We start from the raw sequence: 144179 nt of genomic DNA on the forward strand, positions 1-144179 counted from the left end.
GCCTTAGGAGACCCCAAAAAATATTGCTACGATTTGTGTCAAAGAGTGTTCTGCCTATGTTTTCTTCTAGGAGTTTTATGGTTTCCCGTCTTACATTGGTCTTTAACCCATTTTGAGTTTATTTTTGTATATGGGGTGAGAAAACGTTCTAATTTCATTCTTTTACATGTAGATGTTTATGGCAACTTCTAATCAAAAGTTGATAAATAATTTTCAAATGTCATTTAAATGGTTTAATGAAATAAATAACACAGGATATCATCCTCCTCGGCATACTTTTGTTTCACTTAGATATTTTTAGCCCTAATTATCTTATGGAACTATAGAATTTTAAATATAAGTAACACTGTAAGTCATTTCTTTTCCTATAAGTATTTTAAAGCCTAATATTAAATATACATTTTCAGGGCTTCCCTGGTGGCACAGTGGTTAAGAATCCACCTGCCAATGCAGGGGACATGGGTTTGAGCCCTGGTCCGGGAAGATCCTACATGCCATGGAGCAACTAAGCCCGTGCACCACAACTACTGAGCCTGCACTCTAGAGCCCACGAGCCACAAGTACTGAGCCCATGTGCCACAAGTAGAGAAAGCCCACTCACAGCAACAAAGACCCAATGCAGCCAAAAATAAATAATGTATAAAATATGTATATATATATATACATTTTCACTATCATTTCCTTAAAGGAAAAATTAACCTCAATAAGCAAAAACTTCTTGTTAAAGATCTCTAAAATAATTTTAAGAAGTCTGTAAGCATTCTGAAATAGGCTTAAGATTTTCCAGGTTTTGAAACATTATACCAATATCATATAATTATCATGTTCTAGAATTCCTTTAATCTAGAAAATACTTCATTTTAACTTTTAAATATCACATAATAAACAATATTCTTTTTCCATTTTTCATTACTATGTTAAACATATGAATTCCAAGAGTTTAATATCACATTGGGTGGCATAAACTATTTCTGATGTTTATTTCTAGAGAAAACTCCTATCCCCATTAATCACTTCAGTGCCTCCATAGTTAATTAGAATTGTTTAGTTATTCTCATATCCCTACACCTAAAGCTGTTATTGCAGTCACCAAAATAAAATGCTGACAAACCAGTCCATTTTGCCACACCCGATTCAAAGTAGCCCCATCAAAAACATAAATCTCTGGGTTTTCAAAAATAATAATATGCAAAACAGGCATAGCTGACTTTTTACTGCATGTATTAACTCAACCCTGACTATAGGAGACTTTTATTTTCCTTCAGTCTCTATTGTCTGGATACTTTTTACAGTATGTGTCATTACCGTTATAAAGTATATATTATATTTTAGGTCTATTAAAGCTGAGTTAGCCTCCAAGGATGTCACAGTTCTTTCCCATCACAATTTTAAAAGAGTTTGTGAATCTTAACTATAAAGCAGGTTTATAGCTTAGAGAAACAAGGCATCTCTTAGAAATCTGAGGATTGCCTGTGCCATCCAGACTTGAAAATAAGGGATCATATTGTGCCCCAGAGGTCCAGCCTCCAACTTCTCACCCTCAGGGTGTAAGAAGTTCAACAATAATATAATCATGACTCCTAGAGCCTAGAATCCAGCATCATCATTTTCAGATTAAAAACAGAATGTTTCATTAAACAGTGATGCATTAGTAAAAATGCACACTAGTTAGTTTAAAAGAGAACTAAGGTAATTTGCAAAAAGTTCAAGATAAAAGAATGTGCAGACAGTTTGCCTAGAATGGTGGACGACAGTGCAGTAACCACCTGGTTATACAGCTCGCCTGAAGGACAGCTCCCTGGTGAGGCAGGGTAGACCATTTGAGCACTGGGGGGCAGATGGACCATAGTAAGGAAGGAGCTTAAATAGTAACAGGGAAATCACAGAGACCATCTGACCCATACTGATCCTGATTCAAACCCTAGAGATGGTAGCTGACGAGGAGTTAAGGCTAAATATCTTGTACTTATCATGGGAACATTTTAATGTGGTCAAAACAAACCAAAAAGGAAAGAAAAGAACATCTCATTTACAAATTTCAAAAAAAAAAAAACCAAACAGTTCACCCATTTCTCCCACTCCCCAACCTCTGGCAACCACAAATCTGTTTTCTATATCTACGTGCCTGGTTTATTTTATCTTGTTTTATTTTATTTTATATATCAGAGATAGTATACAGCATTTGTCTTTTTCTGTCTGACTTATTGCACTTAGCATAATGCTCTTGAGGTCCATCCATGTTGTTACAAGTGGCAAGATTTCATTCTTCTTATTTATGTATGTATGTATGTATGTATGTATGTGTGTATGTGTGTATGTATGTATGTTTGGCTGCGTTAGGTCTTCATTGCTGCACGGGCTTTCTCTAGTTGCAGCGAGCAGGGGCTACTCTTCGTTGCGGTGCGCGGGCTTCTCATTGCAGTGCCTTCTCTTGTTGCAGAGCATGGGCTCTAGGCGTGCAGGCTTCAGTAGTTGTGGCATGTGGGCTCAGTAGTTGTGTCACACGGGCTTAGTTGCTCCACGGCATATGGGATCTTCCCAGACCAGGACTTAAACCTGCATTGGCAGGCAGATTCTTAACCACTGTGCCACCAGGGAAGTCCTTCATTCTTTTTAATGGCAGAATAATATTTCTCTCTGTGTGTGTATTTGTGTGTATATTTCATCCATCAGTGGACACTTAAGTTGTTTCCATATCTTGACTGTTATAAATAATGCTGCATTCAACATGGGGGTACATATATTTTGTTTAGTGTTTTCATTTTCTTCTGAGAAATACCCAGAAATAGTATTGCTGGATCACATGGTAGTTCTATTTTTAATTTTTTGAGGAACCTCCATACTGCTTTCCATAGTGGCTGTACCAATTTACATTCCCACCGACAGTGCACAGGGATTCCGTTTTCTCCACATCCTTGTCAACACTTATTTCTTATCTTTTTGATAATAGCCATTCTAACAGGTGTGAGGTGATATCTCATTGTGGTTTTGATTTGAATTTCCCTGATGATTAGTGACATTGAGCATCTCTTCACGTGCCTGTTGGCCATCTGTATGTCTCCTATGAAAAAATGTCTATTCCCATCTTGTGCCTTTTTGTTTTTCTTTTTTTTTTTAATTTTTGGCTGCGTTGGGTCTTCATTGCTGAACGCGGGCTTTTCTCTGGTTGTGGCGAGCAGGGGCTACTCTTCCTTGTGGTGCGCAGGTTTCTCATTGCGGAGGCTTCTCGCTGCGGAGCATGGGCTCTAGGCACACGGGCTTCAGTAGTTGTGGCTCGCAGGCTCTAGAGTGCAGGCTGAGTAGTTGTGGCACACAGGCTTAGTTGCTCCGCGGCATGTGGGATCTTCCTGGACCAGGGCTTGAACCCGTCTCCTGCATTGGCAGGCAGATTCTTAACATCTGCACCACCAGGGAAGCCCTCTTCTGCCTATTTTTAATGAGACTTTTTTTTTTTACTGTTGATTTATATGAGTTCTTTATACATTTTGGATATTAACCCCTTGTCATATATGATTTGCAAATATTTTCTCCCATTCTGTGCATTACTTTCTCATTTTGTTGATGGATTCTTGGCTGTGCAGAAGCTTTTTAATTTGATGTGGTACCACTTGTTCGTTTTTTGTTTTCTTTTGTTGTCTTTCCTTTGCTTTTTTAGGTTCAAAAAATCATCACAAAGACCTATGTCAAAGAGCTTACTGCCTATGGTTTTTTTTTTTTTTTTTTGCTGCATTGGATCTTTGCTGTTGTGCACAGGCTTTCTCTAGTTGCAGTGAGCGGGGGCTACTCTTCGTTGCTGTGCGCGGGCTTCTCATTGCAGTGCCTTCTCTTGTTGCGGAGCACAGGGGAAGGCATGTGGGCTTCAGTAGTTGCAGCACATGGGCTCTCTAGAGCACAGGCTCACTAGTTGTGCGCCCGGGCTTAGTTTCTCTGCAGCATGTGGGATCTTCCTGGAACAGGGCTTGAACCTGTGTCCCCTGCATTGGCAGGCAGATTCTTAACAACTGCACCACCAGGAAGTCCACTGCCTATGTTTTGTTCTAGGAGTTTTATGGTTTCAGGTCTTGCATTCACGTGTTTAATCCATTTTGAGTTAATTTTTGTGTATGGTGTAAAATAGTGGTCCAGTTTCATTCTTTTGCATGTGGTTGTCTAATTTTCCCAGCATCATTTGTTGAAGAGACTGTCTTTTCTCCATTATATATTCTTGGCTACTTTGTCAAATATTAATTGATATATATGCGTGGGTTTATTTCTGGGTTCTCTATTCTGTTTCAAGATCTATGTGCCTGTTTTTATGTCAGTACCTCACAGTTTTAAATGTTATAGGTTTGTAATATACTTTGAAATCAGGGGGCATAATGCCTCCAGTTTTACTCTTCTTTCTCAAGATTGTTTTGGCTATTCAGAGTTTTGGCTATGGTTCCAGACAAATTTTAGGATTATTTGTTCGATTTATGTGAAAAATACCATTGGAATTTTGATAAGGATTACATTGAATCTATAGTTTGCTTTGGATATTATGGACATTTTAACAATATTAATTCTTCCAATGCATGAGCATAGAATATCTTCCCATTCATTTGTGTCTTCCTCAATTTCTTTCCTTAATGTCTTGTACTTTTCGATATATACAGGTCTTTCACCTCCTTGGTTAAATTCATTCCTAGGTATTTTATTGTTTTTGATGTAACTGTAAATGATATTGTTTTCTTAATTTGTCTTCCTGATAGTTTGTTATTAGTATATAAAAATGTAACTTATTTAAGTGTTGATTTTTATATTCTGCAGTTTTATTGAATATGTTTATTCTAACAGTTTTTTGATGGAGTCTTTATGGTTTCTACATATAATATAGTGTCATCTGCAAATAGTGCAGTTTTACTTTTTCCTTTCCAATTTGGATGCCTTTTATTTTTTGTGCCTAATTGCTCTGGCTAGGAATTCTAATACTGTGCTGAGTAAAAGTGGAGAGAGTGAGCATCCTTGTCTTGTTCCTGATCTTAGAGGAAAAGCTTTCAGCTTTTTGTTGCTGAATATGATGTTAGCTATGGGCTTGTTATATATGGCCTTTATTATGTTGAGGTACATTCCCTCTACACCCGTTTTGTTGAGAGTTTTTATCATAAATGGATGTTGAATTTTGTTAAATACTTTTTCTGCATCTATTGAGATGATCATCTGACTTTTATCTTTCATTTTGTTAATGTGGCATATCACATTGACTAATTTGCTGATGTAGAACCATTGTTGTATCCCTGGGATAAATCCCAGTTGATCATGGTATATGATCCTTTTAATGTACTGTCAAATTTGGTTTGCTAATATTTTGCTGAGAGTTTTTAAATCTATCTTCATCAGGAATATTGGCCTGTAATTTTCTTTCCTTGAGGCATCCTTGTCTGGTTTTGGATCCAGGGTAATTCTGGCCTCATAAAATGAATTTGGAAGAGTTCCCTCTTCTTTATTTGGGGGGGGGAAGAGTTTGAGAAGAATTTGTATTAATTATTTGAACGTTTCGTAGAATTTACCAGGGAAGCTATCTGGTCCTGGACTTGTGTTTACTGGTATGTTTTTGATTACTGATTCAGTCTCCTTACTATCAGTTGATTCAGATTTCCTATTTCATCATGATTTATTCTTTAGACATTGTATATTTCTGGGAATTTATTTCTCCTGGATTGTCCAATTTATTGGTATATAATTGTTCATAGTAGTCTCTTATGGTTCTTTGTATTTCTGTGGTATCCATTGTAACATCTCTTTCAATTCTGATTTTGAGGTTTTTTTTTCTTGGTTAGTCTAGCTAAAGGTTTGTCGGTTTTGTTTTTCTATTTTCAAAGAAACAGCTCTTAGTTTGACTGAGCCTTTCTATTATCTTTTTAGTCTCTATGTCATTTATTTCTGCTCTAAGCTTTATTTCCTTCCTTCTACTAACTTTGGGCTTCATTGTTCTTCTTTTTCTAGTTTCTTGAGGTGTAAAACTATGTTGTTTATTTGAGACCTGTTTCTTGAGGTAGACATTTATTGCTATGGACTTCCCTCTTAGAACTGCTTTTGCTGTATCCCATAAATTTTGGTATGTTTTAGTTCCATTTTCATTTGCCTTAAAGTATTTTTTTAATTTCTTATTTCTTCCTTGACCCATTGGTTTTTCAAGAGCATGTAGTTTAATCTCTACTTATTTGTCAATTTTCTAGTTTCCTTTGTGTAATTTCTACTTTCATACTGTTGTGGTTGAAAAAGATGTCTGATATTATTTGAATATTCTTACATTTATTTAGACTTTTTGTGGCTTAACATATAATCTATCTTGGAAAATATTCTATGTACACTTGAGAAAAATGTGTATTCTGCTGCTTTGGGGTGGGATTTTCTATGTATGGCAAGAAAATACATACAAAGAAACCTGGTCTAACCTGGTCACCTGGTCTAATATGTCATTTCAGGCTGATGTTTCCTTATGATTTTATAGCTTGATGATCTATCCATTGATATAAATGGAATATTAAAGTTCCCTACCATTATTGCCTTTTTCTCTCTTTAGGTCTGTTAATATTTGCTTCATATATTTAGGTGCTCCTAGGTTGGGTGCATAAATATTCCAAATTTTATATCCTTTTGCTGGATTGACACTTTATCATTATATAATGCTCTTCTTTGTCTCTTATTAGAGTCTTTGTTTTAAAGTCTATTTTGTCTGATAATTATAGCTACCTCAGCTTTCTTTTGGTTTCTGTTTGCATGGAACACCTTTTTCTATTTCTTCACTTTCAGTCTGTGTATGTTGTTAAATCTGAAGTGAATCTATTGGAGGCAGCATGTAGACAGGTTTTTAAAAAATCTTTTGCGTATCTGCCATAGGTTTTTGCTTTGTGATTACATGAGGCTTACATATAACCTGTATTTAAAACAGTCTATTTTAAGTTTGAATGCATTCTAAAGCTCTACATTTTTATTCCCCCTCCACATTTTGTTTTCAATGTTACATTTTACATTATTTTATCTTGTGTATTCCTTATCTGATTTTGTAATTATAGTTATTTTACTACTTTTGTCTTTTAACCTTCATGCTAGCTTTATATATTTATTTACCTTTATCAGTGAAACTTATACTGTCATATGTTTGCTTGTTACTAATTAGTGCTCTTCAGCTTAAAGTCCCTTTAACATTTATGGTAAGGTTGGTTTAGTGGTGATGAATTCCTTTGCCCTTACTTGTCTGAAAAACTCTCTCCTTCACTTCTGAATTTTAACTTTGTGGGATCTTGCTTAGAAGGATTTTTTTTCTTTAAGCACTTTGAGTATATCATGTCAATCCCTTATGGCCTACGAAGTTCCTGGTGAAAAATCTGCTCATTGTTATGAGGGGTCCCTTGTATGTAACAAGTAGTTTTTCCCTTGCAGTTTAATATCTTCTCCTTGTCTTTAACTCTTAACATTTTAATTATAATGTGTCTTGATGTGAGTTTCTTTGGGTTCATCTTATTTGGAACTCTCTGGGCTTCCTGGATCTAGATGTCTGTTTCCTTCCCCAGGTCAGGGAAGCTTTCAGCATTATTTTTTCAAGTAAGTTTTCTGTCCTTTTCTCTCTTCTCATTCTGGGGCTGTTATAATATGAATATTAGTCCATTTAATGTTGTCCCATAAGTTCCTTAAGCTATCTTCACTTTTTCATTCTTTTTTCCTTTTGCTACTCTGATTAGGTAAATTCCAATGCCCTGGTTTCAAATTGACTAATCCTTTCCTCTGCTTCAGCTAGCCTGTATTGGACCCCTCTAGCATATTTTTCAGTTCAGTTATTGTATTCTTCAGCTCTGTGACTTCTCTTTGATACTTATTTTCTGTATTTTGTGAATTTCTCACTGTGTTCATCCATCTTCCTCCCATGTTCAGTGAGCATATTATGACCATTCTTTAAACTCTTCATCAGGTAAATTAGTTATCTCTGTATCATAAGGGTTCCCCCCCACCCAGGTTTTATCTTGTTATTTCATTTAGAACATATTCCTCTATGTCCTCATTTTTCTTGAGTCTCTGTGTTGGTTTCTATGTATTAGATGAAACAGCCATCTCTCCTAATCTTGAAGGAGTGGTCATATGTATTAGTTGAACTTATTCAACCTCACCTTAGCTCTTGGTTGTCTCTAGAACCTTTGTGATTGTCCAAGTAGTCTATTTTATTTTTAGTCACTGCCACTTGTGGATGTGCTAAAAGGGTAGGGCTCTCAGTCAGCACCTAGATTCAGGCTGACTGGAAGCCAGACACTCAGGCAGCAGCTTTTAAAGTATGCAAATAAATACAGTCCTGTGAGACCACAAGTGTAAGCCCTCCTGGCCACAAGACCAGGCAATCTGGAAGTGTGCCCTGGGCTACAGTCGCCTAAATTGGGGCCCCAGGTGAGTAGATAAGCTTCTTTCTGAGAGATACTGGTGAGCTGTAGCAAGGCAGAGGGAGAGTGCAAAGACGGCATCCCCCGCCCTACGTTCCCTGAGAGCACCTCTGTAGACCTCTAGATGTCTGTCAAACCTGAAGTCTGCCCCTCAGGTCAAAAGTCTAGGACAAGCCAATAGGCGCCTTTCACAGAAAGCCTAGGGGTGTGTTTCAGTCTGCCATCTGTGCAGTGCTCTGACAAGCACTCTCTCTCTGATTGTACAGTCCACATGAGACCCAGGAATACAAACCCCCTTGCCCACCAGATCCAGCTGTTCAAAGGGTGGCTCCTGGGCGGCAGCCACACGAACCAGGCTCCCGCCATAAAAACCAGGGCATCAGACACGTGTGAGAACTCCCCTCCAAGAGATGCTTGTGCTCTGGAGCCGGGCAGAGGGAGAGTACAAAGATAGCGTCACCTTCCAAAGTCTCAGGAAAGCTTTACAGTCAGCCCTTTGATTTGTGTTTAATTAGAAGCCTGCCCCTCAGGCCGCAGTCATGATGATTAGCTTATCGGTCTCCTTCACAGAAAGACTGAACCCCTGGATCCTTTGCTTCATGCTGTGCCATGAGGATGGTAGCTTTTGAAGAATTCTCTTTGTTACCGTCCCGTGGGACCTATGAGCATAAGCCCTGCTGGCCACCAGAGCCGGGCCATGCACAGGTGTCCCAGGGCAGCAGCTGCAAAAATGAGGGCACCAGATAAGGGTCTAAGCTGAATTTTGGGAGCTGAAGCAAGGCCAAGGCAAAGCACAAAGATTGGGTCTACCAGCCCGTTCCCTGAGAGCACCTCTTTGGCCTCTAGAAGTGTCAGCCCACGGGCTTCCCTGGTGGCGCAGTGGTTGAGAGTCCGCCTGCCGATGCAGGGAACGTGGGTTCGTGCCCCGGTCCGGGAAGATCCCACATGCCGCGGAGCGGCTGGGCCCGTGAGCCATGGCCGCTGAGCCTGCGCGTCCGGAGCCTGTGCTCCACAACGGGAGAGGCCACAACAGTGAGAGGCCCGCGTAAAGTTGTGATAAAGCCTGTTGAATAAAAAGAAATTCATTAGAAGTGTCAGCCCAGAAGCCTGCCCCTTGGGCCTCTTAGAAAGACAGGGTGTTTTTCAGTCTGCAGAGTGCCCTGGGGATGGTAGTTTTCCAAGAACTGTCTCTTCGATTGTCACAGTCTCAGGGACTCAGGAATGCAAGCCCCACCCTGGCCTCCAGAGCCAGGTGATCAGGGGCATTCTCTGGGTTCCAGCCACAAAAACTGGGGCACCAGACATGTGTAAAGGCTCCCTTCTGGGAGATACTGGTGCCGTGGAGCGGGCCAGAGGGAGAAGGCGAGGGTGGCACCCACTGAGGTAAAAGAAAAGAAAAAAAAAAAAAAAGGCACCTGCCAGGGCCTCTGTCCCTGGAAAAGTATCCCTGCAGGCCCCTGTCCCTCTGGTGGTTGCTTTAAGATTAGTTACTGATTCTCTTTCACATCAAGTTTAGGCACTTTCAAACAGCTGCTTTTTCGCTGGGCCCCGGGGTGAGTGATTCTGTTCACGACAGCCCTGTGTCTCTCGTGAAGCCCCTTCGGTTTTCAAAGCCAGGTGTTTTGGGGGCTTGTCTCAGGTGCAGGTCTTTAAAAGTTGGGGTGCCTGATGTGGGGTGGCCCAGGGAAGAGCTCCAGGTTTGAGCTCCCTCCACACTGTAGGTCACCATAACAGGGTTAGGGTTGATGGCTCGACTATGTCTCAGCCTCTCCTACCCACCTCAACGTGACCCTTTTCTCATTTGCCCATGTGAAGGAGCTGCTCTGCTAGTTTTCAGGTCTTTTTCAGAGGAAATTGTTCCATAGGTAGCTGTAGACTTGGCGTGTCAGTGGGAGGAGCTAAGTCCATGATTTTCTTGTGTTGCCATCTTGGACTGCCCTCCTGTACCGCTTCTAATTCATGTCATTCATTACTTTTTGTTTTGCCTTTTGAAAACTTCCAAGACATGGTATATAATAATGCTGGCAGTCTAGCATCTGGCTTTAAATCAAATTAGCTTAATGTTTTACCATTTAGGATACTATTTATTGGTTTTTGATAACCCTTCTTCATAACTTTACTATTTTAGTTTACTAATATAAGTTTATGCTGATATTTCTAACATTGAGTCATCCTAGCATTCTCAAAATATAGGGTAAAAAGTTTCTCTCAATGTACATTTCATAACATCCCTCTCTCCCCTCTAGAAAAAGCCAAATTAATCATTGAGAATAACATAAGAAAAATCTGAGCGGACTATTAAGCTCCTATAGTCAGTCATTCATGAATTAATATATTTTTCCAGATATATTTGAGTGCTTATTATGTACCATCCTCTTTATTGTGTGTATGTGTGTTAACCTTCTTAATTCTTTGAGGCTGGTACATATAACTGCATTTTACAGATGAGAGAACAGATCTAAAGACATTAACAATTTGCCCAAAGTCCCACAACTGAGAAGTGGTAGGATTGAGCCCAGGTTTAGAGCCTGAACTCTTAACAACCATATTATAATGTTTCTCATTAAAGCATTAGAGGAGATCAAAAAATAACAGAAGCTTCAAGATGGCAGACAAATTTAGTGTGCTATTTATTCAGTCTCCAAATTTTACTGAAATGACAGTAAACATCTATTAATGGAAATAAATCCAAAATAATATAGAGAGCAGAAGGGAAGGCCCACGTAGTTCAAAAATTCTGACAAATTCCTAGAAGACAAGAAGCAGGAGGCATTAGAGAAGTCACGAACCAGAAAAGCAGGGATCCTTTTAGTCCAGCCAAGCCCCAGAAAGGACTCCAACCTGTGAGACATTAGGTACAGAGAGGGACAGGGTTGCTGGCAGTACTCAGTTTTACTTAAAGGGCTGTCTGTGAACAGTTGGACCAGTCAGCTCTTCCCACCTACCCTCCCCCACTCAGCAATATCTGTACAATGTTAACAGAGAGGTGCTTTTTAAAGAAATTGGATTATATTACATGCATGAAAAGCGGACAGGCTTTAAAGATGGGAGTTGGCCCCTAGATTATGTCCTTCTTGTCACCTGGCATCATGGGAGGCTTTTGAAATCCTTGACTCAGCTTACAAAGTAGCAGCCAGCTACATAAAGGGAAGAAAAAGCAAGATATTCCAGACAAAAGGTATAACCTGAGCAAAGGTGTAAAGGTTAGGAGCAGCATGGTGGCTGAGGGAAATATTTCACTCTCGCCTGAGGATAACGGTCAGTCTTAGGTGTGACAGATGCTGAGGCTAGAGGAGCAAACAGTAGCCAGATCTAGAGCTTGTACTTGCCCTATAAGGCAAAAAGGAGCGATTGAAGGATGTAGTGCAAGAATATGAAATGGTCAAGACCATCGTTTTGGCAGTTGAGAGGACCTGGGAATGCATGCTCTCTGGGTATCCTAAGGCAGCGGGTCCCAAAGTGTGGTCTGGGAAGGCATCAGGACCTGGGAACATTAAAAAACACACAAAAAACAGAAAAGCGATTATTGGGCCCTGCACACGCATTTGAAAACAACTCTTCTAAGGTAGAATACCTCTTATCTCAAGACATTTCATCTCTTCCAAGAACCTTTCCTGCCCCACCAGTGTAGAATGGATCATATACTCCACTGTCACCTACTCTGTCTCCTGAATACACTTCTCATACAGTAGAACTCTATGGTGCTTCCTATGTCAGGTCTCTCCTGGTAACCAGCACACTTCTTTATGTCAGGTATGGCCTCTCACCTGGCTCTGCAGGTCTGGCAGGACCTAGCAAAGTACTTAATAAATTAGCTTCCTGGATGAATGAACCTAAATGCTAGTTAGGAGGCATTTGTAGTAGTCCAATCAATAGGCAAGGAAATGAGGTCTTGAACCAGAAGAGTACTGGAGATGGACATGAGAAATATTTAGGAAATAAAATGGGCAGAATGTTAACAAGAGCTAACAATTATATAGCACAAACTACGTACCAGGCAGTTTTAAGTGCTTTACGAGTATTCCTAGTTAATCCTCACAATGATCCTGTGTGGTAGCTACTACGTTTATCCCCATGTTTTAGATGAAGAAACTGAGGCTAAGTAATTTACCCAAGTCAAATAGCTAATATTGAGCCGAGATTCAAACCCAGACGATGTCTGGCAGCAGACATGTCTATGTTCTTTGTTATTTACACTTTCTGCCTCCAAATTTGTGTTAAGATTTCCAGCTTGAGTGACTGGGTAAATGGGGTGCCATCAGCAAAGACAGGGAAAAACCAGGGGAAGACGCTGAGTTCAGCTCTAGCTATGCTGTGTTTGGGATATATTTATAGTGTGTCCAGCAAGTGGTTTGATATAGTAGTCTGAAATACACGACTGAGCTGGGTATACAGATTTAGAAATCAACACGTAAACCATGAGAAATGGATGAGATGATCCAGGAAGGATTATAAATGAGAAGACATGTGAACTGAAGGCCCTGGTGAACAATATTTTAAGGGAAACTAAGATGCAGTGGTCTCACGGGTATAAGGAAACCCCTAGACGGTAACATCCTAGAAGCCAAGGGAACAGGTAGTCTCATGGAGAGAGTGATCAGCAGTATTGATATCAATGAGTTCAAGTAAGAGAAAGACTGAAGGCCATTTTGGCATAAAGGACTTCACTGAAATTGGTTTGCTATGACCACCTACAGAGGGATGAAAGCCAGATTAGAACAGGTTAAGAAGTGAAAAGGCGGCAAGAAATTGGGAAAGCCTATCTAATTCTCTACAGAGAGATGACATCTTGTGGAAGATGCAGTAAAAAAAAATTTTTTTGTCTTTTTAGACGAGACTTCAGTGTATTTCTGAGAGTCCAGCAGATGGAACTAGGGAAAGTGGTATTGAGGAAAAAGGGACGAGATGGAGGACCAATTTAACCGAAACCTGGGAGAGGCTAGTGGAAGCTGGGCTCTGGGAGAAAGGTTGGACTTGAGCAAAGAACCACCAACTCAGCCTCGGAGATGAGGACATGAGGATGGGAATGGATATGAGATTCTTAGGTGGAGGGACAAGAACAATGGCCTTAATTTTATTGACAAAATGATGTTAATGGCAGGTAGTCCACTGAGTATGGAGGCAGGGGTTAAGCGTAACACTTAAAGGAAGGTTTAGGGAGTGGGAGAGGGGGCATCCCTATATGCAGTAAAAGGACAAGTAATTTTATGAATAAATCATTTACAAAAACCAGGAGATCCAGATTAGGTAATGACAGAAGGCTAAAAGAAACTGAGAGAAAATGGTGGGAAAAATCGATCACAGGACTCTGTGAGGTCAAAAATCAGTTCAGGGCGGAGCTTGATGTTATAGTTAGAGTAGGATACTAGAGTTTCAAACAGCTCTGGATGAAAATATCTTAGCTTGTAGCCTTCAGAGTGGTCGGTTGAAATAGCAGAGATAAAGGTTGCTAAAAGCAACAATTATAGGGTTGGAATATTGAGTGATACCTACATAAGTACATTTCAGAAAATATCAAAATTGCTGGCACTTTTAGGAGACTGCTGTTTTTGTTTGGAAAAATACAGCTGAACTCTGGGTGGGGGGAAATGCCTGAGGTAGATGAGCCACTTCCCATGGCCCTGGGTGCCACAGCTTAAAAAGTTGCTAACAAAATTTGATTGCTACTGTGGAAGGTGTGAGGATGGTTGTAGGAGGGTATGGAAGAAGGAAGAGATGAAAGGAGAGGAGGCAGACAGTGAGTGGAGAAGGAGCTTAGGAGAAACTCAGTGGCAGAGTGGTTGAAAAGAACTTGTAAGAATCGGTGGGAACGTCTAATTTTGAGTTGTTTGCAGTGGGGTGTGCAATGTGACCTAACTCTTCTGCCCACATTTCGCCTCTTAAAAAAGGACCACTCCACAGCTCAACGGAGCTGACTGTTCTTACCAATGCCTGGTGAATGAGTGTTCGGCTGTTAGGTATGACCGTAAGACTTCTTGGCCACCAAAATGTGATCAGCAGTGGTGTGTGTCATTGTCAAGCAAAAGCACTGTGTGACAGATGTGACTCACTTCTCACTTTCCCTCTGCCACAGCAACTGACCACATTCCCAGTGGCAGCTTCGTTATCCAGGGTCCCAGTGAGGTGGGAAGCAGACCCCCGTGCTATCCACCATAGCTATGCAGGATAATGTATTCTAAACCACCTGTTTGGGGGACTGTATGTATTGCAGCCTAATTGTCCGTATTTCCAACATCCAGTCAGTTGTTGTCCTGTCAGTTTTATCTCGAACACCCTGACTTCCCCTCCAAATCTACACTGGTTCAGCACAACATTCCCTTTCACATATATTATTCCATTAACATCCTAACTCACCAAGTGTCTTTCCTTCCTTCCAGTCCATTCTCTATACAGCAGCTAATCTTTCAAAATTACAAATCTGATCACGACTGGCTTTTAAGTATTTCTAGGCTTGCCATCATCCCTGAAGTTAAATCCAAAACGTTTACAAGGCCCTCTATAATCTGCCCTTCCTAGCTTCTTACTGTTCTCCCTCATATTCCAGACTACAGCCATATTCAGCTTCTGAATACAGCATGACCTCTTGGCTCTATGCTGTTGCTAATTCTATTCCCACCACATGGAGTACACGGCACCCTTGGCTTAGGCTTGTCCTGATCCCCAGACCAGGAATCTGTGCCACAAATCATACAGAGCCCTAACGGTATCTCCCCTGCTGAAACACTACTTAACAGTAATTATGTAGCGTTTCCCCCATACTGTCCCCAGTGTTAAGCACATACTACTAAAGAGTAGAGAGGCACCAAAGGAAGGAGGGAAAAAGGTAATTAGCTTTGCCTTTGTTTACAAGGATGGAGGCGTGGCAGTAAGTTTTACGTAAAGCTTGGCAGGTAGAGCATGGTGAGCAGGGGCTACAGCAATGCAGATCAGCAGTGGGGCCTCTCATACACACATGGTCATCTGACAATGCTTGACTCTGCTTCAGAGGGCAACTGATGCTGAAAGAAATTTCAAAAGTCTTTTAAATGCAGGTTTTAAAGACTATGATTTTTCAAGGTTTCCAAACTCAGCATTCTGACCTTACTAAAACTGTTGACCAATCAGCCTCATTTAATACTTCAAAAAACATCATGTAAAAGGAAATTAACTTTTATTTTTGTTTATGCCAATTCTGCTAAGTGGGACTAAAATGGTTCAGAAGCTTGAAAGATGACTCATTCAATGGTCTTATTTCAAAGAGTAAGCAATTTGATTTGTGATAGGTTTTCCTGCCACTTGCCTACCACCGTTCAGTCTTTAAAATCTCATGGGTGGTTATCAACATTCATAAGAAGGATTTTATTGTCTCTAAACATCAACTAATCCTAGAAAAATAGCAAAAATCTGCTAGAGTCACCTTTACTTTTACAATTTACTTTCAAAGCTCAAATATATAGTTTTGAAATAATACCTAATACCCCCCCATCACTGTTTGGCATGTCTTTAAATATTACAGCTAAACAGGAAATTACCTGTACTGAAAGCAAGTCTTTAGCTCAAGAAAGTAAATTAATGAACAAACTGTTCTCTTGGAGAGAATGTAAATGAGTAATTTTGAAAATCCACTTATTCTTTTTCAAGAATTCAAGTAAAATGTACTAGTTGCCTTTTTATACAGTACCCCAATTGCAAAGCACTCACACTGCCTCATATTCCCCTGTGTAGTAGAAGCCCCCTTTATACTCATATTTCTTTAAGTAAGAGAAAGCATTTTATAGGCAGAAAAAAAAAAAAAGTATGTTAAGGGATTTAATAAAGACCATCCATTTAAATCAGAGGAGGTAATATATAGAAATAGAAACCTATTTTCACTAAATCATGATAGTTCTAATTAACTGGTAGAAGAAAATAGGTTAAAAACAGTACTTAAATTTAGTTAGGAAGATGAAGAACTGACACTAAGAATGTCTGAAAACTTCTGCATGTATAGAATCTCAGTTGGTTTTACCTACTAACAAGAAACAAGAAAAAGCTCTCTAGAGTAGTGGTTCTTAACTGGGGCAATTTTGCACTCTCTCCCTCTTCCCCTACTCCACTGGGGACATTTGGCAATATCTGGAGACAATTTTGGTTGTCACAACTGGGGGTGGTGATGGTACTACTGGTATCTAAGTGGGTAGAGGCAAGGGATGTTGTTATCTTACAATGCACAGGGCAGCTGCCATGACACAGAATTATTCAGTCCAAAATGTCATAGTGCTAGGTTGAGAAATCCTGATCTAAAAAGAACATGCATTTTTCTACTTAAGTACCAAGTCTGGAGGAAAGCATGGGTTTTATTTCTAGAACAAGAAACTAGGTGTTTATTTCCAGACCTTTTAGGAAAGCCTAATTTAGTTCATGGATGGTAAGGATTCCAAGTAAAGTACACATTTGGTGTCTTAAAAATACTACATTAGGATTACAGTAAAATACCACCACACACATTTAGCTGCTCTTACCTAAGTAAGCAGTTGGGTTTATATTAAAAGTGAAATGTCTATGAAACAAGTAAAATAGTTTTTCAAAGTAACAGGATTATTACGGGCTACTAAATCATGAGGTTATCGTGGTTATCATACATTAACCAGTTCTAAAATACAATTCTTCAGATTTTTCTTGTGAGAGAGCACTCTAGAATAAAATCACCCAGCGTGCATCAGCCACTATTTACTGATAATGGCTAAATACACTAATTCCAATACATCCTAATCTAGAAAGAATTTCAGTTCACAGATAGCTTTTTCTCATCTAAGACTTAAGTGAAACAATTCAATTTGCCAAAATCACTGACAATCACTTAACATCAGAACTAAAGTACAAAGCGGTCAGGGTATTAAGACTCCCTCTACTAAAAAAGCATACTGACACATTAACATTACAGAGTCTAACAAAGTAAAATTATCTGTAATACTCTCCTTAGTTTTAATTGAAGTTGGTTTTTATGAAAAGTGCTAACTTTCAAAGTTGTTACAAAGAGCCAAAAACATGTTGCTGGTAACTCTTGTCCTAAATTACAGTGTAGGTGTTCACAAAGTCCTATTTTTCTAGTATTAATAGGAAAATAAGCAACTTACTATATTGTAAAGGGAAAATGTAATTTCATTGTACATATTTCTTAAGAAAATGGCCATATCTGGTGAGATTTTGGCAGCTTGCCACGTAATACTTCCAATGTGTTGCATTTTGCAGCCAAAGGCATCAGAGGAGTTTTACTTAATTAACTGGAAAAAAATCAGCTAAAACCAGAATATCCTTTTCCCAAACAGTAAAATGAACTGTTGTCGTTATTGTCCATTTTCCATTTCACAGAAGATTAATTAAGATTTCAAAAACAGATGTGAATCTGGGGTGGCAGTAGTTTGAAAATTGGGATTCAATATTTAAGATAGAGCTAGAATCAACATTTACTGAAAATTTTAAGCTCTTTAATATCAAAATATTTACTAAGCATAATATACCTAGAGATTGGCAGTTAATTTTAACAACTGAAATTTTTGATTTGGGCAGAAAATGTTATTTCAACTTCTAAAAAATTGTCAAGTATTTGACATGTGGCTAAACACACCTTACAAGGTTTATTAGTTAACCAGTAAACTGAATTTTTCAGTGACTGAGGATGTTGTATATTTCATCGTTTTAAACTTCAATCATGCCTATATAATCATATTCATATATCTGAGACTGAGCTAGATATAAAGATATCCCTTAAAACTGGTTACATGAGATATGCCCATATGTTATTTCTTTACCATTTACCCAACAAAAGTGTAAAAAAAACAAAAAACATGATTTGGTTACTTATGGTTACATAAAAATTATATAAATATTCAAACATTTGTTGAAGTCTCCATACTCCAATATTTTAAGAATTCTAATTCCCAGGGGTTAAGCAAATTTAGATATCATTAATGAATACATGACCACATTTAAAAAATCATTCAGTGCTACTGATTTAAAATTTTTAGTTTAGTCTTTGCCATAGCAAATTTCCTTTCTGCCTTAGTTTCATAAAATAACCTAACCTAAAAACACAACCCCATACTGAGCTTTAAAAAGAAATTGGGGGGCTTCCCTGGTGGCGCAGTGGTTGAGAGTCTGCCTGCCGATGCAGGGGACACGGGTTTGTGCCCCGGTCCAGGAGGATCCCACGTGCCGCGGAGCGGCCGAGCCCGTGGGCCATGGCCGCTGGGCCTGCTCGTCCGGAGCCTGTGCTCCGCGACGGGAGAGGCCACAGCAGTGAGAGGCCCGCGTACCACAAAAAAATAAAAAATAATAAAAAAATAAAATAAAAAGAAATTGGGTAGATCTAAACAATTTAAACGTTCTCAAGAAAATCAGAGAGCAGCTGTTCTCTTACTATTGTAGATCTCCTGAGGAACCTACATATGCAGAATTGCTAAGCAGAACTTCCTAATATTTAAAAGACCAGTAAGCAGTATGAGTGGCAGATTATGACTGAACGCCACACCTTGCAACTTCCATTCCAATATCAGGACATTACCACTAGAAGTATGAAGTTAATCAGTATGACTCAGCATTTAAAATCTGAGTATCCTACTTTTACTAATTTTGTTATTTATGTGAGTATATACATATAATATGTATTATATATATATAAACACTAAAACCATATCTACTACTAGAAAAGAGCAGAATCTTTCTTTTTTTAGAAGATAGAATTTCAGCTATATTAGAAAAGTTAGCCATTTTGCAAGACTCAAAAAAACAAAAAAAAAACTGTAAGCCTTTTAGAAGTTAAAGAATGGAGAAATCCAATACATGAAAAGTATATGGATTTAACTTCAGACACTTAACTAAGACATTCACACAACATATGCATGTCAGTCTCCTATACGGTCCTAGAGCCTGCAGTATTGTAATTTATTGTGAAACGATGTAACCAAATACTTAAATATATCCACAACATCTATATCACGGTAATGCATAGTACATAATATACCAACATCTCAAAATAAATTTCTATTACAGTTTTATGCAAATTATGGTATGATTATCACCTGCCACATTCTGAAATGGCACCAGCTTCATGTAATGGTCCATGTCCTAATCAAAATCCTTACTGGTAATGATGTCTTATGCATTATCATCTGAATATCTGAAGTCAAGCTGTTAATCTAATAACCACAGTATGTTACCAATTAAAATCACCGCATATTTGGATGTTAAAGCAGGTTAAGTAATACAGCAGGAAAAATACTTCTAATTCACAGTTTCAAAAATAAAGGGTGCAGTTTTCAAATATCTGAATGCTTAAACTTGGTCACTCAATTTAACAACTGCCTCCTTCAATACATGTAAACTATGTTTGCACAGCATTAGGAGATGTCTTTTATTTCAGAAATTAGTTCTTACTGTTACAGGAGCACCACAAATTTGAAGGAAGAGGCTACAGTGTGAAACGAGCTCACTGAAGGATATGTTAAATAAAATCTTAACTACAATATAAGGTACTGTTTCCCCCAAGCACAGACCCTTTAATCAGGAAAAGTAGTCAACGCTTACCGAATACAATATGTAAATTAGCTCTCCAAGAAAGGGGGAAAATCTAACTCAACTAAAAGAAAATACTATTATTAGCTAACAAACCTGTGACAGCCAGCTTCAGAATTTTCCTAAAAGTAAAATTCAAAAGCATATAGTTATTTGACTCTTTCGATAAGGAATGTAGAGATACAAAGGAAATGAAAGAAAAATCTGGCTTTAAGAATTTCTGAGTGGAAACACACGCACACAAATGGGTAACTGAGAAAAACTGAGTACTTAAATATTCAAATTTTAAATGTATACGAAAATTTATAATAGGAAAAGAAGTGGCAAATTGTTATCATGACTTGACTTGCTGAAAACATCTGCAAATTCACACTGGCATTAAGAAAACCAAAGTTTCAAAACTTTACTCCTCTCTCTTTCTCTCCAGATATGTTTTCTGTGCAAAAATAAATATCTGAAAATTGCACTAATACAATAATACTTATTTTTACTTTTGTTTTATGAATAGTCTGCACATGCTGCCTTACAGACAATACGTATTTGTAAACTTGCTCATGCAAAATTAGTGTGTGCAACAGGGATACTGTCGATCCCCATACCTAAAAAAATGATATTACCTCTTTTAAACTGCCAGCCCCTCCGAAACGTAACAAATCTTACACAGATATTCTTGTCTGCCACAGCTAAAAATCAATTTGTGTTGCTGAAACAAAAAGTTATACAAGAAAAAGAAACATGGTTTTTTTTTGTCTTGCAGAATTTTTGATTTTTAAATAAGAGAAAATTTATAAAAGAAAGAAAATTCATGGTCACAAAATTTTAACATTTTAATCCTAAACATTACAGGGTAAATAGATACTGGACCCTATCTCCATCAATCCTAACTTTTAGATGTCATTTTAAATGTTGCCCTAACCACTAAAACATTAGTGGTTTTACAACCTCTGGATTATGGAAATACGTATTTCTGAAATAAATGCTACAAAAACAACAATGGAAGAAAGTCAAACTGTCTCCACGAAGGAAAAAAAAAAAAAGTGGAACATTTTGAAGCTTTACTTCTCTTTCCATGTCTTATGATTAACCTGTCAATTCAGTGCATCATATGGTCAATGTAATGGTCCCCAGGTTGAACCAACATCTAACTAGTGTCCATTGATTCCAAGTTAGTGGATGATGAATCTTTTTGGATACTTTCAAAGATGGCTGCCAGCTCAGGGTTAGAACTGATCTGTGACTGGAATTCACTCATCAGTGGACTCTTCTCTGCTTCTGGAATGGTTAGCAGTGCTGCTACTGCTCTCATGGCAGATCGCTTTAGTTCATCTTGCTTTTCAAACTCCTGCTTTACTGAGTTTGCTTTTACCTGTAACAATGAGTAAATTTATATTACATGCTATAAAAGGCAGTTCTTATACAAACAAACAATTTAAGCACATATAAATAAATTTAAGCACATATAAATAAAGCACAGCTACTCTTTCATAGATCCAAAAGGCACATTATTCTTCAAGCAGAGTTGCTCTGAAACTTCTTTTTAGTAGTAGCTCTGTATCTCCTTTTAAGGGAATATTCTATACAAGGCCCATTATAAAAACCAAGAGTGGGATCTGCTTATTAGCAAGTCCTACTTTGTCCTCTATCAATCAATCAATCAAGAAACTACCCCTCTAGCTACCTTGTTTATTCATTATTCTTCAAACATGTCATGTACTGACATCTCTGTGCCTTAATTCATATAATTATTTTTGTATGAAAAGTCCTGTTTCACCTTCTGGACCTAAAACAATCCTGACTTCTCAAGGTGCATTTTAAATGCTGTCACGTGCATATGAAGCCTTCTGTGACCCCCCCACCCCCTCCTCCACCAGAATTAAACATTTCCTCCTCTTTTGTGGCCCTATCACACTTTAACCCATATCAGTACTTTAAAAATATGTGTCAGATTGTTATAACAAACGTTTGAGAATAGCATTTAACAGTACTAAGCTTTCTAAAACATCCACGTTTGAAGGAAGTGAGGAATAGGAATAATAAGTTAACTTTTGAAACAAACTGCTACATAAGGGTGCTAGCATAGTTAAATTTGGAAAACCACAGTATAGAATCAACTAGGGATCCTGAACATACTAAGTCTGGCCTAAATCAATGACATCAACATTACCTTAGTTGTACATGTAGCACGTAATGGCTCAACAAGTCGGTCCAACCTCTGCAGTACTGCACTTGGACAAAGGGTAGAGAGTCTCACCAACATTAAAAATGTTAGCATCTATTATGAATAAAAGAGACAAAATTTAGATTTTGCATTATTTTCTAAAGACAAATCCCAAATTCTGACAAAGCTTTTGAAAGGAAAATGACTAAGCTGTACCATTAAGTTTCATTTTAATGTAATCTGCCATTGGAATCACACAGAATTGCCTCAAATCTTGTCTAAGGAATTTTACCCACAAGTACTAGAGTTACCTTTATCTATCATGATAGATGGTCACGGTCCTAGAGTACAGAACTAAAAGAGTGGTTCTCAATCCTGACCACACAGCACAGCTGGGGAGCTTAACAAATATACGTATTTTTACTTCACTCATCGGGATAGGGCCACAGACTCAGTATTTTTTATAAAGCTCATGTGCACCAGATGGAACAATCAGTGAATAAGAAAATAATTGAACTAGAAGAAAAGCTTTATAAGAAGTTTCTACTGTCTTTGCAAATTTCACTAAAAAAACAAAACAAAAAGCCTGCTTATTCAGATTAATCCATAAAGTCCAGTAACCCATAATCTTTTCTCTTAGACCATAAACTGTAGAAATAAAAGGATCCTATTCTTTCAGGGCTCTTTTCATTGAGTTCCGGAGGGGTCAGGTTATTCCATATTACATTATGGAAACGTGAAAGCTGGAGTTCTGATAGTATGGATGAGTTACTGCTCAACTACCACTTTTGCCCTGCTTGACCAAAGGTCCTGACTAGAAGAAAAAGATTTTTCAAATCACCCTTTTATAGTTGACATTTTAAACGGACTTAAGCAAACAGGAAAACAAAAAGCAGTTATGAGCAAAGTTCATGCTCTAAACCTAAGAAGCATGAAGTATAATTTCTCTATGGTTGCTTTTACAGATTGCTTTGTGTATTTGAAAACAGTTCTTCCTCTTATCCTTTAACGAAACTCTTGATATTGACGTCCTCCTCCAATAAAAAGGTTTCTGGATTTTTCCTGTATGTCAACTGATGTCACACTGCATCGCTATTACTTTTGCATATTAGTTTATAACACACTAAAATCATGACAAGCAAACCAATCTTTCTCACTTAATAACAAGAGTAGATTACAAAGGTGAAAGCCACTAGCGAAGTCTTCTTCTAAAACATTCTATAAACAGGCACAAACATCTTACCTTAATATCATAATGGTCCTTCAAACCATCTTCAACATGATTTAGAAATTCAAAGATATCAAGTCTATCCAGACAACTGTCTAGAAGTGTGTACATACACTCAAAAGCTGCCTTTCTAATATCCAGGCCGTCATCAACTGTATGCTTAAATGGACCCATTTCTACCTGTTGAAATAAAACAAAATACATAGATACACTAGAAAGTAAAAGACAAGCTTAGGTAAACAGTGCAATCTAACTTACCTCTCTTATAAGCTCCTTTCTAACTTTTGTTTCATTATAAAGATGTGGAAGAACAGTATCTAGAAGATCCCTTATTAATGATGGCTTATTATGTGCTGCTGAGTTGAATGTGACCAAGGCCACTCTTCTTACATTCAAATCTGGGTCTTCCAAAGTTTTTAGGAAATCACCTGAAAAATTGAAAGAGAAGCAACAGAGTCATGGTAAGCTTAAAATATGCATTATATTATTTTCCTAAATTGACAGTTTATTATTGTTCTTCAATGTGGGTCATGGAATATGATGAAATCCTAAGTGAGCTATATAATTTCTTTTGACAACAGGTAAACTATTATGTCTGAATGTGAGTGGACTTAACTGATAAACCTATTCTCAGCACCTTTAAATGCAAAAGGTAAGGAGTGAGAGCCCCAAAAGCTCCCCATTACTTTTATAGATAGTTGATTTAACAGGTGGGTGACATAGAAAAGTGATGGAGCCAGCAACCACAAGAACTAGTAACTTGAATGATTCTCCTTAAAATTCAAAATTAGTACTCGCACTAAAAAAGCACCAACAAAAATGGAATTTTTTTTCACTCATTCAAAAAACATTTATTGAGCATTTATGGCATGAAGCAGTGGGGATACAGCTGTGGACAAGTCAAATAAATTTATGCTCAGATGAAGTTTACATTATATTTACTTTAAATTTTAAATTCCAAAAGTGAAATTTAAAAACCTGAGTTCAAAAGATAAGCAAGGTGGGGACAGAGCCACTGCTTGATAAAGATGGAATACTGTTAACAAGTATATAATTTATCAGATGACGGAGAAATGTGCCTCCCAAAGCCTATTTTTATCTTTAACAAGAAATAGATAAGAGGTCTAAGAATACAAAAAGGAAGAAACTGAAACCTACCGTAGGACAAAAAGCTAAAGAAAGCACCTAGCCACTTTAAACACAGATATGTCTGGTTGTTCTTCCACACAGGGGAAAGAAATTATAGTGCAAAGATCTTTGGAGTCATACAGACAGTGATCCACACTGCTTCACTTGTCAACTGTATGACCAACTTCTGGCAAGTTACTGTAGGCAAGAGCTTCAGTTTCCCAGTTTATAAAATGAGAATTTTATACGTACATTACTGAACACAGTGTCTGGTACACAGGTGATATTCACACAGAGCTACTCATCATTATGTCATCTCAACCCTACCATAAGCAATCTTTTAGAATACACAGGGGAAAAAAGGTATGAGAAGACTTAAATGTATCACAACAGCAATATGAAGAAATGGGAGGGGGAAAAAAATACTTCAGACACCATAGGTTGGTAAACTCAAGGTTGAACACCACCCAGGAAAGTTCTGACTACAAAAAAGGTTAAGAGGTAGCTTGGGTTCAAAAAGAATTTAAATGTACCAGACTAAACCTCCTCACCTCTGTTTGCTTAGAATTACTATCATGGTGAATTGCTTTCAGTAAAGCACAAACAGTATTGCTATTATGATAGACAAATGGTGACGTGGTCTAGGATCAGTGGTCCCCAACAACTTGGTCTAGGAATTTCAATTTTAAACAAACAGAATGATAATCATCTGACTGAATAACTATACCAATGATGCACACTGGCTGACTGTTGTCAACCTAGAAAGATGTCTCTAAAGATCTGGCACAGGTCTCTTCCCTTGCTGTATCTTGTACAATGACAAAAATGTGAGTAAATATATCAAAGCAAAAAGAGGCGAGGGGAACAAAGGCAAGAATCTTCTGATAGAGACTTTCTTTGAATTAATTCTAGGTCTCAGTGTTGGCACCCATTTATCCCCCATGTCCCCCTTACTCTGAATTGGTAATCCCTTTCGGTAGTTCTTTTCTTTTAGACTGTGTTTTTTAAATGGCATGAAACTGCAAAGCTTCTTTGCCATATCCCTCTATCCTCTCTGCTGGTATCCCCATTCTTGTCTTCAAGAAAACACCAGAGAGTTTAGTTACTAAAAGCTCTAGGAAAACTGATGATGAAAACAACACAGGGAAGTTATAAAATCATGGAAAATAACACTAAAAGCTAATTCTTGTCTTCATAGAAAGAGATGGCCCTTTTCTTTCTTGGATAGCTCCTCTTAGGTTGGTAGAACTAATTACCACAAGAATTATCTTTTTTATTCTTAAATTTCTACCTTAAATTTAAAAGCCTCCAAAGATCCCCTTGGGAGCTGGAGAGATACAAGTAATAACGAAGAACTGGGGCCATCACAAGCTCAAATGTGATTCATTTACAACTGGGAAGAACTTCAGATTAGTCAGATAGATCATATATCTTTTTCCTTTACCCATTAGTTTACTTTACGTCATTCCCAAAATATGATTATCGAATGTGTAAGTTGACTTTAAAGACATCCTAGCATATTTACTAAATTTCAGCTATTTGCAAAATTATTTTTTTTATGAAAGAATTACCAGACCCTTAAAAGCATTTTAGTTCCTTGGTGATATATTTAGCTATTGAAATGATTCGTTTTTTGACAGTTAACTAGTTATTCAGTATATTCATCTTCATTTCCACTTACCTATGCAGTTCTTTAATAGGGGGTCAATAGGCTGTGGATGATCAGAAATAGTAAACTTCACAGCTGTAACCACTGAGCTTCGGGCATATGATGAGCCTAATTAAAAATAAATTTTAAGTCTATTGGTATTTAAGTCAACTAAAATCCATGGACACCTTTATCATTTTCAAACCACTTCAAATAACACCAGGGTCTTTAATTCCTTAAAACTCCCTTTGGTTGGGCTCCCCTGGTGGCGCAGTGCTTAAGAACCTGCCTGCCAATGCAGAGGACACGGGTTCGAGCCCTGGTCCGGGAAGATCCCACATGCCACAGAGCAACCAAGCCCGTGCGCCACAACTACTGAGCCTGTGCTCTAGAGCCCGCGAGCCACAGCTACTGAGCCCATGTGCCACAACTACTGAAGCCCGCGTGCCTAGAGCCCGTGCTCCGCAACAAGACAAGCCACCGCAGTGAGAAGCCCGCACACCACAAAGAAGACCCAACAACACAGCCAAAAATAATAAAAAAACAAAAAAAAACCTCTCTTTGGTCAAGAGGGGTATTTCTTATTACTTCCAGGATACTAATGAAGCAAAGTTTACTCATCTTATGAAACGTAATTCCATTAGATTTCAAAAGGAACAATTTCTACCAGGAAGGAGGCAGCCTGCGAGACCAGCAGTCGAGGCTCTATCCCTCACAAAAGGGAACTGGTTAAACCACTACATGACTGTGAAGATTTTTATTAAAAATGAAAGCAATTTCTAAGGATGAATAGCCTTTATTATCTTCTCCTGGGACAACAGGGGTTGACACTGGTAATCTGAAAACTCTTCTAGAATCTTTCATTTGAACCAGGTTAGTTCACCAATTTTAGTACTGTAATTAATTCTAGCAAGCTCCTCTGGCTACATTAATTCAAGAGACATCTGTCCCACGTTAAGACAAGAGTAACATTAAAATACATTAAACACTAGAAACTACAACAGATTTATTTAATCATTATCTAACTACACTCTCTTTATCCTTTTAAACAACAAGGTGTCCTTTGAATATGGCTCCATATCAATAACATAAGGCAATAGGTTCTACATATAACAAGATACAGAAATGTTTTAACTTCAGCATTAGCAATCTTTCCAGGCAACAACTGCTAATAAACAAAATTTTTTTAGATAAGAAAATTTAGGTACCCACCTGATATTAAATACCCCTTAAGCCGTGGAAGGAGAGTTTCTGGATCAATTAGAGTGAGTTTGCCTAGACATTCAGCAACAACATTTCTGGTTCCTTCTTCTGCACACTCACAGTGCTTTAGCAATAAGGCCCAGATGTTTTCAACATATGGTTTAAGGCCCACCACTGATGCAGAGCTAATAATTTCCTTCAAGGAATGAAGCAGTAGGTACTGCCTTTTGGGTTGACTGGTTATTTCTTGTAAGACAAATGGTAGATATTCAGGAAGGTTGCCCACACTAATGCTGCCTAATGCATAGGATGCAGCTGATTTGACTTCTTCACTAGGAGATGAGAAGGCTTCTAATATGACAGATTTTAGTTCCAGCTGCCCACTTAAGTCAATATGATGCCCAACTTCTCCAAGAGAAAGTAGAGCTAAGAGGCGAATAGAATCTGTAGACCTCGAGTTCTTGACATCTTGAATAAACTGACCCACTACAGCTGGTCCTTCTTTAGGGCATGCTCGAGTAAGAGCAGCTACACATTTGGCAATGGAATAATAAGACTGCTTATGAGTAAGAGCTGTGCTCTGAGAATAAACTGGACCAGTCAGCATGCGCAACAAATCCATGTATCCTAGATTATTTGTTCCAGTGACAACCAGAGCTTGGAAAAAGTCTAGCATGGCGCTAAGAGCTCCCCCTTGCAATAAAGGTGATCTAACAAGTCCAATAAGTTCATTGAGAATGGATCCACTTATCTTTGAAAGGGAGGAGGGATACACTTTTGCCAGTGTGGTAAGAAAACTGATAGCCATCTGTGAAACATGCATATCACTTTCGCTGATAAGAGGTGGGAGCTCATCTAGAACTGCATCAATCATGGCAGCTGTCAGGCTATCACTATAGTTTTTAATTAGAATATCTAGAGCAGAAAGGGTACCCAGTTTCAAAGCTCTCTGGTTTTTCCTGAGAAATGAAGCAAGGATAGGAACCCCTTCTCCCAGGACGGGCCTCAAATCTATCTTCAAAGGCGACCCAGCAATCAGTGTCAACGCCTTCACTGTAGTTAACCGCGTAATCTCATTCTTCAGTCTCTCCAAGAAAATCTGAAGGGTATTAGGCAAGTCAGAGCCCAAATTGTCTCCAAGGTTGCAAATAATTTGTCCCATACAGGAAATAGCCCTTTCCTTGACTTCCTGATCAATGTCAGCTGCTTTTAACCTCTTAATGGTGCAGGTAAATAGATCTTTGATGTAAGGAGTCGCATCAAACGAGGAAGGCTGATCTAAAGGACGAATTACTTTGACAAGCTGTTGAGTAACAAGAAGCGCTTCAGATGTAATCTTGTAAAATGGATCTCCAACACAAGCCACCACTGGAGGGACCAAAGCTTGAACATGAGGATGGAAGACTTGAGGAGAGTGGTTACAGAGGATTACATACAGACAGGATAAAGCATCAATCTTCAAATTTGATGAGCTTGATTTATCATTCAGTGAGAAAATAATTCCTAAAACCCAACCAAAAAAGAAAAATCCAGTATTTTTATATCCATGGCACCTTTATGAATTTAAAGCTAGTTTTAAAATTTAAAACAAATCCCTAAAAGACTGCTGAAGTTCCCACTATATATTATCTCTAAAGCAGTCGAAATTCCACAAGCTATGATAAATATTAAAGTAAAAAATTTTAGGGTACGATTTTAAACTTTTAACTTTAGGTATCCAATGGTTCTGTAAAAAAGTTAGTTACATGTGCAAAGTTGTCACAAATTATCCTTTTCAAGGAGACAATTATTTAAGCTTATCTAAGTCTTAATAAAGTCTATAATAAGTCCCAAAAGTGATTTACTATTTCTTTCATACCTGGTACAAGTACAGGAATGTGTTGTGTTAGGGCCCCAGGTAATACATTTACCAGTTCAGTTAACATGTTAAAACAACACTGTCGGGTCTTCACACTTTTTTCTTTCATCTGTTTGTGCAGAGCTTTAACAATGTTGGGAACCTGTAATTATCAAGTGCTCATTAGCTGGTTCAGCTACTGGTACTTCCTCAGTACACTTAACACAAATTACAGGGGCTGGGGACAAATGGAAGAATTTTTTTGTTCAAATTCCTAATTCCACTAACTGTCAACAATTTGTACAATACAAACTTTGTTGCATCTACTATATATGTTCTCTTGAAACTATATTTGCTTGATACTGATAAATAAGAGAGCAGAGAAAAGCTATCATTAGCTTTCTACAGAGCAACAAAAGTCTTCCTTGATTAATTTTACTTATGAAATGCACAAGACTAAATAGAGATCTAAACAATAAAATAATTTTCAACCAAAACTTTAGGAGCATAATTTATAAATGGTTTTTGAAACTGAAATAGCACATACAAGCAATTAAAGAAAAAAGACAAATTATAGAAAAGAAACCATTAAATGGGTCCTTGTGTTTGCTTTTCGTTGGCTGTTACAATGAAATCAACCTCACTTCAAATGTAGTTACAAGTGGCAGGAACAAGATTCAAAGACATCTGCTTCTAAACTTCCTAATGTCAGTCAGTAAATCCTAAACAGGGAATTTACCAATAAATCTTATGGATGCCAGGATACAGACACATACCATATCGAACAATGATGTGAGAGAACTAGAGGCAAAAGAAAACATCTATCTAATTAATTCACCACAGCATCATCAAAATTTCCTGTGATTTTTATCTGCTTTCCATATACTTAGTCAATTGCTTATGTCCTCCATACACTTTTTCTTTTCCTTCTACAATCAATCTTCAGTGTTCACCTTTAAGTTCACCACAAACTTTTAAAATTTTTACTACTTGAAAACAAGATAGATATGGCATGTACATCCCCTCCTCTGGTTTAGTTGTTTAGTCCCTCTCAACATCTGTTTTGTAATCTACAAAAATGGACAAATATGTACCCCATAGGGCTGCTGTAGAGACTGCATATAAGATAGGAAAATACCTAGCATGTACTAAATATTCAACAAATGGGGGCTATATAGAGCTAACATTTAGGATCTTAGAAAAGATGTCCTCAAGTGAAAAAAATATGTATTTTATCAATAACAATAGCTGGTATATATAAATACTATGTAGCAGGCTTCACTGTATGTTTACACAGATCATATCATCTCAACCCTGGGTAGACAGTTCTAAGTAAACCCTTACTACAAATGAGAAAAGTGAGGCTTAATAAAATGTCTAAATAACTTGTCCAAGATCACACAGCTAAATTAGGAGGGAAGGAAGCTATGAACACAAGTTGTCTAATTCCACTGCCCTAAGACTTCTCCATTAATCAAAGATAAAGACTACTTCACTGAATCTTAAAGCTCATATTGTTTAGCCAAGAAGAATCAAGAAAACTTCAATCAGAGTAAATTATTTACAAGTAATGTAATATGAGCATCCATAAACTACTATACAAACACATCCCAGAACTGTTTCTCTAAAGCTATTCTGGAACTCGTATTTCCATATAAAAACGCCACTTTAAAAGACCACATTTATTAGCATGACTTTTAAAACACACTTTTAAACTGACCTGACTCTGAAGCATTGTTAAAGGTGTTTCTCCCTGTTCCATTGCATCAGGGTCACACAGCCAACTTTGCACAGGACGAGTTTGCTTCAAAAGAGAAAGGTATGCATGAAAAACATCTGCCTTTACATTCTCTTCACGCTCTTTAAATCTGGATATCAGTGCAGGAGAGACGGTCTTGTAGAATTCTGGAAGCATTTCATGCCTTGTGCTAACTACAGCATCCAAGCACTTAGCAGCTGCACGTCTCACTTTCCAACTCATGTCATCATCGTCACTGTATTCATCATCACTCCCTGAAGAGAAGTTTTCATGTTAACAGGCTATTGATCATAAGAAAAGTTTAATATAGAAAGTGAACTGATATTCATAACTAAGATAGTTTTCTAACTTTCCACTAAGATACACAGCAATAGATAGGCTTAAAAAGAACTAGTACTTAAATCGGAGGCAGAATTTACTTATAAAAATTTACACACAAACAAACCTCTAAAGAAAAATTATCTGATTGCGTTTTTAATTTGTTAAACATTTTCTCATTTATGGGTAATGAGCTGCTTATTAACTCTTTAAAATCATTTATTAACATATTAAACTTCTTCAGATTATAAATATTTGTAAAATCATAAATGTCCCAGCCTTTTAAAATAATGTGAATAGAAGTTCAATTCAAAAGGTTCACTTGACACTACAGGAAAACCAAACAAACAACTGGGGAGTTTATAAGATAAACTATAAAATAAACTTGTGATATAGATGATGTGATAAAAAGAATGATCACCAATCCCAGGTCATGCTGTGAAACTAATTTTTCAGGGGAGAAAAAGAATCCTGACATCAGCTTTCTTTGTGACTACAAGGCTTTTCACTAAATTTGTTGATGGGCTATTAGGAACGAATATGCATATTCTCAACCTTTCAAGATATTATCTTAATACAGCTTAAATAAACTATACTTTCTCAATTATAACAAGAAAATTCTGCCCACATAACAGAGCACCAGCTTCTCCAAACTCCTGTTAAACATTAAAGCAATATTCCAAGCATAAGCATTAACAATTCTCTCTCACTTACTATTCTTGCTAACTTTTGTGTGCGTGAAATCTCCAAAAATTATTTCCTTCTAACAACATCAAGCCGAATCAGTTGGGTAACATGAAGTCAGAAGGATGGCCTACATATTAGCAGTTCTCAGGACAGTCTAAAATTACTAACAATAATTTCGTTATTCTTAGATATAAGAACTATAGTCCTGAAATGATTCCTCAGTGGCAGAAAAAAGATATCATCACTTCTTTGGCTTATATTCCAATTAGCTTAGTGACAGCTAAATGTAGCCAACTATGCCTTGGAAAATTTTCCAATCTCCAGAAGGCTTACTTAATTTCATCTTAGCAGTTTATAGTAAAACCCAACCAAATACTGCTAAACCAAGGCGTTTGATTTATTCACCAATACCTATTTGAAGAAAAATTATAGGGTACTACCAAATAGATTATTTTAAAGCACACAAATAAATGAAAAATTTCCAATGGCAACCCAACTATAGGAATTACTTTACAAAAATATACTTAAAGGTTATAAAAAATTAAACAGCTTAATCACGAAAATTATGTTGGTTTTATAAGTTACAATAACACTATGATAAAAAGATATTTATTAGGTATAATCCATGTACCTGATAAAGCAGCCGAAGGACCTGGCTTGTTATTCAACATTGGTACTTACCACACTAAAAAAACCAACAATCAAAAAATCTGGAACATAAAATGCTACTCCTTTTTTCAAAGGATATTCCTATTATAAGCTAAGGTTTCCCTTCGTTAATATAACACATTTACTGAGTGTCTAATGTGTGTCAAGCACTGTCCTAGGCACTGGGATAAAGCAACTGATAAAGAAAGACTAAAATAAAATCTCTTCCTTCATGAAGCTTACATCCTGGTACGGTAGAAAATAATTTCAGTGTATCAGAAAATGATTAGGTGTAATGAAGAAAATAAAAATGCTGCAAAGGGAGATAGATCTGAGTATGAAGTAAGGGGAAAGCCCTGAGATGGGAGACTGGATGAGGAGGGTGTGTAAAAGAAGCGATCAGGTATAACCCCAAAGTTTTTGGCCTGAAAAACTAAGAAGAATGGAGGTGCCATTCTGAGATGGAGAAGTCTAAAGAAGAAACAGGTTCGGGCAAGCAGTGGGGGAAGGGTGGAGAGAAGATATTTTAGACATCTAAGCAGTAAATCAGTTAAGCAGTTGCATATATGAACCTGGAATTCACAGGAAAGGTCTGGGATAAAGGTAAAATTTGGCTTTTCAGCATATTGATATTAAAGCTAAGAGACTAGATGAAATCAACAAGATCATAAGAACATAACAGAGAAGTCAAGGACTAAGCCTGGAAATACTCCAAAGTATAGTGGTCAGGGTGATGAAGAGGAACCAGCACAGAGACTGAAAAGGAGTAATCACAAAGATAGGAGGGTGTGGTATCCTGGAAGTTAAATACAGAAATGCTGCTGAGAACTGAGGAATAGGCAGACTCAAACATTTGAGGTCACTGGCAATCACTGAAGACTGGATTTAAGAGAAAAGAGGAAAAAAGGAGTTGGAGAGCATTCGTTCTTTTGAAGAGTTCTGTTGTAGTGTAGAGAAATTAGGCGGTACCTGCTTGACTCTAAAATGGGATTAAGAGAGGTTTTATCCACCCTTTTTTAAAAAAAAAAGATGGATGAAATTACTACAGACTTTAGAGCAAAGTCATTACCTAAATTCATTCAAAGAATCAAACTTAAAAGTATAACTAACAGGAAATCCACCGATGCATATACCTAATAACTTAAACATTTCTATTATGATTCTTTTAATACTAGCAGAAACAACTAAACATGAGCAACCCTGTGTCCTTGAAGTGCTACTCCTTTCCAGAGTAAATACCACAAATCACAGCACAATGACATCAATCGTACGAGCCTCAGAAATGCTTAAATTATTCATGAAAGTTAAATGGAGCCTCAAACAATATTTAGGATTTCTCATTAAAGTAACTATGTATGAAACCAACCAAACTGCTATGAATGTTATCTATAGGTACAATTTTTAAAATAACATTCATTTCCCTCCTTACAAAAACACTTTGTAGAAAATGTGAAAAATAAAGAACAAAAGTCACTTATAATTGCTTGCCAAGAGAAAAACACTAGTTACATTTTTTTCACCATATTTAATAAAATAAAACTGGGACAGTAATTTTTGCTACCCACTTTTCATTCAACTTATTAACTGCTTTAACAGGAACATGATTTTGGACATGCTGCATAGCAGTTCAATACATGGATGCCCCATAATTTTTTTAATCAATTTGCTCTTGTTGAATATTGTGGTTATTTCCACTTTCACTATCATAAGCAAACAAACAAACAGCACAATCTGGGTAAGAATCACCTCCATCTATAACACTGGGTCTTTCATGAAAATGTAACAAATTCCTTCTACTTAATTTGAAATACCTTGGTCATCATCATCACCACCATCTGCATCCATGGCATTTTCATCTTCATCTTCATCATCATAATTATAATTTGGATCATAAGTAAGATACTTAAGACATATGTTTATAATGGTAGAAACATGAGGATATACTTCCTTAGGACATCTGAAGAAAAAAACAAAAGCTGCCTTGAATAATTATACTTTTCTCCTTGATTCAGTATCTGCCAATTTTGCTTTATTGCCAGATATTTTCCCCTTCCCTTTAACATAGTATAGGAAAGTGGTTTCCAGCCCTCAACACCAATGATCCTTCATCTTTCCCTCCCACTGACTTCATGTTTTAAAAAAGATTTACATTTCAAATTACTCTTATTTAATCAATTTTAAGATGAACTCCACACCCCCACACACACTTTAACATCTCTGAAGTCAGATGATTCCTATAATAAATGGTATGACGTAGTTAGTGTGGGGTCACACAGAGAAATCTGTATACGCTCTATCTTCTCAACACACGGCTAGAACACCAAGCCCAGATAAATGTATCTTCAGTAACTAGGATTATTGGTGAAAATGCCAGTGTACATTCATCTAGGCTTGGTCTTCTAACTTTATGTTGAGAAAAGACAGAACATATAATAAATGCCCAACAATAAAGAAATAATTTGTATTTCTCAATTAAAAGGACAGAAATGCATCCCACAATTTCTGATTTTAACAATTTGATATGACTATAAAAGCTCCTTATCAAAAACCATGAGTGGCAAATAACTGCTTATAATTACTGCAAATAACAACAGTGAAGTCTCAAGACACTGTGCTACTACACTGTCAACTCTAGCCAAAAGCAAAAAAAAAAAAAACCCCAAATCTCACTACTTAGCCAGTGTGGCCTTCTTGTACATAAATACAGTTTTTATTATTAGAACCAAGGTTCCAAAACTGAGAATCACTGCCCTAGCAAAATGGCTGTAACACATCTCAAAAACTGTTGAAGAGAGATGAAACTCACTAGTATACATTTCTGACCAGATAATTAATTTATCCTGGTACTCTCTCAGGATAAAGACTACATCATTAAAGTAAACTGAAAGACAATTATAAATACCTTTCCCAAGTTCTTTAAGAAAAGTCCTAACAATAAGAAGGAAACATTTCAAACTAAATGTAAGGATTGTATTTTAAAATAAAGATGATATTCACTTCAAATACTGTATTGGTTATCAGTTATTATTTAATAAAAACTTAATTAAAACACATTTGAAATCCAAAACTCAATCCCAGCTGTCATTAAAACCCATTTCTCCTCACCCACCTAATCTACATCTTAATTATTACTCTATTCTTAAGAAAAATTTTTATTTGAAAAATATAGATCTTAAAAACTTGCCTTCTCACAAATGATTCAAAGGCTTGAATGCAGTACTCTCTTAATTCATCGTCATCTACATTACAAAATTTTACCACCAAAGGAATTATCTTCTCAAGGTATTCACCTAAGAAAAGCATATTAGTTCTTATAAACATTCGTTAATATTTTTTAAAGAAAACTTTTCAATACATAAATATTTCTTACCTATTCTATGACCAGCTTGCCTACTAATAGCAGCAATACATTGTATGTAGGTTCTTGTTGTTGACATGGAATCATTTTTGGACAACTCTGACAACAGATGTTCAATAAGATCAACAAAAACTATATTTCCACAGCTCATAACCAGATGGCCAAGAGCAATAATGGTTCTTTTCCTCACTGCAAGTCTAGGGCTGGTCAACTGGGGGAGCAGACAGGTCAGAATTGAAGGATGGAAATTAACAAGAAGTCCTCCTTGCCTTAAAATAAAATAAAAAGAAAACAAATAAATACAAAATGTCCAAGTACTACTGAAATGTCTGCCCTCTGACCACCTCTTGATTACCCCTTCTCCCTATTGTCTTTCCTCTACAAATCTACACACTAAGTTTCAACGATCTTGTTGGTCCAACCCTCTCTTTCAAATCATTTCACATGTGCAGTTCAATGACTCAATAGCAGTCAAACGTCTGTGTCCTGCCAGGACAGTGCTAGTGATCAAGTCACACACAGGACAAAAGGTCTAACTGAGGGGCTTCCCTGGTGACGCAGTGGTTGAGGGTCTGCCTGCCAAGGCAGGGGACACGGGTTCGTGCCCTGGTCCAGGAAGATCCCACATGCCGCGGGCCCGTGAGCCATGGCCGCTGAGCCTGCGCGTCCGGAGCCTGTGCTCCGCAATGGGAGAGGCCACAACGGTGAGAGGCCCATGTATCACAAAAAAAAAAAAAAACAGGTCTAACTGAATTTTCACTACTTATCAAATTAAGCATAAATTCCTCACCCTCCTCAACAAGACTCCAATGTATCAAAGTGATCTCCTACCACTTTTCTATTCATTCTATATTCTGGAAAATTAGAATACAATGTTTCCCAACTCAAGACTACTTACATATTCTGATATATTCTAGGTTTAAGCATAGACACCTGTGCCCTACCCACTTTTCAAAACTAAATTCAAATGCCACTGTTTCCATAACAAACTTTCTTGGATCTTTCCATTTTAAACCCCCAAATACACTATACTCTCCGTTAATATTTAGTCCAATTCTGCCTTACATTATAGCCATTTGTGTTCTTACCTCATATAGCAAAGTATAAGCTCTGTGTGGGCTAGGATGATAGCTCTTCACTTTTACTATATATTTGTACCACATGAAGGCACTTGATTATTTTCAAGTTCAAGTGAATTAGCCACAAATAACAGACAAATAATGATGACATATAATGATTATAAGAATCAGGGACAAACTGATACTGACAGGTCTTTTAAGGTTACTTCCCCCTTGGAGTTGCTTAGATCTCTTTCTATATTCCCAAGTTTGACTTCCAGAGGAAAAGAAGAAAAGCAACAAATATATAAAGCCAAGTTCCTTCCACCCTCAAAAGACATGCTCTAAAAAAACATGGCTGCTGAAGAATACCAGCATTATTTTAACTGGAAAACTTGCCACTCCTACCAGCACATCTCCTTATCCAAGTAGATCACTGTATTCAAGAACATCAAAGAGTAAAACAAAATATAAAAACTCTGCTGAAATGTTTAAGTCACAAATTTTATTATTTTTCAAAACTACAAGAAATATGCTTGCTATGCAGTATTACATGATAATATAATTAGTTTTTTCTTCCCTCACTCCTAACCACACACATTTATAAAACAGACACAATTTAAACATGAATAATTTTAGACCAAGTTTTATTATATTTATCCGAAAGGGTTCTTAATAAATGCACAAATATTTGTATTATAAGTAATACAAACAAGTCATGTTTACCTGCTCAACATATCAGCCATAATATCCAAGGCTTCTAGCTGAACAGAGACATCTTCCTGCTTTGCTATTGCACTGGTAAGACGCCCAGTAATCTTTTTACATACATTAGCAGCTAATGCAGAGCCTGCATGAATAAGAAACCGATTATGATTTCAAGGCAAGTATGTTGAATTCCACCTTATATTCATGCTAGTTAGCAAATACTCAGCAACTCTAAACTTGATTTTAAAACTGACTCAAGAGATCCATGTCAGAAAAATGTTTCAAGGGACTTCCCTGGCGGTCCAGTGGTTAAGACTTCACCTTCCAACGCAGGTGGCGCGGGTTCGATTCCTGGTTGGGGAGCTAAGATCCCACATGCCTCGAGGCCAAAAAACCAAAACATAAAACAGAAGCAATATTGTAAAAAATTCAATAAAAACTTTAAAAATGGTCCACATCAAAAAAAATCTTAAAGAAGAAAAATATGTTTCAAAACAGGTTGTTTTTCAATCAAATAATTTATTAGACATAAGAATCAGACCCCGCTGCAGAAGTACACGACACAGGGAAAACAGTATCGATTCAGTAAAGTCTACTGGACAACTATTTCTGTGCACTGGCACGAATGCCAGCTATGGAGCTAATAGTAACTGTAGTGCTTACACCTCTAGATTGGAAAGCAGTGATGACATTTTTCTCTATTTAAGTCCTCTTTACTAGTAACCTAATAAGATCCTTTCCAATCCAAACAAAGTAGAAATGTTGTTCCAGGAGACTCATCAATAAAGATTACGACTATTTTAAAGTAGATCTGTGTTGTTACTGACCAGGGAGAAAAAAAAGGAAACAAGAAACTGTGAAAGTAAAAATCTGAATGGTTAATAGAATTCTTGTTAGAGCCAGAAATCAGCTAAAAACAAACATGTTTCAATGAGAGGGAAAAAATGAGGAAAATATCAATGTAGCTAATACAACTATAAATAACATACTTCAGAGTTGGTGAAATAAAGTAACATTGGCATGATACAGTGAAAAAAACCATCACCTTTGGATTAAAAGATAATGGGTATGAATCTTCATCCAACCAGGTAATCAAAACTTTGGATGAATTAACTTAATCTCTGAATTTCAGTTCCCTTATCAACAATCTACATTTAAGACCTCCCATATGACTGACATTTTTAGACAGTGAAATAATATACACGCACTATCTAGCACGATACCTAGCATAGAGAATAATAAATATTTATTAAGTAAATGAGTGAAAACTACATACTAAGACTACATTATTACCAATATACCTCTTTCCATGAAAGAGAGTAATTCCACCCCATTTGCAGATGAGACAGTAACTTTAGCCTGAAATTTTAGCCTGTAGCTTAGCAGTCAAGACAAATTCTAAAACTTACATTACATAAACATCTGTCAGAGGTCAAAAGCTAATTACTTGACAAATTCGTTAATTGTAGTTTTAAATTTAAAAAAAATTATAAGTAGCTATAAAAGGCTCAGCCGTAATTAAAGATACTAGTAAATTGAACTCTTTCACAGCTGTCTTAATGGTGCTAAGTTTTACATCATAAATTCTAAAGCAAAGCAAAATTAACACTGAAAATAGAAAGCTAATCAGAAATAACTCATGATTTTGGTTACCTTTTCTCTCATTGCATAGGCTGGCTTAACTCTATTCTGCAAGTCACATTTAATACAATATAAAATCTTATTCCAACATAAAAATCCTTCAGAACTGGTATTCCAAAGAGATACTTAAATTCAATCAAAATAATATTTTTAAGCAAAAATAAGACTCTGGACATTTTTTTACAAAGATCTTTTAGGGATAGATACCTCTCTCCCTCCCTGGTCAGGAGGAAAAAAAAAAAAAACGGTGGAGGAGAAATACCTCCATTTATAAAAGGGAAATAGGAGAAAAAAGCATTCTTGCTTACCACTGGAAGCTGGAGGGAGTTCTCCAATTACTGTTTTAAGGCCAATACTCGAAATATCTCGAAGTTGCTCCTTATCAGAAAGCATGTTAGTGCAGAGGGTATCTACAATTGTCTCTACTTGGTATTCTTTCACTTTACTCACTAAAGGGCCAAGACTGTAACATAAGGAAGAAAAAACATTTTTTTAATTTAGATAAACAGAAAAACAGATGAGTGAAAACATTAACTTTTCTGCCTAGCAACTGTCAACACGAAATAAATGCTGTGCCTGTAACATAGATAGTATATGAATAAGAGTGTTAAAAAATTCTTAATAAGCTCTTTGCAGTTTCCAATTTTTTCCCACTTATTTTCATCACAGTATCATGAAACTCGAAGATGCTTCCACCCTCTCCCGACAAACCCTTCAAATACACACAACATCTTTTAATAATAAGGCTAATTAGGAGTCTGCTCCTAACAAGGATCCTATGATTTACCTGCAATAGAAATTCCATCCAGTGTATCACATTTTCCCAACTGTGACCCTTCCTTCCTACCATCTATCACCAACTCCAACTCATGAACCAAAAAATTTATATTCTTTTTATTTTCTTGTTTAAATTTTGAAAGTATCAAGTAACTGGGAAAAGCTCTTCCACCTGTGTCCTTGCCACAGAATTTAGCACATTGGAGATAATGTTTATTGCATGACTATTCATTGAGGAGCCATTGTATTCAAGACTGTATTGAATAACAAAAGTATGGCCCCTATCTTCAAAACTTTACCATCTGGTTGGTGATGTAAGGAACTCACATAACTACTTTAGAAATGATGCAGGCATTCACTACTCTGCACAATTAAAAAAAAGAAAACAACTTTTAATTTCAATGTTAGTATTTATTTACAGACAGGAGACTGCACCTTGGAGACAGATTTTTAGGTACTTGTATTTATGGGGTATAGTTAGAAAAAAGAGCACTTCAGATGAGAGACTAAAATGAACAGAATACATGCTGAAAGAAATGAGAAGTCAAAAGAATTGCCTGATGCAAAAGGCAGATGAAACACAAAATAGGAAAGGCAAACACCTGGGATATTAAGGAGAATCTTTAAAGTTAGGCCAATGAATTTAAATGTGATGTGGTAAAGTTGAGAGCCAACGCATTTTCTCAAGCATTAGTGACATGATGAAAATAATTTAATTTGATAAATGCTCAGATCGTTGTTTCACATACAGATTCTCAATAAATAACAGCTGACTGCCTGACTAGAAAAGTAGTAGGCAGTATGATCTGGGGAATTACAGGGAATTTTCCTCAACATAATAAAGGCCATATATGACAAACCCACAGCCAACACTGTCCTCAATGGTGAAAACCTGAAACCATTTCCACTAAGATCAGGAACAAGACAAGGTTGCCCACTCTCACCACTATTATTCAACAAAGTTTTGGAAGTTTTAGCCACAGCAATCAGAGAAGAAAAGGAAATAAAAGGAATCCAAATCGGAAAAGAAGAAGTAAAGGTGTCACTGTTTGCAGATGACATGATACTATACATAGAGAATCCTAAAGATGCTACCAGAAAACTACTAGAGCTAATCAATGAATTTGGCAAAGTAGCAGGATACAAAATTAATGCACAGAAATCTCTGGCATTCCTATACACTAAGGATGAAAAATCTGAAAGAGAAATTAAGCAAACACTCCCATTTACCATTGCAACAAAAAGAATAAAATATCTAGGAATAAACCCACCTAAGGAGACAAAAGACCTGTATGCAGAAAATTATAAGACACTGATGAAAGAAATTAAAGATGATACAAATAGATGGAGAGATATACCATGTTCTTGGATCGGAAGAATCAACATTGTGAAAATGACTCAACTACCCAAAACAATCTACAGATTCAATGCAATCCCTATCAAACTACCACTGGCATCTTTCACAGAACTAGAACAAAAAATTTCACAATTTGTATGGAAACACAAAAGACCCCGAATAGCCAAAGCAATCTTCAGAACGAAAAACGGAGCTGGAGGAATCAGGCTCCCTGACTTCAGACTATACTACAAAGCTACAGAAATCAAGACAGTATGCTACTAGCACAAAAAAAGAAAGACAGATCAATGGAACAGGATGGAAAGCCCAGAGATAAACCCACGCACATATGGTCACCTTATCCTTGATAAAGGAGGCAGGAATGTACAGTGGAGAAAGGACAGCCTCTTCAATAAGTGGTGCTGGGAAAACTGGACAGGTACACGTAAAAGTATGAGATTTGATCACTCCCTAACACCATACACAAAAATAAGCTCAAAATGGATTAAAGACCTAAATGTAAGGCCAGAAAATATCAAACTCTTAAGAGGAAAACACAGGCAGAACACTCTACGACATAAATCACAGCAAGATCCTTTTGGACCCACCTCCTAGAGAAATGGAAATAAAAACAAAAATAAACAAATGGGACCTAATGAAACTTCAAAGCTTTTGCACAGCAAAGGAAACCATAAACAAGACCAAAAGACAACCCTCAGAATGGGAGAAAATATTTGCAAATGAAGCAACTGACGAAGGATTATCTCCAAAATTTATAAGCAGCTCATGCAGCTCAGTAACGAAAAAACAAACAACCCAATCCAAAAATGGGCAGAAGACCTAAATAGACATTTCTCCAAAGAAGACATACAGATTTCCAACAAACACATGAAAGAATGCTCAACATCGTTAATCGTTAGAGAAATGCAAATCAAAACTACAATGAGATATCATCTCACACTAGTCAGAATGGCCATCATCAAAAAATCTACAAACAATAAATGCTGGAGAGGGTGTGGAGAAAAGGGAACACTCTTGCACTGCTGGTGGGAATGTGAATTGGTACAGCCACTATGGAGAACAGTATGGAGGTTCCTTAAAAAACTACAAATAGAACTCCCATATGACCCAGCAATCCCACTACTGGGCATATACCCTGAGAAAACCATAATTCAAAAAGAGTCATGTACCAAAATGGTCACTGCAACTCTATTTACAATAGCTCAGATATGGAAACAACCTAAGTGTCCATCATCGGATGAATGGATAAAAAAGATGTGGCACATGTATACAATGGAATATTACTCGGCCATAAAAAGAAACGAAATTGAGCTATTTGTAATGAGGTGGATAGACCTAGAGTCTGTCATACAGAGTGAAGTAAGTCCGTAAGAGAAAGACAAATACCGTATGCTAACACATATATATGGAATTTAAGGGAAAAAAAAATGTCATGAAGAACCTAGGGTTAAGAGAGGAATAAAGACACAGACCTACTAGAGAATGGACTTGAGGATATGGGGAGGGGGAAGGGTAAGCTGTGACAAAGTGAGAGAGAGGCATGGACATATATACACTACCAAATGTAAGGTATATAGCTAGCGGGAAGCAGCCGCATAGCACAGGGAGATCAGCTCGTGCTTTGTGACCGCCTAGAGGGGTGGGATAGGGAGGGTGGGAGGGAGGGAGACACAAGAGGGAAGAGATATGGGAACATATGTATATGTATAACTGATTCACTTTGTCATAAAGCAGAAACTAACACACAATTGTAAAGCAATTATACTCTAATAAAGATGTAAGTGAAGATGTAAATAAATAAAAAATAAATTTAAAAAAAGAAAGAAGAAAAATAAACAGAAAGGTTGGAGAAATCCCAAAACAGCGCAATCCAAATGGATGGAAATGATAATAAGAGACATAGCATATATGCAGAGACCTAATGTGAAACAATACGAATTGGGATTGAAAATAAAAGCAATTCCAAAAATGAATTTAAAGACTTGTAGCTTCTAAAATGGCAAAATAGCTTTGTTGGACTAAACCTCCTGCAGATAACAATTACAAAATCTCTAAAACTCTATTTTAGAAAACAACAATTTGAATGCATAATGATGGAACTAAAAACAGATGGAAAAAAGTGTCTGCCTAGAATTCCATATTCCGTGAAATCACCCTTTAAAAATGTAGAATAATAAAAATTTATATTAAAAACTTCAGATAAAAGCTGAGACTACATGGCAACCAGACCTATACTACAGAAATTGCCAAGGGAAGTTCTTTAGGCTAAAGGTAAATTAAACCAAATGATAACTCAGATTTACAGAAAGGAATAAAGATCACCAGAAATGGTAAATGTGTGTATACCTAAAAGGCTACACTTAAGAGACTATATATTTTTTCTCACAACTATCAATAATACTGTATTATGGACACACACACACAAATTTAAGAAACAATAGTAGCACATAGCCAGGAGGAAGGTAAATGGAAAAATGTTATTTCAAGGTTTATATAATTTATATCAAGTGGTACAATATTAACTTTTAAGACTGTGGTAAATTTAAGATGCAATTTATAATCCATAGCCTAGAGTGACAATTTTTAAAATAACACAAAGATGATGTATCTGAAACGTCAACAGACGAAATCAAAATTAAATATTATAAAACAAGACACTTCCCAACTTTTGGTTTCAGGAACCCTTTTAACAGTTTGAAAATCAATGAAGACACCAAAGAATTTTTCTTTATGTGGGCTGTATGTATCTGTCAATGCTTACCACATTAAAAATTAAAAGTAACAATAATAAAGGCACATGTTAACATAAATTTAACATTTTAAAGGAATAACTATATTTTCCAAAAAAACAAAAAATGAGAAAAATAGCTGTTTCACATTTTTGCAAACTAATGTTTGGGCTTAAAATAACTGGATTCTCACATCTGCTTTTGCATTCAATTTTTTGTGATATAATGTGTCATGTAGCCTGTGGAAATTATACCGTATACTTATGGGAAAATGAGCAAATTATACCGTATACTTATGGGAAAATGAGCATCAAAGGGTGAATAACACCTTAGTATTACTCATATTAAGTTTTGAACTTTCGTGGTCACAGATGTCCCAGGGACCCCCAAATCAAACTTTGAGAACTGCTGCTATAAAATATTTGATTAACCCAAAAGAAGGCATGAAAAAAAAACAATTAAAAACAAACTCCCCCCAAAAAAACACACAACAAAAGAAACAAATGGAAAAAAAAAAGTAAAATGTCACACCTAAATCTAACTACATCAATACTTACAATAAACAACAATGGACTAAAACACTCATATCAAAGGGAAGAAATTATGAAACTAAATAGAAGAAAAAAAAGCAAGACCTAACCATCTGCTGTCTACAAGACGCATAATTTTAAAACACAGGACTTCCCTGGTGGCACAAAGGTTAAGAATCCGCCTGCCAATGCAGGGGACACGGGTTCGATCCCTGGTCCAGGAAGATCCCACACGCCGCGGAGCAACTAAACCCGTGCGCCACAACCACTGAGCCTGCTCTCTACAGCCCGTGAGCCACAGCTACTTAGCCCGCGTGCCACAACTACTGAAGCCCGCACACCTAGAGCTGGTGCTCCACAACAAGGGAAGCCACCGCAATGAGAAAGAAGCCGGTGCACCGCAACGAAGAGTAGCCCCCACTCACCTCAACTAGAGAAAGCCCTCGCGAGCAGCAACAAAGACCCAATGCAGCCAAAAAATAAACAAATACAACTAAAAACAGATTAAAAACTGAAATAGAGAAAGATACACTAATCTTAAAAAAAAAAACTGGAGCAGCTATATGAACATAAGAAAAAATATATTCCAAGAAAAAATATATTCCAAATATATTTACAAAGAAACATTTTATACTCATAAAAACATCAAACATTAGGAAGACATAATTATAAATGCGTATGCCCCTAATCATACTTTAAAATACATGAAGCAAAAATTGGCATTAAAGAGAAAAACAGATAAATTGACAATTATAGTTGGAAATTTTAACACTCCTTTCTCGGTATTTAATATTAAGAAAAGAAAAAACAATCACAAAGGATATAAATCTGAACAACACTATCAGCTACCCTGACCTAACATTTATAATATACCATACCCAACTACTGTAGAATACGCTTTCAAGTGGACAGGGAACATCCTCATCCACCAAGACCTATCATATGCTGAACCATAAAACCAATCTCAATGAGTAGACAAAAGAAACCAAAACAAATAAACCTCCCTGAAACCTTAAAGAGTATGGTTCTCTGACCATATGCAATTAAATTAGAAACCATTAAAAATAAAAATAAAGATCTAGATAGTCTCCAAATATTTGAAAATTGCTTCTAAATAATCACAATGGAGATTAAAAATATTTCAAACTGAAATAATAAAAATACCACAATTTACTTAGACGAGAATATATACCTTTAAATGTTTAAGAATTAGAAAGGAAAAAAATGAGTGGAAAGAAAGGAATAATAAAAGAGAAGCAATCAGTTAAATAAGGCAACAGACAATAGGGAAAATAACAAACCCTAAAGTCAGTTCTTTGATAAGATTAGTAAAGTTGGTAAGTCCCTGATTAAATGAATTGAGGGGGGGAAAAAAGAGAAATCACAAATTACCAAAATCAGGATCGAAAGAGGGGGATATTCACTGATGACGATTGTTTAGATAGACTATCCCCAGGAATCAACAAAAATTACTGTAATAATTAAGAGATAGTACGGTTTGCAGTTACGAGATTCAGTATTGTTAATTGTTGATTCTCTCCTAATATTTCTACAGCTTCCACACAATCTCAATCAAAATTTGAGCAAGCTTACTTTTAAAAACAGAAATTAACATTCTAAAATTTACATGGAAATACAGAGAACTTAAAAAATCAAAATACTCTTGAGAAAAGAATGAAGCTAGAGAACTTACACTACCTTACTTCAGACTTCTACAGATCTACACCAGCGTTTCTCAACCAGTGACTTTTGCCCTTCCACAGACATTTGGCAAAGTCTGGAGACATTTTTGGTTGTTCCTACTGGAGGATGAAGGAATGCTACTGGCAAAAATAGTGGGTAAAGGTTCAGATACTGCTAAACATCCAACAACACACGCAATACACAAGATACCTTGCCATAACAAAGAATTATCTGGCCCCAAAACTCAACAGCGCCAAGCCTGAAAAAGCCTGAGCTATGCTAATAAAACTGTATGGTACTGGCATTAGAACAGACAAATAGATCAGCGGAACAGAAGAGTCTAGAAATAGACTTACACTTTTATAGTCAACTGACTTTGACAGAGATGTCAAAGCAATTCAGTACCGAAACGAAGATGTTTTCAATAAATTGGTACTTCAACAACTGTATTTCCATACAGAAAAAAAAAAACAGCTCAATTCCTACTTCACAAAAATTAATTCTAGATCACAGGACTAAAAATAAAAGCTGAAACTACAAAGCTTTTAGATGAAAACACAAGAGAAAAATCTTTGCAACATAAAGATTTCTTCAGCACAGAAAGCAATAACCATAAAAGTTGAAATTAATTTATAAATTAAATCAAACTAAACTAAATTTTAAATTAAAAACTTAAGATCATCAAATTGGGAGAAAATACTATAAGACATATATGTGCCAAAGGACCTATATCCAGAATATATGAACTCCTATAATTCAATAGTAAAAAGACAGCCTCAATTTTAAAAACAGGGAAAAGTCCACAAAAAACTAAATAAATGGCCAATAGACAAAATGACATTAGACATCATTAGTCATCAGGGTAATGTAAATTAAAACTACACCTATACACCAACTGGAATAGCTAAAATTAAGGAGTGACACAACCGGGATTTCCTTGGTGGTCCAGTGGTTAAGACTACAGGCTTCCACGCCTGGTAGGGGAACTAAGATCCCGCATGCCGCGGCCCAAAAAAAAAAAAGAAGAGTGACACAACCAACTGCTGATGATAATGTGGAACAACTGGTACTTTCACGTAAAATGGTAAAAATACTTTGGCAAACAATTCCACAGTTTCTTAAAAATCTAAATGGACAAAAGCAATTTCACTCTTCCTAAGGAATAAGGACACATGTCCTGAAAAGGACTCACACAAGAGTGTTCACTGTCTCTTTATTCACAATAGCCAAACCTAGGAAGATATCATTGTGCTATCAGTGAACTACTAATCAGTAATAAAAAGTCACAAAACACTAATACATCCAACATAAAACCAGTTTAAGGTGAACAATATTGACCTTAAGTAGGGAAGTTGTGAGGTAAGGACACAATTTTATCTTTTTCAAATGGTTATCCAGTGTTTTGAAAAAAGGTCCAGCTTTTCTCATGATGCCACCAACTGTATCATGTATCGAATATTTTCCATTCTATTTTACACTACTGGTCTATTAATGCCTCACTACCTCACTGCTTTCATTAGATAAACGTAATAGTATGTTTTCGTATCTAGTAGGGCTAGCCAACACACCTCCAACTCCAGAAATTTTCAGGGAATTTTTTGTCTATCTTGAGCAAATACCCTGTCCCTCTTCTCTCCCTTCCACGAAAATATACTTTAGAATCAACTTGTCTAGCTTGTGGGAAAAACTTACTGATTTTTAGAATTAAGTTAGCATTAAAATAACCCGGAGAGAACTGACAACCCTGTTGAGTTATCCTATCCAAGGACCTGAGACGTCTTTCCATTGGTTCCAAGTACACTTTTCTGCGAGTATGTTTTTGTTATTGGTCAAGAGTAAAGTTTTTCTTCTATAAAAGAAAGTTTTTAAAAAGAAAATTGTAACCTTACCTTAAACCATGCAACACCCTCACCCAAAGTCACCACTGTAACATTTCTTGTCACATTTATTGCTAGGCATTTTGTCTTTCTGTTACTATAATAAATGGACATTTGCTTCCATATCTTCTAACTGCTTATTTGCTTATGTGAAGGCTACTTATTTTTGTTCATTAATTTTACATCCAGTTCCTTCATTGAATTCTTACTGTTTACATTATTCTTTTCTTCCTCTGATCTATTAACATGATGGAATAAAAATATTAATAAAGCACATAATATTAAACTGTCCTTATACTCTTGGGATGAATGAACCTCACTTGGTCAAAGTATATTATACTTAATGTATTGTTGGATTTTATTTTGAACATTTAAATGAAACGGGTGTGTAGTTTTCTTTTTTAGTGTTGTATTTAGTCAGAATTTATCATCAGTATTTGGTTTAAAAATAAGACTGGAAGGTTTTCATACTTTATGTTCTGAAATAGTTCAAAAACTATCTATACTGGAATTACCTGCTCTTCCAGGTTTCAGAGTTGTGTGAAAGATTTCTGGGCATGAGTTTTTTTTGGGTGATGAGTTCTTTGATAAATTTTCCAATTTCTATCTATTAGGATTTTCCCTCCTCCAAGAATCAGTTCCTGGGTTTTATCACCTAATATATTACTTTTGTTAATATCTTAATTCCTCTCTTATTTTCCTGAATATACGTCATTTTCCCCCCAACCTGTTAAATTTTAAGTATAAAAGATCATCAAAAGCTCAAACGATCAGGTTTCTAACAAGATTCATACTCAAGTGAATAAAGACCTGTGTACCTCTCACCTCTCAATCTGGGACAAAGCCTACATTTTATTATCATTTTTAAAGGCTGCTTATTGCTCAGCACATAATTTGAACCAAACAATTTTGTTTATTAATAAGCACATGGCAAAAGAAACAAAAGATGAAAAATAATTATTTAAGTAAAACTAGACTCGTTCGCATTATTCTGCAACTTACCATTTTTTGAAGATCCATTTGATTTTAAACTTGCTAATGTCCCAAGTTAAAGAAAGTTGTACTACATGTCTAGAAATTCTATGCTGACCAATGATTTCTCATACTTTTGCCTCTTTTTACAGAGGATATGTAAAACCTTAGCCTAAAATAAATGTAAAGCCTTTATAAGAAAATCCAACAAAGGTAATGAGACAATACTTTACTTAAATTGATACCAGATATTATATGCCATACAAAATGACATAAAATTCTATAATTTAATTTTTATATGAAACCAGAAGTTATACTTACTAATAACTTACTTGTAAATTTTTAAGGGTTTCTAATATTTGGTATGCATAAATTAAATAGATGCACTAATACAATTTACCAAGAACTCAAATTCTGTACCTTTAACTAAGAATAAGAGTCCAGTGGTCAATATCACACCTAACAAGATGCTGTCAATGCACCATACACACAAAGGTAACTGGAATTCTCAATTTTTAGGAGATTCTTTGTAACTACTGTATCATCAGTGTCAATTAAACTATGGTTTAAAAAAAAAAAAAAAAAAAAAACTATGGTTTTAACTGTTGCTATCCTTTATCAAGTCTTATTTTTTACTTCCTTGTCATTGATTCTTAAAACCACCCCTCCTCCCAGGAATACAGAGATGGATAGGTCTTTTAACCTAGCTAAAAAACCTGGCCAAACAAGTAAGAGAATTACTCTTTCTGGAGTTTCCTACATGTATTTCATAAAAATCAAAATAACATGTCCAGCCAATACAGAAACTACATATAAGGAAATGTGTCTCATGTACCAAGTACAAATACTAAACCAAATCACCTACAAATTCTAAAGAAAAACTCCAGAAAGACATAGTACAAGACTAAGATAATTTACCAGTTATTACACTGAATTTTTTAAAGGAAAGTGAAGGCGGTAGGAAGCAAGTAAAAAACAACTTACCATTTGACAGCTAAATTCTGTACCTCTCCATTTTTATCTTCCAGTAACTTCAAAATCATTTTCACTACCTTCCTTTCACTATCATCATCCAACTTGATGGAATCTTTCTGCAGTTCTGTCATCAAATCATTTGTAGCCATAAACCTGTCAAAAAATTAAAATTTGTTGGTAATTAAAATTTTTTAAGCACTAATAAAAAAATCACAGTTTTCAAATCCAATGCTATCATTCATATCTAAGTCCTGATCTAGTCTTCTAAACAAGGTATCATTGGCTAAAATTATTTTCCCCGGGTTAGTGTTGATTTCAAATTTACTGACCGGACCTTCAATGAATGCTCTTTCATTCTAATGAAGTTGACCATGGAACAACGTGGCGGTCAAGGGGGTCACCCTCCCCCCACCTCGCTAAAAATCCATGTATAACTTTACAGTCACCGTCCACATCTGCACTTCCGCATCTGCAGATTCAACTGACCACAGATCGTGTAGTACATGTAGTACATATTTATTGAAAAAATTTCCCATATAAGTGAACCCGTGCAGATCAAACCCATTGTTCAGGGGTCAGCTGTAATTGCATCACTGCTTTTAGGGGAAGAAAAGCTCCTCTTTACTTTTTCGTTGCATGTGATTTGAATTTTATCTAGGAAGTCTTTAACTAACATTAAGAATACCTTCCTGTGTAATACTGTTGTGTTGGATTGGGAGTTACATATTACAAATCACTCGGAAAATTCCAAAATGCAAATTCTCACCTCCACCCCAACTCCCACAACCAGGATCAAATGTATTTTCAAAACGATGAAGAGGTGATTCCAAAAGTTATTCCAACTGACATCCGGCCCCCTTTCCTTAAGAACCACTACCAAAGGACAAAGTTTTAAACTATGCGCAAGCACAATTCTTATCAAGTCTTATTAAACTGCTTATAAAGAAAAGCATATGTTCAAATTGGGATAATACAAGGTAAATTAAGCATGGGCCTTTTAAAAATTAACATCGTTCTCCTAATTGGAAGCCCCTCCCCATTTTATATGATGACAAAATGAAATTAAAACCACACAATATTCCAGAAAGTTAAAAGAACAACTGAATAGAACACTAATGCAGGCACTTCTACACACAAAGCATGAAAAGCACCTTAACTATTCTACTTAGATAAAATCCATTAAACAACCATATCAGTTAGGACCTCTAAGAACCCCTGAAATGTTAATCATCTGGTTGAAGAGAAAACATAGTGATCATCAATTTAAGTAAAAAAGCATGTAATCCCAATAAAAAAAAAAAAGTTACTTTATAGTTCTGAAGAAACTATACTGGTACACAGATTCCTTCCTTTATTTACCATTTATTTATTCACTGCCTGTTATGATGCTACAAAGGCTGGACTATGAGCAAAGAACAGGTAAGACGTAAGTCTCGACTCCTAGCCTCAGAGCTTATACTCTAATAAACAAGTCTACTGATTTTCAAAAATCAATAATTAATGGTTAAACATTTTTTAAAAGTTGAAACGAGCACCGGCAAAATTAGCAACAGATGATATTTTTTAAACTCAGAAAACCTGGATTGAGATAGTATGAGGTTATAAGAAGAACTACTTTTTAATTGTGACCCTGAAACCAGAAAGTTCCTTCTGTTCATGTGTTAAAAGGTTTGCACTATAAATTTTATAAGGAAATTGTTTGACCTGTTTGAAAGCTGTCTATGGAAGATTCAAAAGTCAATTTGTAAAACGTCTCTTAGGCATTTACTGCTTTAGGTATGGGGCTAAGGGCTGAGACGATAAATTTATACTCAGTCCCCTCTTAACTTATTCATCTAACACAGCAGACAGGTAAATGGAAGAATCTCACACAAATTTTCTAAAACACTCAAGGGTGTTTCGCAAGGATCACACCAAAGAACCGATAGTTAGTTTGGATCTCAAAGGATTACCAGGGCTTGCATGGGGAAAGCTGGTTCGGGATTTTAAATGTATTTGTGTGCATGATGGTGGTAAGGGGCATAATACCTCAGAGTGAAGCAATTCAGTGTGTCTGAGGCACAGGGAAATAGAAACAACAGGAAGATGGAAATGTAGGCTGAGGTCAAGATGGGAAAGGTTGTATATACTCATTCACTATGTACTGAGAACCTTTTATTTGTCAGTTACTGTGCTAGGTACTATGGATACAAGGGCTGGCAAAAGCAAACACAGTTGTTTCCTGCTATCTTGGAACTTACATAACAGCTGAATAGAGGCATACTGATTTTTTAAAACTACATACATGAGTACTTACATATGTAGTTATGACCTGAGATAAATGCTATGAAGGAAAGGAATATGGCATAAAGAAAAGATAATGGGATAACAAAGTAACATGACCTAGAATGGAATGAAAGTTGTGTATCAGGGAAGACTGAGATCCTAAGCATGAAAAGGAAACTGTGTGTGGGGGGTGGGGAGGTTATGGCCAAGTAGGCAGGGGCCAAAAGATTAAAGAGATTTGAAGATCTTACTAGGATTCTAGTCTTTATTCTAAAAGTGATGGGAGGATGGTTCTGAAGAACCTAGGGGCAGGACAAGAATAAAGACGCAGCCGCAGAGAATGGACTTGAGGACACAGGGAGGGGGAAGGGTAAGCTGGGACGAAGTGAGAGAGTAGCATTGACATATATACACTACCAAATGTAAAATAGATAGCTAGTGGGAAGCAGCCACACAGCACAGGGAGATCAGCTTGGTGCTTTGTGACCACCTAGTGGGGTGGGATAAGGAGGGTGGGAGGGAGACGCAAGAGGGAGGGGATATGGGGATATATGTATATGTATAGCTGATTCACTTTGTTATAAAGCAGAAACTAACACATCACTGTAAAGCAATTATACTCCAATAAAGATGTTTTAAAATAAATAAATAAATAAAAGTGATGGGAGGAACTTCCCTGGCAGTCCAGTGGTTAACACTCCACGCTTCCAATGCAGACAGAGCAGGTTCGATCTGGGATCTAAGATCCCACACACTGCACAGCGTGGCCAGACAATTTTTTAAAATTAAAAAATAATAATAATGATAAAATAAAAGTGATGGAAAGCTACTCATCTGAGGTAGAGATGGGGAGTAAATGGAATGATCAGATTTACATTTCAGAAGTATTACTCCATCTACACTGTGGAAAACAGTTTGAGAGAACCAAACTTCATTTAGCAGACTGGATAGAGAACAGTTAGGACAGCTATTGCAGCAGTCTAAGTGAGAAATGATGGTAGCCAGAATTAGGGTTATGACAATAAATGGAGATGGAAAAAATGTACACACAGTCAGTTCTCATTATTAGCAGAGTAAAATTTGTTGTAACCCCCAAATCAATTCTCCAGCGCTTTCATGACATGTGCAGACATGTGAAGAACCAGGAAATATTTGAATCACCCAAAGCACACATTCTGCACACACTCCCAGCTGACACTGCACCAGGTGACACTCTGCCTATTTCAGCTCTCATACTGTAAACAAGCACCCTCTTCTCAGTCTATCTGGAGCCACATGTTTTTTTTCGGTTTTTTTTGCATGTTTGTGCTTTCTGTTGGTAATTTTGCTGTTTAAAATGACCCGCAAGCATGGTGTTGAAGTGCTATCTAGTGTTCCTAAATACAAGAGGCCATGATGTGTCTTCCAGAAAAAGTACATGTTAGATAAGTAACTACTGCGAATAATATAATGAGAACAAACCCTATTTGAGATTTACAAGGTTAAAGTTTATAGGTCTTTGAAATGGATTAGATATGGGGATGGTAAAGGATGAGTTAGGAAAAGGACAAAGAAGTAGAAGGGAAACCACAGGACTTGGGTGTTATAGTCAGTATACGTTCTGTCCAGTCTTAGTGTTATTGAATAACCACTGTCACACATTAGACGGTTCAACCACTCATCTTACAACACAGGAAGAGAGATTTAACAAGTCTGGTTCAACTACAGACTATACTGAATGGCCACTCCTCTGATCCTAATCAGCAAAATCCCAACCAAATTGAAGACATCAACAACGTGACTTACTGCCCTGCAGACCAACTTTGTCTGCCCTTGGCCAAAAGTAAGGACTGTCGGCAGGGGCGGGGAGCGGGGGTGACCCAGCAGCCCCTACAGTCCAGGAACTGTTCTAAGGCTCATACCTAAACTTCAATGATAACATCCAAATGAATAACCCAAACAGATCTGATGCTTTCAGGGAAAGCATATTTTTTTCCTGGGCATAAACACACAGAACATCCATTTCAGGTAAGTTCACTTAGCAACATAAAATACCAAACATCCTCCTAACTAAATGAGTGACTGCTACTTCTTTACCAATTATAGCTTTCCCTCTGCTTTACTATGCCCTCCTTATAACATTTATTAAGACGTCAAATGACAGAATTACCCCTTTCTGACATTCACAGAAAGATAGACAAGATGAAAAGGCAGAGGGCTATGTACCAGATGAAGGAACAAGATAAAAACCCCAGAAAAACAACTAAATGAAGTGGAGATAGGCAACCTTCCAGAAAAAGAATTCAGAATGATAGTGAAGATGATCCAGGACCTCAGAAAAACAATGGAGGCAAAGATCGAGAAGATGCAAGAAATATTTAACAAAGACCTAGAAGAATTAAAGAACAAACAAACAGAGATGAACAACACAATAACTGAAGTGAAAACTACACTGGAAGGAATCAATAGCAGAATAACTGAGGCAGAAGAACGGATAAGTGACCTGGAAGACAGAATGGTGGAATTCACTGCTGCATAACAGAATAAAGAAAAAAGAATGAAAAGAAATGAAGACAACCTAAGAGGCCTCTGGGACAACATTAAATGCAACAACGTTCGCGTTACAGGGGTCCCAGAAGGATGAGAGAGAAAGGACCTGAGAAAATATTTAAAGAGATTACAGTCGAAGACTTCCCTAACATGGGAAAGGAAATAGCCACCCAACTCCAGGAAGCACAGTGAGTCCCATACAGGATAAACCCTAGGAGAATCATGCAGAGACACATAGTAATCAAATTGGCAAAAATTAAAGACGAAGAAAAATTACTTAAAGCAGCAAGGGGAAAACGACAAACAACATACAAGGGAACTCCCATGAGGTTAACAGCTGATTTCTCAGCAGAAACTCTACAAGCCAGAGGGAGTGGCATGATATACTTAAAGTGATGAAAGGGAAGAACCTACAACCAAGATTACTCTACCCAGCAAGGATTTCATTCAGATTTGATGGAGAAATCAAAAGCTTTACAGACAAGCAAAAGCTAAGAGAATTCAGCACCACCAAACCAGCTCTACAGCAAATGCTAAAGGAACTTCTCTAAATGGGAAACACAGGAGAAGAAAAGGACCTACAAAAACAAACCCAAAACAATTAGGAAAATGGTCATAGGAACATACATATTGATAATTACCTTAAACGTGAGTGGATTAAATGCTCCAACCAAAATACACAGGCTTGCTGAATGGATACAAAAACAAGACCTATATATATGCTGTCTAAAAGAGACCCACTTCAGACCTAGGGATACACACAGACTGAAAGTGAGGGGATGGATAAAGATATTCCATGCAAATGGAAATCAAAAGAAAGCTGGAGTAGCTATACTCATATCAGATAAAATAGACTTTAAAATAAAGAATGTTACAAGAGACAAAGAAGGACACTACATAATGATCAAGGGATCAATCCAAGAAGAAGACATAACAATTATAAATATATATGCAGCCAACATAGGAGCACCTCAATACATAAGGCAACTGCTAACAGCTATAAAAGAGGAAATTGACAGTAACACAATAATAGTAGGGGACTTTAACACCTCACTTACACCAATGGACAGATCATCCAAAAATACAAGCTTTAAATGACACATTGAACAAGATGGATTTAATTGATATTTATAGGACATTCCATCCAAAAACAGCAGATTACACTTTCTTGTCAAGTGCACACTGAACATTCTCCAGGATACATCACATCTTGGGTCACAAAACAAGCCTCAGTAAATTTAGGAATATTGAAATCATATCAAGCATCTTTTCTGACCACAACACCATGAGATTAGAAATGAACTACAGGGAAAAAAACATTAAAAACACGAACACATGGAGGCTAAACAATACATTACTAAATAACCAAGAGATCACTGAAGAAATCAAAGAGGAAGTCAAAAACTACCTAGAGACAAATGACGATGAAAACACGACAATCCAATTGGGATGCAGCAAAAGGAGTTCTAAGAGGGAAGTTTATAGCTATACAAGCCTACCTCAAGAAACAAGAAATATCTCAAATAAAAAATCTAACCTTACACCTAAAGGAACTAGAGAAAGAAGAACAAACAAAACCAAAAGTTAGCAGAAGGAAAGAAATCATAAAGATCAGAGCAGAAATAAATGAAATACAAACAAAGAAAACAATAATAGCAAAGATCAAAAAAACTAAAAGCTGGTTCTTTGAGAAAATAAACAAAATTGATAAACCATTAGCCAGACTCATCAAGAAAATAAGGGAGAAGACTCAAATCAATAAAATTAGAAATGAAAAAGGAGAAGTTACAACAGACACCGCAGAAATACAAAGCATCATAAGAGACTACTACAAGCAACTCCATGCCAATAAAATGGACAACCTGGGAGAAATGGACAAATTCTTAGAAAGGTATAACATTCCAAGACTGAACCAGGAAGAAATAGAGAATATGAACAGACCAATCACAGGTAATGAAATTGAAACTGTGATTAAAAGTCTTCCCACAAAGAAAAGTCCAGGACCAGATGGCTTCACAGGTGAATTCTATCAAACATTTAGAGAAGAGCTAACACCTATCCTTCTCAAACTCTTCCAAAAAATTGCAGAGGAAGGAATACTCCCAAACTCATTCTATGAGGCCACCATCACCCTAACACCAAAACCAGACAAAGATACTACAAAAAAAGAAAATTACAGACCAATATCACTGATGAATATAGATGAAAAAATCCTCAACTAGGGCTTCTCTGGTGGTGCAGTGGTTGAGAGTCTGCTTGCCGATACAAGGGACACGGGTTCATGCCCCGGTCTGGGAAGATCCCACATGCCGCAGAGTGGCTGAGCCCGTGAGCCATGGCCGCTGAGCCTGCACATCCAGAGCCTGTGCTCCGCAATGGGAGAGGCCACAACAGTGAGAGGCCCACGCATCGCAAAAAAAAAAAACAAAACAAAAAAACCAAAATCCTCAACAAAATACTAGCAAACAGAATCCAACAACACATTACAAGCATCATACACCATGATCAAGTGGGATTTATACCAGGGATGCAAGGATTCTTCAATATACACAAATCAATCAATGTGATACACCATATTAACATTTTGAAGAATAAAAACCATATGATCATCTCAAAAGATGCAGAAAAAGCTTTTAACAAAATTCAACACCCATTTATGATAAAAACTCTCCAGAAAGTGGGCATAGAGGGAACCTACCTCAACATAGCAAAAGCCATATACGGCAAACCCACAGCAAACATTCTCAATGGAGAAAAACTGAAAGCATTTCCTCTAAGATCAGGAACAAGACAAGGATGTCCACTCTCACCACTATTATTCAACATAGTCTTGGAAATCCTAGCCACAGCAATCAAAGAAGAAAAAGAAATAAAAGGAATACAAATTGGAAAAGAAGAAGTAAAACGGTCACTGTTTGCAGATGACATGATACTATAAATAGAGAATCCTAAAAATGCCACCAGAAAACTACTAGAGCTAATCAATGAATTTGGTAAAGTTGCAGGATACAAAAATAATGCACAGAAATCTCTTGCATTCCTATACACTAATGATGAAAAATCTGAAAGAGAAATTAAGCAAACACTCCCATTTACCATTGCAACAAAAAGAATAAAATACCTAGGAATAAACGTACCTAGGAGACAAAAGACCTGTATGCAAAAAACTATAAGACAGTGATGAAAGAAATTAAAGATGATACAAATAGATGGAGAGATATACCATGTTCTTGGATTGGAAGAATCAACATTGTGAAAATGACTCTACTACCCAAAGCAATCTACAGATTCAATGCAATCCCTATCAAACTACCACTGGCATTTTTCACAGAACTAGAACAAAAAATTTCACAATTTGTATGGAAACACAAAAGACCCCAAATAGCCAAAGCAGTCTTGAGGGAATAAAATGGACCTGGAGGAATGAGACTCCCTGACTTCAGACTATATTACAAAGCTACAGTAATCAAGACAATATGATACTGGCACAAAAAGAGAAACACAGATCAGTGGAACAAGATAGAAAGCCCAAAGATGAACCCACACACCTATGGTCAACTAATGTATGACAAAGGAGGCAAGGATATACAAGGGAGAAAAAGACAGTCTCTTCAATAAGTGGTGCTGGGAAAACTGGACAGCTACGTGTAAATGAATGAAATTAGAACACTCCCTAACACCATACACAAAAATAAACTCAAAATAGATTCCAGACCTCAATGTAAGACCGAACACTATAAAATCCTTAGAGGAAAGCATAGGAAGAACACTCTGACATAAATCACAGCAAGATCTTTTTTTGATCCACCTCCTAGAGTAATGGAAATGAAAACAAACAAATGGGACCTAATGAAACTTCAAAGCTTTTGCACAGCAAAGGAAACCATAAATAAGACAAAAAGACAACCCTCAGAATGGGAGAAAATATTTGCAAACCAATCAAGGGAGAAAGGATTAATCTCCAAAATATATAAACAGCTCATGCAGCTCAATATTAAAGAAACAAACAACCCAATCCAAAAATGGGCAGAAGACCTAAATAGACATTTCTCCAAAGAAGACATACAGATGGCCAAGAAGCACATGAAAAGCTAGCTGCTCAACATCACTAATTATTAGAGAAATGCAAATCAAAACTACAATGAGGTATCACCTCACACCAGTTAGAATGGGCATCATCAGAAAATCTACAAACAACAAATGCTGGAGAGGGTGTGGAGAAGATGGAACCCTCTTGCACTGTTAGTGGGAATGTAAATTGATACAGCCACTATGGAGAACAGTATGGAGGTTCTTTTAAAAACTAAAAATAGAATTACCATATGATCCAGCAATCTCACTAGTGGGCATATACCCAGAGAAAACCATAATTCAAAAAGACACACGCACCCCAATGTTCACTGCAGCGCTATTTACAATAGCCAGGTCATGGAAGCAACCTAAATGCCCATCAACAGATGAATGGATAAAAAAGATGTGGTACATATATACAATGGAATATTACCCAGCCATAAAAAGGAACAAAATTGAGTCATTTTTTGTGAAATGGATGGACCTAGAGACTGTCATACAGAGTGAAGTAAGAAAGAGAAAAAAATATATCATATATTAACGCATGTATCTGGAACCTAGAAAAATGGTACAGATGAACCAGTTTGCAGGGCAGAAGTTAAGACACAGATGTAGAGCACAAACATATGGACACCAAGGTGGGAAAACCCCGGCGGGGTAGGGATGGTGGTGTACTGAATTGGGCGATTGGGATTGACATGTATACACTGATATGTATAAAACTGATGACTAATAAGAATCTGCTGTATAAAAAGTAATAATAAAATAAAAAATAAACAACATTGGATAACAACATCCAATCTAAAGCAAACCTCTGCTTCCTTCCCAAAATTACCCAAATAGGTCCTAACACCCTCTTACTGAGATATCCCATAGTATGTGTTCTCCCTCACTACATGGTAACAAACCAAACCTGTGAGGGACATCTATACATATAAGAGAATATCAAGAAGAAAAAAGTGGTAAACAGTGCTTACATTACATATCAAATAAAAGAGCAAAGAAAACACCCACTAAATTAGTTACCTGGAGATTGTGAGGGATTTGAGGGAGAGTAATTTCAATAAGCCTAGGAGGGCAACCTCTAAGTTTAGAGTTTATCTCGTAGTCTATGGGAATTAGTGCAGAAGGCAACAATCAGCTGTGATATTTAGAAAGAAAATTCTAATGGAAAAATTACCAAAAGACTGGATTAAAAAGAGGCCTGAGAGAGACTAATTTGAGAAATACTCATCAGGGAACTAAGGCAAAGAGGAAAGGGTGACATCAAGCTTTCCAACTGGGACATTTGGTGGATGGTAATATAACACAACAAAATAAGAATAAAAAAGGTTTAAGGTGGGAGAGGAGGAAGTTACGCTGTTAACTTTCAGACTTTTATGGGAGTCCCAGGTGGATTAACCTACAGGCAGTGCCATCTCATTGATTTATTCAAGTATTTTGGAGGTACCATCATTAGAAACTGTGCCAGGCTCTGCAAAAACTTATGAGCAAGACAGTCAGACTGCAACACACACACTTGGCGACTGAAAGTTCACTGAGGACAGAACTTATTCATCTTTAGTAAATCCAATTAGAGAAGCAAAAATAATGGTAAAATGAGCGAAGATGGCGGAAGAGTAAGTCGCGGAGATCACCTTCCTCCCCACGGATACACCAGAAATACATCTACACATAGGACAACTCCTACAGAACACCTACTGAACGCTGGCAGAAGACCTCAGACCTCCCAAAAGGCAAGAAACCCCCACGTACCTGGGTAGGGCAAAAGAAAAAAGAATAAACAGAGACAAAAGGATAGGGATGGGACCTGCACCAGTGGGAGGGAGCTGTGAAGGAGGAAAGCTTTCCACACACTAGGAAGCCCCTTCACGGGCGGGGACTGCGGGTGGCACAGGGGGAAAGCTTCAGAGCCGTGGAGGAGAGCACAGCAACAGGGGTGCGGGGGGCAAAGCGGAGAGATTCCCACACAGAGGATCGGTGCCGACCAGCACTCACCAGCCCAGAGGCTTGTCTGCTCCCCCGCCGGGGCGGGCGGGGCTGGGAGCTGAGGCTCGGGCTTCGGTCGGAGCACCGGGGGAGGACTGGGGTTGGGGGCTTGAACACAGCATGCAGGGGGTTAGTGCGCCACGGCTAGTCGGGAGGGAGTCCGGGGGAAAAGTCTGGACCTGCCGAAGAGGCAAGAGACTTTTTCTTACCTCTTTGTTTCCTGGTGCGCGAGGAGAGGGGATTAAGAGCGCTGCTTAAAGGAGCTCCAGAGACGGCGCGAGCTGCGGCTAAAAGCATGGACCCCAGAGACGGGCATGAGATGCTAAGGCTGCTGCTGCCGCCACCAAGAAGCCTGTGTGCGTGCACAGGTCACTATCCACACCCCCTTCCGGGGAGCCTGTGCAGCCCGCCACTACCAGGTTCCCGGGATCCAGGGACAACTCCCCAGGGAGAACGCACGGTGCGCCTCAGGCTGGTGCAACGTCACGCTGGCCTCTGCTGCCGCAAGCTCGCCCCGCACTCTGTGCCCCTCCCTCCCACCACCCCCCCCCCCCCCACCCCCCCCCGCCTGAGTGAGCCAGAGCCCTGGAATCAGCTGCTCCTTTAACCCCATCCTGTCTGAGCGAAAAACAGACGCCCTCCGGCGACCTACATGCAGAGGCGGGGCCAAATCCAAAGCTGAGCCCCTGGGAGCTGTGAGAACAAAGAAGAGAAAGGGAAATCTCTCCCAGCAGCCTCAGAAGCAGTGGATTAAAGCTCCACAATCAATTTGATGTACCCTGCATCTGTGGAATACATGAATAGACAACGAATCATACCAAATTTAGGAGGTGGACTTTGAGAGCAAGATTTATGATTTTTTCCCCTTTTCTTTTTTTTTGTGAGTGTGTATGTGTATGCTTCTGAGATTTTGTCTGTATAGCTTTGCTTCCATCATTTGTCCTAGGGTTCTATCCGTCTGTATTTTGTTTTCTGAAAAAATTTTTTCTTAATAATTACTTTTTATTTTAATAACTTTATTTTATTTTACTTTATCTTCGTTCTTTCTTTCCTTCCTTCCCTCCTTTAGACAACGAATCATCACAAATTGAGGAGGTGGACTTTGAGAGCAAGATTTATGATTTTTTTCCCCTTTCCCTCTTTTTGTGAGTGTGTATGTGTATGCTTCTATGTGAGATTTTGTCTGTATAGCTTTGCTTCCACCATTTGTCCTAGGGCTCTAACCGTCCGGTTTTTTTTTGTTTTTTCTCTTAATAATTATTTTTTTATTTTAATAACTTTATTATATTTTATCTTACTTTATTTTATTTTACTTTATCTTCCTTTCTTTTTTCCTTCCTTCCCTCCTTCCCTCCTCCCTCCCTCCTTTCTTTCTTCCTTCCTTCCTTTCTTTCTTTCTTTCCTTTTTTTCTTTCTTCTACTAATTCTTTCTTTCTACTTTTTCTCCCTTTTATTCTGAGCCGTGTGGATGAAAGGCTCTTGGTGCTGCAGCCAGGAGTCAATGCTGTGCCTCTGAGGTGGGAGAGCCAACTTCAGGACAAGGGTCCACAAGAGACCTCCCAGCTCCACATAATATCAAACGGCGAAAATCTCCCAGAGATCTCCATCTCAACACCAGCATGCAGCTTCACTCAACGACCAGCAAGCTACAGTGCTGGACACCCTATGCCAAACAACTAGCAAGACAGGAACACAACCCCACCCATTAGCAGAGAGGCTGGCTAAAATCATAATAAGTCCAAAGACACCCCAAAACACACCACCAGAGGTGGACCTGCCCACCAGAAGGACAAGATCCAGCCTCATCCACCAGAACACAGGCACTAGACTCCTGCACCAGGAAGCCTACACAACCCACTGAACCAACCTTAGCCACTGGGGACAGACACCAAAAACAACAGGAACTACGAACCTGCAGCCTGCAAAAAGAAGACCCCAAACACAGTAAGATAAGCAAAATAAGAAGACAGAAAAACACACAGCAGACGAAGGAGCAAGATAAAAACCCACCAGACCTAACAAATGAAGAGGAAATAGGCAGTCTACCTGAAAAAGAATTCAGAATAATGATAGTATAGATGATCCAAATACTTGGAAATAGAATAGACAAAATGCAAGAAACATTTAATAAGGACCTAGAACTAAAGATGAAACAAACAACGATGAACAACACAATAAATGAAATGAAAAATACTCTAGATGGGATCAATAGCAGAATAACTGAAGCAGAAGAATGGATAAGTGACCTGGAAGATAAAATAGTGGAAATAACTACTGCAGAGCAGAATAAAGAAAAAAGAATGAAAAGAACTGAGGACAGTCTCAAGAGACCTCTGGGACAACATTAAATGCACCATTTGAATTATAGGGATTCCAGAAGAAGAAGAGAAAAAGAAAGGAACTGAGAAAATATTTGAAGAGATTATAGTTGAAAACTTCCCTAATATGGGAAAGGAAATAGTTAATCAAGTCTAGGAAGCACAGAGTCCCATACAGGATAAATCCCAGGAGAAATACGCCAAGACACATATTAATCAAACTGTCAAAAATTAAATACAAAGAAAACATATTAAAAGCAGCAAGGGAAAAATAACACACACGGGAATCCCCATAAGGTTAACAGCTGATCTTTCAGCAGAAACTCTGCAAGCCAGAAGGGACTGGCAGGACATATTTAAAGTGATGAAGGAGAAAAACCTGCAACCAAGATTACTCTACCCAGCAAGGATCTCATTCAGATTTGATGGAGAAATTAAAACCTTTACAGACAAGCAAAAGCTGAGAGAGTTCAGCACCACCAAACCAGCTCTACAACAACTGCTAAAGGAACTTCTCTAGGCAAGAAACACAAGAGAAGGAAAAGACCTATAATAACGAACCCAAAACAATTAAGAAAATGGGAATAGGAACATACATATCAATAATTACCTTAAATGTAAATGGACTAAATGCTCCCACCAAAAGACACAGATTGGCTGAATGGATACTAAACAAGACCCATATATTTGCTGTCTACAAGAGACCCACTTCAGACCTAGAGCCACATACAGACTGAAAGTAAGGGGATGGAAAAAGATATTTCATGCAAATGGAAACCAAAAGAAAGCGGGAGTAGCAATTCTCATATCAGACAAAATAGAATTTAAAATAAAGACTATTAGAAGAGACAAAGAAGGACACCACATAATGATCAAGGGATCAATCCAAGAAGAAGATATAACAATCGTAAATATTTATGCACCCAACATAGGAGCACCTCAATACATAAGGCAAATACTAACAGTCATAAAAGGGGAAATGGACAGTAACACATTCATAGTAGGGGACTTTAACACCCCACTTTCACCAACTGACAGATCATCCAAAATGAAAATAAATAAGGAAACACAAGCTTTAAATGATACACTGAACAAGATGAACTTAATTGATATTTATAGGACATTCCATCCAAAAACAACAGAATACACATTTTTCTCTAGTGCTCATGGAACATTCTCCAGGATAGATCACATCTTGGGTCACAAATCAAGCCTTGGTATATTTAAGAAAACTGAAATTGTATCAAGTATCTTTTCCAACTACAACGCTATGAGACTAGATATCAATTACAGGAAAAGATCTGTAAAAAATACAAACACATGGAGGCTAAACAATACACTACTTAATAACGAAGTGATCACCGAAGAAATCAAAGAGGAAATCAAAAAATACCTAGAAACAAATGACAATGGAGACATGACGACTCAAAATCTATGGGATGCAGCAAAAGCAGTTCTAAGAGGGAAGTTTATAGCAATACAATCCTACCTTAAGAAACAGGAAACATCTGGAATAAACAACCTAACCTTGCACCTAAAGCAACTGGAGAAAGAAGAACAAAAAAACCCCAAAGTTAGCAGAAGGCAAGAAATCATAAAAGTCAGATCAGAAATAAATGAAAAAGAATTGAAGAAAATGATAGCAAAGATCAATAAAACTAAAAGCTGGTTCTTTGAGAAGATGAACAAAATTGATAAACCATTAGCCAGACTCATCAAGAAAATAAAGGAGAAGACTCAAATCAACAGAATTAGAAATGAAAAAGAAGTAACAACTGACACTGCAGAAATACAAAAGATCATGAGAGATTACTACAAGCAACTGTATGCCAATAAAATGGACAACCTGGAAGAAATGGACAAATTCTTAGAAATGCAAAACCTGCCAAGACTGAACCAGGAAGAAATAGAAAATATGAACAGACCAATCACAAGCACTGAAATTGAAACTGTGATTAAAAATCTTCCAACAAACAAAAGCCCAGGACCAGAGGACTTCACAAGGGAATTCTATCAAACATTTAGAGAAGAGCTAACACCTATCCTTATCAAACTCCTCCAAAATATAGCAGAGGGAGGAACACTCCCAAACTCATTCTACAAGGCCACCATCACCCTGATACCAAAACCAGACAAGGATGTCACAAACAAAGAAAACTACAGGGCAATATCACTGATGAACACAGATGCAAAAATCCTCAACAAAATACTAGCAAACAGAATCCAACATCACATTAAACGGATCATACACCATGATCAAGTGGGGTTTATTCCAGGAATGCAAGGATTCTTCAATATACACAAATCAATCAACGTGATACACCATATTAACAAACTGAAGGAGAAAAACCATATGATCATCTCAAAAGATGCAGAGAAAGCTTTCGACAAAATTCAACACCCATTTATGATAAAAAAAAACCTGCAGAAAGTAGCCATAGAGGGAACTTTCCTCAACATAATAAAGGCCATATATGACAAACCCACAGCCAACATCGTCCTCAATGGTGAAAAACTGAAACCGTTTCCACTAAGATCAGGAACAAGACAAGATTGCCCACTCTCACCACTCTTATTCAACATAGTCTTGGAAGTTTTAGCCACAGCAATCAGAGAAGAAAAGGAAATAAAAGGAATCCAAATCAGAAAAGAAGTAAAGGTGTCACTGTTTGCAGATGACATGATACTATACATAGAGAATCCTAAAGATGCTACCAGAAAACTACTAGAGCTAATCAATGAATTTGGCAAAGTAGCAGGATACAAAATTAATGCACAGAAATCTCTGGCATTCCTATACACTAAGGATGAAAAATCTGAAAGTGAAATCAAGAAAACACTCCCATTTACCACTGCAACAAAAAGAATAAAATATCTAGGAATAAACCTACCTAAGGAGACAAAAGACCTGTATGCAGAAAATTATAAGACACTGATAAAAGAAATTAAAGATGATACAAATAGATGGAGAGATATACCATGTCCTTGGATTGGAAGAATCAACATTGTGAAAATGACTCTACTACCCAAAGCAATCTACAGATTCAATGCAATCCCTATCAAACTACCACTGGCATTTTTCACAGAACTAGAACAAAAAAATTTCACAATTTGAATGGAAACACAAAAGACCCCGAATAGCCAAAGCAATCTTGAGAACAAAAAACGGAGCTGGAGGAATCAGGCTGCCTGACTTCAGACTATACTACAAAGCTACAGTAACCAAGACAGTATGGTTCTGGCACAAAAACAGAAAGATAGATCAATGGAACAGGATAGAAAGCCCAGAGATAAACCCACGCACATATGGTCACCTTATCTTTGATAAAGGAGGCAGGAATGTACAGCGGAGAAAGGACAACCTCTTCAATAAGTGGTGCTGGGAAAACTGGACAGGTACACGTAAAAGTATGAGATTTGATCACTCCCTAACACCATACACAAAAATAAGCTCAAAATGGATTAAAGACCTACATGTAAGGCCAGAAACTATCAAACTCTTAGAGGAAAATATAGGCAGGACACTCTATGACATAAATCACAGCAAGATCCTTTTTGACCCACCTCCTAGAGAAATGGAAATAAAAATAAACAAATGGGACCTAATGAAACTTCAAAGCTTTTGCACAGCAAAGTAAACCATAAACAAGACCAAAAGACAACCCTCAGAATGGGAGAAAATATTTGCAAATGAAGCAACTGACAAAGGATTAATTTCTAAAATTTATAAGCAGCTCATGCAGCTTAATAACAAAAAAACAAACAACCCAATCCAAAAATGGGCAGAAGACCTAAATAGACATTTCTCCAAAGAAGATATATAGACTGCCAACAAACACATGAAAGAATGTTCAACATCACTAATCATTAGAGAAATGCAAATCAAAACTACAATGAGATATCATCTCACACCAGTCAGAATGGCCATCATCAAAAAATCTACAAACAATAAACGCTGGAGAGGGTGTGGAGAAAATGGAACCCTCTTGCACTGTTGGTGGGAATGTAAATTGATACAGTCACTGTGGAGAACAGTATGGAGGTTCCTTAAAAAACTACAAACAGAACTCCCATATGACCCAGCAATCCCACTACTGGGCATATACCCTGAGAAAACCATAATTCAAAAAGAGTCATGTACCAAAATGGTCATTGCAGCTCTATTTACAATAGCCCGGAGATGGAAACAACCTAAGTGTCCATCATCGGATGAACGGATAAAGAAGATGTGGCACATATATACAATGGAATATTACTCAGCCATAAAAAGAAACGAAATTGAATTATTTGTAATGAGGTGGATAGACCCTAGAGTCTGTCATACATTGTGAAGTAAGTCAGAAAGAGAGGGACAAATACCGTATGCTAACACATATACATGGAATTTAAGAAAAAAAATGTCATGAAGAACCTAGGGTAAGACAGGAATAAAGACACAGACCTACTAAAGAATGGACTTGAGGATATGGGGAGGGGGAAGGGTAAGCTGTGACAAAGCGAGGGAGAGGCATGGACATATATACACTACCAAACGTAAGGTAGATAGCTAGTGGGAAGCAGCCGCATAGCACAGGGAGCTCAGCTGGGTGCTTTGTGACCACCTGGAGGGGTGGGATAGGGAGGGTGGGAGGGAGGGAGACGCAAGAGGGAAGAGATATGGGAACATATGTGTATATATAACTGATTCATTTTGTTGTAAAGCAGAAACTAACACACCATTGTAAAGCAGTTATACTCCAATCAAGATGTTAAAAAAAAAAATAATGGTAGAAATAGATCCTTTGTACTGCACAATGAGTGGTTTCCAAAACCCTTCCCTTAATATATAAACACAATTTTACCCTTGTTTCCAACAGAAATCTAAATGCTATGGGCCAACTGCATCACCCAGTGAGCCAATTATCTTTCATATATCTTGTACACACCACACTGCTGTCTCATTTATTCTCTTAGAGTTATGAATTAACTTGGGACAGTCTTAATATCGTTCACGTAAATAAAACTAATTTTTAGTCATCTTTCTTCTTCAGTTTCCTCAATGAGGTCCCTTTCTCCTCTTTTTCAGTAGTGAGCCCTAATCATTGCTGATAATGAGCATTAGCAGTACTATACCTGTATCCCTCCCCACCAAATCACAAGTGAAATTGTGTAACTTAATGCCATCAATGTACAAAGAACTTAGAAAATGCTCAGAAATCACCTTCTTAATCTCTGCAAATCTTTTTCTTCGGATTAAACTTACTTTTCTTCAAGCACAAGCAGTCCAGATAATGTAGTCTTTCCTGTTTCATTATTGTAAATGCCCACACAGTACTTTCAGCTATGTTATGGGATCTCTAAGCTCCCTTCCAACTCTGAAAACTGATGATTCTGTAACAGGCCCGAGATTTTTATTAGCATTTTAAACAGTTTCCAAGGGCAAATGCCTTCCAATAGTCAAAACACATAAATATATTTGGTGACATAAACCATAATCAAGCTAGGAAATTCTACAATGTAGTGAATTATTTTAAGATTGTATCAAATGGTATTTAAAAATAATAGATTGGTAGATTTTACAATGACTTCTTAAACTTCCCCAATCCTTACATGCTTTTTTAACTCTGGAATTTAAAACAAGTTATCTATTGAGAACCCACATGGCCAAGGCACTGAATAAAGTGGAGGATCCAGTTCAGTAAGACAAGGTCCCTACCCGTTCCTATCCCCACCCCAAGAGTGCTGTTTGTATTGTGTGCTTTCACACCTACCTAGAACTTCAAGACCTAGCTCAGATCACTCCTTGAACATGAATGAATCTCCTTGCTTTCATCTTCTCTGCCACTTAAGCCTGAACACTACATACTGCCCTGGGTTATTTATGTTTTTACAAATGCCTTAACCACTCAACAAGCATGCAGAGAATACTGAAGGCAAGCACTATCTTCAACTTTTTGTCGTCCCTCTCAGGGAATTATTTAATCTTCTAGCACAAAATACTCCCTAAGCCTAACTTAGAGGGAACTGAAATTTAAGGTCTTACTCTTAATGTCCCCTAGTCAAAATCTTGCAGAAGTAGAATATGGTAGTTTAGAGTTCATGCTCTGGGGGTATCTGGAAATCCCTAATCTACTACTGTTTAACTGGCCTTGGGCAAGCACTCAGCATCACCAGATTGAAGTTTCCTCAGCTGAAACAGAGATTGCTAGTATCCACTTTACTAAAGTTGTAAGGATCAAGTGTATAAAGTCCACAGTGAGCCTTAACAATTATGTACAGAGAAATAAAAGAACGGTAAAAAAAATTTTTTTAGCTCTTGATTCCTTGGAATACTGGAATTCAGCTGGTGATGAAGCATATGAAAATAAAAGCAGAACCTTATTAGTTACCTCAACCCACTGAATATTCAGTATTAATATTTATAGGTGCAGCATTCACTTTGTTTATACACATTAAAGTTTTCATTCTGTTATCTACAGAGTCACTACTTACTGCCACTAAACCATAGTATCCTACCTTCGAAGAACAATAAAACATGAAAGAAATAAGGACACTAGGTTTTTTCCCCCCAATAAATTGCGCCTATAATTTAAGTCCTACCAAAAAAAAAAAATCTTTAAAAACGTTGACATTCCAAAATTTTGAAGTCTGCATCCATTTCTTTACCTTCTTTACATTAAAAATCTATTTAGTTATTCAGAGACCTGAAAATTTGGGCCTATAAGGGACCTTTTGTAATTACCCATGTACAAGTCTCTCAAAAGTGAATTTAATCCCAAACTAAGTAGCCTGTCCAAGATATCAGATAGTACACAGCAAAGAATCCTACAGGACTAGAACCCATATTTGTAACTGGTAGGTCATATTCCCTTTGGATTCCACCATGAGAAAAATGTTTTTTTCTTCCTTTTGGATGTAATATCTTCTCCCCTTAGCACAAGGTAGAGTGGTCTGCAATGTTAGATTTTCTATAACGTTAATCTTGTCCTCAAAATCCTTCTAGCACTAGGTATTTTAAAACATGTAACAATAACTATGATATTTACAGCAAAATAAACAAGTAAATAAATTTCTAATGAGAAATTAGAAAGCATCATTTAAAAATAGAACACATGTATTCAAATACGGAAAAATCTTCAAAACACTTGACCGCAAACGTTATTTTAATTAATCTCTTAAGTGTCAGTAATTTAATATATATAGTGCTTTGGTTCCCAAGACTTGTCTATTACTGAATGGTCTGAGCGTAATAAGTCTTAAAAACTTAGTTGTTAAAAATATCTTAATGACAAATTACTGGAAGTCACTTACTGTTCTTAGGCATATCTTCTATAATATTCACCAACTATTAAAAATATTATCAGTATCACATTTTTAGGAGTAATCCTCCAAGCAATGTTTTAACTTATTCAAGCCCAAATTGGTAGATAATCCTTATCAAGTTCAACACTAGTATACCTTAACATCAGAGCATTACTCTTCCATATAATTAGAAAAAACAAAAAACTCAAGCATGTACGTATTACCTTTCTTTTAGAGGAAATGTAAGAAAGAAAGCTTCAGTCAATAATCACATATGCAGTATTATCACATGACTTAACTTCTTTATTCTAAACATATTATCCACACACAAGTCTGACTAGTGGAACAAAACTGTACTATTATAGGGAAAGTCCTATCTTTAGACTAAAACTGAACACAATCAGAATGAAAGTCAGTACTTTTACAGAATGAGCCAAACTGACAGAAATGGCAGGGGGTAAAAATCACACCACACTTTCTACCTACTTAAAGTTTTTTATGTATGTTCCATTCAAATGTTTATTTAAATTTTAATGGCTTGCATTGGGAGCAAGCAAAGCTCCAAAGGGAAGTAAACAGCATTCTAATCCTTTAAAAAACAAACAAAACCTTTTATTTATTTTAATCTTGATTTTGACCCTAGAACTCACAAATCTAAAAATATTAATGCCCAAGATAAACACGTCTCTTCCAAAAACGAACACTCGAACCTTTATTATTAGCAAACTAATTTTAAAACTTTTGAATACAATACTTAAAAACTCCCTAGATAGCAAAACTTTTTGAGAATCATTTCTGGCTATGAAGTCACAGAACCAAAATGTATTTCATTGGCTATTTTAATATGCCAGCATATTAATCTAATTAGGAACAGATTATTACATTTTTCTTGGTTCTCCTTTCACAAATCAAAAAATATTTCCCCAGTACATAAGGTTTGCGCGTGTTTTCAGGTGTTAAAACGTACCGTTCATACAAAAAAAACAAATAAGCCCGTCAGCCACAATTTAAATTGAAGACTATTTTTTTCTTCCCGTTAAAATGCACAGAAAATAAAACCACTAGAGAACAAAACAAGTATCCAAGCTATAAAAAGCTAATTAGATCGGGAGTTGATTGATTTTGTGATGGGACAGAAGGCGGGAAGGAAAGAATGTAACAATTACTGTAGTGCAAAAAGAAGGAGAGAAACCAAGATTACCCGTGAAAATATAACAATTCTTCAATATGCATGTGACCAAGGTTTGGAACCAACCGTACAAGTCTCCTGGAACGGAACTTTGTAACAAACCTTCACATTCACCATCCCCATATTAGAAAACTCCTTTCAATAAGACCCATTTGCTTGTTGCACCTTTTTGTTTCAGGTTTAGTAATTCACCTTTCTGGCAGTAATTTTGGATATAAAGAAATGAGACTGAAACCCCGAGATCCTGCTTGGGTTTTTGCCTGACGAGGGAAAATGACAAGAAATGCTGGCGGGAAAACCCTACGAGTCAAGTTTCCACCCTCCTGGCTCCCCCTCCACCTTCTTCCCACCTTGACGAAAGGGATAATCCAAAGAAAGTTTATAGCCCAATCCCCGAAGGGCTGGAAAAGAAAGCAAATCGTTCGAGCTGAATGCACCTAGGCCCGCTCACATCTGCGAAAAAGGAGGCGGCAGCTGGGACCCCGAGTGGGCAGCAGCAGCAGCTCTGGCCCCGGGAGCAGGGCGGCCTAGCGCCTCGGGCAGGCCGGCGGGTAGGCCTGGCCTCCGGGTCTCCAAGCGTAGAGCGACTCCCTTGCTCACAATGGTGCGTGATCTCGCTCCTTCACGCTACCTGGGACGCGAAAGTCACGTCCTGGGAGGGCAGAACATGCGGTGGGGGACGCAGAAGAGGCCTAGGACCAGAGACGGGCAACGGCCTAGAGGAAAGAATGGGGGAAGGGGGTTAGAAGGTGGGCGAGGAAAGGGACCTGCCAGATCGGGGAGCGGAGGGTGGCCTGGAGACCTCCGCAAAGCCGAGCAACCAGTTAAGGCCAAAGGGGTGGGGCAAGGCCTGTGTGAGGGCCAGGGCCGCGGATGGGGGACCCCGAGGGGAGCTGAGGGTCGGATTTCGGCCTCACCTGAAGTCCTTGTCGCTGGATGTCATTTTTTCCAGCAAATTGGAAATGTGGTACGAGGCGCTCGCCATGTTGCCGGCCTCGATCCCGCCCGCCGGCGCTGCTCGTGCTGCTGCCCGCCGCCGCCGCCGCTGGGGCTCCTCCTCTCGCTCGCCGCCGCGGCTCCCGCTTCCAGGGTCGCAGCGCGACGCAGACGCTGACAAGGGAGGCGCCTGGACGGGCTGCCCCCTCCCCGGCGAGGCGTGGGCCTGTCCCGGGGGAAGCAGAGGCTACGGTGCCGGCCTAACGACGGCGCTGCTCGCCGGAAAACGAGTTCATGAGCAGCGAGGAGTACAGCAGGCTCTCTCCGGAGAGGCAGCCACTTCCACTCGGGGCAGTCCCACTCCCACTCCCTCCGCACTCGCTCCCTAAGGCAAGAGGCCAAAACCCGCCTCCTTCGCTCCGGGGGAGGGCGCGGCAGACGCGGGACGCTACGGAAAGCTGAGGTCAGGGTTCAAGGAAGTCTCCCCACGCACGCTGCTGAGACGCTAGGTAAATGACAATCCTGTTGGCTGAAGCCTGTGTCAATCTTCGCGTGACCCGCCCTTCAGGAGGCATGACAACGGCCAAAAGGGGCTGTTCTCGCGAGACGTGAAAGCGGCGGTTAAAGGATTGGGGGCCACTGGGAGGAGGATACCTTCATCCGAAAATAACTTGTTTTTCCTGTACGACAGTAAGAGAAAAAGATTACGATTTTTAAGGTGCATAAGGCCTAGGAGTAAAGTTAATTAACTGGTTAGACTCGGGGCGAACAGAAGAGTTATTAGAAGGAGCTTTCGTTCTGAATCGGTCGCGTGGCCTGCATTGCCTTAACCACGATGGTGCAAGTTGCCACGTGAAAACCACAAATCCCAGAATTCAGTCCGCACGTTACACTGGGTCAAGATATGATTGGCTGAAGGAACTTGTAGCTTCCTCATTGGCTCCATGGGAGGCCTGAATGCTGGGATTTGTAGTCTGGCGAGGCAGCTGTGTTGAGTAAATCCTTCGGAGTACGGTGGATTAGATTTCTGCAGCAGATTCGAATTTTCTCTTACAGTTGTTTTTGGCTGTTGTGGGGTGTGTGCAGAGCTAGGCTGCTGCGGTCTGGGCAGGCGCATTGCGGATGAGTTGATGTTCTTGGCAGAGGCCTAGTAGCGGCTTCCTAGCACTAATCCATGAGAGTGATGGTCGCCTCATCCTCTGAAGGCAGCTGAGCCTCTTCTGGGCACTCCCAACGTGCATTGAAGAGCCAGCCCCCTAAAGCAATAAGGACCATAGTAAGACCAAGGGCCGATGACCGATGATTGTATTCAGGGCTTATTCCTTTTATCTGGAATAGCTAAATGATTACTCTCTGTATTCAGCATTTGTGGAATTAATAATCCTGCAGCTATTTTATTGTTCCCTAAAACATACACAGACAGCAATCGGAGATACCGAATCATGTGTTTCAGTATCCATGTTTTTATCTCCTTCATTCGAATTGGAGCTGGCCTTCCTAAAAATAAAATTTAAAAAGAGAGAGAGAGAGAGAGAAAGCCCAGTTAAGAGACGAGGAAAATTCAGTCTAAATCTGTTATTGCTCTAGTTGGGGGAAAAAAGAATTTAAATAGCTCCTTTCTCCAGGTATTAAATCTCAACATTTCTTTGTTCTTTCCTGTATTCACCAAATGTTATTTAGTGTCTTAGAAAAGACAGGCATAGTTATAGGCAATAACAAAGTAGATGAAACACTTTCTGACCTAATAATTCATATTTAAATTTCCCCTCATTACTCGTTTACCCACATGTATCCTGTACTTTACCCAAGTTAGCTATTATTAGGTTCCATGAGTGCTTCAGCCACAATTCCATTCTGCTCTGAACAACCTTTTCACAGTATTTAATATAAACTATACACACACACACACCCCAGACACATCACACACAAACAAGCCAGTCATTTATCTTGTGTGAACCCCAAGGCCTAAAATCTCAATCATCTAGTGATAACCCTTTTTTTTAGCCTGAATCTAATGAGAACCAAGTCATGTTTTTTCCTTTTGTATGTACAAATCTTTCATTTATCAATTTCCAACTGAACTATAATATTTGTAGTTAGCTTAAATATAAATTCTGTTTACTGCCACTTATTAGCTGTCGTAGGCAATTCATTTTAAGCTCTCTGAACCTCTCTTTCTTCATGGGTAACACAATGATCATCAGAGTATTTCCCCATAGAGCTGTTTTAAGAGTCAAATTAGCTATTGTCTTAGTCCGCCAGGTTTGCCATAACAAAATACCACGGATTGGGTGGCTTAAACAACAGAAATTTATTTTCTCACTTGAGGCTGGTGGTCCAGGGTCAGTGAGCTAGCAAGGTGGGTTTCCCCTGAGGCCTTGGCTTGCAGACAGCCACCTTTTCCTTTGTTCTCACAAAGCCTTTTCTCTATGCACCCACAGCCTGCTATCTCTTTCTCTTCTTATAAGGACACCAATCATACTGGATTAGGACCCCACCTTTTTAACCTCTTTTAGCCTTTATTGTGTCCTCATGTAACCTTAATTACCTCTTTAAAGGCCCTATCTCCAAATAGTGTCATACTGGAGTTTAGGGCTTCAATATATGAATGGGGGGGCGGGAATGACAGTCCGTAACAGATATCCCATATAAAGTGCTCAGCACATTGTCCAGAACATAATAATAATATTTATAACTAATTTTTTTGCATACTTACAAAGGTCATGGAACACATCTAATAAAAGTTGGCTATTGTTATTATTACTACATTCTCAGTCTTGTCCCTATCCCAAACCATCCTACATAGCCAGTTTAGAGTTTCCCAAAACATTCTTTTTATAGGGCTACTCACCAGTTTTAAAAGTTCAGCAGGTTTCTGCTACTAAATAAAGTCCAAATATTTGCAATCAGTTGCAATCAGTGACCTCCTTCATCTGTCCCTAACCCTTTCTGATCTTTCTCCCACTATTCTAATACAGTATAGGAATTGCTCGGGTCAATTTTTTTGAGTACCTCAAAGACCCAGCTCCAAGTTTTTGTACATCATTACGGTCATCATAATAATAAGCACTTACTTATAGGTGAGGTGTTGCATTAACTAATTTAATCTGCTTTTTAAGTATGAGGGGCACAGACTGGTTATGTAACTTGCCAAAGATCAGCAATAAAGAGCAGTCAGGATGAAAACCCAGGCAGTGTTGCTTCAGAGCCCATACTCCAAACCTCTGTACTGGAATGCCTCTCCCTACCTGGAATGCCTCTCACCTCCCCTATCTCACTTTCTAAGATCTTGACCAATCATAGTGTTTATATGCTAGCCTCCAACTGCAGTGTAAGTTCCTTAAGAGCTTATACCAACTTGAAATCACTTCTGCTTCTTTCAAGTACTTAGCCCTTGCCAAGTTCGTAATAGGCACTCAATAGTACTTAATTTTATTTTGTATTCTTGACCACTTAGAAATTTGATTTGTGTATCACTGAATATAGCTTGTTGCTAAACAGTGGGAAAATGTTTTCCTTTAAGGATCTGTAAATGCTAAATTAATGTTAAGTGCAAAAGGAAATAAGTCTAGATAAGGTTATCCTCTAAGATTTTCTTTCTGTTTAGTGGTTATAATGCAAAACTGAGATAAGAAATTTGATAAAAGTAAAAAAAATAAAAATAGAGTCTTTCAAGCTGTTGGGAGGTTCTTCAAATATCAACCAGTAGTTTAACTTGTTTCTCATTTATTGTCTACACTGTGCCAAGCACACCCTCCTGTCTATATCAGGACCACCATGGGAAGAGAGGATTCTAAGAGAAATTTGGTCATTAGTTGGCAGAGTGCTCAGTGCTGGGTCTTTCCTTCCCTTCCCACTCAAAAAAAAAAAAAAAAAAAAAAAACCAAAACAAACAAAAAACCCCACCACTCAGAGGAAATGAGAATCCCTATAGGAAGAGAAGGACCTGGAAAGCTTTGAGGTTTGCCCAAGATGTTATTCTGGGTGAAGGAAAATATTTGACGGAGTGTGTTAGAAAGCAGTAATTGGAAAACAAAACAACAAAAAAATATTTCACGTTGGTACCCTCAAAACTTCAGATTATTCATCCCTTGGCTGGCCACCTACTGATTTGTGCCCATTTGAGGAGGGAAGAAGAGAAATGGAGGATAGAGAGGGGTACTGAACTGTAGCAGCTGCACTCCCTCCTACTTTTAAAGACACACACCAAGGGAGGTGCCAATCACCCCATTTAGAAATGACTTGTTACCGTCGTACTACCAACTCCCTCCATTTAGTGTGGCAAGGATGCATGAGTCTCCAGCGGGCAAAGTAGATAACTCCCTCCAAAGTAAGTTCGGTTTGAGTGTCCCCCCCCAACCCCCGCTTCCCTCTGCCATATGAAGACACAGAAAGAAGGCAACCATCTGAAAGCCAGGAAGAGAACTCTATGGTATTTTGTTATGGCAGCCCAAGCTGACTAATACAAGTGTGCAGCTACCTGACATATTCAAGTGTAGGATTTTTTAAGGTCCTACCTATTACCATCTCAAGGGATGAGAGTACCATAAAACGTAATTTGGAAATCACTGTTCCATTGGTAATATTTTTTTTTTTCTAAACTGAATGATGAATGGGTGGTGTGGAGGAGGAGAGTCTTGGTAGAAAATAAGTTTATTTGACATTCATTTTAGCACAACCTTATGCCAAGTAAATGTGGACTGTGCTTACTTCATACATTTGCTATAAATTGAGTTAAAGGAAATAAAGAAAATAGAGCTATTTATTCAACTAGTTATTAGTTTCTGAAACATAGTTCTTTGTTGAATGTCAAAGCTGATATGTTAACGAGAGAGGAAAAGGGCAGCTCTGATTTGCATTTCAGTGTAGACAGCTTTGCACACAAATAAACAGACACAAAATGCTTCCTGTTACAGACCATTTGTCAACACTGAATTCAACTTAGATGCAAAAGGAAGTAAATGCTATATAACACTAATCTTAAGAAGATTTCCATTTGATTGAAAACAGCCCAGCAACTAGAGTTTTTCTATGATTTACTCTCTTCTAAACAACTGCTAGAAGCTCTTGGTTAATTTTTAGTGGCACTCTAAATCAAATTTAATTGTTACTCTATGAAGGAATTATTTTTTTAGAGTTAGAAATACATTTGCATCATATTAGTGAAAATTACAAAGACTAAGTCACAAAGTTGCTTCATTTAGAATATCTTCCATTTCATTCTCACTTTTGACTTTTATAGTAGTATTAACCATCATCTGGCATTTTAAAATCGTAACATTTTCCAATATGAATTTATAAAAGCACTGTCCAGGATTTCCAAGCAACTAAAAATATAACTTTACATATGTAAAGCTGGTTATCAGTTTTGGCAGAAGGAGGCAGAAGAAAAGGCTAGAATTCAGCAAATGCTGCATTTTGCTTTAAATACAGATGTTTGCTGATGACTTGAAGCACTGCTTAAAAAGATATTCTGCTTACCACCAAGTGAAAGTTTTGATTTGGGGGAAAAAAAGGTGTGAAAGACTAATTAAAGAGAAATTATTAGCCCACAGGATCAGGGATTGGAAAAAATTGAAAAAAAATGAGGTGGGGGAAAAATACTAACTTTAGTGAAAAGAAATTTAATGAAGTGGTACTGAGATTCCCTCAGCAATGAATATTTATACAATGAAATAAGTCCATCATTATTATTTATACTATTAGATAAAGTGGTAAAAATATCACATTCTAGAAAAAAGTTGCCAATTATGTAAAATGTGTTTTTGCTCTATTTATATCATTTTGGAAAATACAGAATTTTCTATATGATCAGGTAAACTCTTTTTACTTCATGGAGAATGCAATAATATTTTTCCATCAATTTCTAAATGTGAGAGTTTTGTTATAATGGATGTAGTTATTAACGCTTAAGATATGTTGCAGCCTAGAATTGGTTTAGAAGAAAATGTTTATTGATAGGGGCAAACTATTTCTTTTAACAGTACAACCAAGGCTTAACACAGGAAAAATATATTTGTAGAACATATATTTGACAAAGGACTTTTATTCAGAACTTATATAACTCCGTAATAAGAAGACAGAAATCCCTGCTTAAAAATGAGCAAGATTTGACCAGACACTTCACAGAAGAAGCTACAGGATGACAAATGAAAAGGCACTCAATATCACTAGTATCAGGGAAAGATAATTTAAAGCTGCATGAGACACTACTACATCAGAATAGTTAAAATCAAAAAGGGTGATCATACCAAGTGTTGGTATACATGCACCCCTGTGTTCATAGCAGCACTATTCACAATAGGCAAGACATGGCAACAACTTAAGTGTCCATCAACAGATGAATGAATAAAGAAGATGTGGTGCATATATGCAGTGGAATACTACTCAGCCATAAAAAATGAAATAATGCCATTTTCAGCAAAATGAGTGGACCTAGAGATTATCATACTAAGTGAAGTTTGCCTACCACCACATTAAGTCAGAAAGAGAAAGACAAACACCATATGATATCACTTGTATGTGGAATCTAAAATATGACACAAATGAACCTTTATGAAACAGAAACAGACTCATAGACATAGAGAACAGGCTTGTGGTTGCCAAGGGGGAGGGGGGTGGGGGAGGGATGGATTGGGAGGCTGGGGTTAGTAGACGTAAGCTATTATACATAGAATGGGTAAACAACAAGGTCCTACTGTATAGCACAGGGAACTGTATTCAATGCCCTGTGATAAACCATAATGCAAAAGAATACAAAAAAGAATGTATATATATGTATAACTGAATCACTTTGCTGTACAGCAGAAATTAACATTATAAATGTTATAAACATTATAAATCAGCTATACTTCAATTAAATAAGTAAGTAAATAAATAAATAAAAGGACTTAGTAGATATATTTATAAACTATTAGTTACCTGAACATATAATCCAATCATTTTGCCTGTGTTCTACTCCCATATTTCCAACTGTTCTGGCATTTTTCTGCTTAGATATTACAAAGTCACCTTACACTCACTGTGTGATACTGTATAGCCAGGTGATTCAGAGTGCAGGCTCTAACTCACAAAGACCTAGGTTCACATCCTGGCTATACCACTTATTCCATCTGGAAAACTTCTCTAAAATAGAATAATGCTAATAGAACCTAGGATTGTACGAGGTTTCAATGAGATGAATGTAAAATGCTTGGCACACATACTTTATAAATAATACCTATTATTAAAAACCAAAATTATTTTTCTACAAAAAAATGAGCCCTCTTGCCTACCACCACATTTCTTTTCATAGGTCCTACAAATCTCCTAGACTGAAAATCTTGGGAAATATTTGAATTTTGTATTTATCTACATTCTATATTCATTATCTATATTCACTTTAATACCAATTCTTCCTTAAAATGTCACTTAGGTTTTCCCTTTCTAATAAATTCCCAGTGCAATTAGTCTCTTCAGGCCGTCAATTCATTACTATATAGTAATTCAGTAAACTCTAGCCACACTAGATGCTAGCTGGGTGATTTAGGCAAGTTAGTTAACCTTATTAAACTTCAGTTTTCTCCACTGTAAATTGGGGATGACTGTATAATGCACTAAAAGTCCTTTTTACTGTGCCTGATACAAGAGTAATTGCCTGACAAGTGGGTGCTACTTTTATGATTTCCTAATTCTGTTCAATATTTATAACTTACGTCATTTTAGCTTTTTTTTTTTTTTTTTTTTTTGCGGTACGCGGGCCTCTCACTGCTGTGGCCTCTCCCGTTACGGAGCACTGGCCCCGGACGCACAGGCTCAGCGGCATGGCTCACGGGCCCAGCCGCTCCGCGGCATGTGGGATCCTCCCGGACCGGGGCACGAACCCGTGTCCCCTGCATCGGCAGGCGGACTCTCAACCCCTGCGCCACCAGGGAAGCCCCATTTTAGCTTTTTAAGTTGCCGCATCTCGCCATTGATTGCTTCATTGATTTTACGGTCCACAGAATCCTCTAGAGATTTCCATACTTGCACTGGACTGTGGTTATACCACTTACCACGCCCTCCTCATCTTTCATAGTTAGTGTATTCCAAGTGAGTCTTAGCTCTGGCTGAACTTAGAATCAACTGGAATGCCTCTGAAAATTATTGATGCTCAGGGTGCACCCAAGACCAATTAAATAATAATCTCTAATTCTAATGTGCAACTGGCATTGAGAACCACAATTTTGTTTTGCTTGTTTGCTTTTGGTTTTGTTTGTTCATGTTTTGCTTAGTTTTGTTTGGGATCTAATTGTAGGATTTGCGTCAGGTTCTGAAGATCTTATTTGGATCTTGATTTTACCATGAGACATGCTAGGTACCCCTTGCTGCTACTGAGTTTCTGCAACTTTAGGTATCGTGCAGCAATATCCTTAACCGAATCATTTGTGTGTGTGTGTGTGTGTGTGTGAGAGAGAGAGAGAGAGAGAGAGAGAGAGAGAGAGAGAGAGAGAGAGAGAGAAATAGTAACATACTCCTGGAGAATTCTCCATAGCTTGGCATTAATTCATTAGTCAGCACTTTGGAGAGTATCGTTAATCAAGTACTTTAATTACAAATCCACATAACTGCACTGATGATACTTCCTAATCTGCAAACATCATCCCTTCTAAATCTTCTACAAAGGATATTTTGAGAGAACCTATCAAAGGATTTTCTAAAATCAAGTTATATATTATAATGCTATCTAAAACTGATATGAGGTTTTATCTGGTATGATTTTCTTAATAAACCTATTCTCCTCCTGATCGCAAGTTTCCTTCCTCAGTTCTTAAAGACTCAACAATTTATTGTACAGTTTTACTGGGAGTCATAGCAAACTCTCAGTCCCATAGTTTGCAGCTCTTTTTTTTTTTTTAATGAGACTTTTAATCTAACTCTACATTTTAAGCACATTTTTCAGTTCTCTCCAAATTCCTGAAGATTACCAATAGCTTTTTGGTAGATTGAGATGATGATATCTTTTTGGAATCTGGAGATATTGTTCACCCAAGCCCGAGGTAAACTAGAGTAGATGGGTATTTTTCACTATTTTACTCTGTTAATCTCCATTTCTTCTTATTACTATTAATTTTGTTCTTCTCAGATGATGATAAATCTTCATATAAAAGATAGAAACTTCCTTAGGGAGGTAGTAGAGTTAGAGAGTTGAGTAATGAGCTGAATTTTCTCTCTTAGTAGCATTGTGCCATTCACCCCAGGTGGTAGCCTTATACACCATTCTTGTTTCCTTAACTTATAAACAAGAGTCATTTTTCTTGCTGTTTATAGTTGCCACAAGCTTCAGAATCTTCTGAGCTTTTAGCCTCACTGACATTTCCATACACTTCCTGCTACTTCTCCAAATTATTTCTTCCTCTCCTTCTCCTTATGAACCTTTCCCTCATATTTCTTTTCACATTTTTCCAAGAGTCTTAAATATGAATTCATGAACTCACTGGAGAATTCTCTATGCATTCATATTCATCACTTTATATTCCTCCCCTTTTCTTCTTCATCACTGTCAATCAGAGATTGGCAAACCTTTTCTGTAAAGACGCAGTAAATATTTTAGGCTTTGTGGGCCTGCAGTCTCTTGCATTAACTCTGTCATGGCAGAACAAAAGCAGCCATAGAAAATACACAAATAAATGAGTGACTGTGTTCCAATAGAACAGTATTTGTGGGCACCTATCTTGGGATTTTATATTCATTTCACATGTTATAAAATATTCTTCTTTTGATTTGTTTAAAATCATTTAAAAATCTATTTTCAGCTGATGAGTCTATCAAAACAAGTGGTTGGGTGGAATTCACGTGTAGGCTGTAATTTGTCAGCCCCTGCCAGAGAGGGGTCAAAATATATAATACACATTACAGTCAGTAGGGAAAAATGATAATAATAAAAATAATCATGTAAATAAGTAAACTCAACATCTCTTAAACTCACATTTCTGTTGGGAACTGTTGTGGGTTGAATTATATCCCCCCAAAAGATATGTTCAAGTACTAATATCTAGTACTTATGAAATATAATGACTAGATTTGGGTCCCCAAAGGCCTGGCATGGTATTGCAACTTCTAGCATAGGACCTTGTACAAAATGAGGAATCACAAATGTTTGGTAATTTGAAATGATAAATGCAAAAAAAAAAAAAAACTTTGAATATATATATTCAAATTATATGTATTAATGTATAATTTAATAAATCATTGCATTGGCACTTAAAACTCATATGGTTCCTTAAATATACTTGTGTTAGTTTTTTCTTTTGCCTGCATTGGGTCTTCGTTGCTCTGCACGGGCTTTCTCTAGTTGCGGTACGCAGGGGCTACTCTTCGTTGCGGTGCACGGGCTTCTCATTGCGGTGGTTTCTCTTGTTGCAGAGCACAGGCTCTAGGGCGCGTGGGCTTCAATAGTTGTGGCACATGGGCTCAGTAGTTGTGGCTCACGGGCTCTAGAGCACAGGCTCAGTAGTTGCAGCGCACGGGCTTAGTTGCTCTGCAGCATGGGATCTTCCCAGACCAGAGATCAAACCCGTGTCCCCTGCATTGGCAGGCAGTTTCTTAACCACTGTGCCACCAGGGACACCCTTCTTAGTTTTTTAAGGGAAAGAATGTGGAAAGGAATATGGGGAGAAAATCAGTGGATTACAGTAATGTACTATTCTAAAGGAAAAGATTAGGAAACAAGGGAATACAATTTAGATGGGGAGATACTGAAAAGAAAATAAATTCATTACTTGAGAGAATGGGCTCATTTTACAACCTATGTCTAAAATTTTTGTTCTTCTTTGACTCTTCCCAATTCACAGTAGATGGTTAATGATACATTAGTGGTTAGATGGTCAGATGCTGCAATACTACCATGCCAGGCCTTTGAGGATCCCAGTATAGTCGCTGTACTTCATAAGATGCTGTATGCAGAGGGGTTTGGCCTCTGCAGTCACATAGACTTGAGCTCTTCTTAGATCTGTCATTTACAAACTATGATCTTGAGCAAAATAGCTGATATTATTCAGGCTGATGATGAAAAGCACCACAATATGCAACATGTGGACTAGAGGGAAGTGACTAGTTCTGACTATAGTGAGGAGTGATTTCAAAGTACTTGATAAAGAAATAAAATTAGAGGGGAACTTTGAAACATGGCTACGACTACAGAAGGTGGAACTGCAGCAGGGCCAGGAAAAAAACAATATTGTTTGGTTTATGAATAAAACACTCAAAGTTTAAAAATATTTATGCCTTATTATTTGACTTAAACATTTAAATAATATAAATGTTATTTTATGACTACATATATATATAAATCTGCTTTTTTACTGTTTATATTTTGTGAAATATCCGAATGAATATGCTATGGAAAAGTTATGATCTGATATAACCCAAAATACATACATTTTAAACTCACTATAATATATAATTAGCCAAAAATTACTTTTAAAGTAAAAACTGAGGATTTCCACACCTTAGTCCCATCTGTATCCAGTAGATTCTTTTTACTAAACTTGTATTAAAATCTTGTATAGCCCTGAATGTGTTTTACTGGCTGCCCTCAAACTGGCTTTAACTCTGTTTTGAGCAGAATGTTTCACAATGTGACCAATAGCTTAGATACCAGGGAAATTCTTTTTCACCATGGCACACAGTCTCTAGAAATGTTGTTCCTGAATAAATAAGTGTGGTAATTTTTTCAAATGTTGCTTCCTATTGTTCTTAACAATTAAAGCCATCAAGATAGTTGCTAATCGGGGAACTCGTAGTTTTGAAAGAAAGGACAGACCAGCCTGTACTTGTCCCATCCAGGCCAGCGGTGCACACAGTGGGAGGAGGGTGGGTGTGTGCACTCCAGGGATTGCTGAAAACAACCCATTGAGATACAGCCGGAAAATAGGAGAAATTTGGTTTACGTATTTTTATTAAAAAATTCTATTTGTATAAGTTTTATTATGTGCATCATTTATTAGTATAGTAACGTATGTATACAATTTGTAAATAAATACATCTACCTATGTTGGGGGGATGTGCTCAATCATTTTTACATGTTAGGGATATGCAATTAAAAACACTGGATGGGGGGTGAAATGGAGAAACATCACACCCCCTTCTTCCCATTTTGCAGATGCAGCATCAGGTCCAAGAGAGCCTGGATTGCCTCATTCCGTGGGCTGTGGGCACCACCCCTGTGCTCCTGTCAGAAGCTGCTGCGGTCCTGAAACACTGCACAAGGAGAATTAGTGCCTTTTGAATCTTGTGCTCTGGGGACTATGCCAGGGTTGGTTACACAGCAGGAAAAAGCCAGACCCACGATGTCATTCAACGTATCTTCTGTCAGAGACTAGATACACTTGTGAGATTTGGACTTTTGTACTTGCTTCACGGGTGTAGGTGTTTTGCTGTTTTGTTTTGCTTTGTTTTGTTTTAAACCACAAAAGTACTCTGTATCCCATGGCCCTGGTTTTAGTAAATATCCTTGTACTGTTTTGATTTATCAGCTTGAGATTGTCAATAACAAGTAATTAATAGTAGCTTCATAATGAAACAAAGTACACTGTTGTTGCTTATTGAATAATTTTGGATCTCATGGAAAATATAATGGATCACAGTGGTAGGCTTCTTTTACCTGCCTTGGCTCCAGAAGAGGAGGACTTTAATCTCGAATGTAGAAACCATTTGTTAACTCTTCCTGTGGGAAGCCCCAGACCACCAACACCACCCCTCCCCCACCCACCACCCTTGCCCCGCCACCCCCCCCCAAAAAAAAAGAAGGCTGTTAATGAGAGATCCTCTCAATTGGGGGAATGAAGGATGCTCTCGTTGATTTTTTTCCCAGAATAAATTTTGGTTAATCTAAAAAAAATGCTTTTTAACCAATGCTTGTATTAAAAATAACTTCAATAAACCTGACCAAGGAGGTGAAAGATTTATGCACTGAGAACTATAAAACATTAATAAAGGAAGTTGAAGATGATTTAAAGAAATGGAAAAATATCCCATGCTCTTGGATTGGAAGAATATTGTTAAAATGGCCATACTACCCAAAGCAATCTACAGATTTAATGCAATCCCTATCAAATTACCCATGACATTTTTTCACAGAACTAGAACAAATAATTCTAAAATTTGTATGGAACCGTAAAAGACCCAGAATTGCCAAAGCAATCCTGAGGAAAAAAGACAAAGCAGGAGGCATAACCCTCCCAGACTTCAGACAATACTACAAAGCTACAGTAATCAAAACAGCATGTTATTGGCATAAAAACAGACATATGGATCAATGGAATAGAATAGAGAGCCCAGAAATAAACCCACACACCTGTGGACTTCGACAAAAGAGTCAAGAATGTACAATGAGAAAAAGTCTCTTCAGCAAGTTGTGTTGGGAAAGCTGGATAGCCACATGTAAATCATTGAGGTGAGAACACACCCTCACACCACACACAAAAATAAACTCAAAATGGCTTAAAGACTTAAATATAAGACATGACACCATAAAACTTAGAAGAGAACATAGGCAAAACATTCTCTGACATAAATTGTACCAATGTGTTCTTAGGTCAGTCTCCCAAGGCAATAGAAATAAAAGCAAAAATAAATGGGACCTAGTCAAACTTATAAGCTTTTGTAAATCAACGGAAACCACAAAATTTGGCTTAATTTCCAAAATATACAAACAGCTTATACAACTCAATAACACAAAAAAATAACCCAATCAAAAAATGTACATTAGACCTAAATAGACATTTCTCCAAAGAAGATACACAGATGGCCAATAGGCCCATGAAAAGATGCTCAGCATCACTAATTATTAGAGAAATGCAAGTCAGAATTACAATGAGGTACCACCTCACACTGGTCAGAATGGCCATAATTAAAAAGTCTACAAATAACAAATGCTAGAGAGGGTGTGGAGAAAAGGGAACCCTCCTACACTGTTGGTGGGAATGTAAGTTGGTGAAGTCATTATGGAAAACAGTATGGAGGCTCCTCAAAAAACTAAAACACAGTTGCCATGTGATCCAGCAATCCCACTCCTGGGCATATATCTGAACAAAACTACAATTCAGAGAGTTACATGCACCCCTATGTCCATAGCAGCACTGTTTACAATAGCCAAGACATGGAAACAACCTAAATGTCCATTGACAGATGAATGGATAAAGAAGATATGTGTGTGTACACACACACACACACACACACACACACACACACACACACACACACAAACGGAATATTACTCAGCCATTAAAAGGAATGAAATAATGTAATTTGCAGGAACATGATTAGACCTGGAGATTATCATACTAAGTAAGCCAGAAAGAGAAAGACAAATACCATATGATATCACTAATATTTGGAATATAAAATATGACTTAAATGAACCTATCTAGGAAACAGAAACAGACTCACAGACACAGAGAACAGACTCATGGTTGCCAACCCGGAAGTGGGGTGGAAGAGGGATGGATTGGGAGCTTGGGGTTAGCAGATGCAAGCTATTATATATAGATAATATATAAACAACAACGTCCTACAGGGAACTATATTCAATATCCTGTGATAAACCATAATGGAAAAGAATATGTAAAAGACTATATATACATATAACTGAATCACTTTGCTGTACAGCAGAACTAACACAACATTGTAAATCAACTATACTTCAATAAAAAAATGATTTCAAGATGTTATAGCATACTTCATTACAGTAAAGATGACTAAATCTCTCTCTCTCTCTTTTTTCCTGATAAAGTATTTTGTAAGGATTCAGGATTACCATTCTTGATACCAAGTTTCAATCCCTAGAAGTATAGCAGTAGGAGAATAAACAGTGTGTACTGACCTCAAGGAAACACCTGACATTTAGGGATTTTTTTCACAAAATACTTAAATTGACATCCTGTTCTTATCATCTACCCCTTTCTCTGAAAATATGTCACTGTCAGACTGTTATGGTTAAATTGAGACTCTGGTCAATTGGGGTGGGGATCTATTACGTCTAGTTTTACTTTAAGCATTCTTTTGAGTGACCAGTACCTTAAAAAATAAATTTTAGGAGAATACTCATGTAGCCTAATGAAACATTTAACACTCTTTCTGATCCTGTTTTCTGACTTTTCAAATACTTGACTTTTGAAAGTATACTTGAGAGTATACTTTGAGAGTATTTCTCGTGTTATTTTTTTTTTCATCAGGAAGGATAAGAATTCTCTAATATAAAAAAATAGAGAAAGATCCTACAACCACATGCATTTGGAATTTTTAGGTATAAAGGTAACTGCTTTTCTTCTTGGTTTTCAGTTTCTGCCAACACATGCTATCAAGTTTGTTTTACATAATGAGCTCATTGCTGAGTACACATAATCTCAGAGATGAAAGGGTTTATCATCCACCCTACAAGAAATAAGACACGCAGTACTTGTTTATGCTGGGTCCTCTCTAGTGGTGAGCCTACACTTGCTTCTAGTCTTTTCAGAAAGAAACATTTTCACCTTAAAAGGTGAACTCAGGGCTTCCCTGGTGGCACAGTGGTTGAGAATATGCCTGCTAATGCAGGGGACACGGGTTCGAGCCCTGGTCTGGGAGGATCCCACATGCTGCGGAGCAACTAGGCCCATGAGCCACAACTACTGAGCCTGCGCGTCTGGAGCCTGTGCTCCGCAACAAGAGAAGCCGCGACAGTGAGAGGCCCGCGCAACACAGGGAAGACTGGCCCCCACATGCCACAACTAGAGAAAGCCCTCACACAGAAACGACGACCCAACACAGCAAAAATAAATAAATAAATTACTAAACTCCTACCCCCAAAATCTTCTTTTAAAAAAAAAAAAGTGAACTCAAAGGATATAATTTCTGTACCGGTCATGACACTGAGTGTTGTTGAACAGCAGTCTCTCCTAAAATTAGTGCTTGAAGAGTAAGCAAAAAGTTCAGCATGAAAAAAATCACCTAATAATTTTTTTTCAATAATTTTTTTCTAACAGTTTGTTAGAATATGAGGTACCTAATAAAATTTTTGAATAATAATGTAAAATGTTACATCAATTTGTACAGCTTATAAATAATAGCTATGTGTACAGGATGGCCTTCCAACAAATACATAATTATATAGAGGCAGTTTATGGTTTTTAGATATAAATATCATCTTGCCTTTAAGTTACTTGAAGTTTCTGAATTGTTTTTTGGTAGCACAGAGCATCATAAGGGATAGAAGCAAAATGCTGTCAAATGACAGCATAAGGCTTTGGAGTTGGATAGGAATGCATGAGTTAGAAAAGAAGATCCAGAGCTTAACTAGCCTTATAAGAATAACAACTTCTAGTTCATAAGTTTCTTGTGAAGACAAAATGGAAATACACAGATACAAGACTTACTCAGCATCTGGCACACGGGTAAGCCTTCTGTGAGGAGGCAGCTGACAGTGATGCTGTGCTAACCTGTCAAAAGTCTTCTTTTCTTTTTTAATCTTAGTTTGGCGGTGCCCATCGGCACGTGAGATCTTAGTTCCCCAACCACAGATCGAACCTGAGCCCTCTGCAGTGGAAGTGCGGAGTATTAACCACTGGACCACCAGGGAAGTACCTGTTAAAGTCTTAAAACAGGACTGTATCCTCTTCCTGGAGACTGAAAGTTTGTAAGAAATTAGCAGTAGTGTTTGTATTTTGGGGGAAAACAAAAACAGTTAATCTCCCCTCCAAATATTTCCTCTTTTCATCAGCAGTATTCAGCTCCATAGTTCAGAAATGGAGCAAACTATTCTCAGAAGTTAAAACGTTTTATGAATGTCATTCCCATGGAAACTTCTGAGGAAAAGAAGTCATGCTGATCAAGGGTAATCGATTCCGTGTAGAATCAGGTACAAAATTCAGCTCTCCCTGCTTTTCAAACTATGTCTGCCTCTTTTACATCCATCCAGGATTCAGCCAGACCACTGCTTGTGCTCATAAGAAATTCAAAAGATACCTAGGCTATTTATGTTCACAAGCAGAACTTTGTCTTTATTTCTATTTATCTCTACCAAATCACAAATCTTCATAACATACACATATGCTTCTGCACTTGTGTAAAGCTTTGGGCCAATAGACAAGCAGTTCTTACCACAAATGTAATAACTGAATATAGTTTTGTCTTCATTTTTAGCAATCACACAAAAAAATTCAAGTGTGTCAAAGAGATTGCTTAGGGAGTGGTTATTCACATCAGAATTCCTTTATCATTAGCTTCTTGAAGAAGACAAAGGGCTGGTTGAGAAGCGTGAAGTTAAAATGTCAGGTGCTCTTAAGAAATGAAGCAACGGAAAAATAATCAATTTACAAAACTGTTATTTACATATAGTTTGTAAGGGCAGATTTACCTCTGGATACTCCTGGATCTCTTTTTAAATTTGTTTTAATAATGTTAAAGAGTTTTTTTCATAGACCCCAAATAATTCAGTATATAAATAAGATCATTATGCTAGAAAGAGAAATATTCAGAGTCAAGGTAACTTTAAAATCTCTTTCATATATGAAATGAAACTAACCCCTGTGCCGTTAGGGATGTCAACTAAAAAAAATGCACAAGCTTAAAGTTGAGAATTATGTCTTATTTGGTAGACATTCTGAGGACTTCAAGCCCAGGAGGCAGCCTCTCAGCTAGGAGGCACTGCTCCAAAGTGGTAGGGGAGAAGCCAGGATATATAGGAGTGAAGACCAGGTAGTTGCAACTTCAAAAGATTACTGTTTAATTAAAGAAAACCAGACATCTCAAGTTAATGAATTTAGCACTTTTCTATGTATGGGAAGATGCAAGAATCAGGGTTCATCGAAATCATTCCTTTCATATGCACCTTAGCTATCTAGGGCCAGTATCCCATTCTTTCCCATCCTGAGTCGCCTCAGGGTACACTGTTGGGGACAGCTGTAGTGGCTGATGGCTTGATGGCTGCAGCATCCTTAGTTTGCTTATATGGCTGGTAACATTTTTCATTCACAGGGACAAAGGTGAACAGAAAACACTAAAATAAAAGGAGTTGCTAAATTAAGTAAGGAGAAATATTTAGAAGACATGGTGAAGAAGTTTTTGCTTCCTCATCAGGTTTTTTGGTCAACATCTAACTGAAGGTCGGTGACCTGAGTGGTTCTAGAGTCTGGTGGTGTCGGGATCAGTTAGAGGATTAGTCTTCAGTGTGCCTTGGCACAGACCTGCTCTCAGCTGTGTGTCACTTTGTGGCTTTTGGACAACGTTAAAATAACAGTTAAGAATAGTTGGATGATTATAATTTTTGTGACTTTCTGTTTGAATTAAAAAAAAAAAATCCCACAAGGACTCAGAGGCAAAAAATATACAAATCAATTTTCACTGCAAAGTAAAGGAGCTGTTACAGTGGAGGATTACTGGACTGAATGTCAATATTATGACACAGCATGAGTGTGTTTCGTGTTTGGTAATCGCAATCATTGTTGCTTTTGCTGCGGTCATCCATTTACAATGCTTGGTGTCAGTTTATTTATCTCTTGTAAAGATAAAATACAGTGTATGTGTGTGGAAAAAAAAAAAGAATAGTTGTTCCTTGCTTGAGTTTAATGATGTCACAGAATTTTCTAGCTTTGCTTCTGGGCCACTATCAAGTTACTGATTCGGATAAATTAGGTCGTGTGCTATGAGCGACCATTCACCTCCAATATTTCTTTTTATACAATCTGAATTACCACAAAAGTGAACCCTTAAAATGATGGGCTTTTAACATGAAACTTACGGAGTATGGAAGAAAAATATCATCCAAAGCAGGGATTTTCAAACATATTTTTTACCATGTCACACATTAAGAAAAACGTTGTATATCACAACTCAGGACATGCAAATTTATAGATACAGTTGGCCCATATCCAAGAGTTTTGCATCCTCACATCAACCAACGATGGATCAAAATTTTGATATATACAGTATATTCGATACATTTGATAAATATGACTGTGTATATACACACATATGCATGTGTGATACTGTGATTTATATAAGAAATATACATATATGTGGTCTTCATCCCATTTCTGGCACAGAGCTCCTAAAACCCTTGGTATTTCCGAAGTGCTGAGTGCAGTCAACGTGCCTCTTGTCATGTTAATGAGCTGACTCTTGTAAAGCTCAAGGATGGGGGTTGGTTGCCAGTGGAGCCTACTGTGTGATTACAGAATTGGAACTTTCAGTCCCACCACCTTAACCTCCAGGGAGGGAGAGGGGCTGGAGGTTGAATGAATCACATTATTTTTAAAATTACCCTTATTGTAAATGTGAGTTGTAGTTAATTCATTTCTGTTGCTGTATAATTTTCATTTGAATAAACATACCACATTTTCTATTTTAATTCACTCTATCATCCATGAACATTTTGTTTGTCTCCACTGTTTGACTATTACGCAAAGTGCTGTGATTAAACCTCTTGTCCGTTGTGTTTTGGTACATCTAAGCCTGCATTTCTGTAGAGTATATACTTAGGAGAAGAATTGCTGGGTCATAGAACATGTGTATCTTTGTTCCTGCTACATAATGTCTAACTGTTTTCCAAAGTATTTGCACCAATTTACCCTCTAACCAGCAGTGGATAAGAGTTGCTTTTGTACCACCTTCTCACGAAATCTTGGTATTGTCAGACTTTTAATTTTAGCTATTCCAGTGGGTATAGATCTTATTTTAGATTAAATCTCACATCCCTGATCACTAATAAGATTGAGCACGTTTGCATTTCCTCTTATGTGAAATGCCTGTTTAAGGTTTTGTCCCCCCTTATTAATTGAGTTGTCTGTCTTTTTCATTATGCTCTGTATGTAATCTCTTTGTTAGTATATGTAATATAAATGTTATGCAAATGACTCTTCCCACTCTATACCTTGTCTTTCAATATCTTCCTAGTGTCTTTTGAGGTACAGAAGTTCATAATTTTAATATTAGTCCACCATATCAATTTTTTCCTTTAAGGGCTTTTCTTTGTCCTAACAATGCTTTTTTTTTTTTTTTTTTTTTTTTTCTAACAATGCTTTTTGAAAAGATCTTTTCCCTCACTGCACTCCAGCGCTACTTCTGTTATAAATCAAGCATCCATGTATGTATAGGTCTGTTTGCAGGTTCTCTTTATGGTTCCATTGATCTATGTGTCTATCATTGTAACAATCCCACAAATCTTCTCTATCCTCAGTGACTTTTATCTACTTATTTAATCAATTAATGAAAACTGTATGTTATGATTTCTCAATATGATTGTGGATTTGTATATTTCACTTTGTAACTATCAATTTTTACTTCTGACATTTTAAGGCTAAGTTATTAGATGCATACAATTTTTCACTTGTTATAAATTTCTTGCAAATTGAACTTCTTATCATCCTTCTTTATTTCTGGTAATTGAAACTTTTTTTTAAAACTTCCACGTTTTTTTGTTTTGTGGTTTTCTTGTTTTTTGTTTTTGTTTTTTGCGGTACGTGGGCCTCTCACTGCTGTGGCCTCTCCCGTTGCGGAGCACAGGCTCTGGACATGCAGGCTCAGCAGCCATGGCTCACGGGCCTAGCCGCTCCACAGCATGTGGGATCTTCCCGGACCGGGGCACGAACCTGTGCCCCCTGCATCAGCAGGCGGACTCTCGACCACTGCGCCACCAGGGAAGCCCTTAAACTTACATATTTTTTATTTTCTAAATGTGTTTCTTATACCGCACCTAGTTGTAATTGTCTCAAAAAATTTGCCTTTTCATTGAATCATTTGGTTTATTTACATTTAACATAATTATGGATTCAATGGTTTATACCATTATCAATCTATTGCCTCTCTGCTCCACATTCACCCTTCATCGCCAAGCTTGTGATATTGGAGCATTTCTCCCTTGACAGCTGGCAGAGCGTTAAGCTTCATCAGTGGAGCCCACTGGAAGCACAAAGAAGGAGAGTGCAGAGGTCAAAAGTATGTAGAATCCCCCATGGACAGCTTCCTCTGGCACTCAGAGGGAGGCTTCCCAGTGAACCTTACTGGACTCTGTCATATTTTAACCAGTCCCTTATCTATGTTATTTCTGGTGTTGAACTTTTCACATTGCATTACAATTTGTCTAGGTGTCAGACTGTTTCCACTAGGGTATAAGCTCCTTAGGAATAGGGTCAATGTGTTTGTTATCTACATTCTACAGTGCTATCACTGTTCTAGGCAACAACAATGATAGCTAACCTATTCTATGTTAGACATTGTCTTTGAATATAGTGTGTTTGAATATAGTGGACACTTGGTCAATGTTTGTTGATAAAAGAGTAAGTTATTATTCCCATTTTTCAGGAGAAGTAAGTGAGGATCATAAAAGGAAAATAAGCTGCTGAAGGTCACATAACTAGGAAGTGACATGGTCAAAATTTAAACATAGGTATGTCTCTTTCCTCTATTCTGTGCTCATTAAGATACATAGATGGGGGCTTCCCTGGTGGCGCAGTGGTTGGGAGTCTGCCTGCTGATGCAGGGGACACGCGTTCGTGCCCCGGTCTGGGAGGATCCCACGTGCCGCGGAGCGGCTGGGCCCGTGAGCCATGGCTGCTGAGCCTGCGCGTCCGGAGCCTGTGCTCCGCAATGGGAGAGACCACAACAGTGAGAGGCCCGCATACCGAAAAAAAAAAAAAAAAAGATACATAGATGGGTCCTGCCAAGAGGGCCTGTTGTTATTTTGTTGCTTAGAGTAGAATCTTCTGTTGAATTTGAACACGATAGCAGGAAATAGGGGAAGAGTCTTACATAGCACTGATTATGTGCAACCATTTTTCATATATTCACTGATAAGATGGGTCTTACTATCATCATGTTACAGAGAAAGGCACTGACATCCAGAGAGGTTAAGTGGAACTTCTCAAGTCATACAACTTCTAAATGGCGGAGACAGAATTCAAATCCAGTTGGTCAGGCTCTTGAGTCTATACTTGACCATTAGTATACTGACTGTCCAGGTACGGAAAGGTAAGGAAAATAATATAATAAATACCTATGTACCTATCACTCTACATAAGAAATAAAACATTACCCCATGTACAGATTACATTGTCCTGAGTTTGGTGGCTATCATTCATATGCATGTCTTTAGGTTTCTCATATATATAAAAAGACTGTGCGATATACAGTATTATTTCCATGTAGTTATATAAATGACGTTCCTCAGTAAATACTTGAATATGTACTCTGTGCCAACCACTCTTTTAAGTACAGAGCAAACATAGTGACAGAACAAAACCCCTGCTCTCATGAAATCTAATTCTGGACTGGGAAGACAGACAATAAAGCATAAACAAAGCAATACATAATATATCTGGTGGTAATAAGTAAAACAAAGTAATACATATTAAGGAATGATGGGGCTGTGGAAGAAAATGAAACCCTCTTTTATCAAGAGATATTTGGGCAGATATCTGAAAGAAATGACAGAGTGATGTATTTAAAAACAAAAACCATTCTTGCCAGTGTGGAGAATAGATGACAGTGGGCCAGGAATGGAACCAGGGAGACAAGTTTCAAAAAGTCCAGATGAGAGATAATGGTGGCTTAGATTTTTGAGGAGGCAATAAGGGGTCAGATTTTGCTTGTATTTTGAAAGTAGCATTTATATTTATAAAATCAGTGGCATGTAATCCTTATCCTTGATTTGTCCTTGTGTTGTGGGAACCAAGATTTCCTTGGCTTCGTAAAGTGATCTGGGCAACTTTTGTTCTACCTTTAGGAAAACTTGGATCAAATAGGAACTAACCTTTCCATAAAATATTGATAGAACTCACTGTAAAGCCATTCAGGCCTGGGATAATTTGGGAGTGGGATGGGGTGGAGTGGAGGCCACTGACTACCATTTTGATTTTTTTAATTCTTAGTGTTTTCTTCAAATTCTCACTTTTAAATTACAGCATCTTATTTTTCTTTGAATTTTTCCATTTCATCAAAGTTTTCAAATTGGTTAGCATACACTGTATTATTATGTTTGCATTTTCATCCCTGTTTTTCATTCTGTATTTTATTTATTTTCATATTTTCTCTTTTTATGTATTAGTCTTGCATGGCTGTCTAATTAAACTTTTTAAAGAACAAAATCTGGATTTTAAAAAATCTTCACTAATTTTTACTATCATTGTCATCTTTATCTGTTTCAAAGTGTTATGCCTATGAGAAGTTATTTCCTTACCTTTTGTTTTTCTAGATTTTCTCTAATGATTCCCCCCACCCCAGCTTCTTCACTGAATGCTTAGCTTATTCTCATGGCTCAAAGGCCTGAAAGTACAAAACATTTTGCAGTGGAAACCCAACCTTCCATTCTTGTCCCCATATGCTCATTGCTTATCATGGTACACACAGGCGAGTACTGTTCTTAGTTTCCCATGCATCATTATAGATGGTCTTCATGCATATACTAATACATATAGTCTCATTTTCCTACTTTTTTTTTTTTAGGTACACGGGCCTCTCACTGTTGTGGCCTCTCCCGTTGTGGAGCACAGGCTCCGGACGCGCAGGCTCAGCGGCCATGGCTCACGGGCCCAGCCGCTCCGCGGCATGTGGCATCCTCCCGGACCGGGGCACGAACCAGTGTCCCCTGCACCGGCAGGCGGACTCTCAACCACTGCGCCACCAAGGAAACCTGCTCATTTTCCTACTTTTTAATAAAAGGTTACGTATTATAAATACTCATCCTGACCCTCCTGTTTCACTTAATAATATATTTTATAGATTTTCCATAACACTATATAAGATACTTTCTAATTTTTTATAGCTACATAATATTATATATATTTTGTTCGATCATTCTCCTATTGATAGCCTTTGGGTTGTTTTTCATTTTTTGTTGTTATAAGTGATGTTTGTAACAGACATCACTTGGATCTTTTCAGTCTCATCAGGATCCTTTTTCACTAATTTTTCCTCTCGCACTCCTGTGATGACCCATCTAGCATGAGCTATGCTTTACTCCAACCAGACAGTGCCTTGTCCGATGCCCAAGACATGTGACTTTCTGTCCTAACTTAGGGTCCCCCTGTTGCTCCTGAGGTATGAGATGTCCCAGGACAGGCTCAGCACCCTTGCATTCAAACCAGAATTGCAGGGAAAGGAACCTTAAAGAGAATGAGAGAGTGAATCTTAGAATAAAGGGAGATGGAAACCAGCAGAAAAATGATCAACGCTACCTCCCTCCATCCTGCGACTGTCCTGAAATGCAGTAGTTCATAGGGTCTTAGGATCCCACAAGATTCCCCAGATCTTGTTTGAAATCAGATGGAAACCTGCACAGTAATATACCTTGTGTTGCCTCCCCCTACTTCCCTGCCTTTTCCCCCCTTTCCTTCACTCCTGGTCTTGCATCCTCGGGTAAAGTAGCAACACATAGGTGTTTGCCTCAGGTTCTATGCTCTGGAGAACTCCAGCTAAGACCGCTGGAACCAGGCATAACCCTTGAAAGCAGACCCCTCAGCATAGGATTTTGGAGTTTCTCTCCAGTCTGATGTCAGTAGGGACTCTATTGCTGATGGTAAGTGGAGGTGGCAATAACTCCTGCTTGCAATCGCATCAGAATCACTAAGACTTTCATCTAGGGTTAATTGGGATGAGGTACGAGGGAAAGTGAGGCTCTGGCATGTGCTGGGGCTATAGCACATCTCATGTCTCAGGTATAGGGAACAATCATAAGCGTGAGGATTATGAAGGAGATTGGATCCTGTTCATAGCACTGGGCACCCCAGATAAGGCCACATTGAGCCCGTTGCCACTGTGATAGTCTGAGGAACACCGTGCTGATTACAAAGCTGCTGTTTCTCAGCTCCAATCCCACTTTTCTACACTGTGCTTTGTGATGCTCTATGAGCCATTTCTGCCATTTCTGCTTTAGCAGCGGGCTCCCTGTTAGGTTTTTCCACAAAGGAACACTAGAGGGAGACTGAAGGCCTGGAGGAGAGACCATCAGCCCCTTCCCGTTTTGTGCTCTGCGTCTGTCAACATCACCCGACAGAGATACCAGGTTCAGCACCTTTCCTCAGAGGCCTGAGTTTCTGCTCCATGGAGGCTCTTCAAGCCTCTAGGCTTTAATAAATCCAACCTGTTTCCTTTGTTCCCCGGTCCCTGGAATGCTAGCTTCTTTCTATGCCATTATTTCTGTGTTTTCTCAATGTTTTCCTTTTGCCTTTTCAGTCTTTCAATATCCATGTAACCAATTCTTTGTGACACATTGTTTCTTCTACAACTGGATTAAGTCAAACAAATTGAAAGGGGTAAGCTTTCCAGAGATTATGGAAGTAATGTATTATCTGCTACATCTGAAATTGGTTCTAATAGTTTACTTGGTTGGTTGACAGAACTTGGGTTCAATGGTGGCCTGCATTCACTGGGATGGGGATGCAGAACTTTCATGTAATGCAGAAGATGAAATGTAAAGGTTTCAGAGGATGGGGATGTTGGAGTGGATGTATCATCAGTGACCTGTACATTAACAGCCTTGACCCACCCTCATTACATCATCTTGAATGACTCACAGGATGCTTCCTTCACTAGGGCACTAAGCACCAGTGAAGATGAGGGGAACACGAGTATCCTAGAAAAGCTCTACGGTCCTTGTCCTCTGTAAGCCAGGCAGGATGTTGAGAGAGGCTGCCATTGCAAGGGGTCCCCGATTTCAATGAGAATGTTGAGGTGCCCTCAGAGCACTCACCTACTACGGATAATGGGGACACATTTCTGGTGATGAACATCACAGATGAAGGGCTAACCAGAATGTTTGGCCACCAGCCACAGAAATAAAATAGATAGACATTCTACTGAAGTGTTACTTGATCCTTATAACAGAAAAAAAAAAAAAAAAATCCAGGTCTTGTGCCCAGAAAGTTGACTTGAGTCGCAACAATGGAGAGTCAAGACCTTTCATCTAGCTTGTGGACCTAAGCCAGTTCACAAACTCAAAGCCCTTTGATTGAAGAGGAGGGTGGGTCCCTTGAGAAAGTACCCTGCAAAGTGGCCACAAGTATATACTGTAACTCTTCCTCCAAGCTTTTCTCAGAGATACAGCAGTCAATTAGTATCATGACTGTTTGCTAAGGGAGAGGAAATACTCAGAACTTGGCTGATTCAGCTTCTAGAACAGGTTACAAGAAAATGCTCAACTCCTGCAGCCGCAAGGTAGACTGTGCTCAAAATCAGGCCCTGGATCTGATTTTAAGGGTGGAGATGCTGCAAAGGAGACTGTGCAAACTTGACAGATTTCCTATGTAAATGACAGGGCCTTGATAGAAAAAGGATGCGGTCCTGAGATCTGGAATTGGGACATTTAGATAGGTGAGCTTGAGAGTCCGTGATGCCTAAATTCCTCTAAACCCTCTAAGCTGACAAAAGCAGACCGTTCCACTTGCTAGGGAGAGAGAGCTTCTTGTACCTGAAGACCAAGCAATGACCTCGGCTATAGCAGGTATCTCATAAGATCGTGCTAATTATTAGCACTCACACCCGCACCCCATTACCCCAGGCAGAAAAGTAGGGTCAGATTTTAGCGCAAGTTGAATGAAGAAGTAGTCTGCTCCAGGAAGAAATAGCTTACATGTCAAGGGAATTGAGTAATGTGGGTCATATGTACAGGCATTAACTAGCGGAACATGTGAGGGACCAGATCTTTAGAGCATTGGACTGGGGAGGAATTTGAAATATAAGGATTGATATGAGGACACTCATATATGACTTGGGATTCAATGTTTTGGCAAAGACACCAGGACCTAGTCCTCCCAGTCTGCTGAGATGGCTCTCTGAAGTTTGGATACAGCAATATCTTCTAATAAGTGAAGAGGAGATGTCAGAATTTCCTTGGCATGAGATTCAGGAAGCATTCAGAGGGCTCAAGAATATGGGAATGTTTGAAGGACCCACCACCTAACAGTTCATGAGAGGTCCTAAAGGATGCTCCTTTTCTAAAGGTAAAAAAATACACCTTTGCAGGAGTCACCAATATCTTTGAGAAGTTTGATGGCTTCTGTCTTACATAGACTGGAGCTGACAGTGTGAGATGCTGCGTGGGAATTGTAATCCTTGAAATTCAGGAGAATGAAGGCATTAAGAAATGTCATAAGCCAGGTGGCAGCACTGAATCATCGGAGGCAAGATGGATCCAATTACAAAAATGAGTAAGAACAACACACGTCATGGTTTGCTCAGGACAGTTTCTGTGTGTTGTCCCAGTATAATTATTAAGAGTGCCAGCTTTCACCCTCGACACTCTGGTTTAGACACTAAGTCTTTGGTCATCCTAGTAATGGACAGAAAGAATGGAATGGCAATCAGGATGCCTTGATCCACAGGAATCTAGGGTGATGGCTATTAGATCATGATGTTTCTAGGGTCAAAATACAAGGACAGTGGACTAAAAATCCACCGGATTTGTAAAACAACAACAAAACAATTTTTAAAAGTGAGAGTTGGTGACTAGTGAGTTGATGTCAGCTATTATAATAGGAAATTGCAATTTCTCATTCACTTTCCAGAGCTAAGACAATTCACAGACCCAGAGCCAACTGGCCCAAGTGCATCTTACAGTTTATCTCGTGAGTTCACAGATCCATCCTGTGGTAATTTTCCCTGTACTGAACGTATAATTGGAATAAATATCCTTGGCACAAATGAAACTTTTACATTTGACCATAGACTTGCAAAGTAAGGCTCATAATGCTAGTAAGAGCCAAGTGAGAGTTCCTGAAACTGTCACCCCGACCTCCTTGGCAAACATAGTAAGTCAGAAGCTATACCATCCAAGAGGAATTGCAGAGATGAGTACCACTACAAGACTGAAAGGATGCAGGAATGGTGCTCCCTATCATCTCAAGGTTTAATTCTTGCTCCTGTGAAAAACACAGGGATAGGGCTTCCCTGGTGGCGCAATGGTTGAGAGTCCGCCTGCCGATGCAGGGGACACGGGTTCGTGCCCCGGTGCGGGAAGATCCCACATGCCGCGGAGCGGCTGGGCCCGTGAGCCATGGCCGCTGAGCCTGCGCGTCCGGAGCCTGTGCTCCGCAACGGGAGAGGCCACAGCAGTGAGAGGCCCGCGTACCGCAAAAAAAAAAAAAACAACACATGGATGATGGGGGATATTATTGGAATATCATAAATATAAACAGGTGGTAGCCCCTACTGCAAAAGCCATGTCAAATATGGTAACTTTGTTGGAGCACATCAACATAGCCAATGGTATTCAATATCCAGCTATTGATTTGCTCAATTTCAATCAGTAGAAAGCATCAAAAGTAGTTTGCTTTTGTATAGTATACTTATTGTCTTGACCCAGACCTATGTTAAGTTTCTTGCTCTCTGTCATAATGTGTCTGCATGCTATCAGTCATCTTGATATTTCACGGAACATCACTGGTCCACTATACTGATGACATCATGCGGATTGAATCTGGTGAACAAGAAGTGGCAAGTACCCTGGATGATGGCCTAGTACTAGAAAGTGGAAGAAAAGCCCTATGGGGAGTCCAAAGCTTGCCATGTTGGTATAGTTTTCTATATACCGATGGACTGGGCCTTACCGGGATATCTCTTTCCAAGATGAATATATTTTTGCACCTCACACCTCGTGCCACAAGAAAATAAGCACTGTGCTTTGTGGGCCCCTGGAGTCTGGAGGAAGGACATACTGTAATACAGAATACTGCTTTGAACTATTTATTGGATGACGCAGAAAGGTTCCATTTCCTAAGACACCCAGAGCAAGAGGGGCTCTGCAATAGGTCCAGGATAAGATGCCAGAAGCTTCTCTGCCACTCAGACCAGGCAATCCAGTCATTTACAGTTTTCAGTTTGCAAGTCTTTCACATCTTTTTACAGATTTATCCCTAAATATTTCATATTTCTGATGCTATTTAAAATGTTTTTATTTCAATTTCTGGTTGTACCCTGATGGTACATAGAAATATAATTTATTTTCACATATTATATTATGCTCTGCCACCTTGCTAAACTCACTCATTAGCTGACTGGATGCCAGATATTGAAACTTTACCTTGTTAGGTATATGTTTTTTTATTCCTGTAAATAGTTTTGAGATTTGTTCCGGGATCCAGTGAATTTAGATACAAGGATACAAACAATTTGATCCTTTTATGATTTATTTCCCAGGTCCAGAGTAGTTCTCCATGGAATTATTCTCAACGACTGAGGCAACTTCCTGAGCTTATTACCCATTGCCCTGTGAATTATGGTTTTTTTTGTCTAGTCTATCTGGTGGGAACAGGCACGACTGCCAGCCCTTTTGAGCACCAGGCACAGTTTTCTAACGCTTTGATTTGATTTTTATCCTAACCTGGGATGACGTCTTCACATGGATGACCTAATGAGTACTCAGCTGAATGCTTCAGCAGATGTTCAGAGTTCTCTCTCTGTGAAGCTCTCTCGTTTCTAGTTTCTAGTATTTCTGGTCTTGGTCTCCTCAGACTCTCAGCTGTATCTTCTCAACTCAGGGTGTCCACCAGGATTTTCCTGGGTTCCCCCCGCCCCGGTGCTGTGGCCTGGAAACTCAGGGTGCTAAGTTGGGGCAACAATAGGGCTCATGTCAGTTGTTTTCTGTCTCAGGCTTTGCTGTCTCCCACCGTTTAATGTCCTCAAAAAACATCGGTTCATATATTTTGTCTGTATTATATTTTTGGTTGTTTTGGGTGGGAGGATAAATCTGGTTTCTATTCCTCCATCTTGGACGGAAATGGAAGTCTCAGAAGTAAACTCTGAGTAAACGTATTATGTTTTATCTGAAATTCACAGGCATTTTGTAGCTTAAGGATTTTCATGTTCTCTAAAGTGGCGACATCTGCCAGTAGCCTTTTCCAATATCCAAATTCCCTTTTCTTCCCAGTAACACAACACTGATTAAAGATGCACCTAGCTAAAACACACAGCTCTCATTCTCCCTGGATTCTAGGTGTGCACAGTGGGCCAAGTGCTGCTCATAAAGTTGTCAACAGTGATGTGTTGGACTTCTGGGATTCCTTTCCCCCATCCTTCTGCTTAGGAGGCAAATGGAATGACTGGAACTCTTGTAACCATCTTGGTCCATAAAGAAAATGTGTATACCTTTAATGACTGATCAGAAAACTATAAATGGTTGATTCTTCATGATTGTAGCTTGAGTTTGAAACTCTTTTTGTATAAGAGACAGTTACCTTCTTTCTTTTTTAAGCCACTATCACTTGGAAGTTTTCTGTGTTTGCTCTGAATCATTGTATCCCATATATCGAGTTTGCCAAATTGCCCAAAACCTAACAAACACCTAGAGACAAAACTTGCCACAAAGAAAATTTTGAGGTAAATTTATTTGTGGTGATTAAAATTCATCATTTAGTGTTTGTCTCCACTTTTCTACTATCTTATATGCTCAGTGCTTTCATACTATCTCCCTGTCATCAAAAATTGCTTTCAAGATCCAAAACTCATTTACTAAGGTTATTTTCACGTTAACAAGGATCAGTGCTCTCATCTAAAGAAATTACATTCTAATAGTAGATTTTACAATAAACAGGGTGACTTAAAAAATTACTAGATTTTTTGGGGTGGGGGTGGGAGACCCTCCTGTAATTCTGTCTGTATAGGATCCTGCACTCAAGTGGGAAAGATGGATTCACCTAATGAGTAGATTTTTTAAGATATGCTTTAGATAGTCAATATGCAAATATATAACTCATAAACCTGCCTGCAGCTTGAATTCAAAACCAGAGGGTAATGTCTAGGGGAGATCCAATTACTTCAATTTTTCCTTCAAGATTTTCTCTGAAACTATACTATATAATTTTGGCATATATCGTGACCATAGTGTTTCTCTTTCTCTCTAGTCTGCTCTGGGAAGCTGATATGTTATACAGAATAGACTCTAGACTCAGTTGACATCCACGTCCAGTTGAACCATTTACATGTGACCGATCACAGCAGGCAGAGATAGAGACTGGTGTTACCTAGTATGTCTCACATTTACAAGTCGCTCAATTTTTTAATTTATTCAAATTCTCAATATGAGCTAAACATTTTCATTTTGAATATAGTCTCTGAGCTTTTGAGGGAGAAAAAAAGATCTGTGAGGTGTGGATATTATTTTGATCAATTTTCTTCTCTGCTCTAGAAGCAATTGCTCACTATATGCTAGGGGGAAAGTAGAGGGATGATAAGATAATCCCTTTCCCCTCCTTGTGGGATTTATATAAGACTATAATTTTGTGGACTTGGCAGACACCCTGAGAATTTCTTAGCCCTGGGGATACGTGTAATTCTTGGACCTAGTACACAAACTCATTCATAACTTATATGTATACAATAGGACTGCCAAGGACTGCTTGCCTGGTTATGAATTTATATGTACAAATGATAGGTGCATGACATAGTTTTTTAAAGAAGGAAAATGCACTTTGAATTTTATATTTTTATTTGCTTGGTAAGTGGGGAAAAGCATCTGAAAGGGAAATACCCCCAAAATTGTAATTGTAATATAGATTGCAAAGCAAATTATCGTTGAAATACTGTTAACCAATGTATACTATTGACTCATCTATAACTCATGCATTTGTCAAAGGCACTTGCTCTTCTTTCTGTCCAGAATACTCTTCTCCAAGCTCTTTGTATGGCTAATTCATTCTCATCCTTCAGTTGTCAGCTTGCAGTCCACCTACTTAGAAAGTTGCCATCCCCTTGCCATCCTATCTCAAGTTGCCTCCCCTGGTTACTCTTTATCGCCTTATTTGTTTTATTTCCAACTAAAATGTATCACACTCTATAATGATCTTATTTATTTACATTTTTACTTATTTAATGTCTGTCTTCCTGAGAACAATTGAGCTTTATGAGGATAGGACATTTTTAAAAATCTTGTTCATCTCATAATCTGTAGTATAGCATAGAGTCTGGAAACTGGGGTGGTCTCAACAAAATATAGTTGGATAAGTTGTAGGAATGAAACATAGAGTGAGCTTCCTACTATGTGCCAAGCTTCACCTAGCCAAATGCCCTTGATTTACACAGTCTTATAGGTAAAACAGGCTTGTAAATAGTAAATATCAACAATATGATAAGTTTGGGGTACATGCAGGATGTTTTGAGAGCATATAGATGGATCACCTAACTCAAGGTTTCTCAACCTTAGTCCCACTGACACTTTGGACCAGATAACTCTTTGTTACAGGGGGCTGCCCTGTGCATTGTTAGATGTTTGGCAGCATTCATGGCTTCTACACACTAGATGCCTATAGCACCCCTCCCCTGAGTTGTAGCAACTAAAAATGTCTCCAGATATTGCCAAATGTCCCCTGGGAGCAATATTGCCCTAAATTGACAACCCCTGACCCAACTCAATCCATATGGTAAATATTTGAAGGAAGTGTGTTTTCTTGTTTGTCTGCCCATAATAGAAAATTTGAAAGGTACAGAAACAAAAAAAAAAAAAAAAATCTGTAATCCTACCTGGTTAACTCTCGGGCTAACCATCATTTTAACAGATTGACACGTTTCTTTCACTTCATTTAGCTCTGTAATTTTCCCTTTCCATAGATGAGATCACATATATCCAATATCGTGTAATATAATTTTGGCCTAACATTCTTCTTCTGTAATTTAAAAAAATCTTCATGTAAATTATTTTAATAATAACTATATTTCTATATATAATATATATTTAATAACACATAATGTACATTATAACTATATAATATTCCATACTGTGATTATAACATAATTGATATAACTAGTCCATTAATATTAGATATTTAGGTGTTTTCAATTCTTGCTCTATTGCAAGAGTTTATAACAACTTGCTATATTAACTGTGGTGTATAAAATTACAGATTTTGCTGCAACCTCTCTAAATATTATTATTATAACCTTTAAAATGTTTGCCAATTTGATAGACAAAAAGTGTCTTATTTTTGTTCACTTTCACATTTTTGTTAATTCACTTGCTTTGCATATTACTGTCCTTTGTCTATGGGTGTAAAGGAATCTTGTGTTTTCCTCAGCTATTTCAAAGAGTACTTTATGTGTTAAATTCTTTCTATATTATATGTTTAACACTCTGTCATATACTGCTGGTTTTTAAAAATTTGTTACGTAACACTTAATTTGGTTTATGGTATTTTTGAAAGACAATTGTCAATTTTAAGATACTTAAGTATTTTGATCTTCTTGTTTATGATTTTTTCCATTTATTTCAAGCTTAAAATTCCTCTGCATCTAGAGGATCACATAGGTATTTATCTGTATCTTCTTCTGTTTTTAAAAATTATGTTATATATACATTTCACTCTGATACTTCTGGAATTTGTTTTGGTGTATTGTACAAGATCAGGCTAAATTTTGATATTCTTCCAGAGAGCCAGCCAATTGTCCATGGCATTTTTGTTGCATCATCTTTCCTCCCTACTAATTTGTGTTGCCTTGTTTTGTAATAGAATAAGTTTGTACACACACTTGTAACTAATATTACAAATGAGAAACAGTACTTTGATGAGAATCAATGAAGCTTTATATGTTTTATTTCTAAATTAACTGTATTGTGGTATAATTTACATACAACAAAATGCAACCATTTGGAATGTACAGATCAAAGAATTTTGACACATATATACACTCATGTACCCACTACCACAATCGAGATATATAACATTCTATCATCCTAAAAGACTCTTGTGCTCCTTCCCACTCAATTTCCAGCCTGCACCCCTGATCCTAGACAATTCCTGAACTGCTTTCTATCACTATAGACTAGATTTACTTTTTCTAGAATTTCATATAAATGAAATAATAAATTATGCATACTTTCATGCCTAGCTTCATCTAAGAGATTCTTCCATGTCATTGAGAATAACAGTAATTAATTCCTTTTAATTGTTGAGAAAGACTATATTGTATAATACATGATCTTGTTAATCCATTCATCAATTGATGCACATTTGTATTGCTTCCAATATGGAACTATTGTGAATAGTTGCTATGAACACTTGTGAACACATTTTTTTGAACATATGTATTCATTTACCTTGGGAACATATCTAAGAGTAGAATTGCTGAGTCATATGATAAGTGTATGTTTAACTCTATAACAAACTGCAAAGCATTTTTCCAGATGGTCGTACCATTTTCCATTTCCACCATGAATATGTGAGAGTCCTAGTTGTTCTACCTCCTTGCCAACACTTGAAGTAGTCAGTCTTTTTAATTATAGTCACCAAATTGTCATTTTTAATTTGTAGGAGTATCTTATTGTCATCTTAATTTTCAGTTCTTTGATAACTAATTATGCTGAAAATCTTGTCATGTGTTTCATAGCCATTTCTATATATTCTTTGGTGAAGTGCTCAAAACATTTTTTTACCTTATTTTCACTAAGTTCTTTGTCTTCTTATTACTGTGTTGTCAGAGTTCTTTATATGTTCTCTATACAAGTTCTTTATCAGATACATTGATTGTGAATAGTTTCTCCCAGTATATAGCTTATCTTTTCATTTTTTTAATGCTGGCTTTGAAACACACAAGTTTTACATTTTTAGAAAGTCCAATTTATCAATTTTTAAATGGTTATGACTTTTTCTAAGAAATCTTTTCTGCCCTAAAATCACAAAAGTTTTCTCATATGGTTCATTTTGAGTTAACTTTTTGGTATGGTGTGAAGTAAGGATCAAAGTTTATTGTTTTTGCAAGGATATCTAATTATTCTACCAACATTTCTTGGGAAAAAACTACCCTTTTCCTCAGCGAGTTACCTGAACATAATAGCTGAAAATCAATTGACCATATATGTGTCAGCCTATTTCTGCATTCTTAATCCTTTTGTATAGATCTATAAGTCTATTCTCATGCCTGTATCACACTGTCTTGAATAATATAGCTTTACAAGTCTTGAGATCATGTAATGTAAGCCATTCTTTCCTTCTTTTTCTTTTTTCAAAATTGTTTTGGCTCTCTCAGGTTCTTTGCATTTCCATATAAATTTTAACATCAGCTTGTCAACTTCTATGTCAAAGTCTCCTTGGATTTTTATTGAGATTGCATTGATCAATTTTAGGGGAAATTGATTTCTTAACAATATTGAGTCTTCTTATTCAAGTACATAGCCTACCTCTCCATTTATTTTGTTCTATTCAATTTTTCCTTCCAACGTTTTGTAGTTTTCAGTGCACAAGGTCTTCCCAGATACTGCTCAGTTTATTCAACTATTTCATGTTTTTTGAAGCTCTTATAACTGATATTTTCTAGTTTTGCTGCTAGTATAAAAAAATACAATGGAGTTTTACATATTGACCTTGCATCTGTGATTATGCTATATTCATTTATTACCTCTAGTTACGTTTCTGTCAATTCCCTAGGATTTTAAACATTCACTATCATATCATCTGTGAGTAAACATCACTATACTTCTTCCTTTCCAAACTGCACAACTTGCTTTTTTCTTCCTCTTGCTTTTTGGCTCTAAGACCTCCAGTGCAATGTTGAATACAAATGTGGGAGTGAACATACTTGCCTGAACTAGGCACTACAGTATGGGGATTCTTCAAAAAACTAAAAACATACTTGCCTGAACTAGGCACTACAGTATGGGGATTCTTCAAAAAACTAAAAATAGAGTTGCCAGACTTCCCTGGTGGCACAGTGGTTAAGGATCCGCCTGCCAATGCAGGGGACACAGGTTCGATCCCTGGTCCGGGAAGATCCCATATGCCACGGAGCAACTAAGCCCCTGTGCCGCAACTACCGAGCCCACGTGCTGCAACTACTGAAGTTGCATGCCTAGAGCCCGTGCTCCACAACAAGAGAAGCCACCGCAATGAGAAGACTGCGCATGGCAACGAAGAGTAGCCCCTGCTTGCCTCAACTAGAGGAAGGCCGTGCACAGCAACGAAGACCCAACACAACCAAAAAATAAATAAATAAATAAAAATTTTAAACATAAAATAAAATAAAAATAGAGTTGCCATATGATCCATCAAACCCACTCCTGGGCACATACCCAGACAAAACTGTAATTCAAAAAGATACATGCATCCCTATATTCATAACAGCACTATTTACAATAGCCAAGACAAGGAAACAATGTAAATGTCCATCAACAGATGAATGGATAAAGAAGATGTGGTACATATATACAATGGAATACTACTCAGCCATACAAGGAAAGAAATATTGCCATTTGCAGCAACATGAATGGACCTAGAGATTATCATACTAAGTCAGAAAGAGAATAACAAATACCATATGATATCACTTATATGTGGAATCTAAAATATGACACAAATGACCTTACCTATGAAACAGAAACAGACTCACAGACATAAAGACTTGTGGTTGCCAACGGGGAGGAGGGGTAGGGGAGGGATGGATTGGGAGTTTGGGGTTAGCAGATGCAAACTATTATGTATAGAATGGATAAACAACACAGTCCTACTGTATAGCGCAGGGAACTATATTCAATATCCTGTGATAAACCATAATGGAAAAGAATATGAAAAAGAATATATAACTGAATCACTTTGCTGTACACCAGAAATTAACACAACATTGTAAATCAACTATACTTCAATAAAATAATTTTTTTAAACGGAAAGTAAGTTAACATTTGCCACTCTTTAAAACTCATGGAACTCGTTTTAAAAACTTGAAGTGTATGTCTATATCTTTTAAAAGTTGTCTTTGTTGGGACTCCCCTGGTGGCACAGCGGTTGAGAGTCCGCCTGCCGATGCAGGGGACACGGGTTCGTGCCCCGGTCCGGAAAGATCCCACATGCCGCGGAGCCGCTGGGCCCGTGAGCCATGGCCGCTGAGCCTGTGCGTCCGGAGCCTGTTCTCTGCAACGGGAGAGGCCACAACAGTGAGAGGCCCGTGTACCGCAAAAAAAAAAAAACCCTCTAGGTTAAAGGAATGCAGAAAGCTGGTTCCAGTGTATTAGTCCCCACCTGGATGTTCTTGATAAATATTTCACAACTTATTTGCTTGTTTGAAAGATTAAAAATGGGCTGTTTTCACTCAATCTGCCTGGTGTTGATCTAAGCAGTAAAGACGATAATGAAAAATCTCTCAAGAGATTACACTGCAAAGGAGGCATTTTGGGAGCCGGCATGAGGCCAGTTTTTATCCAGTGCTATAAAAGCGTTTCTGAAATTAAGTGCTAGAGTCTTTGCAACCATTCCCAATTTCCCTCTTCACGTGTTTGGTATAAAATTGCTCTCTGTATCTTCAGTCAAAAGATGTGTCCATCTGCCTCTCAAAGATTAAACTGTAGCTGTTAACAAGAAATAGCCATTGGGGAAACATATTTGTTGTTAAAAAGGCATGTTTTCTTTACATGAGATGTTAAGGGAATGACAATAAATCAGCATTCTCCTGCTTTGTATTACGCTATAGAGTAAATGTTTTGCTGTACAACATTAATCTCAGGAGACAGGATGCTTTGATTAATACAGGAGGGCATAACCATTGGCAGCAACATGAATGGACCTACGGATTATCATACTAAGTGAAGGAAGTCAGAGAAGACAAATACCATATGATGTGACTTATATGTGGAATCTAAAATATGACACAAATGAACCTATCTACAAAACAGAAAGAGACTCACAGACACAGAGAATAAACTCATGGTTGCCAAGGGGGAGGGAAGATGGGGGAGGGACAGACTGGGAATTTGGGATTAGATGCCAACTATTATATAGAGAATGGATAAACAACAGGGTCCTACTGTATAGCACAGGGAACTATATTCAATACCTTGTGAGAAACCATAATGGAAGAGAATATGAAAAATGTATGTATATGTATATCTGAATCACTTTGCTGTAAGCAGAAAATAACATAACATTGTAAATCAACTATACTTCAATAAAATAAATTTTGAAAAATACCGGAGGACATAAGATCAAGAGAAAATCATTCTCTTAGCCCAGTAAACTACCTAGAACCATAATAGTCAAAAAACAATATTTGATCCAAAACCATATGCTGACTCCAAGCAATTACAGACCTCTTATTACAGATATGTTCCTCGGAAGATACATATGTATTTTTCTTTCCAATCCCAGCTAGGATGCCTATGTCATTTTAGTCAAAAAAGACAAATAACACAAAAATTAACATTTCAATCAATAATTCCTCTTACATCAGGTGTCCTTTTTAAATTATTCAAATTATGTAAACAGTTTAATTTGTCTTCACTTTTGGGTTTCCTTCTATTTGTAATTATATATCATCTTGATTTTTTTTCTGTATTTTAATTTTTTAAATGTTCACTCTTTTTTTTTTTTGGCCATGCCCCTGACCAGGGATCAAACCCACAACCCCTGCGTTGGAAGCGCAGAGTCTTATCCACTGGACTGCCAGGGAAGTCCCTCTGTATTTTAATTACAGGGGAATTTAATTACAGATAAGTACTGGGAGAACTACCTTGAATGTTTTATCTAGTTTTCAAACATAAGAATTGACAAATAATTTGTTAATTACATGTAAGCATTAATAAACAAAATATAAAATTTCAATAAAATCATAATTAAAGCTGACTCTAATGTCCTACTGTGGGGAGGAAACAGATGAAAGGGCAGGAGAAATCTACCTATAAAAATAGAGTACTTTTGAACAAATGCACTGGAATATTATTTAAATACTTATATTTCAGAATTATGCAGGCAAGAATATTCTTAAAATTTATTTATAACACATATAACTCAATGGGATAATACAGAATCAGGAATGTGAACTCAAGAGAATGTGATCAAAGTGTGAAGGGTTTCTCAGGTAATACTGTTTCTGTTTGATTTCATTGAAAAGTATTGGCATTGTGTTAAGAAATGAGTTATATATTTTCATTGTCACCATTAAAAAAAACTATATCATTCTTAAAATGGTTTTAAAAATGGAATACCAAAGATCTAACAAATTAAATCATACAATTAAGTTTGAGATTACAGGGTAGAGAGTTTGGAGAATACATTCTGGAACATATTGGGTTGGCCAAAAAATTCGTTCAGGTTTTCGTATTATTTCTTACAGAAAAACTTTTTGGCCAACCCAATATTTTTTTGTTGTCTGGGGGAACTATTCCTTTTACTAGTATTACTATTTTTTCCTTGGCCCTTTCAAAGTTGTTCACCAACCTATTCGATTTTTATGATTTGGCTATTGGTATGTCAGCTTCTTGATGTTGATATTTATCAAAATATATTTTTTCTTATCCATTTTTTTTTTTTTTTTGTGGTCCGCAGGCCTCTCACTGTTGTGGCCTCTCCCGTTGTGGAGCACAGGCTCCGGATGCACAGGCTCAGCGGCCATGGCTCACGGGCCCAGCCGCTCCGCGGCATGTGAGATCTTCCCGGACCGGGGCACGAACCCATGTCCCCTGCATCGGCAGGCGGACTCTCAACCACTGCACCACCAAGGAAGCCCCCTCTTATCCATTTTTATCCATTTTATCTATTTCTGAGTAATTCTGGGAACAGCACACAGGTGGATTTATTAACTCTGTGAGTCTCTATCTTTTAGAAGTTGGATGCCTTACATATTGTATGATTCCTGATATATTTGTTCTTGTGTCTGCCATACTATTTTGTGTTTTTATCTATGATACTTTTCCTTTGCTTGTTTTTTCTTATTTTTTTCTGTCTCTTCAACTGATTAAGATTTTGCTCCACTTTCCCATCTACTTATTCGCATATTACATATTCTTTCCCTTCCTCTCTTCCTCCCTTCTTTCCTTTTTGTCTTCCTTCCTTTCTTTTTTACTGTTGACCATTAAACTTTTTTAACATTCAGGAACTTCCCTGGCAGTCCAGTGGTTAAGACGCCACACTTCCACTGCAGGGGGCATGGGTTCAATCCCTGGTCAGGGAACTAAGATCCCACATGCTGAGTGGCGTGGCCAAAAGAAAAAACAAAAATTTTTTTTTTAACATTCATACATATGTTTACATTTTCTTAAAATCCAAAGTTAATCAGCATCTTTCTCCTCCTTCTGAAGAAGACAATAATCTTAGCACACTTCACTTTTCTCCAACTACCATATGATTTTTACCTAAAATTTTAGATACATATTTTTACTAAAAACGAAAATATGATTTTGTTTTTGTTTACAAACAACATTCATTTTCTTTTGCCATTATGCTTTCCTGATTCTTTGCCCATTTCTGATTCTTGTACATCCCTAAAATTTAGTTAGCTGAAAAACAGACCTTCAAAATTTTTCTAATGATGGTCTTTGTCTAAGAGGTATACGTATGCTTTACAATATGTTCATAAACTATAGCTTGATTGGCTGTAGAATTACAGTACAGTTATTTTTTCTTCAGAAAGCTTACAGACAATCTATTTCCTTAGGCAACTATTTTTACTAAAAAAAGTCTATAGAGTTAATCTGATTTTTATTTTTCTTTCGTAGGGTTTTCTCTTTATCTTAATATTCTGCAATCGTGTCTAGGTGTTAATTTTTTTGTTTTTGATTGGGAATGTATACCTTAATAGAATATTTTGGTCATGTTTTTAGTATGTAAAAATTTGCATATTTAAAACCTTTAGGAACTTGAAGGCAAAAGAAATGCCATTAGGTTACATTTTTTTTTAATGTGTTAAAATTGATATATTTCTAGGTAACAGTTGGTGTGCCCCTTTAATAAATACATCAATTAGAACTTTCACTTGCAATATAAGTAATTTTCAAGAACCGGAAGCCCAAAATGCTCAGCTATGAAAAAAAGGAAAAAAAATAGACACTAATTTTTTTTTAACATCTTTAATGGAGTATAAGTGATTTACAATGTTGTGTTACTTTCTGCTGTATAACAAAGTGAATAGGGCTTCCCTGGTGGCGCAGTGGTTAAGAATACGCCTGCCAATGCAGGGGAAACGGGTTCAAGCCCTGGTCTGGGAAGATCCCACATGCCGCAGAGGAACTAAACCTGTGCACCACAACTACTGAGCCTGCTCTCTAGAGCCTATGAGCCACAACTACTGAAGCCCATGTGCCTAGACCTTGTGCTCCACAACAACAGAAGCCACCGCAATGAGAAGCCCGGGCACTGCAACGAAGAGTAGCCCCAGCTTGCCGCAACTAGAGAAAGCCCGCGTGCAGCAACAAAGACCCAACGCAGCCCAAAAAACAAACAAAAAAAACCCAAAGTGAATCAGCTATATGTATACATATATCTCCATATCCCCTCCCCCTTGCATCTCCCTCCCATCGTCCCTATCCCACTCCTCTAGGTGATCACAAAGCACTGAGCTGATCTCCCTGTGCTATGCAGCTGCTTCCCACTAGCTATCTACTTTACATTTGGTAGTATATATATGTCCATGCCACCCTCTCACTTCGTCCCAGCTTACCCTTCCCCCTCCCCGTGTCCTCAAGTCCATTCTCTATGTCTGCATCTTTACTCCTGTCCTGCCCCTAGGTTCTTCAGACCAGTTTTTTTTTTTTAAAGATTCCATATATATGTGTTAGCATACGGTATTTATTTTTCTCTTTCTGACTTACTCCACTGTGTATGACAGACTCTAGGTCCATCCACCTCACTACAAATAACTCAATTTTGTTTCATTTTACGGCTGAGTAATATTCCACTGTATATATGTGCCACATCTTCTTTATCCATTCATCTGTCGATGGACACTTAGGTTGCTTCCATGTCCTGGCTATTGTAAATAGAGCTGCAACGAACACTGTGGCACATGACTCCTTTTGAATTATGGTTTTCTCAGGGTATATGCCCTGTAGTGGGATTGCTGGGTCATATGGTAGTTCTATTTTTAGTTTTTTAAGGAACCTCCATACTGTTCTCCAGAGTGGCTGTATCAATTTACATTCCCACCAACAGTGCAAGAGGGTTCCGTTTGCTCCACACCCTCTCCAGCATTTATTGTTTGTAGATTTTTTGTTGATGGCCATTCTGACTGGTGTGAAGTGATACCTCTTTGTAGTTTTGATTTGCATTTCTCTAATGATTAGTGATGTTGAGCATCCTTTCGTGTGTTTGTTGGCAATCTGTATATCTTCTTTGGAGAAATGTCTATTTAGGTCTTCTGCCCATTTTTGGATTGGGTTGTTTGTTTTTTGATATTGAGCTGCATGAGCTTCTTGTATATTTTGAAGATTAATCCTTTGTCAGTTGCTTCATTTGCAAATATTTTCTCCCATTCTGAGTGTTGTCTTTTCGTCTTGTTTATGGTTTCCTTTGCTGTGCAAAAGATTTTAAGTTTCATTAAGCCCTATTTGTTTATTTTTATTTCCATTTCTCTAAGAGGTGGGTCAAAAAGGATCTTGCTGTGATTTATGTCATAGAGTGTCCTGCCTGTTTTCCTCTAAGAGTTTTATAGTGTCTGGCCTTACATTTCGGTCTTTAATCCATTTTGAGCTTATTTTTGTGTATGGTATTAGGGAGTGTTCTAATTTCATTCTTTTACATGTAGCTGTCCAGTTTTCCCAGCACCACTTATTGAAGAGGCTGTCCTTTCTCCATTGTATATTCTTGCCTGCCTTATGAAAGATAAGGTGAACATATGTGCGTGGGTTTATCTCTGGGCTTTCTATCCTGTTCCATTGATCTATATTTCTGTTTTTGTGCCAGTACCATACTGTCTTGATTACTGTAGCTTTGTAGTACAGCCTGAAGTCAGGGAGCCTGATTCCTCCAGCTCCATTTTTCATTCTCAAGATTGCTTTGGCTATTTGGGGTCTTTTGTGTTTCTATTCAAATTGTGAACTTTTTTGTTCTAGTTCTGTGAAAAATGCCACTGGCAGTTTGATAGGGATTGCACTGAATCTGTAGATTGCTTTGGGTAGTATAGTCATTTTCACAATATCGATTCTTCCAATTCAAGAACATGGTATATCTCTCCATCTGTTTGTATCGGCTTTAATTTCTCTCATCAGTGTCTTAGAGTTTTCTGCATACAGGTCTTTTTCCTCCTTAGGTAGGTTTATTCCTAGGTATTTTATTCTTTCTGTTGCAGTGGTAAATGGGAGTATTTCCTTAATTTCTCTTTGAGACTTTTCATCATTAGTGTATAGGAATGCTAGAGATTTCTGTGCATTAATTTTGTATCCTGCTACTCTACCAAAGTCATTGATTAGCTCTAGTAGTTTTCTGGTAGCATCTTTAGGATTCTCTATATATAGTATTATGTCATCTGCAAACAGTGACAATTTTACTTCTTCTTTTCCTGTTTGGATTCCTTTATTTCTTTCTCTTCTCTGATTGCTGTGACTAAAACTTCCCAAACTAGGTTGAATAACAGTGGTGAGAGTGGGCAACCTTGTCTTGTTCCTGATCTTAGAGGGAATGGCTTCAGTTTTTCACCATTGAGAATGATGTGGGCTGTGGGTTTGTCATATATGGTGTTTATTATGTTGAAGTAGGATCCCTCGATACGCCTACTTTTTGGAGACTTTCTATCATAAATGGGTGTTGAATTTTGTCAAAAGCTTTTGCTGCATCTATTGAGATGATCAGATGGCTTTTATCGTTCAATTTGTTAATATGGTGTATTACATTGATTGATTTGCGTATATTGAAGAATCCTTGCATTCCTGGGATAAATCCCACTTGATCAAGGTGTATGATCCTTTTAACGTGCTGTTGGATTCTGTTTGTTAGTATTTTGTTGAGGATTTTTGCATCTATGTTCATCAGTGATATTGGCCTGTAGTTCTTTTTTGTGACATCCTTGTCTGGTTTTTTTATCAGGGTGATGGTGGCCTCATAGAATGTGTTTGGGAGAGTTCTTCTCTATAGATATTTTGGAAGAGTTTGAGAAGGACAGGTGTTAGCTCTTCTCTAAATGTTTGGTAGAATTCACCTGTGAAGCCATCTGGTCCCGGGCTTTTGTTTGTTGGAAGATTTTTAATCAGAGTTTCAATTTCAGTGCTTGTGATTGGTCTGTTTATATTTTCTATTTCTTCCTGGTTCTGTCTCAGAAGTTTGTGTTTTTCTAAGAATTTGTCCATTTCCTCCAGGTTGTCCATTGTATTGGCATAGAGTTGCTTGTAGTAATCTCTCATGATCCTTTGTATTTCTGCAGTGTCAGTTGTTACTTCTCCTTTTTCATTTCTAATTCTGTTGATTTGAGTCTTTTCCCTTTTTTTCTTGATGAGTCTGGCTAATGGGTTATCCATTTCATTTATCTTTTCAAAGAACCAGCTCTTAGTTTTATTGAGCTTTCCTATTGTTTCCATCATTTCTCATCTGATTTTTATGATTTCTTTCCTTCTGCTAACTTTGGGGTAATTTTGTTCTTCTTTCTCTTATTGCTTTAGGTGTAAGGTTAGGTTGTTTATTTGAGATGTTTCTTGTTTCTTGTGGTAGGAGTGTATTGCTATAAACTTCCCTTTTAGAACTGCTTTTGCTGCATCCCATTGGTTTTGGGTCATTGTGTTTTCATTGTCATTTGTTGCTAGGTATTTTTTGATTTCCACTTTGATTTCTTCAATGATCTCTTTGTTATTTAGTAGTGTATTGTTTAGCCTCCATGTGTTTGTATTTTTTACAGATTTTTTTCCTGTAATTGATATCTAGTCTCACAGCATTGTGGTTGGAAAAGATACTTGATATGATTTCAATTTTCTTAAATATACCAAGGCTTGATTTGTGACCCAAGATATGATCTATCCTGGAGAATGTTCCATGAGCACCTGAGAAGAAAGTGTATTCTGTTGTTTTGGGATGGAATGTCCTATAAATATCAATTAAATCCATCTTGTTCAATGTGTCATTTAAGGCTTGTACTTCCTTATTTGTTTTCATTTTGGATGATCTGTCCATTGGTGAAAGTGAGGTGTTAAAGTCCCCTACTACGGTTGTGTTACTGTTGTTTTCCCCTTTTATGGCTGTTAGCATTTGCCTTATGTATTGAGGTGCTCCTATGTTGGGTGCATAAATATTTACAACTGTTATATCTTCTTCTTGGATTGATCCCTTGATCATTATGTAGTGTCTTTCTTTGTCTCTTGTAATAGTCTTTATTTTAAAATCTATTTGTCTGATATGAGAACTGCTACTCCAGGTTTCTTTTGATTTCCCTTTGCATGGAATATCTTTTTCTATCCCCTCACTTTCAGTCTGTATGTGTCCCTAGGTCTGAAGTGGGTCTCTTGTAGACAGCATATGTATGGGTCTTGTTCTTGTATCCATTCAGCCAATCTATGTCTTTTGGTTCGAGCATTTAATCTATTTACACTTAAGGTAATTATCGATATGTATGTTCCTATTACCATTTTCTTAATTGTTTTGGGTTTGTTATTGTAGGTCTTTTCCTTCTCCTGTGCTTCCTGCCTAGAGAAGTTCCTTTAGCATTTTTTGTAAAGCTGGTTTGGTGGTGCTGAATTCTCTTAGCTTTTGCTTCTCTGTAAGGGTTTTAATTTCTCCATCGAATCTAAATGAGATCCTTGCTGGGTAGAGTAATTTTGGTTGTAGGTTTTTCCCTTTCATCACTTTAAATATGTCCTGCCACTCCCTCTGACTTGCAGAGTTTCTGCTAAAAGATCAGCTGTTAAACTTATGGGGATTCCCTTGTGTGTTATTTGTTGCTTTTCCCTTGCTGCTTTTAATATTTTTTCTTTGTATTTAATTTTTGATAGTTTGATTAATATGTGTCTTGGCGTGTTCCTCCTTGGATTTATCCTGTATGGGACTCTCTGTGCTTCCTGGACTTGACTATTTTCTTTCCCATATTAAGGAAGTTATCAACTATAATCTCTTCAAATATTTTCTCCGTCCCTTTCTTTTTCTCTTCTTCTTCTGGAACCCCTATAATTCGAATGTCAGTGTGTTTAATGTTGTCCCAGAGCCCTCTGAGACTGTCTTCAATTCTTTTCTTTCGTTTTTCTTTATTCTGCTCTGCGATAGTTATTTCCACTATTTTATCTTCCAGGTCACTTAACCGTTCTTCTGCCTCAGTTATTCTCCTACTGATTCCTTCTAAAGAACTTATATTTTCATTTATTGTGTTGTTCATCATTGTTTGTTTGCTCTTTAATTATTCTAGGTCCTTGTTAAACATCTCTTGTGTTTTCTCTATTCTGTTTCCAAGATTTTGGATCATCTTTACTATCATTATTCTGAATTCTTTTTCAGGTAGACTGCCTATTTCCTCTTCATTTGTTTGGTCTGGTGGGTTTTTACTTTGTTCCTTCATCTGCTGCGTATTTGTCTGTCCTCTCATTTTGCTTAACTTACTGTGTTTGGGGTCTCCTTTTTGCAGGCTGCAGGTTCATAGTTCCCATTGTTTTTGGTGTCTGCCCCCAGTGGGTAAGTTGATTCAGTGGGTTGTGCAGGCTTCCTGGTGGAGGGGACTAGTGCCTGTGTTCTGGTGGATGAGGCTGGATCTTGTCTTCCTGGTGGGCAGGAACGCGTCCAGTGGTGTGTTTTGGGGTGTCTGTGACCTAAGTATGATTTTAGGCAGCCTCTCTGCGAATGGGTGGGGTTGTGTCCCTGTCTTGCTAGTTGTTTGGCATAGGGTGTCAAGTACTGGAGCTTGCTGGTTGTTGAGTGGAGCTGGGTCTTAGCGTTGAGACAGAGATCTCTGGGAGAGCTCTCACTGATTGATATTATGTGGGGCCGGGAGGTCACTGGTGGACCAGTGTCCTGAACTCAGCTCTCCCACCTCCGAGTCTCAGGCCTGACGGCCGGCCGGCACACTAAGACCCTGTCAGCCACATGGCTGGTGAATGGTTCTTCAGCGCTAGTCCTGCAAAGGCTCCTTTCTCTACAGATTCCCCAGTCCTCTCACCTGGAGAGGCAGCATAGCCTGCCCTAGGGGATACAAGGATGAAGAAGTTGCATCCTGACGTCAAGCACTCTCTTTAGGAACACGCCCACGGCGCAACTGAAAGATGCAATTCTGGGTCACAGCTTCTATTATAGTGGTTAAAATGCATAAAAACTTGTGATGAGCAATCACAGGCGGCTTGATAAAAAAATCGATGAGGTTTTGTAGTCTGTAATCCCACTGGCTTCCAAGGAGGCTCTGCGTCAGCACCACGGGCAATGATGTCGTGAAAGGTATTATATCGCTGGTCCCGCTGACAACCTGGCAGACCTTCTGGTGGGCTCCCGTCTACTTACTTTGGATCTATCCTTGCCCTCTGGATTCTCTGGAGACTTTCTCTTCGGCATAATGACTATGTTTGTGCAGCTAAACAGTAAAGCAACGGGCTGGAACTGCTGGCACCGCCGCTGGGTGCTGCCACCGCCGCAGCTGTTCACGCTCAGGGCTTGGCGTAGCCCAGCCTCTGGGACCTCTAGATGTTAATTTTCAAAGCATATTTACCCGTTTGACACATGGTGGAATTCATCAGTCCGATGACCCTTGTCTTTCTTTCACTCTGAGAAATTCTGAGCATTCTCTCTTGTCATATCGCTTTGAGCCCATTTTCTCTGTTCTTCCTTTTGCAGCTCCTGTTAGATTACGTCAGGCTCTCAGCTTCAACTGCCTGCAGCTATATGCTTCTGTCTGATTTTGTTTTGTTTTGCCATTTCTGATGGTAATATCTTGGTTTCCGGACCACATATTTCCCCTTCTTGCTTTTAAGTCTGGCCATGTGCTTTTCAGCTTACAAGATCTAGTTTCCCAAGCTATTCTATTTTGAGCTGAAGATGGAAATCACCAGAACTTGTTAAAAAGAGAAAAGCAAATAAACAGTATACTGTGGATACATGTAAATGCAGGATGCTAAACTTATGTAACCACTTACTTAACCCCAATCAATATTTCTTTCTCTGCCATAAAATAAGACTAAGTTTTAGCTGAGTCACTCTAGCAGTTATGATTGAGTTACATGAACGTAATTCCATAGGCCTCTGTTATCTACTCCTAATTGAAGAAAAAGATAACTTTCTAATTCTCCACAAGCAAATAGTTGCCATGACTCAAACCCTATTTGCCCTGCAGTTCATATCCCTTCTAGATCTCCAAGGAAGAGAAAGACCATTATCCTAGACAATTGGCCGATGGAGCCATGTAGCTCTGCAGAAAAGAAACCCAGAGCAAGAAATGGCCTTTGATGCAGCAGAAAGTGAGAAATGGGAAAGATACATAGACCAGAGGAGGAAAACATTTGCCACTTTATAAGTAAGAGTCAGGAGAAAGACTTTTGAATTATTACATTTGGATCCTTCCAGGTAGGCTGGTAATAGCAGTAGCTGTTACCATGACAACCTACAGATGATGTTAGAGTTCTCCAATTCACGAGGCACTTATATCGTCAACAACAAAGCCTAAAGGAAGCAACTTTTAGTTTTTTTACTTACTTTTAAATTTTTAACATTCTTCTGACATTGTTCCATAAGCACATGCTCCCAAATGATTATGCTACACAGTTTCCTGAAGCCACCTTAAATAAATGAATAACTCCCAGATAGAAACAAAGATGTTCAGAAACAAAGATCAGAGATGACTGGCCTGATTCCCAGAGAAGAGTCAGTGACAGACCTCAGATGCATGAATGTATTGACTCTATGGCTCATAGCACTTAAGTCTTCCCCATCCCCAGATCCCAAGATAGCAGTTCTGATACATGACACTAATGTATCATCTACCTTAAAAAATACATATACACTTATTTATATATATAAATATATATATATATTTATATTTACTGAAGTCAGTAAAACCAAATCCCTAAAATAGGATCTTTCTTGGCAGAAGAAAAATATATGATTTTTTATCTGATCTTTTCTTTAGATTATCTTCCAAGTGATAATTAAATTAACATCCCAGACTGCACTGAGTGAGGTACACATATAAAATCCTAGGAACATTTCAGAAAGATAATTCTTGTTAGGGTTGGGGGAGTCATGGAATGAAATATAAAATGCAAGTTCCTATTCTATCCTAATGCCTACACAGATGAGAAATTAAAGATCTGAGAGTGTAAACAGCTTATCCGAGATTGCACAGTTTGTGGGCAGAACCAAGAAGAGAAAACTTGTTTTCTTAACTTCCAGAGTGGTGCTTTTTCTATTGTATTATACTGAGTATGATGAGTTCCTCCCTTCACACAACTGACAGAGTCTGACGGACGATTAGGCAGGTGGGAGTGAGTAATTTGCTGTGGTAGTCATCCTTTTCCTGTTACTGTCACAGGTGGAACAGAAAGTCTAACTTTTGTTGTGCTACAAGTAGCATTGCACGGTATAAACGAACTTTCAGTTAACATTCTACCATTCCTGGTTTCTTTGTGGCAAACAATTTTACTACCTTAAAATTCAAACTGTTCGGGAGACAGAGGATCAAATATTAGAGTAAATTTGAACACCGTTTCTGATAAGGCAAAGAGAAAATCCATGATCACTGCCAAAATTGCTGCCTCTAAGTGACCTTCCATAGCAGTAGGGCAATCGGCCCCGCTTGGGAGATGCTTGTTTGGCAGCAGCAGCTCAGCCTTGCTGTAGTTCAAGCCTTTGCTCTAACTCAGCTCCTGGTGATGTTTCCTGACGGCTAATATGCCATTTTTTGAAGACTATCAACAGTTAAAAGACGCATAGCCCATCAGAGGCATTTATCATCTCAGCTACTATTGCTTTTTCCGCTGCTCACTTTCAGTAAACATTTTAAAGAAACAGATTTAACTTTTACCTTCCACTGGGATCACCTGATGAGTCATGGCACGTTGAGGAAGGAAAGATGTCAAGAATGTTTAATCAGCAGTGATTTAAACAAGGGACATATTTGAGGAAATTAACAAAATTAGCAGGCACATGACTCCAGGGTGATTTTTCTCCCTGGTAAGACTAAACGAAAATCAGAACCCAAAACAGTAGAAGTCTTTCAGGTCCAATTCATGCTGCCAGAGTTAAAAGACTGCCAGGATGGAAAGCTGAGTCACTCCCTATGCCAGTTACAGCTGTGTTTTTCATATTTATAATGAATTTCTTGATTCCAATCTTAAAAAAAATTCACTCATCTTCCAAATTTTATTCTTACCTCCTACCCTCCACTTCTTCCCTTTTCCCCATGCCCACTCCATTCCTAGGAATTGATTGCAAAGTAGTTAAAAGCATTTCGTATATCAGTTCAGAATGCCCTAATTTAGCCTGATGTAAACATCCTGAGGTGAAATATTCAGGACAGCTGAATCCATGAGTGGTGATTCTTTTTCTTAGTGAAGCCGTCAAAGACAAGTGGGCCAGAAAAAGTGCTTAAAACTAGTAAGACATAACGTATTTGGGAAAAACTGTAAGGTATATGTTTAAAAAAATCAATGGTAAAAGTGCAGGATGTGGAACTGATTTAACAACCATCATGAAAGAAAGGCTGTGAGATTTTATTGACTGAAAGTTCGGTAGGAGACAGAGAAGCAGTGTTGCAAACTTTTGCTGCTTTATGAGAAGTATAGTGTCCAAGAGATGTGTGCAAAAGATTTAATTCTACCTTGCAATAATCCTATGGCACCTGGATCATCACCTATAGTTCTGGTAGCCAGATTTTCATGTTTCTGCCTGGTGTTTTTGGTCACTTCCATGTCACATTTAATTTTCATAATGTGTGTCTGTGTCTTGAACCCATCTACTGAGAATTAGTAGTACTGAACACTCATGGGAAAAATGTCAAATAACATACGAAGAAGAATCTAGTGACAGAGAGTGGGCCTATGAATACCCAGTTGCGAATTACACAGGGACTATTGCCTCACAATCAAATACCTTCTTCAAGTAACATTAAGTAAGATTCTGATGGGGATGAAGTTATCCTTCAGTGTTCTGCTTAGAACTTCAGATCTCATGGATGCAAAATAAGCAATATTCATTTGCTTATTATGATGGGAACCAAATGGGAGTATCAAAGCAATGTATCACAGATGCAGAACCTATTGACTAGAAAACTGATCTCTTTCAGTGTTTGTGGGAATTCCGACCACGTTTGTATTGTGCTAAATGAATTGTTATATCCAAATGTTTGTCAAAACCACCGCATTTGTTCTATGAAAAGGTGATAAGCTTGATTAATAATTGCTAGACCTGAACATTTAGCTTGGGAGAGAGGTTAAGTCATCCCACGGCAGTGGTTAAGAGTTATTTGCCTCATGTGTGCCTGTTGCTTGCTTTGTATGATCAGGGTCCTCCAGGAAGAAAACTGAGAATAAGTTAAGGTGACTTGGCAGCGTCAGGAAAGGGATTCAGGGTTACATCACCATCTTTTGAGTAGGTGTAGAAGGACAAGCCGACTTGGTCACTACCAGTAGCAGTACAGACAACTCCCAGAGACCACAGCAAACAGGAGCAGTCTTTAATGGTGCATGATTATACCCCCAGGGCTCAGCACAAAGGAGGCAAGCGAAATCACCAGTCTCCCAATCTTTCCTGGAAAGGGGTCCATCTGCACATTTTGAAAGCTGCTGCCTGAGGGTCAGGCTTGTACTCTAGCACACATCTGGAGGCTGCCTGCCGTCCTCCCTGGAGACCTGGGAAATGTGGAGGAACCAGGAGGGCATTATGCTAAGTGAAATGAACCAGACAGAGAAAGACAAATACTGCATGGTATCATTTCTATGTAGAATCCCAAAAAAAAGCGGAACTCAAAGAAACAGATAGTAGAAAAGTGGTTGCCAGGAACAGGGTTTGGGGTGGAGGAAATAGAGAGAGATTGGTTAAAGGTACAAACTCAGGTATAAGACGAATAAGGCCTGAGGATCTAATGTGTAATATGGTGGCTATAGTTGATACCACAGTTATTGTACAACTTAAATTGCTGAGAGAGTAGAATTTAAATGTTCTCACCCAAAAAGAGGGGTAATATATGTGAGGTAGCGGTTGTGTTGATTAACTTGATGCAGGCAATCCTTTCCCAATGTATACATATATCAAATTATCACATTACTTCAATTAAGCTGCAAAAGGAAATAAATAAAAAGATGGTATCTGTATCCAGAGCCAGTGATCTAAATAAACTCAGTTAATAGCCTTCTACAGAGTTAACTTCTACCAGAGTAACATGATTAGATCACAAGGAAACAATATATTAAATATATTTCAAAATATCCCCTGTTGGGCTTCCCTGGTGGCGCAGTGGTTGAGAATCTGCCTGCTAATGCAGGGGACACGGGTTCGAGCCCTGGTCTGGGAGGATCCCACATGCCGCGGAGCAACTAGGTCCATGAGCCACAACTACTGAGCCTGCGCGTCTGGAGCTTGTGCTCCGCAACGAGAGGCCGCGATAGTGAGAGGTCCGCGCACCGCGATGAAGAGTGGCCCCCGCTTGCCACAACTAGAGAAAGCCCTCGCACAGAAACGAAGACCCAACACAGCCAAAAATAAATTAATTAATTAATAAACTCCTACCCGCAACATCTAAAAGAAAAAAAAATCCCCCGTTATGAGTGATTGTCATTACTCCAAATCCAGACAATATTATTGGACAATATTAATTTACATATTAACTGAGAGACTTCCAACTGCTTTTGAAAGGCTGAAGCAGCCAAAATTGTTAATAGAAAGCAGAATCATTTCTTTGGGAGTTTCAGAAGTAAAGAAATGCTTGCTGAATATAGGAATACTTTTTTTTTTGGAGTATAGTTGCTTTACGATGTTGTGTTAGTTTCTGCTGTACAGTAAAGTGAATCAGCTATACGTGTACATATATCCCTTCATTTTTGGATTTCCTTCCCATTTAGGTCACCACAGATCATTGAGAACCTACTGTGCTATACAGTAGGTTCTCGTTAGTTATCCATTTTATATGTAGTAGTGTATATATGTCAATTCCAATCTCAAGAGGGAAGTTTAAGCAGAGAAAATGGAGTCACAGAGGCTGAAGATATAAGAGTAAATGTCACATTTGGAGAATTTCAGATAGTTCAGAATGGGAGTGATGAGAAAGTAAGTGACAAGAGATGAGGCTGGACAGGAAAGGGGTTGCCATGAAGAGCTTGTTGGCTTCACTAAAGAAAGTGAATTTTTATCCTGAGGGTTATGAAGACTATTTGTGTGGTTTAAGCATATGTAAGTGTCTTGAATCAGATATACAATTTAGAGAGACCACTTTCGCTACAATGTGGAGCAGTACCGGGCAAACCCAGCATCTTGTAAGGAGACCAGGAAAGAATAGAAAGTTGTTCCAATAATTCAACAAGAATTTGGTGGATGTTGACCAAGTTAGTAGTAGTGAGGACACAAAGAAGTAAAGAGAATCAAGGAGATCTTTGGGAGGCAGAACTCATAGGAATTAGTCTAGTTTGATTTGGGGGTGGGGGAGAGACAGGTTAAGGATGACTCCCTGGGGTCTGTCTTGTGACGCAGATGGAGGCGCTTTCAGGGAGAGGAGAACACAGGAAGGGAGGGCAAGCCTCGGGAGGGAAAGACAAAGATATTACGTTTCGTTTTGGAGATGCTGAGTTTGAAGTGCCTATGAGACAGGTAAGTGGAAATGTCTAGTAGCACTGGAATGCATGAATCTGGAGGTCTGAAGGGAGAACATGCTGGAGCTCCAGATATGGGAGTTATCGGTATATATGAATGTTAGTTGGAGCCAGCGGAGCAGATGAAATCATATTGGAAGCATCTATAGAATGAAGAGAGAAGAAAGTAAGAGGATTGATCCCTGAGGAACATCAGCTTCTAAGAGGTTGTCAGAAAAAGGAACCCATGAAGGAGTATGAGAAGATGCAGCCTGAGATAGGAGAACTAGATGAGTACAGGATCATAGAAACCAAGGACAATGTTCAAGAAAGAAGATGTGGGAACCGATGATAGACACGTCTGAGCGGTCAAGTAAGATAAGGGCTAAAAGTAGTACATTGTCTCTAGCAACCATTAAAATACAGCAATGACCTGGTCCTCAAGTTTCTTACAATTTACATGGGATTGGCAGGGAACTGGCATAACAAATACGTGGCAAGACACAATGGAAGCATAAGAACATGTAAATTATGTTTTAAGCATGTATAAACATAAGAATTTAAATGGTCTGAGTCACATTCCATACAATTATTACAGAAAGGCTTAAAAATAGAATTTAAATGAAGTTCTATAAGAGGGAGAAATTTGGCTTGATAGAGGACCCTCCCATAGGAGAAATGGAAAATTGATTCCATTTCTACAAAGTTTTATGGGATTGCTCTGAATTCTCTTCTCATATTTCATGTGTTCAAGGTAAATTTCAAAACTGTGACTGCTTTACCGTAGCAATATATCATATTTGTGACACTTGGATTCACTGACATATAGTGTAAGAGTTTTCTCCCTATGGTCACTGTCGGGTTTCCTTTCATATATTGTTTTCAGGCTTAAGGTTTTTCCCCTTTTCTTTTTTTTCACAAGGAAGAATAAAGAAATAAGATTTACTGAGCTAGAAGGCTAAGTCCCAGCGTGGTAGGCGTTATTATTCCCATTTTACAGGTGAAGCAGTTGAGCCCTAGAGGGGTTCAGTAACTTGCTTACAGTGAAGCCAAATTCTTTCTAACAGATGTTGTTATGCTCCTTCTTCCCTTGTCATTCTTCATATTTTGAAAAGCTGGTCACTAAAATAATGGCAAGATTCCCATCCTCTCCTCCTAATAGATTTCTGATAATATTTCTTCATTCAAATGCTGTCTTATATGCCTAGATTAGAAATCTTTGCAGGTAAATACTGCTCTGAAAGAAAATGAACTTCAGAGCTCTTTACCTGATAACACTCTAAGCAATTAGGAGAATTATAATTGTTACCTCCACCATCATCATTGTTACTATTGCACTGGCCGTTTACTCAGACACCAATAAAACTTTTTAAAAGACCTTACAAGGTGGCTTAAAAATCACAAAGGATTTAAGAGGCTTACAGTTAATGTGTTGTAATCTCAGTGGTCCAAGAAGGCATGTTTATTTCTCAAATATCACCCCCTCACCCACATGTATATTTGCTGATGTTTAAATTTCTATTAACTTTAATGTTTAAAACTCTATGAACAGGGAGTAAAGACTTTCATTGCACAAGGGAAATGAGACTTAAAGAAACATACCTTTTGAAAGAGGGAAACTGGATGAATAGAATGGACTCCAAGATGTAAATTACTGTTCTAATTAGACCTGAATGGTAGAGAATAGGGGAGTACAGAAGTCACTTTATGACCGAAGTGTCAGAAGTTAGAGGGCGCCACAAAGGGGGGAGGGAGGAATGACAGGCTGAGGTGACCAAAATGTGCAGCATCGATGTTTTTGCTTAAAAGCATCCCTAGAAGGCTAACATGCCTTTAATTCCTTCTCCCCACAATTTGTAAAAAAGTTGCAAAATGTTTCTTTTAAGTTCCGAACTATAGATACAGCTTTCTTTAGAATCTTGTCTCAGCTTTCTACCTCTAGATGTATTAAGCAGTTCTTGGCTTGTTGACATGTGCCTAGGTATGTTTATCCTTATTGATAGTTTTAAATTATAAATGCCTTGGGGCCAGGATCTAACTACCTTGCTTACCATAGCAGAATACTATTGGTACATGTCTGCTGAACAAATAGCAAATATCACTAGGTTTGGTATGTGAAAATTAGGAGTATTTGTCCTTTGATCAGATGCTTCATAGGTGGGGAGTGTATTGTACCATTTTAGGCTTCTGCAAAGGGCACCATCTAAATCTAAGGAAAAGTGAAACAAACAAAAGAGTGAATAGGTCAGGGAAGAGCCCAGATGGTTGAGACAAGTGCTGTTGTGACCCAAATTGTTCCTAAGAAGGTGATATAATTTTTTTTTAATTTTAATCTCTTGAATTGACAAAGGTGTAGACTTTGTCTATTTAAATATTTTTTTTTTTTTTTTTTTTTTTTTTTATGCGTTACGCGGGCCTCTCACTGCTGTGGCCCCTCCCGTTGCGGAGGACAGGCTCCGGACGCGCAGGCCCAGCGGCCATGGCTCACGGGCCCAGCCGCTCCGCGGCATGTGGGATCCTCCCAGACCGGGGCACGAACCCGTGTCCCCTGCATCGGCAGGCAGACTCTCAACCACTGCGCCACCAGGGAAGCCCCTAAATATCTTTTAATTTATTGAATCTTTGATGTTCACACTTTTGCGTATTACCTTCTGAATATGAACACTTTTATTTATCCTTTGGACATTCCCTCTCTTACTGATTAACTCAAAAAGTTTCATTTGAAATACCCCTGAATGAAAGTCACCCGAATATTGCAAGGAAGGATTTTTGATCAGAACATATCAAAAAGTGTTTTTAGGGCTTCCCTGGTGGCGCAGTGGTTGAGACTCCGCCTACTGATGCAGGGGACACGGGTTCGTGCCCCGGTCCGGGAGGATCCCGAGTGCCGCAGAGCAGCTGGGCCCGTGAGCCATGGCCTCTGAGCCTGCGCGTCCGGAGCCTGTGCTCCGCAACGGAAGAGGCCACAACGGTGAGAGGCCCGCGTACTGAAGAAAAAAAAAAGTGTTTTTATATTTTTTGAAGCCTAGGAACACCTAAGAACATTCTTAGGTTTCTGACAACGTATTGGATCTATCTCCATGTGTCTTGGTCAGATGAACTCAACTACCGGTGTTGATCAGCCATAGGAAAGAAGAGATTTATTTGAAAGTGCAATAAAGCAAGATGCTGTCTTGTTAGTAATTCTTTTTTTATGCTCTAAATTTGCCCAAGCACATTTTTTTGGTAATGATCCCAAATAGGACTGCCAAAGGAATTTCACATAGAATACATAGAGTATAATGAAGACCACATGGTGGTCCTGTTTTAAAGCATACTGGCAGTCTCCCTTTTCCATTTCCGTTCCTCACCATCCTTTCACTCCTCCCATTTTCCTTTCCTATGTCCTTTCTCAAGTTGGTACAGGAGATCCGGTATTGAAAGTGGTCAGGAGGAACACTTGATGGAGAATGAGATGAGTGAACAGTTTCAGGCTGTGTAAGTGAGATGTGAGAGAAAGTCTTCAAACCCTTAAGGATTTCAACTCAACCCAACGTTGTTTGGTACATCCTAGAGGAGGAGGGAGTCTCTAACAATTTTTCAACGGCCAACTTATTGTCAATATGACCTAGTTTAAGTCAGTCAAATATTGAATGAGTGTGTGATAATTTCTCCTTGTGGATTCAGATTAAATATAATACCTGATTTTTTTTCTTTCTCTGTTTTCAGCCATATTTTTAAATCAGAAATCATTGTGTTGAATACTTCATGAACCCAGTTATAACTTACCCCATAAAACATCTAAGTTAAGAAAGGAATCAGAGATCATACTTTAATAAAATCCCAATTGAATTTAAAGTCTCCCGCAGCAGGTACAACATCTGGCACAGAGGAGGGTGAAATGAAATGGTGACTCTCGAACATGGACATGCAGCTCACAGGAATACAAACTGACCTGGCACCAGAAGTATAACGTATTAAGGCTAACAAGTATCTTCAATCAAGAATAAGGCCAAAACTAAGAGAGATGAGAGAGAAGATAAACTACAGAAGGTCATTTGGGCCATCTAAAGAATAAAATTCTTTTTGAGGAAAAGTTTCTATTAAGACACTGCAAAATAAATTCATGAATTGAACAGCTGTGCTTTACTTCTAAAAGATTTCATGGACAATTTATTAGTATGCATCACATCTAAAAGACTGAAGTTTAATTATACAAAATTATTAAAAAGAGAAAACTTGTGTTTCTCTTTCTTTCAGTGAGAGAGCAAAACAGTTAAGTGCTTAACTGGATACCTTCAGGCTCTTTCACAAACTGAATTGGGAACATCTTTTCTTTTATAGTCTTGGGCTCTACTCATATCAGTCTCTACCTTTGAGGAGAGAAAATGCATGGTGGGAAAAATACAATAGTGTATAAGGACAGCCTACAACCCCATCACCATTCCATCCCATAGTTAACCCAATATGACTCCTTGTTGCTGAAGCCTCAAGCCAGAAACCCACCGTGGATATGAAAGGTAGATGAAATTCATTTTCTATTCCCCTACCTCAAATAAGGGAAGGGCCTAAAATATTAAGACCATGACATTAAAATTCCACAGCTCAGTCCAAGAAAAGCCTATGAATGATATGCCTCCATGTTTCCAAAAGCTGACAAGAAAAATCCAGCAGTAAATTCAGATTAGTAGAGCTGTCCAGGGTCCTGACCCCCATTCAGCACCATCTGTGGCCCTTTGTCTCCTTCCCTGTCTCTGTGTTTTAAAGACTAATCATCTTGACCTTCAACATTCCTTCAGAAATGCTGACAGCTCTTGCCTACTACTCCAGAACACTTCGGTACCTTCCTGTACAACCTGACTGTAGAAAATCTTAGTAGATGTGGCTTTCTCTTTCCCTCAACCTGTGGACATCTAGGATAGGGAGCATGGAACCCTCTGGATTAAGTGCATGCTTTGATGACCCTGGAGAGACTTAAGACCATTCATTTATTTCTAAGGACAAAGTAATTTATTTATATTTAGAAGTTATTTCCCAAGTTGGACTTCTTCGTTATGAAAATATCCATGATTTGATATTCTTGGGTCCCAGGGGCTACCAGCATAATTAGTTATCAAGAGATAAAGTAAGACAACACACTCATGTAAACAAGGTCAAGATTAAAAGGCCAATATAACCGTGGTCACTATTCATCACACATATGTTCCCATGCTAGAGCAAATACTGCTAAGGGGAAAAAGTCAGATATTAGCATAACACAGTCTAGTTACCAGGAGATATTACTGCAGTATTTTCTGCCTAAAGAAAGGATAGGAGAGACCAAAGAAAATGTCCTGAAACTTTGTCAGGTAAGAATATCCAATTGTTTAATGTGATTTAATATCTACAAATTTATAAGTCTTTCTCTTGAAGCCATAAATGTTTAAAACGCCTCATATTCATGTAATTAGTATGATAGTTTATGGTTGGACACTATTTTCTTTTACTCTGGAGATTTAGATCATTACTGAAAATAATATAAATCCACATGGCTAATTTTCCGAAAGCTGCTTTTAAAATCCAGTAAATTTATTCTTAAATAATGCAACTTCTGACCTGCTTAGTATTCAAAACCAAAAACTGAAATTCTGCCACCCTCTTTGCAGACTATTGATTTGAGAACTACAGCTGCTGAAATTAAACTTTATTGTTAGCACAGAGCTTTCAGCTGAGGAAGCAATTTCAAACTGGTTTCTTTTCTAGCCCAGCCTAATATTAAGTAAATATATGTCTGTAAGTGTCTCTAGCAGATTATTACCTAAAGTGGTGCGTGCAACTTTGCAGGTGCAGCTCTGAGAAACTAAAATCTACTTTGGTGATGAGTCTTACTACCCAACGGATAAACGCTAATATTGAAACAATACACAGTTACCCTCAGAGCTCTAAGAATGATTCCAAGTTAGACATTTCTTCATTTAACATACTTTTTTTTTTTTGGCCACACCACACGGCATGTGGGATCCTAGTTCCCCGACCAGGGATGGAACCCGTGCCCCTACACTGGGAGCAAGAAATCTCAACCACTGGACAGCCAGGGAAGTCCTAACATACTTTTTAATTTAGTGCTCTAGGATATGTGCATACAGCAAGGAAATGGCCACAGTCCCTGTCCTTGAGGGGTGCCCTGTCTAGAGAGAAGATAGTAACAGAAATAGATACTATAGTGTAGCATGTCAATAAATAGAGGTTTGTACTTTATATGATGGGAAAGGCTTCTCACTCATGTGGGGGGTAGTTTTAGGGAATGGGGAAGACTCCTGAGAAAATCAAGTAGAGATTGATGAGAAAGATGTCTTTGTTTTATTTCTCTAAATTAGCAAGCTCAATTTCCTGGTTCAAAAAATAACTCTTATTCTCTAAAAATAATAATGTTTCCCCTGCTGGCATAAACACTAACTGAAGTAGCAGAAATGATAACCCATCATTTTATAGACATTCTGAAAGACAACAGGGAAAATGATAAATAGAAGAATAAGATGAAGGGCTGTGAATTTTAAATAACAAGATCAAATCTATAGGCAGTAAAATTTTGGGAACTAGAGGAAAGAAACACAATGTATTTTTGTGTATGCCCTATCTTTTAAAGAATAGCCTGCCTTTCAAAGTTATGCCTTGAAATACAATGAACAAAATACACAGAAATTTGTCTAGGAAATCAATAAAAGTTGACCTGGTTTGATATTGCACCAATTTAAACTTACATCTGAATTCTATCAGACTTCCCTTCTTAGTAGAGAAAGCCATGGTTACTAGTCTAAGCAAAGATAAATCTCTACCTCAAAAAAATCTCATGCCAATTTACCTGCTGTGATGCATTTCTGTGGCATAAAAAGATGAGGCTGAGAGTGTTAAGTGAAACTATTTGTAAAAACCGCTTTAATCAGTTGACCGTAAAAAAACAAGGAAATATAGTACAAGCTATACCCTGTATCAATATAACACAAACATGAGTGACAATTTGTCACCTTGCTACATGATTTGAACAAAGGAAAAATTTAATCTGGATAATTCAATCCAAATGGATTTGGGTACAACACTCAGGAATGAGGAATAAGAAAGGAAAACCAGTATGTGGCCCACAGACCAAAGAGACAAAACTATAAATGGTGACAAAGTCCAGGGACAGTTTTATCTCCCAATAACAGTACATGAGCTAAGGCATAGACACATTCTTATTTATATGCAGTGTAACCATCACTACCACCACCATACCAACTAACATATTCTCAGCATTTATGTACTATGCATCAGGCACTATTCTAAATGACACATCTTTATTATTTTATTACATCTCTGCAACAACACCATGAGGGTTGTATTTCCACATTCATAGAATCTAAGACATCATTGACTGTGAGACATGCCATTGTTTTATATGCGCACTGTTAAGAGAGTGAAAACAAACTATGATTTGCTTTCCATTTAAGCCTCATTTAGATTGAAAAATGCGAAATAATGTGCACTTGAGAATCAATGAAATTCAATACTCTGGTCTTTGTTTTACAAAAGAACAAACTAAAGCCAGAGAGGTTAAGGTAAGTTTCCCAAGGTCATATTCAAGCAAGGAAAGAAAGTGGAGGAGCCAGGGTATGAATCTGGACATCAGGTGCTCGACCAGGACCACTATTTATGTGATCTTGAATGATCAACACCTCTTCTGATCAAACAGCCTCCTTTGAAGCAAGATTTTTAGTTTTGAACTAGATTATTTCTAAGATCCTGTTCAGCTCTCACATCTTGGATCTTTATCTTTACAAACAAGCAGTGGTTTGGAATTTAATGAGAGAAAAAAGTGACCATGCACAGCATAATTTCATGACCATGGAAATGAGAATATGTCCTTGGAAAGAAATCAGACTTTGGGGAAGCATAGCATACTGGAAGCAGCAACGGCTTTTGTGCCAGGAAGACCTGACTTCTAGTACCAATGCAAGTTCTCCTTTAGCTACGTGACACAGGGCGAGATGCTTAACCTCTCTGAACTGAAGTTTCTTCATCTAAAATAAAAGAATATGCCTGCTTCAAAGGGCTGTTGTGAAGATGAACTATTATAATGAAAGTGAATCCCTTGACATGGGACATTTACTCCAAAAAGTTTAGCTCCCAATACTCTCAAAAAAGTTGTCTAAAATAAAAGTACAGTCTAGGCTCTGTCACAGGCTATTTTGGGGCTATATGTATTCTCTTCTTACAAATGTCATAGGACAATGGTACTGGAAAGTTGAAAAGTATGGAGGAAACTGTGTAGTGTATTACTAGAAGACAGATATTTTGAAAAATAACAGTTGTAGACATTTGTTATTCTATCCCACCCAGAGTATCTGTTTCCCCTTCTTCTGGTGATAATGCCATGGGAACAACTCTCTTTTTCATTCTCAATCCATGTGCTTTTTTAAAAAATATATTTATTTTGGCTGTGCTGGGTCTTAGTTTTGGCATTCAGGAACTTTAGTTGCAGCATGTGGATCTTTCAGTTGTAGCATGCGGGATCTAGTTCCCTGACCAGGGATCAAACCCAAGCCGGGCCTCCTGCATTGGGAGCGTGGAGTCTTAACCACTGGACCACCAGGGAAGTCCCCCAATCCATGTGCTATGAATGGAGTTGACTGAACTCCTAAATCCATGGAGAAGCATGAGACTCAGGCTTGGAAAATCACATGTCTCATCAGATCTGAAGAGATATGATCTGGAAAATTTTTCCACAACTATTGAGAGAAAGCATGTGCTCTTTTCCACTGGACTTGAACCTTGAAACTTGAAGCTGCTAGCATGGTAGTGTAAGAAATAACACAATGCAGTTGAGGACAGAGCTGAGAGATGGACACACACAGTGCCTTGATGGCATCACTTTATACCATGGATCCAGCCACTCTGAAGCTATGTATGACCCCTGTCTTAGTTCAGGCTGCTAGAACAAAGTACCACAGACTGAGTAGCTTATAAACAACATAAATTTGTTTCTTACAGTACTGTAGGCTAGAAGTTTGAGATCAGAGTGCCAGCATGGTAAGGTTCTGACAAGGATTCTTGCTTATAACAGACTTCTCATTGTATCCTCACATGGCAGAAAGAGGGTGAGAGAGCTCTCTGGGGTCTCTTTTATGAGGGCACTAATCCCATCATGGGGGCTCCATCCTTATGACCTAATTACTTCCCTCCCAAATGTCCCACCTCCTAATACCATCACTTTGGGGGTTAGGATTTCAACATATGAATTTTGGGAGGGACACAAACATTCAGTCCATTGTAACCCCTGTGAACTAATAAGTTCCTTTCTTGCTTAAGCTTATTTAGGCTAGGTTGTCTGTTACCTGAGACCCAAAAATATCCTCAATAACTCCAAATAAAATAGTTAATAGACTGCTTGAAGGAATTTGCCTACTGGAAAGAGAAACTACTACTAATTTTCTCACCTAACTCTCTTCCTATGACTGGACAGAACCAGGACTACCACTATCATTTTGCAAGATTTATTTGCAAGTATCAATGTCAGGAAGTCAGGTGGGGTTCTGAAGAGCCACAGAAGAGAAAAGCCACAGCACCTCCCTTGGTTCCAATGTGTGGAAAACCTGTACTACATCACTCTTAGAGTCATCACTCCTTTGTCTTCCTAGACACGATCATTTCATAATCAAAGGCCATTTCATAATCAAAGGCCATATTTCTTCCAGTTCTTTTTTCTCTAAACCTTTTAGTAAAACTGGTAAAACTCAACTCATAAAATGGATTGGCGTCAGTTCCATTTTCTCTCATCTTGGTAAAAGCACTGATGAAGGGGCCAGTGCAGATGAAAGCAGTCTGCAGGAGGAGAAGCCACAGGACCTGCACCAGCTCAGTACAAATGAGAAAAAGAACACAGGTGTGGGAGAAATGGTTCACACAGAGTACAGTTCACATAGACTTGGAGTTACTACTTTTATTTTAATTTTTTAATTGAAGTTTAGTTGATTTACAATATTGTGTTAGTTTCAGGCATACAGCAAAGTGATTCAGTTTTATATATTTTTTTCAGATTATTTTCCATTTTAGGTTATTACAAGATATTGAATATAGTTCCCCGTGTTATACAGTAAATCCTTGTTGCTTATCTATTTTATGTATAGTAGTTTGTAACTAATAATCCCATATTCTTAATTTGTTCCTCCTTCCCCCTTTCCCCTTTGGTGATCATAAGTTTGTTTTCTATGTCTGTGAGTCTGTTTCTGTTTTATACATAGATTCATTTGTATAATTTTTTATATTCCACATATAAGTGATATAATATTTGTTGTTCTCTGTCTGACTTACCTCTCTAAGTATTATATTCTCTAAATCCATCCACGTTGCTGCAAATGGCAGTATTTGACTCATTTTTTTTATGGCTGAGTAATATTACATTGTATATATATATCACATCTTCTTAAACTAATCCTCTGTTGATGGGCACTTGGGTTGCTTCCATGTCTTGGCTGTTGTAAATAGTGTTGCTAGGAACATTGGGGTGCATGTATCTTTTCTAATTAGAGTTTTCATCTTTTCTGATTACATACCCAGGAGTGGGATTGCTGGGTCATATGAAAACTCTATTTTTAGTTTTTAAAGGAAACTCCATACTGTTTTCCACAGTGGCTACCCCAGTTGACATTCCCAGAGTTACTCCTTTTAAATCAGGACTTTCATTAAGTGCTGCTCTAAATCCTATATGTAATTTAGATAAAATCCAAAGGTATATCTAATCCACATTCCTTATCCAGCATTTAAGACTTTCTATTCTGCCCCCAGACTGGTTCTCTAGCCTCTCTTTTCCCTCCTTTTCCATACTAACCAACTATCTTAGCCAGACCCAACCACTCCCATCTCTTAAATACGTCAGTGGTCTCCTATTGCTGTGACTTTCATCTCACCACCTAAAGAAACCTCTCATCTCCTTTTAACTGTCCTAATTTCCATAGGGATCAAATCAATGTCCTCTTGTCTCATGAAGCTTTCCCTGACCTCTTCAGCCAAAAGAGATTTTTCTTTCCTCTCAACAGTTAGAGCTTTCATCTTCTCTCATTTGACCTGCACTTATATACTGCCAGGCTCTATGAGTTGTCATTTAATGTGTATGCATTTCATTTCCCCAACTAGGTTGTTCGCTCCTTGAGGTCAATCATGATTGTATCTTATGTTTCATAGTAAGCCCAGTAGTACCTGGCATACTGATTGTACACAGTAAGTGTTCAAAAAATAATATGTTACAGGGAATACAGTCAATATTTCATAATAACTTTGTATGGAGTATAATCTATAAAAATATAAAATTACTATGTTGTACCCTCAAAACTAATACAATATTGCAAGTCAGCTACACTTCAATTAAGAAAAAGAATAGTAAAAAACAAGCATTTTAGAAAAAAAAAACAATTGCAATAATAGGGCATAAGCTGAGTTGCTATATCTAAGAAAGCCAGAAGAGTGACTCAAACAAGGTAGAAACTTATTTCTCTCTCATATAACAGCCAAGAAACCATCCAAGGCATTACATGGTTATGATCCAAGAGGGTGTTCATGGATTTTTCTCCTTTTCTTTTATTATTCCACCATTTTTCAGGATGTTCCCCTTGTCTTTATGGACAAAGCTATCTTATCAGCACTGTAGCTGCATTTAAGGCTATAGGAGTGGGAAAGAGAGAAGTGGGAATTCCTAATAAGAATGTGATCTGGAAGTTGTAATCATCATTGCTACCCATTTCCCAATGGCCTAAAAATAGTCACATAACCGTACCTTGCTGCAAGGGAGCTTGGGAATACAGTCCTTAGCTAATACAGGCCATTAGCCCATCTGAAATTCATGAAGTTCTGTTTCTTAAAAGAGAGAGAGAGAGAAAGAGAGAGAGGGGGGGAATGATAGATACTAGGGAGCATCTAGTAGTCTCTTCCAAAATACTCAAGCAAATTAAGTTAATATGCCATAGACTAGAAATTCTGAAGGAGTAAGAAGATATAAAAACATTAAGGGGAAAGTAGGGAATCTTATAAATAGAATTAAGCTTCAACTGATCATTAGGATTGTAATACAAATTAGGACTATTTCTAGGCTATTTGTAATCTAGAGAAGCTCAAGAGGTCATCTGAACAGGTAGCGTCTTTTGTTTATCTGGCTTGTGGAAAAAATAACAATACTAAAAAGTAAACAACTTTACAATCCCTGCCTATTCCTTTAGAGAAGATGCCTTAGTGCTTAACATTAAAAATAATAATAGTAATAATAATAATTGGTAGATTGAGGATCGAGGCTGAGTAAAATGCTTCCCTGTGTATGTTTTTACTCACAATCTCTCTTGACAAGGGAGTTGGTAACTGGGTGTCAACTTTGGAAGAGGCAGAATTGCGGATGTTTGGGAAGGAATGAGAAATGATAAATGCGAGGGGTTGAAGGGAGAGACTGGGTCAGCTGAAATGAAATACATAAGACAGCAGACAAGGTGTCCGTGTAGAAGTGCCGTACAAAGACCCACAAGCTTCAAGTCTAACAAGATTGATCCTGATATATACACATAGGAAATTGTTCAGTCCAATTTCCCCATCCTCCTAACGATGCTGAAACATCTCTTTGCAGCTGGAAAGTGATAAATCCTGAGAATAATAGTTCAATATGTACATGAGAAAGTGTGAGACCAGTGTTAGGGAAACCAAGCCTAGACTTTCAAGCACATGCACTGCACAGAGGGTAGAAAGAGCTTAGGACCTGGTTGTGTGACTGAGGTCACAAACTTAACGCTTTGGAGGTTCAGTTCCCTCAGCTGTAAAATGTAACATTACTGTGACAGAGACTGCTATCAATTTAGCTAATAGACATGCTCCTCCCTCTTCTTACTAGTAGGAACTCTATATTATTGGGGCCAGAATATGCTCAGCTAAAAAAGTACATTTCCCATCCTTCCTTGCAGATAGGGGTGATATCTTGGTTCAGAAATCACTGAACTGGGCTTTTTGGAAATCTCTTTAAAGAAAACTTGGAATCTTCTTTAAAGAGAGCTGAGAGGTGTGTCTATCTGCATTTCAGCTTCCTTTCTTCCTCCTCCCACCTGGAACATGGATGTGATGGTGGGAGCAATATTGGCCATCTTTGCAATCACGAGGCAATTGTGAGACTAGAAGCCATTCACTAAGTCTGATGAAGAGGGAGATGAAAGAAGCCTAGGTCTCTGATGGCCACGGAGGTGGACCAGGACGATTAGAGGTTTTTAATGTGAGAGAGAAATAACCCTCTTTCTTGTTTCGGTTGCTATTTTTCTTGTCTCTTTTCCCAGTAACCAAATGCAATTCCTACTTCACAGAATTGATATATAAATTAAATGGCACTATACATATAAAGATATATAGTTTTTTCTTTATACCATTCATAAAAGACTTAATTTTGGAGTAAATAATGTTTAGGACCTCAATTTTTATTAAAACAGTCATTTTAGGGGTTTTTTGGGCCTGCATGTGAGGCCCAAATCTTAAAATATTATTACTTCACATATACATACATGAATAATTGCAAGCTCTCCACTTCTACTTTTAAACTGCTCCTCTGTTCTTTTTTTTTTTTTTTTTTTTTTTGGCATTTGTGGTTTGGTACATAGGGTCACTGTACTTAATTCCATTTACTGCCCTCTCTGTTCTGATCAGGCTGTGGGCTCACTCTTTCTCTACGCTGTCCATTTTCCCCTGTTGCTTTCCACACAGAGAAAGCCCCTGCCCAACTGCCTTCCCAGTTTCTGTTCATTCTTCAAATTCATCTGGTTTCCAGTCTATGGTAACCATACTCCATCAATGCTGCTCACAGATCCTTCCATACCTGAACTCCTCTATCGATTAACTACACCAAACTATTTAGCACTGAATAATGTCCCTCTTATCTTGCCTTGTAATTGTTTAAGATGTGGACCTACGTTCTGCAGTAAACTGTTACTTCCTTGAGAGAAGAACCACATCCTTCAAGGCATGTCCAAATGAGATCAATGCACATGAGACACACAAGGATATCATTTTTGTTGCTTTAGACTCTGCACAACTTGGGTTGCTCCTCCCATCCCCCGACCTCTCATAGTGTCCAGCACAGAACTTGGCACAGAGACAATGCCTAATAAATACATGCTTAATGAAACTGAAAACTCTTTGCTGTGTTTAGGTCATGATGCAAGAGTGGAAAACATTCAAATGACATTCAATCAAGAATTTTCATCTAAAAATCCAATGTGCCTGCCCAGTGAACTTGATGTACTGGGACAAACAAGTACAATTGGAAAGAACTCTTAGCTAGTCAGAGACAGAATGGAAAAATACCAGGCTCATCAAGAAGCATTTCCAAGTTCTCTATGTCCTTCACTGACCAAAGAATTTATTCTATCCAATCAAAAAAGTACTTCAAAATGCCAGTGAGTTTCTTTCTACCTGGGGAGGCAAAGGCTGAGCTTGTCATCTTAGAAGAAACCTACACGTGCATATTTAAAATTTTCTCTTAGAATATCTGGCACGGAACAATTATCATTTCCACCTATCTCTTGTTTAGAGGAGGTATTTTCATGCTAAGTCAGAGATTAAGCATAACATTTAATTTAATCTTCAGTTTTCCATTTCCTTTACAGCTTTGAAACAGAAATTACTTTTATTAAAGTATGAATTGAAAAGTCAAAACAAAATATGGTGGCAGAGTTTGAAATTCAAGTGTACAAAAAAAGAGAGTCAAAAGGTAAGGACTTCATTTCCACATCTGAGAATTAAAGCAAGGTGCCTATAAGCTAAAATGTGACTTGTAAAAATTCGATGAATATTTTTAAGGGGGTCTATCTACTGTTTGCTAATAAAATGGAACATGCAGAGAAATTTTTTTTTTTTTTGCGGTACGCAGGCCTCTTACTGCTGTGGCCTCTCTCGTTATGGAGCACGGGCTCCGGACATGCAGGCTCAGCGGCCATGGCTTACGGGCCCAGCCGCTCCGCGGCATGTGGGATCCTCCCAGACCGGGGCACGAACCCGCGTCCCCTGCATCGGCAGGCGGACTCTCAGCCACCGCGCCACCAAGGAAGCCCCGAGAAATTTATTTTTATTATACAGTGAATGTATGGTCATTAGGGGAAGATTAGAAAATGTAGATGAAGGAAAAGAAAGAGAAGAAATATTTTAAATCATCCAAGAGCCTACCACCAAAGAAGGGAAGAGAAACTGTGGACATCTGGGGGTAGACCCATTAGGAATGTGTACACCGTTAACAAGATGATGAGTTAGATCCTTACTGTTCTCCCACACTTGACAGTAAATTCAGTTGAGGATGAACAGCAATCAATACTTTGCACTCTTACCTCCAGCCTCTGGGAACAACCTTCCTTCTGCAGCCTTGCTGGCAAGAACCGGTACAGCACCTAGTGCCAATGTCACTCCCTCCCCTCACACAATTTATAGAAGATGAAGGGGAAAGTCAGGAGGATCCTTCTTCCTCTCTCATATGGAGAAGAGGAGGTTGTTTTCTCCCCCTGAAGCCCAGTGAGGGGAACTCCAAAAGAATCATCCCTAAATATTAGAGGCGCTTGTAAGGTGGGGCACCAGCACCTCATTCTCTAGCTGGATGCTGGCTCAGGGCCAGACCCTTGCATGTGCACCCTATCTAGGAGCAGAAGATGGTGAGGGAGTTCTTGGGAAGGCATTTGGGGCTCAGAACCTAGGAATACGGTAGTGGGATTTTAGCAATTCTTTCCACCTATGGGGAAAGAGGATTTGCTTGCCATATGTTCCTTGAGGTTTGGAGATGCTCTTGGGTTGGAGAGCTCTGGAAGTGGGAGACCCTCTTTGGAAGGCACTATCAGCCGTGCTTGAGTGTAAAGTACTTAGAAAGAAGAATTGTCCAACTCCTCCCCCTTTTTCCTAGGTGCCGTATAGGGTACAAAGACCCTGGTAATTTTCCTGACTCCACATAAAGGAGTATGGGCATTCTAAGACAGGAAGCTTGAGGCTGCCCAGATGTGTATTTTGAAGGTCAAGTAATGAGGTATTCAACGTTGAGAGGGCACTGGGAATACACACAGCAGGTGGGCCAAGAGGAGACACTCCTGCTCTCGGGAGGAGGCTCTTGAGCAGTGGAAAGTGTCCAGATGAAGCCAATCACCACCCTAAGAAAATCAGACTCCCAGCCTGTGAGGACCTCTCCACATCAGCTGAGACTCCCAATACGAGATAAAACCAGACTGAACCAGAGCAAAGATAGGGTCTAGTTAAAATGTATGTGTGGAGGCCTCTGCCCATCTTTCCTCTGGATCACCAACACTGGAAGAATTAGTGCCTAGAGAGAAAGAGGAAGGAGACATCTTAGACCGTAACCATGCTGCCACGCTTCCACTCCCTACTCTAAGCAAGCAGGGAAAAGAGGAGAGGCCAAGCTTTGAATCAAGAATTAAGGACTACATCTTCGGGCTTCCCTGGTGGTGCAGTGGTTGAGAGTCCACCTGCCACTGCAGGGGACACGGGTTCATGCCCCGGTCTGCGAAGATCCCACATGCCGCGGAGCGGCCTGGGCCAGTGAGCCATGGCCGCTGAGCCTGCGCGTCCGGAGCCTGTGCTCCACAACGGGAGAGGCCAGAACAGTGAGAGGCCCGTGTACCACAAGGAAAAAAAGAAAAAAAAAGAATTAAGGACTACATCTTAAACTCAAAAATAAGATTTTTCCAGTGACTGAAAATTTATGGTATCTAGCCAACACTTCACTGAAGGAGCAACCAGACACACATTTTTGTCTTAATGAGTTGCAAATTCTCAATAAGTCTGGGGAGTGTGTGTGCGTGTGTGCGTGTGTGTGTGTGTGTGTGTGTGTGTGTGTGTATTCTGATAATATGTAGGACTCTCTGTTGAACTCTCCTGTTGAAAAGAACTAAAAATGATAGATAAGTTTTTTTAAGTCTTTTTAAAAAATAAACCTTAAGAGTATAGAAAAGATACAAATAATTATCAGATTAAAATTTAAGTACAAGAAACAACCCAGAATGGCAAGTCAAGGACAAAGTCCCCTTTAGCCTTGAGGGCATTTGCTTCAGCAGAAGAAAGTGAGCTGTAGCTTTCATAGCCTGGATGGCACAGGGAAGCAGGTGAGGACTCAGAGCCTCTCTATAGCTTGTAAAACTTGGATCTCAAACTGCTACACACCCAGTGTAGAGATAAATCATAAGAGACTATCAAACAACTGTGTCTACCCCATTTAAGGAAATGAAAAATAAACTTGAAACTATCTGCAAGAAACAGATAATTATGAAAAGTGATCTAGAAGATTTTTTTTGTTTTTGTTTATTAGAAGATTTTTTTTAAGTGAGTATGTTTAACAGCAGATCAGATACAGATACAGAGGAGAGAATTAGTGAACAAGAAGATAGGTAAGAAGTAGTCATCCAAAAGGCAGAGCAGAGAGAGCGAAAGATGAAAAATATGGAAGAGAAGTTAAGAGTCGTAAAAAATAAACTGAGAAGGTTGACTATATATTTAATTGGAGTCCTGGAAGAGAGAGAATGAGACAGAGGCATATTTGGATAGATTATGGCAGAGATTTTTCTACAGATGGAAGTCAGCAGTCAACCCATTCTGGAAGTCCAGTGATTCCCAAGTGGAATATATAAGAGGAAATTCACACCGAAATATGCCAGAGTAAAACTTCAGAAAACCAAGCAAAGTAAAGCTTAAAACAGACCAAAAAAATTTTTAAGTGAAATTACCTTCGTAACAGCATCAACTCTTAAGAGTAATACTGGAACCCAGAAGACAGGAATGATCTATTGAATGTATTGGGGGAAAAATGACTGTCAACAGATTCTACACACAGCAAAATGATCTTTCAAGAACTAAGGAAAAATAAAGACATTTTCAGTTCAACAAACACTAAAGGAGTGTGTGACCATTAGACCCTCTCCAAAGAAAATTCTTAGGAATACTTCAGGCAGGAAGGAAATAATCCCAGAGAAAAGCTCTGAGTTGCAAGGAGAAATGAAGAGCAAAGCAAGTGTTAAATAGGACCTAAAACTAAATGTCCATTAAGTGTTATAAGCAACAGTGATAATGTG

The 144179-nt window shown here is 38.0% G+C and overlaps 1 protein-coding gene and 1 long non-coding RNA gene across 4 annotated transcripts; one reads left to right on the plus strand and one right to left on the minus strand.

Annotated features, from left to right (window-relative positions):
- Positions 1–10998: 10998 nt before the first annotated feature.
- On the minus strand, positions 10999–73245 carry CAND1 (cullin associated and neddylation dissociated 1). Of its 2 annotated transcripts, XM_032645126.1 has the most exons (17): positions 72761–73217; positions 50211–50354; positions 39610–39764; positions 37679–37802; positions 35907–36163; positions 35721–35826; positions 34348–34493; positions 30845–31137; positions 29146–29287; positions 27297–28790; positions 26118–26213; positions 23567–23736; positions 23324–23488; positions 22087–22194; positions 21117–21288; positions 11804–11874; positions 10999–11138 (listed from the first exon to the last, which is right to left on the minus strand). In XM_032645126.1, exons 1-17 carry the CDS (start codon positions 72826–72828, stop codon positions 11064–11066), a joined length of 3786 nt encoding a protein of 1261 aa, XP_032501017.1. In that variant the 5' UTR covers positions 72829–73217; the 3' UTR covers positions 10999–11063. The 2 variants fall into 2 exon arrangements, with proteins under 2 accessions (XP_032501017.1, XP_032501018.1); XM_032645127.1 differs by lacking the exons at positions 10999–11138; positions 11804–11874 and having other exon boundaries at positions 20662–21288; positions 72761–73245.
- A 137-nt stretch (positions 73246–73382) lies between these two features.
- Positions 73383–85261, plus strand: LOC116760915. 2 transcript variants are annotated; one of them, XR_004351887.1, is made up of 2 exons: positions 73383–73469; positions 84901–85261. It is a non-coding gene; the product is annotated as an uncharacterized LOC116760915 (long non-coding RNA). The 2 variants fall into 2 exon arrangements; XR_004351886.1 differs by having other exon boundaries at positions 73395–73497.
- Positions 85262–144179: the final 58918 nt, after the last annotated feature.

Source organism: Phocoena sinus, chromosome 10 (assembly GCF_008692025.1).
Source record: "Phocoena sinus isolate mPhoSin1 chromosome 10, mPhoSin1.pri, whole genome shotgun sequence".
Lineage (NCBI taxonomy): Eukaryota > Metazoa > Chordata > Mammalia > Artiodactyla > Phocoenidae > Phocoena > Phocoena sinus.

Excerpts from the sequence above, each read along its gene's own strand:
- CAND1 (XM_032645126.1), bottom strand. The coding sequence starts at position 72,828 with ATGGCGAGCGCCTCGTACCACATTTCCAATTTGCTGGAAAAAATGACA. Across the intron at positions 26,214-27,296 it reads TAAGGGGTATTTAATATCAG|GCTCATCATATGCCCGAAGC; the intron begins GTGGGTACCTAA and ends ATTTTTAATTAG. Across the intron at positions 11,139-11,803 it reads CAGAGAGCATGCATTCCCAG|GAATTTGTCAGAATTTTTGA; the intron begins GTCCTCTCAACT and ends CTTGTCTTCTAG.